The sequence below is a fragment of the Microtus oregoni genome, unplaced genomic scaffold (genome assembly GCF_018167655.1).
Source record: "Microtus oregoni isolate MIOR12 unplaced genomic scaffold, Mior012 000055F_ref0000237, whole genome shotgun sequence".
NCBI classification, from domain to species: domain Eukaryota; kingdom Metazoa; phylum Chordata; class Mammalia; order Rodentia; family Cricetidae; genus Microtus; species Microtus oregoni.
This window is the reverse complement of record NW_024543831.1, coordinates 11,426,661-11,563,990: the sequence shown is the minus strand read 5'-3', so window position 1 is coordinate 11,563,990 and position 137,330 is coordinate 11,426,661. Positions and strand designations below refer to the sequence as shown.

Sequence of the window (137,330 nt, the reverse complement as noted above, 5' to 3'; positions counted from 1 at the left end):
TGCCTCTGCTTTTGTCTTTGACAAAGACTTTGATGATCTGAACTGTTTCCTAGAATTCCACCTATGAGGATTTGAGGCTATAGATGTAAACTTTTATCAGTTACACGTTTATCTTCATGGTTGCCCCCCCCCCAAAAAAAAAAAACTATTGCCGATGGCATTGGATTCCCAGTCTCAGGGAACAATGCAGTTTCCTTAGCGAGAATAAGGATGATAGTACTGACTTGCAAGAATTAAGTGAGCCTGGTGGTACATAAAGCAGTGCAATTTGGGAAATGTGGGCCCAGTTCCACTACCTTCTCTTCCAAATGGGGAAATTTTTAAACAACACGTCCAGCAGAAGGCACAGGATGAGCCTTGTTCCCCACTCCTGATGTGGGGCTATCTGACCAGGCAGGAGGGGAGTCAAGCATGGTAGCTCTCGTCCAGGGAATCTAGCCTGAGTCCTCTACAGACTGACAAGGAAGAGCCATGTCTGGTAGGGAAAGGGACAAGAAGGACTTGTTGGCGAAGGGGCAAAGGTCGGACACCAAGGAGTAGGCAGTACCTTGAAGAGAGGTGGGAAGGAAGGAGCCATGTTTACAATGGCAGCCCAGAGCTCAGAGGAAACAGATCCCTGGTGTCTTAGGCTCTATTAGGTTGCTTCTCCTCTGATGGGCCCTGGGGAACAAGGGTTACATTCTGGGTGGAGTAACAACAAGCAGTGGCCATGAGAGCTGGGTGTGCCCCCTCCTGGAGAAGGCTGAGCTTGACAAACAGGTTTGAGTGGCTGGCTCAAAGAAAGTGTGGAGAGAAAAGGAGGGTCAAGGAAAGGCCTTGGGGAGCACTTCCCTGGAGGAGATGGAAAGAGGATGAATAGCCATTAGTGAGGCACACACACACACACCCCAGAAAATGGAAAGCAGCTGAGGCGCAGCGAGAAGGGCAGAGAGGACCGCTCCATCCTCCAGAACCTAGGGCGGCAGGGCTGGTACTTGGCAGGGAAAGACCCGGGCCTTTCCAATGATGGGGGGTTAATTTATCGTCTTACACAGTAGTTGCCATCCACACCATTGTTTCACTATCACAAGGAACTTCTTGTGTTAGCATTTGACTCTGGGCAAGCAATTAACTCTCTGCCTGGGCCACTCCTTTCTCTCCTTAACAAAATAAGAAGAGCCCCTAGTTCAGGAGCACCTCGTTCAGCCTGATGGCAGACTCCTACTCCAGGGGCTGAGAATCCTGCCTGGTGCTCTGCAGAGTACGACCAAGGCTGACCTGGACAACTTTGTGCATCTCTGTCTCCAAAAGTAAGAAGAGGGCTTTGACTATAGCATCCTGCTAAGCAAGCATGAAGACCCGAGTTTGACTTCCAGCACCCACATGAAAGCTGGGCATGGCAACACCAGCCAGTAATCCTAGCACGAGAGAGACACAGGAGGATCCCTGGGGCACACTGGCCAAACACTAATCAGTGAGCTTCCAGGTTCAAAAGATGCCTTGTCTCAAAAAATAAGACGGAGAGCAATTGAGGAAGACCCTTTATGTCCACCTCCAACAAGCATAAAAAGAGCTGCAAAGATGGCAAAGTGTTTGGCTAGCATTCAGATGCCCTAGGTTCAGTCCTCAGCATTAACTATGGAAGGAAGGGAAGGAAGAATGGGGGAAGGAATAGAAGAGGAAGGAGAAGAGAAAGGGGAGGAAGAGGGAACACTGAAAGGGTAGAGGGGAAGGCCAGAGGCAGCTGTCTCAATGGCTGTTGTAAATTGAATGGAGAATGTATAAAGGGCTCAGCATACACAATAGGTGGAGCAGGTGATCATGCCGTGGTTGTGTGTTCCTCCTCTGTGGTGACACCTGGGTCCTTGAGTTGCTCAACAGGCTCGCAATGCCTGAGTATCTGGGTGACCTGTGGAGCACTCACACCATAGGAATTTAAAAGAACTCATTGAAAGAGCTCATCGCCCACTGTCATCTTGCTTGAACAGGCATAGCCCAAGAGTCCTCTGATGTTTCTGTGAGTTATAGAGCCTGGTCTCTGAGAGGATAGATACTTCCTTCTGGAAGGTGGCCTTCACCCAGAGTTGATGTCATCTTTATTTGGGAATATACGCTATTGAAGTGATGTGACACCCAAGTGTTTGTGACACATTTTGTGTCCTAGCTAACGGAGGTATAGGACACAGTGGGAATCAGGTACCATTCTCACCCTCACATTGGGCAAGAATAAGTCAAATAAAGATCCTACTGTATGTTGTGATAAGGGTAGGGAAGGAAGCGTTTTCTCTAGGACTCTGGGGGGTCAAGAGGTGTCCTGGCATTGGTGAGCTTTGTAGTGGGTCCTGCATGGCCCAAAGAAGTGCCAAAGAAGAGTGAAGGCCCTAGGTGGGAAGACTTTGGCTTCGAAGAAACGGAAACATACCATTGCGTCTGGAACGGAGGAAGTGGGGATATGGGCCTTTGTTGAGGGGTTGTGTGTTTTGGGGGACTGAGATGCCTCTAAATGGCTTTAAGGATGTGATTGTCTCATATTTAGTTTATAAAATTTACTATTTTATTTATTTTTTTAGAGAAAGGTTTTCATTATGTATCTTTGTCTGGAACTATGTCGACCAGACTGGCCTCAGCCATCCACCTACCTCTGTCTCTGAAGTACTGGGATTAAAGGTGTGAGCCACTTTTTACTTCTAGGTTAAATTTTAACTTAAGGAAACTCACCATGTTGTCATAAACATCCATCTTTTCATTCTTCTAATTTTTGTAGTGAGAAGTTATAAAACATTTTATTCTTGTTTTTGTTTTTGTTTTGTTTTGCTGTTCCCCCCTCCCCCAAACAGGATTTCTGTGTGTAGCCTTGACAGTGTGTCTTATTTATAAACACCATTTAAGTGTTTGGTGGTGGGGCCTCTTAAAACAGCTGCAAGGTTTTTGCAGCTAAAGCTGAGTCAGGAAGCCTCCCTTAAATAAGACACACTTGCCTCTAGCAAAAAGAGTCTACCTGCTCTTTGCTGCTACCAAAAACTGTTCTTTTGTGTCTAGAATTACTTTCCAAGCTCTTTCAGGTTTTGTGTGGATGTAGTTGTCCATGTTGGCACCATTCTGTTGGCAGAGGTTTCTGTCTCACTTGGTCCCACAGCCATTCAGTCCCAAAGAAATACACAGAGGTCTACATTTATTATAAACTGGTTGGCCCATTAGCTCAGTCTTTCTTATTAACTAACTCTTATATCTTAAATTAGCCCATAATTCTTGTCTGTGTTAGCCACGTGGCTTGGTACCTTTTATCAGTGAGGCATTCTCATCTTGCACTCTCTGTGTCTGGGTGACAACTGCAGACTGAGCCTTTCCTCTTCCCAGAGTTCTCCTGTGCCAGGCCAACACAGCAACTGTTGTTCTTCTGAGCAAGGGACGTCGGGATTAACACACAACACAACTTCAGGTTCTGCAGACAAGCCTTTATTCCACTTTCTCACACAGTATATATAGCCCTCAGCAGGGGAGGCCAAGCCAGTAAAAGCAGGAAGCTCATCACCATAACTCAATGGCTTAGGGGTAAACATCCTTAGAAACATTGCTGAAAACAACAGATTGTTCCTGTTTTCAACCAACCACAAGAGTGCAAAACAGATCAAGTGGGGGTGTGAAGGCCTGTCCTCTAGGGACCCAACACTCCTGTTCTGGTTGCCCCACCTATACTTCCTGCCTGGCTACTGGCTAATCAGTGTTTTATTAAACCAGTACAAGTGAGAAATCTCTATAGGGTATAAGACCATTGTCCTACAGCAAGGCTGCACCACCACTGTCCAGCTATAAAACATTTTTTGAGTTATTGTGTCTTTTAGATTTTAATTTGGAGACAGTTTGTTCTTCTGAAGCGTAGCTAGATTCTTAATTGTCAAGAAAATGTTAGATTCAAAAAAAAAGAAAGAAAATGTTAGATTCAAAATGACCAAGGATTTTATGCCTCAGACTTGCACTGTAATGAAATCATATATGAAAAATAACAGTCACTATAGAAAAACTACAAATATTTTTCTTCTGTTATATACTTGTGATTGATTTTTTAAAATGCTTTTATTGAGGAATAATTGGCACACAACAAATTGCACACAAAATATACCATTTAATACATTTAGATATCCTTAAATACCCCCATTAAACCATCCCCTTAATTGAGATAGTGAACATAGTCACAGCTTCCAAAATCTCCTCCTGTGTGGTTTCAAGATGGCCTGCCCGAGCTTGTAGCAGAACTGGAGCCACACCCTGTTTTAGTCTTTGAAGAATAAACCCCTTGGTACTTGGGGTGCTATGTTGACTCTGTCAGCTCCTGGCTGGGTAACCAAGTTACTTCATTGCTTAGGTTGTTTTGTTTTGATCTGTGAAAAAGTACCTGCCTCACAGGGTTGTAAGGAATGCCGATAGATAATAAAGCCAGTCGATGCTGGCCATTGTTACTCGCTACAAAGCACTGGACCTAGATGTAAAAAAGCCATATGGGGGTGGGGTGGGGATGGGAGTGGGAGTGATAGTTCAGTAGGTAAAAGTGTTTGCTGCACTAAGTTCCGAGGATTCTCCTAAAAGCCAGAGGTGTGGCAAGAGCATGTGTAATGTCTGGGAAGATGGAAAGCAAACACAGGAGTCTGTCACTGGAAGCTCAAAGACTAGCCAGCCTGGTGGAAGAAAGGAACAACAAAGATGGGGAAGGTAAGGCTTGGCATGGTGGCTCACGCCTTTAGTTGCAGTAGGCAGAGGCAAGCAGACCTCTGAGATCGAGGCCAGCCTTGTGTACAGAGAGAGGTAAGTTCCAAGACAGCCAGGATTACACAGAGAAACCCTGTCTCGAAACAAAAAAGGCAGAAAGTAAGAACCAAGACAACCCCCACACACATGCTGTGACATGTGCACACCCACATTTACCCACAGGAATGTGTGTGCATACACATACATGTACACTTACACAAAGCCAAATAGGACGGAAGTTTGGAAAACCACTCCCTTCTCCAGGGGAATCAGCTTCTTATCACCTCCGTTCTCCCACTGTCCTAGGATGGGAAATGTGTATGTCCAGATGATTGGTCATCTTGTCAGTCACTTGAGGCACCTCTGCACAGGTCTCTGAGGGTGCTTCCAGAGAGGGAAGGCTCACCCTGAGTGAACTGGGATCCTGGGCTGAATAAGAGAAGCAAAGATCCAGTTGAGCATTTAGCTACCTTGTGCTACTGTTGACATGCCTTCCTGGCCCCTGCTGGACTGTGCCTTCAAATTATGAGCCAAATAAGCTCTCCTTGTGAAGTAAGCTCTTGCCATAGCAATGACAAAAGTCACATTCTCCCTCCTGATCAGCTGGCACAGCCCTAGAGAATGTCAGACTCTGAACAAAGAAATTGCAAAGATTCATCACTAGAGAAATACACATTAAGTGATGAGATGCCAGGGGCTTTTGTTTGGTTTTTGAGTTTTGGTTTTGTCAGTAAGGAATAATGAGAGACTGGGTCAGTCAGCTCCTGTGCAGTAGAGAGAATGCCTGCCCACTGCAATTGTCAAGGAGGAAGTCCTCAGGGCTTGAGCACACTGGACAACAGGCACCATGGGCCCAGCATCCAGCAAGGAGGAGGAAATTCTCCACATCCCTAGAAGCTAGTGACTGACATGGAAGTGAACATTGCCTAAGGACTTGGTGTAGCTCCTCTGACCAGGGAGCATACTTTTTTAACTTTTAAATTTCTCAGCACTTGATTACAGCATAAGATACACAAAACTTTTTTTTTTTCACATGTGTATACATAGCCATGTGGTCACCTGAGTCTGGTATAGAACAGGTCTGTTGCCCTGTGTGTTTGCTCATTCTGAATTCCATCGCTCAGACCTCCATTTAAATGCAATACTATTTTAGTTGGCCAGCTTTTGCTCATCATACATTTTTGACATTTTTCCCCTTGATGTTAGGGATCAAACCCAGGGCTTCATGTCTCATGTCTGCTAGGCAAACACTCTACCACTAAACGCTTTTCTTTTCTTTTTTTAGATAAGGTCTCACTACATTGCCCAACATAGCCTTGACATTTTGATCCTCCAGCCTCAGCCTCTGGAGTAACTGGGATTACAGGCCTGGGTGATTAGGTCCCCCACCTGCCTGTGAACTTAATGGTTCATCGGCTGAGTAAGTACAACTGTGACGGTGGCGTGTGCATGAGTGTGGCGAGGCATTCTCCCTACCAAGAGCCTAGCAAGCAGTTGTGCTGCTGAGTGCCCTGTTTCATGCCCTGACCCTGTCCACTTGGAGACAGCTAAGACCCTTCAGGGGAGGGACTAAGTCCTGTGAGACTGCCCTTCACTTGAGGTGCCAGGCGTGGGTTTGTGAGCAGTACCTCTGGCCCACTGGCTGTAAGCAGAGGATACCTTCCTTGGGTTGGATGAGTTGGTGAGAGCTGCTCATGCGGTTCAGTAAGGTGGGCAGTGCAAAGGACCCAGCTAAATCCATAGATGGAAGAGATTTGCTGGGCTCGACATCTGGGGAAGGGCAACAAGCTGATGTGCCCTCTGGGAGTGTCACCTTCCAGGTCCTTCACAGGCTTGGCTCTCCAGGAACACTCAGAATCTTGTTCTTGGGTCTCATGGAGGCTTTGATAAGTGGGAAGTATTGATTTCATCATTGGCAATGAACTTGCCTTTAGACCTTTTCCTGGCAATCAGGAGGTGGGGCTGGAGTTAATGTCATCTTGAGGGCCTACTCTTATAACTTCATCTAATACTAAGTATGTCCCAAAGCCCCCACCTCCACAAACTACTAACATGGGGATTGGGGTATTCAGTTTCCATCACGTGAACTTTTTTGGGGGGACCTACAAACCAGAGCTCATCTCGCTTTCCAGCAATGATGACTGTTATGAGCATCACATGAGCAAGAAATACATTTGTGTGGCATAAAACTGTTATCATTTGAGGATTTTCCCAGTAGAGCAGCTAATTATGCCTTAAGTGATAGTTAGCTAGAACCAGTTTATTGTGCCTTCAGTCAAGACCAGAAGGACCAAATCTGCATGGTGACCAACGCCTGTGGATCTGAAGGACACACAGAAACATTAGAGGAATGATATTCTGATTCTGCTTTTTCATGCGCTTCAGTTTTTTTGCATATATATATATATATATATATATATATATATATACCACAATTAGTATACACAACATTTTGTACTACACAAATTATAACAGCTTTGAATATTTTGAGAGTCAGGATCAGAGAAACACTAGTTGCTATATAAAAGGCCAAGAAACTCAATCAATTGGATTTGTGAAAAGCAGTGTCCTAGGACTCCTGAGTCTCCTCTGAGCTGCCCTGCTCCCACTCAGACTATCCAGCTGTGTGTCAGCAGACTCTGGACTGGAAGACAGGATCCCAGAGCACTGCCCAGGCCCTTGCTGGTTTTCAGAGAAGCTTTTCACCCTGTGAGGCCTCTGTTCCTGCCCTCCAGAGACTGGCAGCAGTGGCAGGCTCCCACAGTAGGGTGGGACTGGACCGCTGGAGCAAAGTCTTGGTGACTATAAAGGAGACATCTGCTCTCTGGAGGTCCTCCAGCCTCAGAGGAGGCAGTAGGCAGCATCTTTCTTTAGTTTGGACAGAGATCAAATGTATTCATTGCCCCTCTCCCAGCAGGAAAGCCACATAGCCCAGAGGCCTCACCATGAAGGTGACTGGGCACTTTTCTGATAACTAGCATGTCTGCCAGTACCGTGGCCATGGTCACCACAGTTGAGTTATGAGGAGACAGAAACTTGCCCAAGTTCACACACAGTTAAAATGAGACCCCACCAGACTTCTAACCCAGACAAAGGGATCCTAAAGCCCACTGTGTTCTTTCCACTTCACCACACACCTGTCTCCATGGCCAAGGGCCAGGCATCCAGCCAACAGTAATGGAGACAATTTGCCCTGTGACCCCTTTAACAGGGAAGCAGGAAAGCAGTTCCTGCTCCAACAGCGCTCTCCCTCCATCCCTCCCTTCTCCCCCGCCTTCCTTTTCTTTAGTCAAGTTAGCTACAGCACCAGCATTTTGTTGAACTTCTGCAAAAGTCCTACAGTCCACATACAGCGTAAAATGATGGTACTGTTTTATTTAAAAAAATAATTTCATGATGTGTGTGTGTGTACACGCTTACCTAGGTACCCAGATGATACTGCTGAGGGAGGTCAGAGGGAGCCTTCGGGAGTTGGGTCCCAGCAAACAGATCGTCTGGCTTGGTGGCAGCCTCACCAGCCTCTCATTCTGCTTTTAAAGAAAATTTTAAAGTCAGTTTGTTCTTGGCCAAATATGAGTAGCCATGGCCTGCAAACACATTCAGGTTATCCTGAGTAGCATATCCGCTGTGCGAGTGGTCACATGAATTTCCATAGCAACAGAACAAAAACAGACCAATCCACCTATGAGCTATATTGGTGATGGGGGTGAGGAGAAATGTGGGGCAGATACAGCAAGGTGGGCAAATGTCTTCCCAGGTGTCAGACGCTACCATGCTGCTTTAGGTAGGTAGAGACCGGAGATCTGCTTTTGTGATGCATTCTGGGACATTTACCTAGTAGTCATGGCCTTAATCAGACACAAAAATTAAGTTAATAGCTGTTAAACGGCCCAAGATAATTTTGGTTCTGGCTCTAGAGCCTGTCCTCTCTTTGTAACCATGATGTCCTAGTCAGTCAAGGGGCCAGCAGCTTGAGAATCTTTGATGCAAAGGAAGTTCCTCTCTGTTTATCTTCACCACTGGGGTCAAACCCAGGACTCTGTGCATGTGTGAATGCGCGGTAAGCATTCTACCACTAAACTACACCCCAGGCCCACAGACACAGCCTCTTTAGCGAATGTTCATCCTCAATACGCACAAGAAACTGGGATCTAAAGGGAAATGAGAGTTTGCCTGGTATCACCCAGCATCTTAGCCTCAACAGATTAACACAACAAACCTGGGCTTTCTAGCTCCAAGACAATGTCACTCACATCACACAGGCCCCTAAAAATGCCTAAGTACCCTCATTAGTACTTTGTGGGGACCCGGGGATCCTGATAGTAGTGGAGCACTTACTAAGCAAGTACAAGCCCTAGGTTCACTCTCTCCCCCTGCAGAAAGAGAAACTGTTCTCAGTAGATGTACAGGATACACTGTACACAAAGGAAACACACAGATTGTAGGCATACATTGTAGCAAACCATCAAGGAATGACTGCTCCTTTTTAACTACACCACGAGATGGGAAGAGGACATTGCCAGTGCCACAGATCTCCTGTGCTCCTCCTGACCACTGTTCTCTCCACTCACCCCAAGGGACTGGATGCTGACTCTTTTCTGTGTATGTGACATTGGGGGTTTTAATTTTATTTTATGTGCCTGAGTGTTTTGCCTACATGTATGTCTGTGCACTACATGCATGCCCAGTGCCTGGAGAACATTAGATTCCCTAGGACTAGAGTTATAAATGGTTACGAGCTGCCATATGGGTGCTGGAAATTGAACCTGAATCCTCTGAAAGAAGAGCCAATGCTTGTATGTCTTTTCCTGGATGCCTGACCCAGGACTGAAATTGCTGGATGGTTTGGGGGATGACACTTGAGTGCTCTTCTTGTTCTCTTCCGGTATACTTCCCCTTAGCAGTGAAGCCCCCTGCTTGCAGCCTTGAGGAAATCCCCAGCTCCCTGCCCTGTGTTGTCCAGAAGCTCTCAGGCTGTCAGGCTGTCCAGTTGAGGGAGGGCAGAGGACAGCCGGGACACAAATTTGTCACAGTAAGTGGCTGCTAACAGACGCTGGCACGTCAGTAAAGTGCTTCCGTCTGTTTGTGTCAGATAAGCCCCCTTCCGACTACATAAGGCCCTATGCTGCTGGGAGGGCCCAGGCTCTGTCCAGGCTGCTAGTCACTGCTAGTCTCCCAGCTTATAGCCCTAGTCCTCTGTGGCAGCTGGCATGCCCACCATGACACCGTGGTCCCTCCCAGAGGAGGAGCTGCATCTTTTCTTGCTACATTCCCCTGGCCTAGCCTGTAGCCTGATATATAGAAGGTGCTTGGTAAATATCTGTAGAGTAAACCTAGCATTCTGAAATGCCGATTGGAGAATGCAGCTGGTGGCTTTTGGGAAGGATTAGGATGTATAGCATTGTTGGAGGAGGACTGTCTTTCAAGCAAAGTTTAAGTTTTTAAAAGCCTCCCACCATCCCCAGTGCACTCTCTCTTCCCATTTGTGGGTCAGGATGCCTGCTCTCAGCTGCTGCTCCAGTGCTATGCCCTCCAGCCTGCTGCTGTGTTCCCTGCCATGATCCAGTGCCGTGCCCTCCAGCCTGCTGCTGTGTTCCCTGCCATGATCCAGTGCCGTGCCCTCCAGCCTGCTGCTGTGTTCCCTGCCATGATCCAGTGCCGTGCCCTCCAGCCTGCTGCTGTGTTCCCTGCCATGATAGTGAGGGACTCCTGTCCCTCTGCAACTGTAAGCACAAAACAAACTCTTCCTTTTATTAGTTGGTTTGGTCATGGTATTTTCTCACAGTGATAGAAAAGTAACTAGGACATCCATGAGTCTGTCCCTTGCTCTTGTCATTCCATACTCATGCTGCCTTCTCCCAACCAGCACGTGACTTCTTGGCCACCCTCGCACTTTTATACCTTGTTTTTAGAATTTCTTTCTGTAATGATATGTCCTGTCCCTTTAAGAGACAAGCCATCCTCCACCCCCAGTCTGCTGAGGCAAGCAGATCTTCCTTCCTGCTTGCAGCCTGAGTTCCTTCCTTTTTGTCTCCCTCAAAGAGGCAGCTTCTGCCTCTCCCCACTTCTCTCCTCCCCTTCAAAAATTATGGCTCTTCCACACAACATGTGACTGCTGCCATTTTGACTGAGGTCAGGCAACCTTACCACCATCTTACCTGAGGTCTGGTGACTTTGCCACCATCTTGGCTGAGAACCAGGTTAGGTGACCAAGTTCTGCCATCTTTACTGAGGTATTCCCTGCCGGGCTCCCCAGTGTTAATCCTGTTACATGGGTGACCTTACTGCCATTTTAACTGAGGTCAGGTGACCTTACCGCCATCTTAACTGAGAGCCAGGTCAGGTGACCAAGTCCTGCCATCTTTACTGAGGTATACCCTGCCTGGTCCCCCGATTTACTTATGTTTTTGTCTCTAAATTCCTCTTGTTGATTCTGTTGTATGTGTGTTTTGTGCAGTGGCATGCCTTTGGTAGGGCCCACCAAGAGCATCCACTTCACCCAATTCCTGTTTACTCTGTATGTGTTCATACATGTAACTTAAATGCACCTATGTTTACTGTTAAATGTTATAATTGTCTGTTCATTGTATCTCATTCCAGACTACAAAGCAGTAAGTCTTGTGTTTTAAACTGGTATGTACTTTTAAGTCTCTTACAAAAATACTTTATATTTAATCCAACCCTGCTTTACCTGTTGAGCGCCAGTACAGTCAAGCTTGGACTCAGCTCTCCAGGCAGATACTATACTGTAGCTGTACCTGATAAACAGCCCTCAACTGCTCAGAGATCTGGGGAATATGGCATTTAAATATTTAATTATTAAAAACTTTTCATAACAAAAAGAGACAGCTTGGCTCCTAGCAGCAGCACTCTACTTCCTCCAAAGAAGACAGAAGACAAATGGGCACAGAACAACGTCCATCCACAATTCACTTCAATTGCCAAGTGCTGACCACTGGGCAAAACTGCCTTTCATCTAAACTGAAGATCTCCAGATGTGGACAGGATCACTGGAATCGACAGCCTAACTGCTCAGGTCAGGGTAGGCTTGTCTTCCTACAGATTTCTTAGCCCACAAGATCTAGAGCCTGGCAGGCCCTGAGCTAAACAGAAAAAAGGCAAATATGACCTTCAGTGACCATGGAGGACCCTGAGGAGTAGCTCTGGGTGCCAACCAAGTAAGTTCTCTGTCATTGTTAATCAATAATTCAAGTAAAATTTTATCCTCCTCAAAGATCTCTGATGCAGTTTGAGAGCTGAGAGGTTTTGTCAGTTTAAAAGGACAACCTCACCAAACAAATTTCAGTAAAATACAAATACAAGACCTGCAAGTTATAAAGGTGTGAGGACAAATACAAGTTATCAAATTTCTCTCTCCCACTGCCTTTCATAGTCTTAAACATACTTTTCATTGTGCAAAAATATCTGTCACAGTCATTCTGACATAAATATGCTACTGTTTTTACAATGTATATGTCTAAAACTTCTGTTTTCACAAACCCAAAAATTCTTGAGAGTTCCAGGGAGCAGCATTGAAGGATCCACCTTAAACAGGTCAGATACATCCCCCTCAATTCCCTGGTCCTAAATTTTTTTTCCTTAACTTAACTTTGTCCTCTGTTCTGCCAATACCTTAAATGGTGTAAGAGACACCAGACTTTTCCATACCACAAACACCAGACAGGAGCAAAGAGACCAGCTACCCCAAGATGTGACCAGCACCCAGATTTCTCAGGTTCCCCCCAAAAAGACGAGGTCTACAAATATGCAGGAAGCAGTCTTGAGAATTCGTCACACCAATTCCTTTAACCTGTGGTGCCTATCCTCCCGCCTTTATATTATATAAAAGAGATGGGAATGTAATGATCTGTCCTGTCCCTTTAAGAGATAAACCCCGCCTACTCCCCCCCCCCCAGTCTGCTGAGGCAGGCAGATCTTCCTTCCTACTTGCAGCCTGAGTTCCTTCCTTTTCTGTCTCCCTCTCTAAGAGGCAGCTTCTGCCTCTCTCCACTTATCCCCTTCTCCCCATTCTCCCCCCTTTCCTCTCTCCTCTTCTTTCCCCTCCACAACCCACTAAATAAATACCCAACCTCACTCTGCATGGCGTGCCTATCTGTCTGTCTCTCCCTTGCTGCATGGCTCCCTGCTCAGGACCAGCTGCCTTAAAAGACCAGTGGCGTGGTCTCGTGGCATGCCCATCTGTCTATCTCTCCTCATAGCCTGCTGTAGCCATTTGGGAAACTGTGCTGTCCCTGCCTGGGACTGGCTGCTCTCGAGACCCACATGACCCGCTGCCCACTGCCGCCACTTGGGGACCTGCAGCATTTTTATTAATCCATTACACTTTCCCCACATTCAGTGCCTTCAATCATGCACTTCCTTCAAAGTTCCCCTGACAAGTCGCCTGCACCAGGAAGCCACTCTTGCCCCCACATGAAAGTGGCCTCCTCTCTTGTCTCAGGTGTGACTGTTGGCTCTAAGGTGGCCCTGTCAACTGTCTGAATCTGTGGTGTGCAGCCCAGGTAAAGTTTTAGACAAACTGGTGCCTGTGTTGTCCTGTCTTCCTCTACAAAGCAGTAATAATAGTGATTGGATAAAACTGTGTAAGGCCACATGGGTGGGTGTAAGGTGAAAGAATGTGCATAAAGTGCTGTAGCACAGGACTGGAGAGATGACTCAGTGGTTAAGAGTGCTTACTGCTTTTGCAGAGGACCTGGGTTCAATTCCCATCACCCATGTGGCAGCTTACAACTTTCTGTAACTCCAATTCCAAGGGATCTGATGCCTTCTTCTGGCCTCTACTGGCAAGTACTCAGTGCAGAAACATGCACGATGCAAAATATGCATAACCCATAAAAATAATTTTTTAAATGCTGCAGCACAGAGTCCTATGTACAGGAAAAGCAGGAATTTAAAACAGTATTGTCTGGAGCTGGGGATATAGCTCAATGGTAAAATGACGGCCCAAAAGGCAGGAGACTCTTGGTTCATTCCCTGTACCACACACACTCATCACCGTTTCCATTGTATCAGAGGCTTCTGCCTTGTGTCTTGTGGCTTGGTCCTGGAACCCTCACTGGGGGCAGTGAGAGAATAAAGAAAGAACAGACACAGAGACATGTATACAAGAAAGCTGGGATCAGGTGGGGTTGTACTCACTGACAGAAGAGCACAGGGGTAGGCCTAGCTAGTCTCAGTAGAAGCCTTCTGTAGGTGAGCATTCTTAGGCTGGAAATGTCTGGGGGGAGGAGAAAGCTGAAATTGCTAGTTTCTGCGCACATTGACCACTCCCCCACACAGTGACTCCTCCCACACACTCAGATCTGGGAGGAAAGCTTTGCTATCTCTCTTGAGCCTGGCCCAAATGGGGAATAGGCTTTGTCAACTTCCTGTGGGTCTGTGGCCTTGGTCTTTGTCAGGACAACAATACACATTGACTGAGGACGTCAGTCAGGGCTTCCTCCATTCCCTACAATGCCCCCTTTCTTATTTCTTAGATGTTCGGGATGAATCTTCATGCTTAGTCTAGGGATGGCTCCCTGCAATGCTCCACACCAGACTGTAATCATGAACGAGGAAAGAACAAAGCAGCTGCTATGCCCAAGGAAAACAAAAGGACGTTCTAACAGGGTAAAGGGTTAAAGCCTCGGAACTCATTGAGGATCATTTTTGCAACATTAGCAGGAGAAGCAGTCTGATTATAAACCTTTTGCATTTCTGGGATGTGTTGACATAATTGGGCCACATTCTTGGCATCATTATTTTGGGTCCAAATGCCAAAGAGGCCAGCCCCAATTCATTCCCAATTATATGTGTTCTAATTCTCAGGAGGTGCCATCATACATGTGTTGGTAATTCGTATGACAAATTCAGTCTTGTCTAAGTCAAAAGGCTATAGCCTGCCCTGACTGTTTGAACAGTGCCCATGGACTCCAGGTGATGAGAACACTGCCCCACCTCCCCACGAAGGAGGGAGTTATTAGTATAAACGGGTATTGAAGGGTGTGACCAAGCCACGGGACCAAAAGGACATAAGTCCAGGATGCTCTCCTCTAACAAGACTTAATCTGCACAAATATGACATAGACTCGTCAGACATGCAGCTACTGTGTTATTTCTGGTTCCCTAAATTTATAAGGTGTTGCCACTCCTGTGGGGCTGGGACCTTGATGTGACTTCCTTCGTGTCAGGAACACACATCCACGCGGGACTTCACTCACTCAGATCTGGTCCTTACAGGCGCCCCAGCTGATACATAACTTTTGCAAGTGGGAGGTGCCACTCACGCCTGGACCTCCGAGGAGGAGGAATCACAATGTAATCACAGGTGACGATTGGTTTTTAATGGGGGCACACGGGCTTTGTCACATCTGATGGCACTTCATGGAGCCAGCAACAAGGCCTGTCTCTTATGCCCCAGGCCAAGCAGGATCAGAAATGTCCGTTTGTGTGACAGTAGCCAAAGGAAGTGGTTTTAGGGGTCATATGAGGGGGCCAGCAAAGTAGGGGCTTCCAGAAAGGCTTGTTAGAGGAGGTAAGTGTGAGACGCTGCAGTAGACACCTCGAGGTACTGTCATTCCTTAAAGATGGCAGCTCCCAGGCTCCCCCGACCCCGACCTTCTGTATCACCTCCTTCCACAGACTCAAATGTGGCTTTCTTTATAAATGGTGGTAAAGTCACTCCTACTTGTTGGGAAGGTCCCTAGGGATGAGTTGACCTTTCTGTGTCCCAGAGTTCCTCAGAATAGGCCAATGAAGGCTGGTTCCACCTGACCCAGCCACAGCAGATGCTCTCTGTCCTCTTAGCGGGCAGGCAGAGTCTGTCTGGATTTTGCCTTAGAGAGTCCCCATAAAGAAAGCATCTTCATAAAGGATCCTATTCTACTTAGGAAAAAAGGAAAAGAAAATGATCTTTAGACTCTTGAGTAACATTAGAGAAAAGAACAAGTCATTCATGTGTGACTGTGTTCCGTAAGCTCCACTGGACTTCTTAAGGCTCCATGCCTAGGCTGCTGTCAACACCGCAATTGCTTACCCATAGCTGACTGCAGAGTTATACACCGCCACCACTCAACACAGAGGCTTTGGTCTCAGAGAGCGAGGCCTGGCTTGCATGGAGCTCCAGCATGAGCCGAACCCCTCACAGCATCCCCACAGGTGTGAGGGTGACATTCTAAGGCTTCCTGCCAGTGTTGCCAAAGGCACACGTGAAGCCTTGGCTGTGAGTGTCTGGTGTGGAACTAGGCATGTCGGCCCCGGTGTGACCACCATCTTTGCTACCTCCTTTGGGAAGTCCAAGAAGCAGCAGCCAGTCCTGACGGGGTGGAGTGTTAACTGATCTCTTTTCCCCTCCATGTGAAATAGCACACCTGGGGCCCTGGCCCCCACTCTGCCTCCTCTTGCCTCTCTCAGAAGTTTGTCATTAAGTGGGACGTGAAACTTGAGTGAGGAAGTAAATTCTCCATGCTTAGGTGTCTAGGTAAGGGCACCTAAGGTGTGGACCAAAGGGTGAGCAACGTTGTTCTGCCAACCTTGGTCCTGGCCCCTGGTTCCCAGGCCACTTGCCAGGACTCTTGAGTCTTGCTATACACCCCTTCTCTAGTTCTTAGCCACAGCCTAGGCAGAAACTAGAGAGGGCACAGATTTAGGGTGGACATGCCCTTCCCAGATCTGGGGAGCCTGCATCACAGGTGCTGTTCTCTCTCCCTCTCTCTATCCTTTCTTCCCTTCTTCCTCCCCACCTCCATTCTGCCCCCTGTTTCCTCGTCTGTTTTGAATGCACGGGGTTGGAAAAACTCTCTTCAAATCTTTCCAGGCCTGGCACTCTCAGACCCCACAGGTAAGTGCCCACTGGGCTTCTGTTCAGTCTATGTAGCCACTTGGCTGAGGAGGAAACAGTTTTAAGATGTGGCAGTCTCTCCCAGGATCATGGCTGGACCCCAGTCCCTGCCTCTGTGGGTATGCTCCTTCCTCAGCCTCGGGACACTCTCTCAGTTTCAGACACAACTAGCCTAGTGGGATACAGCCTATGGGAACACCCTGAGCCCCAGCCTAGTGGGATACAGCCTATGGGAGCACCCTGAGCCCCAGCCTAGTGGGATACAGCCTATGGGAGCACCCTGAGCCCCAGCCTAGTGGGATATAGCCTATGGGAGCACCCTGAGCCCCAGCCTAGTGGGATACAGCCTATGGGAGCACCCTGAACCCCAGCCTAGTGGGATACAGCCTATGGGAGCACCCTGAGCCCCAGCCTAGTGGGATACAGCCTATGGGAGCACCCTGAGCCCCAGCCTAGTGGGATACAGCCTATGGGAGCACCCTGAGTCCCGGACTATGAGTGCCAGGCTCTGAAGAAGGTCTTCCCTACCTCCAGGCTCCTCTTGATGACCAGCCTCAACTCCAGCTCAGGCCACAGAGTGCTAGGACAAATACTAACTCTATTGCTTTTTATTTTTACATATGTGCCTGTGATCCTGCATAAGTATCTATGTGCCACATACATACATGGGCCTTTGGATGGTTGTGAGCTGCCATGTGCGTGCTGGGAAATGAACCCATGTCTTTTACAAGAACAGTGAACACTCTTTTTAAAAAATATAAATTTATTTTTATTTGACTTTTTAAAATGTCTGTTTTGCCTATGTGTATGCCTGTGTACCACTTGCAGGCCTGGTGCCAGAGAAGACCAGATCCTCTGGAACTGGAGTTGTAGACAGTTGTCAGCCATGTAGGTGCTGGGAACTGAACCCAGGCTCTCTTCAAGAGCAGCCAGTTTTCTTAACTGCTGAGCCATCTTTCCATCATCCCTTTTGGTTATTCATTCATTCGTTCGTTTGTTTATTTTAACAAGTTCTCTCTATATTGCCCAGGCTGACCTGGAACTCCTAGGCTCAAGATACCCTCCCATCTTAGCCTCAGGAGTGGCTAGGGTATATCTCTGGGCCCAGCAACGCTCCCTTTCGTTGATTAAATATCGGGCTGCTCTCAGTGTTTCCTGGGTATTTAGCTTGTGTGACCTCATAAGTTATAACTCCATCTCACACAGCTGGCTTAGGTTCCCTAGAAAACAAAGCTCATGACCAGAGACGGCAGGAAAAGGTGTGGACCAGTGAAGAAGAAAGGAAGTGGGGAGGGAAACACAGGGCATCATGGGTGGTGGTGAGTTGCGCTCAGAGTTCCCTGGCATTGCCCAAGAAAACACAGAAAGCTCTCTGCCAACCGAGACGTCTAGACAGGTCCTGGATCTGCACCTTGGACTATCCTTTTGAAAGAAGGAAGTGTGGCTGGGTGGGCAGAGAATTTCCTGGGTTTTCTCCCCATTCCCTGTGTTGAAGTGCAAGGCAGGCGATGGGAAGAAAAGCCATCCCAGTGAAGGGGGTTGGGCATCAGACAAAATGTCACTTAATTGTTCACACTGTCTGCAATCTGTGGGCCACCCTGTCCTTTCTGCTTAAGCTGGTTTCTGACAGGATTTCTGCACCTCACAGCCATGAGTCCCCATTTCACAGTCAAAGACAAAGCAGCCGGGAAGGCAGGTGTCTTGGCCTTGGTCATGTGCCAAAGCCAGGCATCCATATTCCTGAGGACAACGTGTGTGGTCCTCCATCCAGGCCCTTCCAGGTGAGGAAAGCAGCTGTCTCTTCCTTCTGCCAACGTCAGGCAGGTGTCTGTGCTTGCTTCCTTCCTCCTCTGTCCCAGTTCTTCCTCCAAAGCGCACTTCAGTGGTCCAGATTGGCCTTGGCAGCCCGAATCCCCACTGTACAGTTTTTGGCCCAGCTCAGATGGAGACACTTGCCATCCCCACACCCCCAGGGCCTTGGGCCTCTGCAAACTTCAGGTTCATCCAGAGCTGGAGGAGACGGACTTTTTGGCTGGAACCCCCTCCACTCAGTCCATGTCGATCAGGCCCAGAGAACGCGAATGCGGCCCAGGGTCGCGCAGCTCTGGAGTACAGCTGAGACCCCGCGTACTGCAGGCAGAGGCATCCCTGCAGGCAGCTGAAGGCAGGTACTGCTGGAACAATTTTGCTGCTCCATTGCTGGAGCACGGAGGGGCTGTAACCAGCAGAGGTCAGCAGAGACCTAAAATGCCCTTGCTTCTGCATGGCAAGACCAAGAAGGTTTCAGGTCAGGGGCCCCATGTGAAGTATTTGAAAATAAAAAAAGGAGAGGGGGGAGAGGGGAAAGAGGAGAGAGAGGGAGGAAGGAGAGGGGAATGGGAAGGAGAAGGAGAGAACCGGGTAGAGAGCGGGGTACATGAGGGTATGGCTGGCACTGCGATGGCCTTCCTACCCAAGACCTAGAAAGACTGGGGATGGAGTTCAGCTGGTAGAGTCCTTGAGGTCCTGGGTTCCCTGGGTTTGGTTCCCAACACCACATTAACGGGGCTAATGGCACAGGCTTATGATCCTAATACAGGAGAGAGGCAGGGGAATCTAGAATTCAGGGTCATCCTTACCCTGTGCTTATTTGCTTCGTCACCTACTAGGACACTTGCCCCAATGACCTAGATCATTATACCCAGCTCCCTTCCCACCTCCGTGTAGTACTTAATAATTTAATGTGCTATTTTCCCACTGGCATTTGACCCTGTTTCTGAACAGTGCTTTTGCACAATGAGGACCTGGGCATCCCCTCTGACCTCCACCTCCTCCTCCCCTCAACCATTCCTTTACTTTGCCATTGGTGAAATAACACACTCCTTTATTAAACAGGGGGGAAGTTTTCCCAGAGCCGGGAAAAGGGGGTAGAAAGAATGGAAGGGTGGGAGGATGAGGAGAGAGCCATTAAATGCGGTCCCTGGGCAGGGAATGGCCACTTCCCTCACTGACCGTGGGCCACTGTGCTTACCTGTACAAGATACAGCTGGTCAGCAGTCCAGCATGGATTCAGTAGCACTCATGAGTCCCCAACCCTAGCCGAACAATAGTCCAGCATGGATGCAGAGGGACTCATGAGTCCCCAACCCCTATCTGGACAGCAGTCCAGCATGGATGCAGAGGGACTCAGAAGTCCCCACCCCTAGCTGAGGAGCTACTGAGAGTTGATGGCTGTGGGGTGGAGGAGTAATTTTTCACTGGGGGTTGGCCACTGGTAGGGCGCCTATGCTCAGTTGATGTTCCCACACCACCTGCATGTGGGCATCACTAATAGAACTCCATGAATCATTAAAAAATGTTGTGTGTGTGTGTGTGTGTGTGTTTGTGCGTGTGTGTGTAGAGATCTATACAGGCATGAAATTGTGAAAGAATAAACTTTTAAAATTCTTGAAAAAATATTTCCCCAACTTTTCCCATAGAAAATTCCAAAAGCACTCTATAATAAGCTACACAATAGGTAAACACACATTTGAAAATGTGTTTAATGTTAACTTCAGTATATTAGAAAATGTGTGTATGTGCACATAGATATACATCCTTTGGTTTGTGTTTTCACAGATATAAAAATCCCATTTTTAAGTTTTAAAAATGAATTTAGGTGGATAAAAATATTAGATGATGGGGAGAATGGCTTGGAGGAAAAATGGCTTACACTTATGTAAATTCCCTAAAGGCATAACCATGGGCCTGTGAACCCAGCACTCAGGAACAGGAGATGAGGGATCTCTGGAGCAAATTGCCTAGCAAGACTTGCCAGATCAGTGAACTTTGGGTTCTTCAAGAGATTCTGCCACAGTACAGGGGTAGAAAGCAAACAAGGAAGATGTCCAAACTGAACCTCTAGCTTCCACATGCATGCATATTTAACTGCACACATATGCACACACAGGGGAGCATGCACACATGTGCATTCATGTCACACAAGTGTACATGCACACATGAAGAACTTTTCAGTGACATACAGTGGCAAAGGAAAAATCAAGGAGGTAGCAGAGCCTAGTGTTGGACATCCGGGGCTACCCAAGCAACAGTGTGCCTGATACTGAAGACAGGCGGACTCCATTGCCTTCCAGTGGTTTTTCTTGAAAATTCCAATCATCTTGTTTTCCTCATCTGTGACCATGCCTCAGGTTGAGGCTTCATCTCAGTCTTTCCACTTTTGATGCAGGCCTCCCCCTTTACCCAGAGACACTCAGTAAGCAAGGGTCCACAGCACATCACTTTGGCACTCCCCAGGCACAGTTCCTTCATTTGGCAAATGTTGACGGGGCACCTTTTCTACACCAGGCGCTCGTTCAAAGTGCGGCAACCTGCTTCGCTCACTCACTGGATAAACCTCGGCCCGGCCTTCATGCGTGTGTCCATTGCTGTGATAAAGGACCATGACCAAAGCAACTCAGAGAGGAAAGGTTTTGCTTGGCTTCCATATCCTGAGTCAAGTCCATTGAGGAAAGCCGAGGTAGGAGCTCAAACAGGAACCTGGAGGCAGGAGCTGATGCAGAGGCTGTGGAGGGGTGCTGCTTACTGGCTCGCTCTCATGGCTCGCTCAGCTTGTTTTCTTATAGAACCCAGGACCGTCATACAAGACCCAGGATAATCAGTCCAAGGGTCGGTTCTCACATCAATCATCAATCAAGAAAATGTACCACAGACCAACCTAGTTGGGGCGTTTTCTCAATGGAGAGTCCCTTCTCCAGAAATCTCTAGCTTGTGTCAAATTGACATGAAACTAGCCAGGGCGGGCCCCAAGTAGACGGCTTAGAGATACCCTACGTATCGGTACCCATAATTGAATCTAATTCATGAATTAGGTACAGTAAAAGATGAATAACGATTCATAACAGAGTAGACTAATTATGCTAGTCTATCTGCATGGTATATCCTCATGGTATATCCTCATGGTATACACGAACATTCTAATGTTCTCAAGCTACCTCACGATTCTGCATGGCTTCTGGGATCTGAGGTGATGTGGAGCCTGTGTGGTGAAGGAAGGTTAATTACTGTCGTCCTCCATTAATCCTGAGGAAGTGTGTTAGAATCCCAGTGCCACCCATCCCCCTTCTGAACCAGAGGAGCACCATGCCCACGTCCGGCCCAACGATTTAGTTTAGCCCTGTCTCAGGATCAGATCAAGATCACATTGCAGCACTTACATTCAAGTTGCCCTCAGAACAGAAGACACATCAAAATGTATGAATTCTTTTGTTCTAGAATTTTCCATTTCCTATATTTGGGCTGTGCTTGACTGTGGCTAACTGAAACAATGGACAGGGAAATCTAGGATAAGGTACAGCTACTGAGGCTAGAGTAGAAATCACAGAAACACCTGCATCCAAGGAGCTTATGAAAGTATGTCACAATGCTGTTGGCCAGGGTGAAGGAGGAAAATCAACAAAATAGGAGCTGCTGGTGGCATGGGTTTCAGACTGGATGGTCAAGAAAGGCCAGCAACCCTGAAGCAGGGATTAGAGGAGGTGAACACATGAGCTGATAAGCACAGAGAGAAACTGTTCCAGGCAGAGGGGTGGAAAAGCCCAGAGGAAGGAATGTGCCTGTAACTTTTGCATAGCAACAAAAGGCCAGTGTGGCTGTTGCCAGAAGCACTGAGCTGTAGAAGCCAAGGTCAGAGAACAGAAGCCTGTCCCAAGTAAGAACTTTCACTTTTATTGTGAGAAGGTAAGCTTCTGGAAGCTTCTGGCAAAGGAACAGTGTCCTGTCAGACCTGAGTTCTAACAGGTCCTTCTGGCCTTCCTGCCACACAGGGGTCATGACTCCAACCTGTGGAAAGTTCGCAGAGGCTCGGGATGACCAAGGCCAGCTGTCCACAGCCGAGGGCAGGCAGGCCCTCTACCCTCGATGCCTGCTCCAGTCCTCTCCATCCCAGTCATCTGTGCGGCTCCTTCTTCCTCCCTTCTGCCTCCCACATCTCCCAGGCCTTCTTACCTGAGAGAAGGACAGGTTTGCCTGCTCATTTTCACCACTCCAGTTTAGCCAGTGCTTTCTGGGCATCATGGTTTCTGCTTTGTTCTGAACTGTCACGGGAGTTGTTAGGGTCCGAGCCTGGACCCTGTGAGCCCTAACAGGGTAAACTCAGCCAGATGGCCTTAAGAGATCAAGTCAAGAGACAAATTAGGGACCAGTGAGAAGGCTCAATGAAGGATCTTTCTGACAAGACTGATAATTTGAGTTCTATCCCTGGTGGACGGAGAGAACCAACTCTCACAAATTGTCCTCTAACCTTTAAACACACACAAAGACACACACACACACACAGACATACACTCATATACAAATGTAATAATTTTTTATTGTAAAAAAATTCTCCTATAGAATGTGAATAGATAATACATAGTTGTAAAACTTTATGAGAACACAGCTACCTGGCTAGGGAAGATAGTTTAATCTGTAAAGTCCTTGCTGCCCAGGCTTGAGGATCCAAGGTCATATTCCCAGCACCCACACAAAAGCCAGGTGCAGGCATACATGTCTGCAGTCCAAGCACTGGGTGGAGCAAAGACAGGCAGAACCCTGGAGCTCATTGCTTACTCAGCCTGGTCAGAGTGGTGAGTTCCAGATTCAACGAGAGACCCTGTCTTGAAAAATAAGGTGGAGAGCAATGAAAGAGAAAGGCTCCAGATGTTAACCTCTGACCACACACACCTGTATCAACACATATCTACTTACAATATACACACACCCACATACACCCACACACAAATACAACTATCAAGAACAAATACTTCTCCTAGGGTATTAAAAGACAACATTTATAAAGCTATACAAAATACAACCACGAGCAAACATTTTTTAAAATGAGTTTGACGGTTAAATACTTGGTTACAGATGTACATCTTTGGTGACCAATGTCTCTTTTAACTATTAGGAGGCATGTCTTGGAGTGCATAGTATTAGGGTGTATTTAATTATTATTGCTGAAAGAAAATACCCAGGATACAACTAGAAATAACACAAACCAGAAGAAGGGTTTTTAGGGCACTGGTGACAGTGTCATCCTGAGCTTTGCTTCTTTGACAGCTTCTGTGGTACCCAGCAACAACCAGTCAACGCCGCATAGAAAGACACAAAGCAAGTTCTCTGGTCACCAACTCCGATTCTCCTACTCAACAAAATGGAGAGTTTTTGGCTCACTAAGATAACTGGGCTACATGACAAAAATAAACAGTTTAGACCTGACAAATATAGGGAACCGTGCTAGGAACTAGAAACACACTCATTTTCTGATGGGAAAGTGCACGTCCCACAATAACAAAATACTTACTTGAGACAAAGAGACACACCCAGGCTTTCAAATAGCAGGGTTGGCCAAAATGGCAGATTTTTTAAAAAGAATCTGAATGGCACTAATTAAAATTAGCAGAAATGTCAAAAAAAATTCACTAGCTATTTTATATATACTGAATATTGTATTTTAAAAAAAAAAACATTTTCTGCCGGGCGGTGATGGCGCATGCCTTTAATCCCAGCACTCGGGAGGCAGAGGCTGGCAGATCTCTATGAGTTCAAGGCCAGCCTGGTCTACAAGAACTAGTTCCAGGGCAGGCTCCAAAAGCTATAGAGAAACCCTGTCTCGAAAAAGAAAAAAAATTACAATTATGGCATAGCAACGAAAATAATTTTATAGTTGGAGGTCACCACGTCACAAGGAGCTGTGTTAGAGGGTCGCAGCGTTACGAAGGCTGAGAACCACTGGGCTTGAGAGAGACCCTTGAGTAAAGGTTCTTGTGGTGCAAACCTGGCAATCTGAGTAAGGTGGACAAGAAGAACCAACTCTACAAAGGTCCTCTGACCTCCACATGCCCGATCCATCCTCCCATAACAACAATAAATTTAAAAAAAATTAAAAGCCGTTTTTCTTAAGAAAATTTTATTTCTTTAGACCCAAGAATTAGTTTCTAGCTGAACATTGGTACCTTTGCACTAGACACAGATATTTCTCTAAATATATGAATCTTATTTCATCAACTGTCACACTGTGGGGTTTTACTGTTTGTTTGTTTTTGAAAGGGGAAAGATATCAGTTTCTCTGTTGTACCCTTCTTTGTCTTAGTCTAAATCCATGGTCTAGACAGGCCAAACTCTCCGAATAAGGACAGAAAGACCCAGTAGTGTCCATTACACGATATATTTGTTTCAAAAGGTCTGAACACTCCAGGCAGCTGTTCCCAGACACAGATTGCCTTGCGTTGTTCCCAGTTCTCCAACAGGGATTTAAAGTACATAGCTATTTCTCAAGGAGCCAACCCTAACGGTAGCAAGCCAAGCACCCGCGGAGTTGTCTTCTCTGCCTCCACACCACGCTCCACTGTCTACGAAATAGATAATAGGTGGTTGAGAAAGAAAAGCCTAATTTCTAAATGCGTTCTATGGGCAGGCAAGACGGCTCAGCAGGTAAACAAGCTTGCTGCCAAGCCAGACAACCTGAGTCAGACTCCCTGGGATGTGGAGACGCTAGCGGGAGAGGGCCGATTCCTGAAAAGCTGTCCTCCAGTCTCCACGCACACACTGTGTGTGTCACTAACTGTTCTGTTGCCACGACGAGATACCTTGACTAAGGCAGCTTATGAAAGAAAGCACTTAGTGGGGGGGGGGGGGGGTGGGCTTGATTATGATTGCAGAGGGTTAGTCCATAATCATCATGGCTTTGGAACCTGTCGGCAGTCAGCAGACAGGCAGGGATGGTGCTGGGGAAGTAGCTGGAGTTTACATATTATCTCATTTTATCTGCAAGACGGAGGCAGAGAGCATGACTGGAACCGTTTTTTTTTTTTTAAATTGAAATAATCTTTTTCATACAATATATTTTGATTATGGTTCCCCTCCCCCAACTCCTTCTTCGCTTCCCCATCCACCCAAATCCACACCTTCTCTATCTCTCTCATTAGAAAACAAACAGGAATCTAAAAAACAAAAATAAGTAAGTAAGTAAAAGAAGAACAAATAAAAATAAACCAGAATAGAGCAAAGCAAACAGAAGGAAAAAATGAGCTAAAGAAAAAATACAGGAAACACAGACTCAGATACACACACATTTGCACACACAGAAAACCTATAAAATCAAAACTGGAAATCATAATATATAAACAAAAGGTCTGTAAGGTTAAAGAAAAAGCCCTGACAAAGCTTTATGAAACAAATAAACAAACCCCTCCAAAAATCTTACTGAGACCTGTGTGGTCCCGTGTGTGCTGCTGGATCCTGAGTTCATGTGTGCTTCAGTCCTGTTGGGTCTAGAAGGCCTCACTTCCTTGGCGAAGTCCATCCCCACAGGCTCTTACAATCTTTCTACTTCCTCTTCTCCAGAGTTCTCTGAGCCCTGACGGGAGGACTGTGATGGAGGCGTCCTATTCCGGACTGAGTGTTCCAGGTCTCTCACTCTCTGCACACTGTCCAGTTGTGGGTATTTGTGAATCTTCGCTTCTGTGCAGAAGAAAACTTCCATGACGATGGCTGAGCAAGACACAGAACCATGAGTATAGCAGAAAGTCATTAGGAGCCTTGCTACATCCCTTGGCTCAGTGGTCAAGAGCACCGCCTGCTCTTCCAAAGGTTCTAAGTTCAATTCCCAGAAACCACATGGTGGCTCACAACCATATGTAATGAGATCTGGTGCCCTCTTGAGGAAGAGACCTGGTCAGTCGTCCTCATCAACGTAGACCATGAAACCCAATGTGGACAAGATCAACAGAACTGCCATATACAGGCTGCCCATGCACACTTCAGCATTGCCAGGGCATAAATTTCATTCATTTTTCAATTTTCAGTATTTGTTTTTCCTCTAGTTTTCCGTAATTAGTCTCAGGTCTAAATAGTTTCAGCCACCAGAGCAGTGTCAAGCATAGATTCCCTCTCATGGAGTAGACCTCAAGGCCAACCAGACAGGGGTTGGCCACTCTCACAGCGATTGTGCCACTATTACACCTGTAAATCCTGCAGACTGACCACGACTGTAGTTCACAGGGTTTGTGGCTAGGTGGGTGTTTCCCTTTTTCCTCTGGTAGTGTGCAGGACCTTCCAGTATCACAAATGCTCATCAGTAGGGGTTGGCAAGCTTCAGCTTGACGTCTCCATGTTCAGTGAGTTAGGTCTTCAGCAACAGGGACTCGCCAGCAGTTTGTAGAGAGTAACCAACAGCCTCGGCAATGGCCAGGGCTGTTTAGGGGTTCCGTGGGGCCCCTTCGGCCAAGAGGTCAGTTAGAGGGAACTCATTCCTGGCACTGGAGGTTTCGTTTGGTGGTGAGAGATGTCTAGTTTAGTTGGGGCTTTTAGAATTTTGGTGATTCTATTTAAGATGTCTGGAGTGGGCTTTTGAAACTCAAAGCCTCCCCGCTCCAGTGACACACCTCCTCCAAGCCCACACCTCATAGACATTTCAGAACAGTCCACCAACTGGAAAACAGACATTCAAAGATATGAGTCTATGGGGGCCATTCTCATTCAAACCACAATGTGTGTGTGTGCACTCAAATACACATACACACAAATAAAAGAGTTAAAAAATGCATTCTGGGTATCCATTACTTACATTCTAAGTTTCCGAAAGGGTGAATTATGCTCAATTTTTAACCTGCATTTAAAGATGTTTACAAAGACCAATTTTTTTTTACAGTACTTTCTTCTATAACAATAGCCAGGTGATGGTGTTGATTAAGTGACCATCTTCATGTACTTTGTAAAATGAATACTTGTAAAATTGACCAGTTGGCTTGTGATCTTAAATCATAAACACACTGAGTAAGAATTCAAGACACACAATCATGGCAACATTTAGAAAACACTTCACAGAATGGTCGGAGAGCTGGCTGAGAGGATTGGAGCGCTGCCTGCAGTGCCCGAGGTTCCAGGTTCGAGTCCCAGGTAAGTCTGTACTGTGTGTGATGTAATGTGTCTGTGCTGTGTGTGTCTGTGTATGAATGTCTCTGTACTGTGCCTGACTGTGTATGAATGTGACGTCTGCATGCATAATTAATCAGGAAAAAAAAGAAAACACTTCACAGGTAAAATAAGCCAACTTGTGATCCAGTATGGAGGGTAAAGGACCAAAAAGTAAGTGGTGAGAACCACAGAGAACTCATTTACAGAAACTGGACTTTAGAAGGAAGCCTTTGCTTTGATTTTTTTTTTTTTTTTTACTTAGAAGCTTTTGGGGTTAACTCGTATACCCAATGGACTGCAGCCAGACACTGCATTCAGGAGATCCATATACTTCTAACATGAGGACAAACACTCATACACATAAAATAAAAATAACTATTTAAAAAGCAAACGGGGTCCACGGGCTATTATCCACTCGCTGCTGCCTTTAAAATGACAACTGATGAATTTAGTCAAGCAAGATTTTTAAACCAAAAACAAGAACTCAGCTTAGTAAAGATATTTTTTTAGTTTTTTTTTAGTGTAATTGAATATTTATTCTATTTTATGTGTGTCACAGTGTTAGTATTCAGGCATCTGTACTGGCCTGCCCTTGGGGTCCTTACAGAATATGTCCTCAGCTGCAGCCTTAAGAGTAACCCCTGTGCACGTTTGCTTCATTCCCTTTTAAAAGGTGGGCCTTGCCCACCTCCTGTCTCTTCCCCCACCCCTCTTTCTCCTCTGCCACTCTAATCCCCAGGGAGCAGTCTCTGCCCCCGTCTCTGCCCCCATCTTCTCTCTCCTCTCCCAACAAACCTCCCATGTGAGCCTTGTTGCATGGCGTGGCTTCCCTTCGGGGCATTTTAAAATGAATCACAGCACAGAGAACCTCAGAGCATCTTCCCCACTTGATGTCTTCCCAACCACTCAACTCATTCCTCACCTACAGTTTCACGACATGGTGGTACTAGCCCACCTTCGTAGTGGCTGCTTAGACTAGGAGAGATGGAACACCTTGGTCAGGATCACTCAGTTCCTAAGTAGAAGAACCAGAAGTTGAGCTCAGGTTTGGGTAGCAACAAACTGTCCCTGTGGTTCAGATGTGGATCTCTGTAAAGGGCTATGGTTGGGGGACTTCTCTTCTACCTGGAGCCAGGGAGGAACTGCACACTCAGTGAGAGATGTAGCTAGCTACAAGGACAAGGGCTTCTCTGCTGCCAAAAGAGTAGCCCCAGGGAGGGAGGGAGGAAGGGAGGGAGAGAATGAGGGAGGGAGGGAGGGAAGGAGAGAGAGAAGGAGGGAGAGACATCAGTATTCCAATCGCAGGCCTGAGGAAACAAAGTGGGCAAGGGTGCTTGCTGTACAAGCATGAGGTCCTGAGTTCAAATCCCGAGACCTGATGAAAAAGCCTATTCTGTAACCCCAGTAATGTGGGGGCAGAGCAGAAAGGAGAGGGTGGCTGGGACTTGCTGGCCAGCCAGCCTAGCTGCATCAGTGAGCTTTAGAGGAATACGGCAGAAAGAAATAGAAGATACCAGACACCCCCTAGCCCTCTCAAACCCCTCCACTCCTGCACACACCCCCACAGGCACTGCTTCATACGCCACTGATAACACACACTCTTCCGACCACCATCCCTTCTGCTGCCGCCACCCCGAATTGGCCTAGTTTACCCAGAGACCAGAGGACTTTGGTGGAGACTCCCAGGATGAGCCCTCCTCCTCTTGGGCAGCAGCCAGGAAAGTGGATAGAGGGACCAGACAGAATAACCACCATGGGGGCTGTATTTATTTTGCAAGAGGAAACTAAATTGCCGTTTTCCAATGCAGCTAGAGCAGCCTCTCCTACTCCCTGGTGTTTTCGCCTCTGTGTCCCAGCATGGACTTTGTGTGGAGACATTTATCCTTTGTCCCCAGGTGACTCTGAGAGCCAGTAATCAGCTTCTGTTGGCAGGCCACCAACCCTCCTTTCACAGGGGCTAAGATACAGGCCACTGCCTTCTCTGGGACACAGGGCTGCCCGGCCCTGTTGCCCCTGGTGTTCCTCTGTGGCCTTTGCTAGGCATTTTAGGGCCTTGTGACTTCCCAGGGTCCCTCCACCCTTAGGTTTCACTGACCTAGGCAATAACTTTGTTTCCAGATCCACCCAGGTCCGCTACCCCTTTCCCAGCTCACTCATCTCTGTAGCCTTTCCCAACTTTCATCTTGAACAACAATTTCTTATCTTCTTCTCCCTTCACTTCCCTCATAATGGGGACACAATGATATCTCCCTTCAGTTCCCTCATAATGGGGGCACAATGATATTACTGACCATGACGCCACCCCTCCCCTCAGCACAGCCAATCAGGCCCCTGGCAAAGCTCTCCCCATTTGGAGCTGGCAGTCTTTGATGGCCAGCCTCCAGACTATCACCTCATGATCTAAATAGTTCAAACTGAAGTCCAGGGAGATACAGGGACCAGGTCAGAGTTAAAGACTTGGGCCTCCTGCCCAATGTACCCTCAACTATACTATGGAAGCAGCTTTGGGTGAATTGTTTGGGGGACAGTCCAGCGTTTCTTAGTCACCTGACTTCCTCAGTTAGGATAGCATCACCTGTGACTAGCAGACTCAGTGATCTTCTTAGGGACATTTTTTAGTGTGACAGCAGAGTAGAGATCACAGAAAGCTACACCAAGGTTACAATATTAAAAAAAAAAACTAGTTGATGGGGAAATACCTGGGCTTCATCTAATAAAACATGCACACATACACACACACCAGAAAAACCCATGATACACAAACACAAAAAAGTTGGGTGCTATATAAACATATTATGGAGGCTATTCCTTCTGGTCCAATGCTTTTGGAGCTTCTCCTTTCAGCTCACTAGCCCACTCTTATTCTTGAGACAATTTCCCTCCTCCTCCTCGTCCTGCTCCTGCTCCTCCTCCTCCTCCTTCTCCTCTTCCTCCTCCTCCTCCTCCATCTCCTCCTACTCTTCTTCCTCCTTTTCCTCCTCTTCCTCCTCCTTCTCTTCTTCTCCTTCTCCTCTTCCTTCTTCTTCTTTGACTTTTTGAGACAGGACTTCTCTGTGTGGCCTTACCTGTCCTAGAACTAACTCACTCTGTAGACCAGGCTGACCTTGAACTCACAGAGATCCGCCTGCCTCTGCCTGAGTGCTGGGATTAAAGGCGCGCGCCACTTAGTTTTATCCGTCTTAGTAAATGGCTTCTATGGCTGTTTCTAGCCACATGTCCCTGGTGCAATCTTTTGTCTCAGGACACAAGAGCCCGGAATCTGGTACCCTGTAGAAGGCACCAGCTCCATGGGCTCACAGAGAGCAATAAAGAATCCAGAACTGTTAAACACACAGGCTTTTCTCTTCAACAAGAGGGATGTGTATGCCTGTTTTCCATCCAGAAGGCTGGGAGTGGATATGTTGATAACCTTGTAACCTTTATTATCTGAGCCAAGCCTCAGCCGGATCACCCATTCTTATGAAAGAGGTTCACCACCTGCCATGTTGTTTTTCTCTCAAATTTTAAGAAAATTGTTCTCAAGGTTTTTTTTTCCTGTATCTGTTCCTAAATTCTCTTACCAAACTACAGACCCACAAAGGGAGCCCTGATTTCCCCCAGTAACAATAGGAACGCCTGCCAACATCTCCTGTATACAATCTGCACTGAGTTAAACTTTATCTTTGCCAAATTAATGTCCAGCCAGAGCTTCAGAGAGGGGGCTTCTTTGGAAATGGGGTGTAAGCAGGTGTAATCGGCTAAGATGAACTCGGATAGGATTGTGATGGGCCCTGGTCTTCTGTTTGGTGCTCTTATACGGAAAGACATATAGATAGAGAGGGGAAGACAGCCCTGGGAAAGCAGAGGGGTTACAGATGATGCATCTCAAAGCCGAGGAAGATGAGCAGGAGCGGTGACCTGTAGAAACTAGAACAGAAGCAAGCAGTGTTCCTGTGAGCTTTGGAGGAGTGTGGTCCTTTTGCATCTGCATTTCAGGCCCCGACTTCCTGAACTAGGAGAGAATGCATTTCTGCTGCTCTAAGCCATCTGGATTACAGGGTTTTTGTTATAGCAGCTGTAGTAATAAACACACAGTTCACCTTAGAGGAAACTTTCTGGTATTAGGAGAAATGCCTGCTTGTGGCTGCCTGCCAACTAGCTTTTCCTCCTTTAACGAAAGGGCAAATCCTTGCTTGTGTTTAGGTGTCCCTTAATGGTCCCATTTTGGGGTTCCCACTCATGCCTGCTTTAGTGCAGATGCTTCTATGTGCTATGAAGTAGCCCCCCGTTACCCCCCCCCCCCCAATACTGTACTCCTTGAGAGCAGGAGGGCTTTCCTGCAGCGTCCAGTCCGGATCTGGAGCCAGGGGACTCCCGGCAAACCCACTTGGGTTACATTCATCTCTTGAGGCTGAGGCTGCAGAATGGGCATTGGGACTAGCAGTCATCTCCGGTTCAGGGTCTGGATTTGTGTTGGGAACACCCATTTGCTCCAAAGTGTCCCTTTAAAGACAGTGAGGAGGTTTTCTGGGGGCCTAGAAGTCCTGAGCCCATTGGCTAGACCTTCTGGGAGAACTGGGGTCGATTTGCATAAAAATGAAGTCTGGCTTCATTGAAATTCTCCTCATCTTGAGTACAGCGAAACCAGGAAGAAAAGGAAAGTTTTCGTCCTGAGCAACTTCACTGTCTAGGGACATTCTGAGCTTCTGAGAATAGAGAGGAAATGGGGCCCTCTGGGTCAATTCAGGCACCGCCTACCCCTACCCCATGCCCGCCCCCACTGCCCCACTCAAGGCCAACCTCTCACTGTGGGAGACCGGCGCTGAACAGCGCTGTCTTTGGTGAATGCCCACAGCGGATGCCACGCGGTCCTGAAGCAGGATACTGCTGCCTGACCAGGGACTCCAACATGCCCAACAGCAGAGATGCCCAGCAGCAAGGTGCCTTGGGGACCACCCAAAACAGCTCCCAAACTAGGTGAGTCCAAGTCAGGTCTCAGCACATGGAGCTTGAGGCCCGGCCGAGTTCATTCTGTTACAGGGGCCGGGGCCGGGGCCAGGCAAGTGACGTATCTTTCTGAGCCTTGGTTTCTTTACCTGATCTCTGTGATGGAAAAGGAATGAGTTAGGGACGCTTGTCCTTTGGAATGCCATTTAATGTGTCTGGTTTTTCTGGTAGCCATAGAGGCTTGATTGAGGAACGAGTTACACTGCCATTAAAAAAGGTTTCAGTCAACAGGCATGTCCCTCTGTCTCCAGGGGTTGGTGGGTGAAGTGGCACATAGCATATGGGGGTCAATGGCCGATAAGTTCAGGGAAGTGCCCATGATCCCAGCCCCAGCCTGCTGAATGACCTTGGCAAGTCCCTGGCCCTCTTTGTCAGCACATGACCAGTGGCTGAAGTTGTCCAAAGCCACTGATTTGGAGGAACTGCGCCTATGCCCCATGAAGGAGAGAAATAGGCAGAACACAGAATAGTGGAAGACAAGGGCTCAGGCCCAGCAGTATGCTAAGTGGCTGGATTGTATACAGGGGAGCTCAAGGCTAAGTGCCAAGGGCTGAGCCCTTGGTAGTAAGTGCAGATCCTGCAAGGATATGGGTTCCAAGAACATGGCCACTGTCCTCATAAGGGCTGTGCAGAAAGAAAGGTAGGGTGGATGGGAGGATGTGTTGATCTGTCCCTTAAGGTCCTTGGAACAAATTCATCAGCCACAAGCAGTACCCTTACCCCTGTAAGGGATGCAAGTATAGGGGAACAGTTGTGGTCTTGGACATGGGCTGTTGACACAGAAAGGTCTAGGCCCTGGAGGCTCTGGGTACAATCTCTCATGAGCTCAAAGAGCAGGGGCTAGCACACCATCCCAAGTGATGCTCATAGATTCCTGGGAAGCTCAGACCTTGAAAAATGAAGAACAGTGTCTGCTGGTTTTCAAAGTGCCCTGTCCCACTAAATGAAGGGTGAGTAGGGTCAGTAAGCCCAGTTTTTGCTGAAGTCCGTATGTCAGGTCCATATTGACAGGGACTTGGCCACCAGGGAGAAAGCTGGGCACCTGAGCTGATAGGCCCTGGGTCTGCTTCACTGATAATACTGAGATGGTCAAACCTGGGGGCCGTCTCCAGCCTTGGCAGGAAGGACTCTGTTATGGGAGCGAGCACAGGCTCAGGGCTTGCAGGACAGACAAGGACTCCACCGCTTTCTCACTGAGCAACTTGGGATAAGTTGTTGAACCTCTCTGAGTTTTAGTGTTTCCCTCTGTGCAACGGAAGATGAACGGCCTGACTTCCCTTGACCTTGATCATGTTTGACAACGTCTTCAGGGGTGCGGGCTCACACACCACAGACACACAAACCCCAGGGCAGTGGCCAGGGCATCTCGGCAGCAGGCTGCAAAACTCAGGGCTTGGGCTCTGGTCAGGCTCTACTCCTGACTCACTCTACGACTCAAGGCAAGACATACCCTCTCTGAGCCTCAGTTTCCCCATCTGTCTGGCAGGGCAGGCGAAGGTACCCCAGCAGTCTTGCAGTGTAGCTACGAGGAAAGACCATTGGTTCCTTACTGGAGTCAGCAAAGCTCCCTATCTGTGGCCAGGGACAGCTGCTCCTGCGGTAAGGATGGTTCCAGAAACCTCCCATAAGTTGAAAGATCCTTGCTTCCTCTTTCCTCCCTCATACTGCAGAAGGGTTGGCTGGCGGTGGAGGAACAGGTATTGGGCAGCCAAGGGGTGCCTAGAACTGGTGTACCTCTCGAGACTGAAGCTATAGAGGATGCTACCTACCGGAGGCTTTATTGAGCATGCCCTGAGCCATTAGGTCTCAGTCATATCAGGTTCCAGGTCTGGGAGAAACACCCCAATGAAAGGAAGTCCTTGAGAAAGGGACAACAAGTCTCAGGTTTGAAAGGCTATGGTCCCAGGGTGGTAGCAGGGGCAGTGTGTTTGTGCAGAAGTGGCCATCAGACCACCAGGCTGGGGCCAGGCTAACTCATGGTCTGGAGAGTCTGAGGTGTTCTACTTGTGATGGGCAGGCCTAGGGCAGCCAGCCAGAGAGGAGGAGGAAACAGGTGGCTGCATCCCTTCATCCTTCCAAGGCTCCAGAGCCACTGGTGGCGGTTAGCAGTCTATGGCCAGTAAGGAATGGCTCCGGTGGTGGCCACAAAGGGACTGAATGTGAGGTAGCCAGGGGAAGTGAAACAGAAAATTGGTCTGTAGGATTGCTGGCTCTAAACTGCCCACACTCACCCTGAGCGGCCTGCTACTGTCTTAGCTCTGCCTGACAGAAGCCGGGTATGGAGAGGAACACCTCCCACCCCCGAGAGCCCATGATGGAAGACAGTCCAGGACGCTGCAGCAAGCTAGGCAAGAGATGCTGTCCTCATAGATAAGACTTGCCAACGGTGGCAGGGAGGGGTCAATCCATCTCACCATCATGATGGCTTAAGAGGAACAACCACAGGGAAATGTTACCAAAAGCACAAGTGTCCTTGGCATTGGGAACACAGAGAGCCTTCCAGTTCTGGAGATTCTCCCGACTCCCACTGCCCGCTTCGCATAGTACAGAAGTATGGCTGCTCTTTCTTTTCCTCATGCTTTGATATCTCTATTGTTTTCCTCTGTTCTATAATATGACCACTCATAACTCAACATCACTTATTGTCAGATCTCCAGGAATTGCACTAAACACAAGAGAATGTCATAGACTACAAAGCAAGCCTCTGCCTTAAGGAGTTTACACACCAGCCAAGAAGGCAAACACTAGTAAATAATTATGCCATGAGTCATTAATGATAGGTATCAAAAAGGAATTTTAAAATGTGTGAAGAAAAATGCTAGTGTGTGTGTGCATGTATGTGCATTCGTGCATGTGTGCATATGTATAAGTGCATGTGTGTGCCTGTGTGTACATGTGTGTCTGCTTGTGTACATGGATGTGTGTGCTTGTGTGTGTATGTGTGTGTGTACATTGTGCATCTGTTTGTGTACGTGTGTGTATGTGCATGTGTGTGCGTGTGCATCTGTGTGTGTGTGTGTGTGTGTGTGTGTGTGTGTGTGTGTGGTGGTGAGGGGGACTGGTGAGATGGCTTAGCCAGAAGAGTTGCCTGCCACCAAGCCTAACAATTTGAGTTCAATCCCTACTGCAAGTTGCCCTCTGACCCCCACATGCACATCCCCTTAAACACACAAATATTTTTTTTAATGTAGTGAAAGAAAAGAAAGGAAAAAATATCCAGGGTCAGAGAATTATACACTTCAAATGGTAAAAATGTTAACTTTTAGGCTATATTTATTTTATCATAATAAAATAATTTTAAAGTTAGTAATGTAAAAAGAAGTGGAGGTAATATAATAGAGATCTGACTTTGTCTTGGAGACTAAAGGAGTCTTAAAACCTGAGGCCTGAGCCGGGTGGTGGTGGCGCGTGCCTTTAATCCCAGCACTAGGGAGGCAGAGGCAGGCAGCTCTCTGTAAGTTCGAGGCCAGCCTGGTCTACAAGAGCTAGTTCCAGGACAGCTCCAAAGCTACAGAGAAACCCTGTCTTAAAATACCAAACAACAACAACAACAAAAAAAAAAAAATCCGAGACCCGAAAGGTAAGCAGAATTTCATTGGGGAAAGAGCTCTATAGGAAAGGATGGGAAGGACCTTGGTGTTCAAGGCCAGTGGGCACAGGACAGAGCTGGGACTATAATGGCCACAGGAAGTCAAGGTATTGGTGTCGGGAGTATCCAAAGGGCAGGACCTATCTGGAAAGTCAGAGTCCCTGAGGCAAACTGGGCCTGGTCCCAGATATATGACATTCAGTCTGGGTATCTTCAGACTAACCCACGTCAGCCCTGGGTCCTTGCAGTGTTGTCGATTGTTAGCCAGGGGCAGCAGAGGCCAATCTGGCTCAAAGCCAAGGATTGGGACCCAAGCTAATCGCTGTGTCCCCAGGTAAACCCTTTTAAATGACATATGCCCTCCCAGGCCGGTGGGTTCTTTCAGGTCATAGTCTTACCCATTTGGTTACTACACCAACACAGAATCAATTTACTTCAATCTACTCTGACTTGAATCCCTCTGAGGAAGGAGAGTTTGTTACTTAATTTCATCACCTCTGTAAAGGACAGCGGTGGGAAGAGAGAGTTCTGTTAAACACCCAATCCTTCAAGAGACCCCCGTGTTGCAGAAAGGATGAAAGAGCCAGACAGTGAGGCTGTGGGGCTGTGGAGCTGTGGAACGCTATCCTCTAGGCATTGAGTGCTTGCCACACTCATGAACTCAGAGCCACTGGGAGGACCGGCACAGGCCTGAACCCTTCAACACGCAGTCATGGCTGAGGGCGGGGCCCATGGGGTCTGGCCCCTCCTCCAGGTGTTATTGGCAGCTGATGATGAGGGAGGGGCCCATGGGAGTCTGGCCCCTCCTCCAGGGTGATTGGCAGCTGACTGTTGTTGCAGGAGTGGGAGTCATTGTCCTTAGTGGTCCTCCACTGTCTTTAGTGGCGAGTTGTCTATGCTGCCACTATGTCTGTGTATGCAGCCCTGCCTAAACTCCGTGGACCACAAAACCAAATTCATGACAATGCGGGGCTGGAGTGATGGCTCAGTGGTTAAGAGCTCATCTGCTCCTGCAGTGGTTCTAGCTCAGTTACCTGCCCATGGCATAAATGCAGTTTCTGGCCACCACAGGCACTGGTACGTGCGCACTCCACCCCAACGCTCACCTGAACATAATGAACATAAACCTTTAAAGAATGATAGTGGGAGGAAGGAGCACCTGATGAGACGAGAGACTTGGGGCAAGGAATGGGGATAAGCTAGGGTAGGTGGTGACTGTGGCCAGAATGTATTATATATATGAAATTTCCAAGGAATAAATTCATTTTAAAAATTAACAAATTGAAGTAGTTAATTAAAAGAGAAGAACAGTCTCCTGGATTCCTTGTTGTGACTCCTGACAGAGGCTTGTGTGGAAGATGCTCACAGAGAGCTGGGAAACTCTAAAGGCCACGATCACAGGAGAGACATCTAGGCCTGGCTCTCTGAGCTTCCACTTGCAGAATGTCCGTCTGAAGAGTTGAGTAGGTGGATGGGGTTTTATTAACGGAGGCAAATGTTTCCTACCGTGAAACATACTGACCTATAGGTGATGACTTCAGTGTGCACACCATATGATCAACAACCCAACTTTAATATGGAAAATACTCATCATTCCAGAAAAATCCTTTACGTCCCCCCATTTCTCTAGTCATTCTTGAACGTCATGTGGGTAAGTCACTCCACACAGATTGTGCCCTTTTGTGCCTGGCTTTTGTCACATTGTATGCCTGAGAGGCCATCCATGTCATTAAGTGTTTCTGTGGTACATTCTTTATTCTTTGGATTGTCAAGCACATCTCTGCTTCCTTGTGTAGATACCACAATGTGTTTATTCTCCATTCTGCCAAGGGTCATTTGCGTTCTTGTTTTATTTGATGTATGTCACACTACCACCAACAATACAGAACATACGTAATTGTATTTCGAGTTCTCTTGGTAACACAAAATATTCTTTCTGTCCTGAGCTCCTTAATCATATCCATACCCCACCCACCAAAAGTAAAGTAAAAAGCCATATTCACAAGTTGCCAGTGATAAGGATGTGTGTTATTATACTGGCATTGGCTGGAGACCTTAGTTCTTTGCCAATGGCCCTCTCTGTGAGCAACTTGAGTGTCCTCACAACGTGGTGGTGGGTCAGGAGGGCTACTAGGGATGTTTGAGAGTCACGGCTCACATGTCTGGAGCCTGTGCTGGGGACACGCAGTATGCCGAGTGTTCTAGGACTCTTCAGCATATATGTATTTCTATGTGTCTTCCCTGAATGATGTTACCAACATGCCTTCGAGGTAGGCAGATTTCTGACATCATGGGTCAGGGATCCACAATCACCTACTTTGAGAGTTAGGTGGAGACTTTGCTTTTTCTGACCCAGCCTTGGAAGCTAGGCACTTCCCTACAATGTTAGGAGCCAGGCATTGGGCTAGCACTTATTAAGGGGTGTGGGTGGGATTAATCAGACTTCACCAACTGATGGAAGCAGTGTTGTGAATGTGCAGGATGGCCAAGCATGGTGGCACATGCTTATACTTCCAACACTCAGGAGGATGAGGCATGAGGATTGTGAGTTCAAGGCAGGCTGGGCTTCACAGGGAGACCCAATCTCGAAAAAGTATTTGCAAACATGATTTCAACCTATTACAGCAGTTTTTGTAAGAAATGTTTCCGTCTTTCATTTGTGGAAAAAATGCCGTTATTTTACCTTCCTTTTAAAGGTGAAGAAAATTCTGGCTTGCGTCCAAGGATTTGTTATAGCCGTACTGACATCTCTATGGCTTCCATGGCAAGTGGCCAGTCACTTCTGCCTTCTTCCTTTTGTTAATGCGTCCTCCCCCCCCCCCACACAACCCTCCATTTCCTTTAAAATCTTGTCTTTGCCTGCACCCATCAGCATTTCGATGCCTTTAATCTGAGGAAACCACTGATTTGTCTCTGCTGAGACATTCTATCGAAACAAGCTGATGTACAGCCTATTGTGAATGACCTCTTAGCAGTTGTGTTTTCATGACTCAGTCGTCATGTAGCGTGTATTATTGTCTCCTTCTGTCTGTATGTTTGTGTATGAGGGGGGCCGAGACAGGGTCTCACTGTGCCACCCAGGCTGGCTTTGAACCCAAAGCAATTCTCTAACCACAGCCTCCCAAGTGTCAGATTAAAGGTGTGGTAGCTTTTCATTTCTTTTATGCCGAATTAATATTTCTTTATATGTCACAACTTGCTTACCCCTTCATCCATTGATGGGCACGTGGGTGTTATAACCATCAGGCTGAGAATATCCATGTTCAGTTTTGGTGTCAACATCTCTTTTCATTTTTCCTGGGTATATGCCTATGAGGGAGTTGTTAGGTCATATGAAATTCATTTCATAACCTTTTAAAATTTTATTTTCCTGTTTGAGACAGGGTGTCATTATGTACCCTTGGCTAGCCTAGAGCTTTCTATGTAGACTAAGCTGTCCTCGAATTCAGAGATCTGCCTGCCTCAGTCTTCCAGATTTGGGGGTTAAAGGAGTGCACCTCATACCCAGCTCAACAGATAATCTTCGAGAAGCCGGAAGAAACTGTCCTCTGAGCAGTTGCAAGGGCTCCAGCGTTTCCATACCATTGCCAACTCCCTTAACTTTGGGGATTACCACAACCCTGGCAGGTGTAAGCTGTTACTTCATATGGTTTTGATTTGTGTGTCCCGGTGACTGAGACGTTGAGTAACCTCTAAAGAGCCTATTGTCTTCTTCAGAAAGATGTCTCTTCAATTCCCCTTTGTCAATATTGTTCATTATTGAGTGATAAGTGTTCATTTACATATTCTAAACACAACTCTCTTTACCACCATCTGATTTGGAAGTAGTTCCTCTAACTTTCTGGGTTAGCTTTTCGGGTTCTTGATTGTGTCCCCTGAAGCTCGGATATAGTTCTAATTTTGATCACAACCAACTTATTGGTTTTTCTTTTGTTGTTTATATCTTCAGTACCGTGTGTGAGAAATCTTTGCCTAAGTCACAGTTATAAGATTTACTTCTTCCAGTGTTTTTACAGACTTAGCTTTTCATTAAGTAATTGAATTCACATTGAATTAGATCAAATAATGTATATTAGTTTGCTTCCTTTTGAGCTTCGGTTTTGTGGCTGGCAGGGGAAGAGCTTTGCCTCCATCTTCCTCAGCCACCTCAGCTTGCTGGAAAGACCCTTCTCTCTCTGTTGGGTTGTCTCATCTTAGTGAAGGTTGGTTCGCTGTGAACTTACAAGAAACTGGAACTCGTTTCTGAGTTTTACTCCACTGTACTTGTTAATGTGTCCACAAAACACACCAGCACAAGGGGAGACCCGTCTACATGGGCCCACACAAGCATGTACCCACATACATCACAACACACACATACAGATACCCAGCGATCAGCACAAAATGTATACACATCATACATATACACAGACAGACTGACTGAGCGACAGACAGAAAGACAGACAGAAACGCACACGATGGATGGTGACTACTTTTTCCCTCTTTAATTCTCCAGTTTGTCTTAATAACTGCTACGAAGCCCTGGTATCTTCATTTCTATATCTATGTTCAGACCAGGGGTTGTTTCTCTCACTGTCTTTCCCCCTTGATTGTGCATATTTTCAGATGTCTAGTCTTTCTTGGCTGAATGATCAATATTATGAATTGGGTGTTAGAAGGATTAAGACTATGCTAGTTTGAAGACTCTACCAACACAAACATAATAAACCCGTTCCTTAGCTCACCATGTCTGCTATTCTGCGTCAGTTGTTTCTAGGAAATCCCATGTTACTAAGACATAGAATGGAACTGGAGGCTTCATGGAGTGGGGGCCGGGGTATATAGCTCAGGGCAGAGATTACCCAGCATGCACAAGTGAATTATTCAGCTTTATTCTATTCCCAACACCAGAAAACAAAATAAAAACAAAAACGTGGACCCTGGAGTCTGCTCACCAGGGTCCCAGATGACCCCATCACTAGCTGCACGACTTTCAGGGATTTACTTCCTCTCATTGTACTTCCATTTCCTCATAAGATGGGGCCACAGTCGGTCAAGACAGCAAAATGAGCAAGTCCTGTAAAGTAGCTGGAACATTATCTGGCATCTTCCAGATTCCCTTCTGCTGCTGTGACACTCCAACCACCCCACAGCAGAGCCCCTTGCCAGCCAAGGCCCAAGAAGTACAGACTGTGGTCATGTGTCACATCTTTCTTCTTTGGCTGGTGTGTCCCCAGAGCAGCAGCCGTCATTGGCACACACCTGGGTGGCCTGGTGGAAGTCTTTCCTACACAATGAGGATCTAGGACTGGAGGACCAAGCAGTGTGTTTCCCTCCTCTCATATCCCTGGGAGAGAAGCAGAGACTCCTCTTTGACCAGAGCTGGGATTTACAACCTATCTACTCCAGTCCTATTCTGTAGCTGGGGCAGCCGAGGCCCCAAGGGGAAAAAGAACACAGTCAGAAACGTGCATGCAGCACTTTAAATAAAAATGGCAGTCAGTGGTTTTCAAGTCATTTTTGGGCTAGAACTCTGTCAACTTTGAGCTTCACACCGCCTCCCCTGTGATCATCAGACCTACCAGTTGTATCCTTGATGCCATGTAAGAGATGGTTCAGGGGCTGAGGCATTTGCAGCCACGCCTGAAAACCTAAGTTTGATCCCTTGAGTCCACATAGTAGAACAAGAGAACCAACCCCTGCAAATGTTCAAACAACCCGTTCAGACTGTTTTCTGACCTCCACACACAAATAAATCAATAAACAAACAAAATAAATAAATAAATAAAATTTGGGATTTGAGAAAAAAAGAAGGCGGCTTCATTAGGATTTCAGAACTTGAATTCTGACCTTTCTTATTGTCCACAACACTTGTCACAGCCCTGATATTTGATGCACAGTCGGGAATGGGGACAGAAGATGCTGAGATGCCCCATTCCCTACTGGCCTTCTTGTCCCTGCCCTGTCCCACTCTAATCACCTGGAGGGCCCAGCACTTCCAGGATATCTGGCTGACTAAGGACGTGTGCTCTGAGCCCACCTCTCTATGTCTGAGTGTGTTTCTTCGTCTGTAAGATTCCGACAGCAGCAGTGTTTCACTGAGCTGTTGTGAGGATGGACATTTCCACACAGATGGAAAACACGGAAAGCATTGCACAACATCCAGTACATGCCCCGTACAGAAAAATCAAGAGCACATACCATTCTTATTCCTATATGTTTTCCCCTGCACTCTCAGGCATGGGATCCTGGCAACACGCAAACGTGTAGCTTTATCTCTACTTAGAATGGCAGACTTCTAGCGCAGGCCCTTGATTGTCAAACACAGTCTTGAAACTGGGAGGCCCTTTATCTGTGACATCTCAGAATATGGAGTACCAGAGAAGAACCAGGAGTTGTCTGAAGTCACACAATCAAGGCAAAAATCCAAAGATTAGTGTCCAGAGAACTCTGCCTTGGGCTTGACCAATTTGCTAGCCAACTCCTTTGAGAGACTGTCATAGAACTTGATGATTGGTATATTTATTTCCTTATGCGGACAATGGGATTTGGTTTGCCAAGGTTGAACACTCAGTCTAGGTACTGCCAGCTGGGTTAAGAGTAAACTGGCTAGATGGCTGCCCCACCCATCAAGATGGGAGCCAAGGCTTAGGGAGGAGGAATTGTTGTGGGTGAGGTCCCTCAGTAAACAACCCACTCCTGTTGGGACTCAGTCAGTCAAGGGCCCCACCATCTCTGCTCCAATCTGTTCCTTCTGGTGGCTCTGAGCATATGCTAGATCATGAATACCTTATCCTAATGCTTTTCTAGAGATTTCATATACCCGGCAGATCTTTACTTTGGCCCAAGGCCCCACCCATGAACTGGGAGCTAAGACCAGATGGTCCACAGGCTATATCTATTACCCATAGTAGCTTCCCCTGCCCTACCCCCATGGCTTCACATGAAATAATCTTACCTTCAGCCCTCCTCCATGGTCTCTCTTTGCCCTCCCCAAAGCTGGCACTGATGATGCCCCTCACCAACCAGTAGCCTTGAACACATGCATGCCCACCGGCCATCAAGCGCACACTATCTCTAATGTAATTCAGTTTGCTCACCTCTGCCCATACAGCCCACATGCCACCTGGCACACAGAAGGCATTAAACTCCGGGGTAGGAGGAAGGACCCTCCCCCACCAGAAGCTATCAATCACTGGGGCAGGGAGAGATTATTTCCAACTCTGGGAGTAAGGACTGAGTTCACATTTCTGTTTCCTAGCGATTGCTAGTCCTCAAATACTAACTAAATGCCTTGGATTAGCTAGCCAGCTCCAGGAAAAAAATATAACAGCAGGGGGTCCCTCTCGGAGTTCTTCTTGGAATATGTGGGGCTTGGAGGAGTAGGGCTCAGGAGGAGGAGGCTTGCTGATGGGTTTTTCAAAGGATTGGAAAGGGGCTTACATAGTTCCCAAGTTCCCTGAACCTCATCAGTTTGGAAACTATATCCAGCCATCCAGAGGGCCTAGAAACTTAGGGATGAGGCTACCTTTGCCTTCAAGTGTAGATGTTACCACCCCTTCCCCTCAGCCAGTACGACCCAGTGCTGATCCCAAGCGTGAAGCCGCTACTCAGCCAGCACTGGGGAGAAGAGGGGAACTCTCTCATCACCTCTCCTGGTGGGAGGAAAGTCTGAAAGCCTTTCATATGACTGGGCCTGGATTTCTGGGGTCACACAGGCTTCTTAAATAGGAAGAGTGCTTCTGATTGCAGAAGCCTATGGATGGAATGAGCAGTGGATTTCTAGAAGGTTCTTTTGCGAGACAGGGTTTCTCTGTAGCTTTGAGGCCTCTTCTGAAACTAGCTCTTGTAGACCAGGCTGGCCTCGAAGTCATAGAGATACACCTGCCTCTGCCCCCCAGGTGCTGGGATTAATGGTGTGTGCCACCACTGCCTGGCTAGAAGGCTCTCAAAATGGCTCATCACCAGGTTTCAGAGCGAAGAGTGAAATGACCTGGATGTCACAGGGTGGAGCAGTGGGCAGGGGCCACTTGGGAAAGAAGCTGCTCAGGAGTGAAAACAGGGTAAAGGTCAAAATTATCTTGAAGATGGGGTGCTGGTAGCTCTCTGTCACCCAAGTCAGTAGAGGACCTCCCAACCAGCCCCTGTCCCCATTGCTGTCTCTGTGCCCTGCATGTGAGTTAAACTAGGATTTGAAATCTCCCCTCACGCTGGCTAGGGTGCCTCTAGCCTCTCGTCTCAGCCTGGGAGCAGTTTGGGGTTTGGAGTTTAGCTCCCAGGGAATAATTAAAGATGAAGATATGAGTGAATTTCTCAAAAGAGACAAGAAACAGAGAAATCTAAGGAGAAGCCAGAAGGGGAGGTGGGCAGAGGTTCTCCTAGTTTTAGAGGGTACTAAAGAAGCCATGGCAGCGGCAAACTCACTAGTGTTGTGGGGAGCGGGGTGGGGAGTGTCTTTAGAAACCCGAGGCAAGGTCCGTGGATGAGGGTTGTCCGAGGGAGGTTGGATAGAATGGTTGAATTTGTGTTGCAAGTGCCGGATAAACCTGTGTCCTGGCATCCTGGCTTCAGAGCCAGCTGTGGGGAGCCAGTTTAAACACGCTGGCTCTGCCTCTTGCTGGCTGTGTAGCATGGAGCAAGTCTAGCACTCTCTGGGCCCCCATTCGCTCATCCGGAAAATGGGGATATTAATAACATTGACATTACAAGGTGGAACAGTGGATACAGGAAGCCCAGCCCATCTGACAAGGTATGTGTACTTAGAAACCATAAAAATGGACCCCCCCCCCAATAAAAAACCAAATTGAACAAACAAGTCAATCTTCTGGCCCAGCCCCAGAGGCCCCCAGAGTGGGCTCGGTCAGGTACATGGCCCAGTAGCAGGAGTAATTTCTCCAAGGCTCTGTTAGGGATTGCAGTCAACAAGCCGTCTCTAGTACTGCACTGGCAAGTCCCTGTCCTGCTTCCCACCCCGCTTATGTAAGAGCCATAAGCTGGGTCCTATGCCATGTAGGTCAGAGGTACCTGGGGCCACACCTTGCCAGGAGCCCCAAGGCGGGCTGGGGCGGGTCCCCACTCATGCCCAGCCCTTGTGGCTCATCACCCGGAACCTGGGCCACTGCGGCAGCCAGTTCTCAGATTCATCATGCCATAGCTGCAGGAGCAGGGGGTGTTTAGCCCTGAGCCTGCCGCCACAAAGAAAAGGAAGGTGAGCGGGGAGTTTGGGGCCGAGCTGGCTAGGCAAGTCCTCTGCTGTGACTATTCTGTGGGGGTCGTGGGAAGGTGGGAGTAAGGACTGGAGAGAGCTGTCAGAGGTTTCATCTTTGAAGCAAGGCAGTCCATATAGACCAAAGGGAAGCTGGGATGTGAGGTCTGGTGTACAAGATAACAGGGTGGCAAAGTATGGGCTTGGCCTTCTTTAGGGAGCCCCAACATGTCTTTGGGGTTTTTAAGGTGCAGGGTGGTGCTGAGGTAACACCTCCATTGAGAACTTTCTCAGGATGTCTAGAAGTTGGTTTTCCCCTTGTCTCTGGACAGAGACAAACATTTCAAGTACCAGAGACTTGGGCAGTGGGCAGAGTCTTTGCAAAGTAGGAGTCCTTGAAATCTGATAGATTGGCTCTTGCAGGTGAGCAATTGGCTCTAGGGAATATTGAGCCCAGAGCCTCAAGGAAGCCACCAACTGTGAGCTTGTGTTGTTCCCAGACTGAAGGGATGTGTGGGTTTAGAAGGCAGTAAACTAAAGTCAGGTGCCCAGCCCCAGGAGTGGTGAGTCATGCCTCAAAGAAGGACAACTGCCCCTGCCCTGCTAGGCCTGGGCAGTGACTCACACTGTGTCTCTGTTGCAGGGCGGTCGAGTTGGGCCTCTCTGGGGCTGCGGTGGCTTTCCCCAGGGGACGCTGTGACACGCCCTCTGAGGTTCTCGCTCTCTCCCTGGTGAGCTCGAGGGGTGCAGCCACCCCACAGGGACCATGCCAGAGGTGCTGCTTCTCAGGTCTGCCAGCTCCATCCTGAGGACTGTGTAAGAAACCAGGGTCCCACCATCCTCCTGCCTCCTGCCCGTCACCATCTCCCATGGGGGAGTACTTAGCACAGTACCTGAGTCCCGGACCTAGGTTTAAGACTTGTCACCCTGTTCATTCCCCCTCTTGCTTTCGCCAGGGATGGAGGCAGATGATTCTCCACTGAGCGCTTTTTCTGCATCATCTTCTCACGATAGAATAGGATATGGGTTAAAAAACAGCTCAGATGCCGGGCGGTGGTGGCGTATGCCTTTAATACCAGCACTAGGGAGGCAGAGGCAGGCAGATCTCTGTGAGTTCTAGGCCAGCCTAGTCTACAAGAGCTAGTGCCATGACAGGCTCCAAAGCTACAGAGAAACCCTGTCTTGAAAAAAAAAAAACTAAAAGAAAACAGCTCAGAGACACACGGCGATTTGACCATAGCATAGCGCTTGAGACGTTAGTTGAACCCTAATAGGAGGGCAGACTCCATGCTAGGCTGTTTCAAGAGAACATTGATTTGACAGCAATTGCGTTACTGCTCAGGGCTAACTGGGAAGATTGAATGATAAGACTATATAGGAAATGGATCGTTGTGAGGGAGCCACATGGGAAGCAGGGGTTCCCCTTAATTTGTGTGTCACACCGTGATGATATGATGGGTATATCCAACCAACATTTACCGGGCTTCGACAATGATTACTCATGGCTGGAGAACAGAGTTGAATTGGGGATAACCCTTACTTTCCAGGAACTTCCTGTGTGTGACTCTCAAAGACCAAGCTGGAGGGTACTTTGGGAATCTAGGAGGGCTTCCTGGAGGAAGAGTTAAGGAGGCTAGGGAGGCTCTGCAGTCTGCTGGCAAGCCTGGATGACTAGATGAGGTGGAATGATGGTTAGGCGAGAACCAGTGAGCAGGCCCTGCCGCACGCCTCTGTCCACATCTTATGGAGTTGCTCAAACAATACCTTGGTCTTCTTGTTCCCTGCATACCTGGAGAGGTAGCAAAGAACGCCGAGTTTCGTTGGCTTGCTTCTGTGAAGAGCAAACAGCAGGCTTATATGAGAAGAACACCAGGTGAAAGGGAACCAGCCTCCTGCCATCTTGGAATCTTCCTCCTCAGAATTCAAAACACAGACAGAAGCAAGTCAGCTCAGGCCCTCCTCCCACCATCCCTGTCATTTTATTACTTGAGGTGATTTCCTCCTGAAAACCTGCCAGCTTCCAGAGCACTCATTCAAGAGGAGTCTAATTTCCCAGAATGACAGGTATAAAACGTTGATCGCCGTCAACAGGCGTGTTACTAGTCATAGTGTCCTCACCTGCCGGGATCACTCACTGGTCACCTGTCCTTCTGGAAAGAACAGAGATCTGCCATGTTTCCCCTTTAGCGCTGGGGATCGAACGTGGGGCCTCACGCTCACTAGGTGAGTGTTCCACCACCCAGGGCTTCCCAGGGCTTTTGGAGAGGAACATGAGCCATTTCATCCCGAGGTCTCTCTCCTGACAAAAACCTATAGTATGGGTTCACTCAAGACCTCTTCTTTCCTATCCTGCTATAAAAATGATGTCTTGCTAGGTGCCAACATTGACAGTGGCAAAAATGGGTACAGGAAAGGGTAAAAACAGGCGAGCTGTGTGAGGTGGTGCCGTGCTGGTGATTTGTGTGGGTGACTCTGGCCCTTATGCAGTTGAAACCTCTTCTGCCACTAGCTAGAACCCTGAGTGAGCAGGAAGGACGTTAGACACATTCGAACTCAGGTGACAGACAGTCCCTCCAAGGGCCTCAATTGCCAAGGCCCTTGCAAGGGGAGATCAGCTCTGTGTTTAAGGACAACTCCTTTTTGACTTTTTTCTTAACCTAGGTACCCCCAAATTCTTTAAGCCCAGGACATGAGGGTTGAATTTGACCCTCTGTGGGCCAACTGCAAGGGTAAGTGAGGTGTCCCCTCCCATCAGGTCCTGGTGGGAGAACAGGGCCCACCTGAAGGGTGGGAAGAAGACTAGGATTACAGACGGTGTCTTCTCCCGCTCTGGGTGCTGGAGCTCAGGAAAGGCCTGTTCAGGGAAGATGGGTTTCCCACACTCTCTAACCAGAAGGCTCTCGTCAGAATAAGTAACTTAGCCTTCTGACTTCCCAGGGTGGCTGTCTTTTTATTTTCTCTGTTTAGCTTTGGGAAAGCCAGAACCAGTTCGCCCAAATTTAATTAGGAGCGGAAGAGCACCGTACCTTTGATGGTGGGGACTTACAAACAGACCTGTTTAGAGGAGGCTGCTGAGCTAGATGGTAGGCGATTACAGGCTGATTTTGTAGTGGCTTTCCCGTCAGTGATTTTAAAGGTGGGAAGGCTCTGAGCACAGGGTTTGGCCTTGTTGTCCAGGCCCCACCTCACTAAGGGAACTCACAGGCTTGTTTGGTAACATTACTGTCTTCATCCCCAAGTGGGGCAGCTTCCACCCAGCAGCCCTAGAGAACAGTGCTGTAAAACAGCTGCCCCAAAGTCAGTAAATCCAGAATGCTCAGAAACCTTGGCTTTGTCATCCTTTCCATCCTCTCCAGAGCAGGTCACCATAGCAACAGGGAAGATGCTTCAGCCCTAGGGACCATGTCTTGTTCACAGTATTCCCAAGAAGGAGCCAATTCAGTCCTCCCCTTCTGTGCCAGGTCATCATAGCAATAGAAGGGATGGTCCAGCCCTGTGGACCATGCCTTACTCATGGTGTGCTCATATAAAGGACCCACTCAGTCCTCCCCTTCTGTGCCAGGTCGTCATAGAAACAGAAGGGATGCTCCAGTCCTGTGGACCATGCCTTAGTCACAGTGTGCACATATAAAAGACCATCTCAGTCCTCTCCTTCCCCTTCCAACCCTTCTCCTTTCATAACTTTCTGTGTCTTTTGCTTTAACACATATCTCAGGTTCTTAAGCAGACTGCTACCAGGTGGGCCTGGGTGTGTTCGAAAACTTAGTTTGAACCTGCAGTACCAGCAAGGAATAAGGCCGAATGTACAAAGCAGGTAATTGACCTGGCTTCCTGGGAACTGGGCAGGGATGGGGGTAACCCCACCCTGACAAACAAATGGGACTCCCTGGAGCCAGGGTCATACCCTTAGGGCATCTGTGACCAGCCATACTGGTTACCCACTATACAATTCCAGTAGGTTCTGTTTACATAGCTATGACGGTGATGTATTCCTGCTGTTGTACAGTCCTGCAGCCCTGTGTAGCCCTGAGGGGTGTGTATTGAAATCCCTCTGCTTGTCCACCCAGGAAGGGGAAGTGTGACCAGGTAAACCCTGGGAAGGACTGGTGCTGAGGGACGGCGAGGCTGAGGTGATAACAGAATCCAGGAGCCAGCCTGTCCCGATCGATAGAAGAGACGCTTGCTCAGGGCCACCTAACCTGGGAAGCCAGGAAGAGCTAGGACAGGCACAGCCCCAGCTCTCCCTGGCCCCTGTCCTCTCCATGGGGCTGTCAACATTGCAGGCAGACACCATGGAAGAGGGAGCCCCTTAGGGTTCCAAGAGTTCTAGGAACATCCCCAGCTTTACTCTGAGCCTCTCGGTGAGCACCAGTACTAGTAGGAGTGAAGAAAGATGGGGCAGAGGCTTCCCCCACACCTCAAGCCTATATTCTCTTAGAATGAAGGCTCAGAGTCCAACCCTTTCCTGTCTGGATGGAGACACTGAGACTCATGGAGAGATATGATCTTGCACGGTGACACTCAAAGAATCAGGAGATAGCAAGACTTGATTTCTCCTACAGAGGGAAAAGGAGGGGACTGGAGGAAGTGAGGTAGGACACAAAATGTTCTAACCTATGTTACCCATCTCCCCTACTCCCCAGCTCCTTAATTGATGGGCGAACGCTCCCCAAAGAGTCCTCAACTCATGGCCTTGAGTTCTCAGCTCCAGAGAAGGCCTCACCGCCAGATGCCACAGGTGAGCTCGCGTAATGGGGTGGTACTGGAGGGAGTCGTAGGGGCTGCTGGGAGCCACAGAGCAGAACTCAAGGAGAAAAAAAAAAAAAACTCAAGGAGAATCCATGGAAATCTTGTTATGTCCACATTTCGGGGACCCCATCTAACTCTTAACTCACAGTTGCCACATGGCCACCAGGGCCGGGCATGATGGAAGATCACAGGGGGCTGATTCCTTCTCCCCTAAGGTTTGGAGGAAGGGGCAACAATGGGAAGACCCTAGCAGGTAGGGCCTGCAGGCTTAGGCTGCCAATGGACGGGGAAGGGGGCCAGCCAGATAAGCAACACCTTTGGGAGTTTGTACTTAGTTAACTAGAGCATGGGGCAAGCAGACGGGTGCAAGCTAGCACAGTTTGTTTTGGAAGCTGGGTCATCACATGCTCCGTCGGTGACCTTCCCCTCAGATAAGCAGGCCTCAAGGAAGGCAGTTATCATTCACCCTGAAAACTTATCTGGATGATAATTGTATCATTACAACACTTGTTCACTTTTATGCACAGAACAAGATTGTAACAGAAGCAGCATTTCAAAATAAAAAGAGAAACAAGAGGCAACCCACTCAGGGGTTCCCAGCTTCCCACTCGCTGTGCTGCCCTTGAGCTCTAACTGTCCCTGGCCTGAGTCACCTTTCAGGACTGAGCATTGGGTGGCTGGTCTTCCCTGGAGGAAAGTCTGATAGCTGTAGGCTCCTCCAGTAGACAGGCAGACAGTCCGGTGGTCATCCAAGTGGGAGCTGGTTGGCGTCGAAGGCGAGTTGTTATCAGTGGCTATGTCTGAAGCGGCGGTGTATTTTGTTGTATGGCCTTCCCTTTGGGTATGCCTGAGCTTTCCTCGTGGTTAAATTGTCTACAAGTCTGGGAGTGTGGCTGGCAGTGTGTGCAATGAGGCAAGGTGGGGAAGAAGGGGCCATTTCTAAAACCCTGAGCCACAGAGTGATGGTAGAACCGGGGACTAGAGAAAGAGGAGGAGGCCTGTGGCCTCTGTCCCAAATCCTCTCTCCTCAATTACATATTGCTGGGGTCCCAGAGTGGCTAAATGACAACAGCAAGCTCCAGGCTTCTCTGCTGTGCCACAGTATTGTCCCAGACTAGAGAGAATTCACTACCCATTTTCAGCAGGGAAACTGAGGCAGAAAGTATTTCTTTTAGGCATAATAACACATACCTGTGGTCTTAACACTTAGGATGAAACAGGGTAATTGTTGTATGTCTAATCCCAGCCAGCCACGTCTCTCTAATAAATATAAAATATCCAAAAACAACAATCAAAGAAGTATAATGCAGAGAGGCCCTGGATCAGGATCATGGGCATTGCAGTCCCATCACTGGCTTGCTGCTGCCACCTGACAGGCTGCCCCTGGTGGCCTTGGCAAGAGTGTCACCTCAGGGCTGAGAGTGTCTTCTGTGGGTCTTTAACACACCCTCCCGTCAGAGGTAAAGAAGGAGCCAGTCCAGTCCCTGGTTTCAGAGAGTTCTTTGCTAGGCTCCAGAGAGGCATAAACAGAGCTTCACTGCCATGCTCCTAAGAGCCCAGGCACCTCACTGACCTGTCGGGTTCCCAGGTCAGTGTCCTGCCCCCACTTCCCCCACCACAGTGTCCTCTCCCTGCATGAACCCAGCTTGCTCTATGCAGATGTTTAATTGCTTCCTGAGGCAATTGAAGGGCAGATGCCAGTCCCAGTGGCTTAGGCCAGGGAAGCCCCAGGGCTCAGAGGTCCTGGGAGTGGGTGGTAGCATTGGCATTCCTGGGAGTTGAGAGGAAGGGAGCTGATATGAGAGAGCTCGGAAGGACACCTGGCTTCTTTGAGAGGTGCGAATGACGCTCGCCTGTGGGCCTCTCAGCTGCTTTAGCAGCTGCAGGCACAGGAAAAAGCAGGTCTGAACAAGCTGGGTATGGAATCTCAGGAAGGTGACATCTACAGTGCTACCTGAGCAGCTGGAGACAGGCGGGATGCAGAGAGGACACTGCAGTTAATGTAGTGTGGGGTTACAGGATGCCGGGACTGTGGGCATCTGTCAGACGTAGGCCAACTGGCCCTTTGTAGACTCTCGACCTTGCCTTGTGTTCCGGGCTCTGGAGACAGTGAAGTTGACAAGCTTCCTTCCTGCCCTCCACGAACTCCCAGCCCGGATGCATTCTAGTTGTGGAGAATCTTGTGCTATTCTCCCACCTTCTTACTCTGATAGACTGGAGGGGGCGCAGAGGAGTCTCTTATCCCCATGGCTGTCAGCAGATACCCAGAATAGAGGGTGCATGGTACCTCCAGGCCCCATTCACACAAGTCATGTCCCTGCGGTCGGGAGGATGTTGGCAGAACAGCCTGGAGCTTCAGGTGTTACTGGCTCAAGTGTCTACTATCAGCATGCTAGGCCTTGAGCTTCAGCCTGGCATCCTTTGTCTCCCTGGTCAAGGAAGCTTGTGGGGTGGGGTGGGGTGGGGTGGGGTGGGGGTTGTGGGGAGTCTGGGCTATGGTGGCCATTGAAGGAAGGGGAAGGGAAGGGTCGCAGGTTGAGTGGGTAGGTTGTGAAGCCACCCTGCGGCATAATGTTTTTTAGAAGATTGAAAACGGGCCGTGGTATATTCCACAGTCCTGGGAGGGGCATTTATGGGATTCATACAGGACAGAAAATCCCTAATCCTCACTAGCAACGCGTCCATACAGCTGCCCCTTGTTAAGCAGTTACTGTGGCCAGACTCAGAAGGAAGATACATTTTCATTTTCTTCATCCTGGCCACAGAGAGGGAGGGAGGCTGCGGAGAGGGTGACACACACCCTGCTTCTAGCTGGGAAAAAAGGGGGGAGGGGAAGGGAAGAAGGGAAGGGAAGAAAAGGTTAGGGATTTCCTAATTTTCTTCTCTCTGCCTGTCTCTCTCTGTCTGTGCCTGTCTGTCTGTCTCTCTTGTCTGTCTCTCTCTTGTCTGTGCCTGTCTGTCTGTCTGTCTCTGTCTGTTTCTCTCTGCGTCTCTCTGTCTCTCTCTTGTCTCACGCTGTAGCCCAGCAGTCCTTGAGCTTGCTATTCTCCTGCCTCAGCCTCCTGAGTGCTAGGGTGAACGATGTAGGTCTCCACGGCCAGAAGTGATTTTCTCTGAGCCAACAGCTGCCTATAGGTAGCCCTCCCAATGGCCCGTTTGGTCTCTTTGGGCCCTCAACTCTGTTGCACACAGGAGTCAGACCAGCCCCGTCTCCCCCAGCCTCCCCACCACCTAGCCACAGAGCTCCTGGATTCCTGCCTGCGGGAGTCAAGGTTCAGCATGGACCCCTCAGAGGCACCTTGGTCTCCTTGAGTTCCCAAGAGGTTTGAGGGTCCTACACTCCAGTCCCCAGGCTGGACTCCCAGGGAGCAGTGGTGCCAAGCCATGCTGGAATCTGACCTCCACACAAAGGCAGCCTTGTGCCAGGGCCTGAGATACATTTCTTTCTAGCCCTTTCTAGATTGAATATGAACCCCTGCTGAAGAAAGGGTGGTGACCCAGGAAGAGCAGCTGCCAGGGACAAAGCTGATAGAGGTGCTGACTGGGGCTAGTTTTCCATTCCCACCCCCAGGAAATTGCCAGTCCCACCCGGGAGCTCTGAGCTGAGGATTGGAAGGGGGAGTACTCATCCCTACTTGGTCCCTAGGGCAGAGAGGACCTTAGGCCCAAGGGATTTATACCATTTCATTGTCCCTTATGCTCATCCCAGGGACATGTGTGCAGGCCTAGAGTGGAGCGCCAAGCTGAAGAGACAGAAGGGAGCAGGGTTCTACCCTTATGTCTAGGAGCTCATAGCCTGAAGCTGGGGACCAGGGAGGGGTCCAGCTCTCACTTTAGCCTCTGTGAGAAGGGCTTCCCCGAGATCTGGAGAAGCAGTGGAGGTGCTTTCTCATCTATGAAATGGAAACAGGAGGTAATCCCAGGCCTGTCAGTCAAAGACACATCTGAGGTACCCTTGGGGAGACCTTTCCAGGGGTCAGGGTGCATGGCTTCTCCTAGACATTCTTCAGACACTGCTTGATGTCCCGCCCCTCTGCCCCCTCCTGGAGACTTTCCTTTCAGGGCAGGTAGGAGAATTCCAGCCTTGATTCCTCTACAGAGGTGGTCTCAGCCCACAGTCCCTGTGTGTCTTCCAGGCTGACTGAGACCCCTAGAGCAATAACTGGGAGGGACTTAGCTGGTGGATGTTTTCCCTTGTTATCAACCAGACAGGGAAACCAAGGCTCAGGGATGGCAGACATCTGCCTAGGGTCACTCTGCTCTTGATCAGTCACAGGGAAACCTAGCCAGAGCCCCCAGCTTCAGGGCCTCTCCCACCAAGCCCAGAGAAACAAAGTCATTGGACGTTCAGCAGAATAGTCTAGACCACACCACCATGGTCTTCACAGACCTCTCAGGCCTAAGGGCCCGGTCCTTTCCCCTCCTCATGTCCCAAGGCCAGTGTGACCTCTGCACCCACCGAGAGGCTCTCATCCTGGAATCCCTGTGTGAGAAGACTTCCTGGGGTTGGGTCTCCAAGGTCATTGGGGGAGGGGTTGTGGGTGCTGTGCAGTGCTGTGAAGTTGTTCTGATTCCATCCATGCGGTCTTGCAGAGAGCTCTGTCCTTGTCTTCAGGCCCAGTGTATGTCACCCCCACCCCATCCCTGCAAATACACTTGGCTTCTGAGCTTGGCTATTCCCACAGGCTACAGGAAACACCCCCATCCCCCACCCCCTGTCCCCTCTTCTCCACCCCTCACCTTCCACCCCATGCTGGAGGTTTTCTCCTTCCCAGAACATGCAGTGATTTTTTTTCTCTGCTGTTTAGAAGCCTTTGTTCCAAAATCCCAGCGTACACACCTCCCTGCCTGCCCAGCACCCTTTAGCACAATGGGCGGCTTGTGAAGCACCCTGCCAGGCTCAGGCCAAGATGAGAGCAACATGAAAGGTACTGGAGACAAAGGGGAGCAGCAGACAGTGTGAGGGGGCAAAGCCCACCCCATGCGCCCAGAAGCCTGGCTCTGGCATAGGCAGTGCCCCGCTGGCTACTGGGCTATGGTTGGCATGGCAGATCGAACTGTGGGAGGTACTGCTGGGAATCTTCTCCAGTGGGGATACGGGTGCCTTGCTAGGTGATGGAGACTTCAATGGGCTTCTAGTCATGGATCGTGGCTATTGTCCCGGCACTAATGTAAACATAGCAGAGAGACAAGGGTTGTGCCCCTGTTAAATTTTGAGGAGTATTGCCAGTCCCGCCTGATCCCCTAAGTCTTTCCAGTCCCTAGCAGGCCACCCCTGAAACGGTGGACGGACACTTAAAAGAAATCCCACACTAGCTCACAACTGAGAAATAGTTATTTATTTAGGGGTAAACTCACAAATCAGAATCCTCTGCTTGACCCGTTGAATCACATGATCCAAAAGAGCAGCCGTTGGAAAAAGAGCAAGGGGAAGGAGAAAAAGGGATAGACGCGTTGGAAAAAGAGCAAGGGGAAGGAGAAAAAGGGATAGATGCACGTTTGGCTTTTGTGTCTATAGTATAAGAGGCCACGCCCCAGTAGGTGGGTAATTACAAGCTGTAATAGTTCCTACAGCACACCCCAGATGGGGAGACAGTCACTCACAGCAAGTATGACTTTTCCCTACTGCATGGCTCTGAGCAGCACCACAGCCCGTGAGCTCAGACCTACCTACTCTCCATCCACTGGGCAAGCTTTCTAGCTTCTGGACACAGGACACTGCCAGGACCAATGGAGATAGGGTTCCAACCCTACCTTTGACTTGAAGAAGTAAATTCTCTCTCTCTCTCTCTCTCTCTCTCTCTCTCTCTCTCCGCCTGTAAATTTAAAAAGTGTGTATTGCTGTATATGTGCAATGTTTATACAGGTATGCACGTGAGTCAGAGTCCACACTGAGTGTCTTTCTCTGCTGCTCTCTACCTTACTTTTTTTGAGACGATGTCCCTAACTAAACTAAGAGTAGATAGATTAGATACACTGGTATTAGTAAGCTTGGGAAGGCTACCTGACTCTGCCCCCACAGCACCAGAGCTATAGATACCTCCCACCATGTCTGGCTTTTTCACTTGGGTGGTGGGAATTTGAACTCACGCTTAGATGGTATCTTCCCACTCACCCACATTTGCTTCTTTTTCGGCTTGATGCTATAACCGTGAGCATTTCTTTGTGTCACTGAGTATTTTAATATCTTATTTTCTTGACTGTCTGGGAATCCCTGATTTCCACTACGCATCTCACGCATCCCTGTTCGACACTGAGTCTGTGTCCCACAGGAACACAAGGTTGCCCATTGCCATTGGCTTGCTGCATTTGTCTCACTGCTTCACTTGAGCAGTTTCTCAAGAGCATCCCTGCTGACTCCAGGAACACTCCTCCTGCAAGGCAGCATTGTCAGCCACCCTCGGGAAAATCATCTGTTTGCGTCCCACGTTGGCTGGCACCTTTCCCGAACATGGAGCCTGGCTGCTGCCGTGCTGCTTGGGTTCTTTCTTTCTAGGAGAGTCAGGAGTGGGAGGTGGCAGGTGGGTGAGGTGCTTCAGAAGATGACATGCTGTTTATCTAGAGGATCAGGGAAGAGAAGAGGCATAAAAAGAGGCTGGCGGGAAATGAGAGGGAATGGACTCCCGCGGTCCCCAGTGAAAAGACTCCAGCTACTTCTATCTGCTCCTTGCTTCTATGTATTTCGCTTTCTATGGAGTGGCTCCGAATGCCTCACCATCTCAGCTCGCCTGCCTGATCTCAGTCAGTCACTTCTGGAAGGGAGAGGAAGGAGGGGAGAACTCTGGTGTGTCAGGCATCCCCTACTTGGAGTAGTCTGACTGGACTGCCTGCCTGCACACTGATACGTGGGCACATGGCCAAGCTTGAAGCCCTTTGTCACTCATGCGGCCAAGGTAGCAGGACTATTTACTGCCCAAGGCCCGGCCTCCATGGGCAGGGGCTCTTCTCACTGCTCTGCCCTGCATTTAGCACATGCCAATAACTAAACCCAGACTCAGACCTTTTAACTTGTTGTCGGGACGTGTTCCCTTGGCTATGGGGATGGAGGTTGGAGGAAGGCAGTGTCAGGACAGGCTTGGGAGTAGGAAATACACGTAGGAGGAATCAAGGGAGGAGGTGCCCCACACCTCTGTTTACCCTTCTTTCCGTTCCCAAGTCCAAGGGCGGGCTTCTTAGCTGGCACCAGAAACCCAGGGGCCAGAGACCTGTGGTAGACTCAAGCCAGAGGGATATTAGCCATTGTAAATTTCACCAGATCCTATAATTTTGGACGTGGGTCTGCGCCCCCCCCCACCTGCATCTGGAGAGCATCATGCCCTGCCCTGTCATCACACCGTTTTCTGGGACCAGGTGAAGTAGAAAGATGAAGTCTCTTTGACACACACTCGCTCCGGCCAGTCCTCTACTAGGATAAGAAGGAGGCCAAGTTGTTCTTCTATAGATACTGAAAATCAGCACGGTCAAGCTAACCGGGTGCTGAGCCATTGCTGCGCCTGCCTCTCCTGCGTCCACACAGGCGGCCTCCTCTTAGGACCCAGAGTCGTAGCAGCATGGCACTTAAGTGACACGGAATGTGTCCCTGTCGCAGAGTGAAGGGTCTTCCAGCTAGAGTCACAACATGCTGAAGTGACACGGAATGTGTCCCTGTCGCAGAGTGAAGGGTCTTCCAGCTAGAGTCACAACATGCTGAAGTGACACGGAATGTGTCCCTGTCGAGGGTCTTCCAGCTAGAGTCACAACATGCACAAAGATACCGAGAAAGGGAGTAAGGGGGCTTGGACAAATCTCAGGATGTAGGGATAGCCATATGTGGGAGAGGGCCTGCTGGAGAGGAGGGGTGGCCAGCACCCTGTGGCCCATGAGCTCGAAGGAAGACTTTTGAGCAGATCTGGTCTGGGTTTAGAAAGGACACTTTGGAAGTCTGAGGAATGCAGGACAACTTATCAGCCACAAGTCCAAGGTTACAAGACAGGATTTGGGCCGGAGTCACTATCTTTTTCCCAGAGGAGATATGGAAACAGGGTTTGTAGTGAAGGCCACTCGGGGGACAGCACACCAGAGGAGGACAGTGAAAGCGTCAGGCAGAGGGACTCTGAGCCACAGTTATGCCTCCCAGCTCTGCGACCTCTTAGCTCCCTGAGACCTAAGCTTTAGCTAGGTGACAGAAAATTGTGGGCATATGAGACAGTGCTCAATTCATGTGACCATGGTGGCTTCTTCCTGGGGAAAGGATGACTGGGCCCCAGGGAGGAGAGGGGCAGGCCCTTTCCTCCCAGGTTTCTCTTTTGGCTTGTCTAAAGGGCCTACTGGCCTAACTGGGCCTGTGGACAAAGAGAGCCAGCAAGATTCATTCTGCTTGCTAGGAAACCCTTTTCTTTGTGGCATGGTCCCCAAGGCTAGGGCTCTGTCCTGTTTCATGAAACAGCTGGACTAAGAGGGAGCAGAAGTACAGACCAGCCAGCTTCTCCTCTCTTCCCGTTCTATCTTTCTTCCTTTCAAGCCGTGGGCAAGCTGAGCACTCAAAAGCGTTGGCTCCGGGAGGTAAAGCAGGAACAAGACAGAAAGATTTAGATGAATAACTCTGCCAGAGATGTGCACCAAAAATATAAGCAAGGCTGGGGCTGGAGACCAGGGGCAGGAGTGTTGTGCTTAGAATGTGCTGTATTCCATCCCAAACATCAAATTCCCAGGTGCCCAAACAAAATTTTAAAAACACTTTTTTTTCCTAATCCTTTTATCCTACCTCTAGATATCTATCCTCTAGAGGACCTGGGATAGATGATTAACGGTTAATGACTGTGTTTGTCCTGACCCACATAATTTTTTTAAATATTTAAATGTTCAAATAAGAGTACACACACACACACACACACACACACACACACACACACACAGATTTCTTGTAACTCTTGGTCTCCATTTGTCCTAGTTACTTTTATGCTGCTGGGATAAGACACCTTGACCAAAGTAATTTATAAAAGAGAGTGTTTAACTTGGGGCTCATGGTTCCAGAGGGTTAGAATCTGTGGTCATCATGGCAGGGTGTGTGCACGAGGCAGGCAGGGTGCTGGAGCAGCAGCTAAGAGCTCACATCTCAATCCACAAGCACAAGGAAGAGAGAGTGCTAACTGGAAATGGTGAGGCCTTTGTGAAACCTCCAACCCCACCCCAGTGGCACGCCTCCTCCAACAAGGCCACGCCCCTACTCCTTCCCACACAGTTCCACCAACTGGGGGTCAAGGATTCCAACCTATGAGCCTAAGGGGATCAATCTCATTCAAACCATGACACCACTCCTACCTGGCACCGAATCCCACCGCTGAGGAGCAGCGCCCTCTGTTAGTATGGCACATCCTCTCCCATGTCCTTAGGAGTCCTTACCAATCCCTGTTCCCTCTCTGACATAGAGGCTTGGGGGCACAACTATTGTCCTTGCATTATAGATTCCCCCCCACCCCTTAAAAGTTTAAATCGGCAAATTAAAAACCATATATTTATGGTGGGCTGTTTTAAAACCCATAGGTAGTATGGGGTGGCTAAATTGAGACTGTTAACATATGCACTCCATCACAGACGAAATTTTTTGTGCTGAGAACACAGGATCTACTTGTTCATTTTCAGAAATACATGTTGTTATTAATTGTGCTCTCTCAAACGTTGTGGCTCCCTCAGACTAGAGACATACCATATTGTTCAGGGCCTCCATGGAAGCCAGGAAACTGAGGGCTCAAGTGGAGGCCCCAAGTATCAAAGAAACAAGAGGGTTTCTTTCTGCTGCAAAGGAAGACTGCCCTGTGGACTGCACTGGCAAGTCCTCATTGCTGGGGCGCTCACTCCTGCATTATTTATTGCTATGCATTATTTATTATGATGCTGACACATGAGCCCCAAAGTCTCATGGGCATTTTGAGTTTCCCCTCCTCGGTTATTACTCCAATGGCATGATCTTTCCCTCCCCCACCCCGCTTCGTCTTGCAGATATGCTAGCTGCACTGCTGGGCTGTGTTTGTAGCTCAGTGGTAGGCTTGCACATAGGGCAGAGCCCCAGCAGCTACACCAAACCAAAACTAGCCCAACTGCAGCAGCAGCCAGAAAGAAACCTTTTTGATGTCTGGATAAGGAGGCCACCCACTTCTGCGCAGCACAGGCCTCTGAGCCATTTCGTATTTCCTAGAGAATGCATTCCATTTTTGTCATTGAAACGAGAGATTATAACTGCTTAACGTTAAGCCTCTTGGTTTGGACTAGGGATTCAGTACGGCAGTAGCACACCTGCCCTAGCATGCACAGAGCCCTGGCTGCAACCTCCAGTCCATGTAGAAAAAGAAGAAAGACAATTCTTGGCTTGAGGGAGGCTTTAGCAATGATCATAAGACTGAGGCTTACCTCTGCTCCTCTTGGCACCTAGGAGAACAGGTGCAGGGCGGGGGGGCGTGGGCTTCTGGACTAGATCATAGGAGGAAGATGCTTTTTCTGCTCCAAGCAGACAGAAGTTTCTGTTCCCCTGGGGAGGGAAAAGGACTAACAGGAAGACAGCAACTGGGTACCCAGCTTCACACACACTAAACACACCTCTGTTTGGAAGATCAACATTGTTTTTTTGAGACAGGGTCTCATGCAGCACAAACTGCCTTCAAACTTGCTATGCAGCTAGCAATGATCTTCAACTTCTGATCCTGCTGTCTCCACTTCTTAAGTGCTGGTTTTGTAGGCATGTAGTACCACACTTGGTTTCTGTAGTGCCGGAGAGTGAACCCAGGGCTTTTTGCACACTAAATAAGCACACTGACCACTTTGCTACATCCTCAGCCCTTCTCCCTTTCATTTTCCTCCTCTCATTATTTTAGAAGTTCACTAAGGTATATTTCATATACCATTTAATCCACCTATGGTAAGTGTACAATACAAAGTTTTTTCAATTTACTTATTTATTATATGTATGTAGGTTGGAGATATGAAGGTACGATACTGTGCAGGTAACAGACTGGAGGTCAATCTTTCCTTCCAGTGTGCAGGTCCTAGGGACTGAACTCAGATAAGTAGGCAGTGTCTTTACCTGCTGAGTCATCTTTCCAGGCCCAATTCAACAAGTTTAGAAACTTACAGAGTTCTGTAATCATCGCAATTTATTTTTAGAATATTTCCATCAATCCCAAAAGATGCCCTATACTCTTCTTGTGGTCATTCCCATTCCCACCCCTAGCCTTAGGCAACTAACTAGTCTTTTCCTGGATACGTCTTACAGTTGGAATCACGAGATACATGGTCTTCCACATCTGGCTTCTTTCACTGAACATGGTTTGAGCAGTCTCCATGTTTGACTCACAATTGGTACTTGGCTCCTTCTTAGAAATGGATCCCATCTTATGGATCATTGTTGTCAGGGTTTCTGTCCTGCCCAGTTCCCGTAGTCGTTAAGTCCCAAAGAAATCACACAGAGGTCTACATTAGTTATAAACTGATTGGCCCATTAGCTCAGGCTTCTTATTAACTCTTATAACTTATATTAGCCTATTATTCTTATCTGTGTTAGCACATGGCTCAGTACCTTTTTCAGTGGCGTAGTCACATCTTGCTTCTTCGGTGTCTGGACAGGACTGCAGAAGGAGCTTCCCTCTTCCCAGAATTCTCCTGTTCTCATTGACCCGCCTCTCCTTCCTGTCTGGTTGTCCCTCCTATACTTCCTGTCTGACTACTGGTCAGTCAGAATTGACAGAATATAGACAATTGTCCCGCACCAGATCATGCACCTTGTGCCTTTGGTCACCTGTCTGTGGACATCTGAGTTCTCCCCCTTCTTAGGTTGATAAGTAATATTGGTATGAACGCCCATATGCAAGTGTTTGTTGGGACACATGTTTGTTTTTCTTGAGCTACCCAGGAGCCACAATGCTGAGAGGTATAGTAACTCTCTGAGAAATGGCTAAGCTGTCTCCTGATAGAGCTGTACCCCAGCCTTTATTTCCACCAGCACTGCCTGAGCATCCAGCTTCTCTGTCCTCACTAATCCCGCTTTGTCTTCCATGATTGCAGTGCAGCTAAGAGGAAGATCACATATTAGGGTCACAGCAGGGAATGACAGGGTCAAGGTTTGGAACCCAAGTTACCCTGATTCCTCTTCAGCTTATGGGATAGTGGACAGAATCTGCAGGGGGTAGGGCTGGGGACTGGGGCTGCTGGACTTTGGGACAGGACTTACACCTCTGTCCTAGGGGCAATGGGCTCCAGCAATGGCTACAACAGGGACTTGGTCTGGGAAAGATGGGGAGATGGTCAGTCAACTTGTTCTGGCTTCTGCCAATATGGGTCACAATAAAACCTTCTCTCTGGTGCCCTCCCCTGGCCCAGCCTGTATTTGCCATGCCCCCTTCCTTTTGACTGGGTCTGGCTATGTTCTGTCTCAGCCCCATGAGCTTTACTTCTTTAGGCCAATGTCAAAGTCTATTTGCAGCCTAAGAATATATCTATAGAGGAAAGGGGCATCTGATCTGTCTGTCTAGTTCAGGTAGGACCAGAGGCAAGATCCCCTGTTGGTGCCAGCCTTGAGGCAAGCCCTGTGAAGGCGTTGGCTTCCTCCGAAGACGTGCCTGGCCAGGAGGCAGCAGTGAGGCCTCATGTAGGTCCTAGAAAGCTTACTCTCTATCCACATGGTGCTCACGTTTTTAGAATGATCATCCTTGTCCCAGGGAAGGAAGGCCCAGCCAGATATGGCAGCACCTACCTATAATCCCGGTGCTTAGCAGGCAGAGGCAGGAGGATTGTAAACTTGAGGCTATCCTTCAAGACCCTGAAAACAAACAAACAAATAAGCCCAAAAGGTCTAAAAGAGTTTAGAGAACCAATCCCATGCAAACTTCCTTTATAAACAGGAAAATGGAGGAGAATGAGGTTTTATTGACCACTTGAGTCCCTTCGTATGCGTCATTTCTTCTGGCCATTTTTTTCTGATCCCCACACTCGACGACAAACGCCCCACCTTCCCTCTGAGGAAGCAGATTCAGGCTGTCGTGTTTGCCTCAACCCAACATGTTAAGTGGTTCAGCCAAGAGGAAGATGCCTGCTTCTGGGCTCTGTTCCCACACACACAGTGTCCCAAACTGTGGGGTGAGACATCAGGCATATGTGATTCAAGACCTGACTCTGTCACTTTCTTGCTGTGTGATGTGGGGAAAGTGAGTGAACCTGTCTGGGCCACAGTACCCATGTGTGACATCATAAGGCTGTGTGGATCTACTCCATAAGGATGGAATAAGAAGACCCACACACAACTGTCTAGATTTCTGCTGTCTGTCCTCTGCTCTGCAGGCTCTGCTGGCTAGGAATGTGGGCCTGTTGGTTTTCAGCCCACCACCCCAACCCCAATTTCGCTCTAAAACCCCGACTTTCTGTCCAGCTAGATCTGTCCTCGCCTGCTTCCAGAAGCCTGAGAAGCTCTGAGCCCAGAGACATTTTTACTCTTGTAAGTGGGTCTGAGCCTCACCTCTGCCCACCACAACCTTGGCCTGCAAGGGTAAATGCAGAGAAAGGCCCAGGAGTCTCCATCTCTGGGACTTCCCTCCAGTCGTTTCTTCTCTTCTTCCCTGCTGTCTCCCTGAACTGTAGCAAGATTAATAAAAACCTAGAGATAGAAACTGAGGTTCAACACGAAGGTCAGAAAAACAAAACAGACACCTTAATCCGAAATGCTGATCCTGCCTCCAGGAATCTCAGAATGAGACTGTGAGACCTGTCTCCTCCCGTCTTATATTCCTCTCTAGTGCTGGGATTAAAGGCACACAACTACCATCCAGTTTCTTTGGCAAACTAGTGTGGTTACTGGGATTAAAGGTGTTTGTCACCACTGCCTGGTCTGTAAGGCTGATCAGTGTGACTGTTTTACTCTCTGATCTTCAGGCAAGCTTTATTTATTAAAATACAAATGAAAAATCCCTACACTAAACTTTGCTCATCTTCCAAGGCCAAGCCAGACTTGCCTTCTCCAAACTGCCTTCCGGCCCACCACAGGCCTGGTTTGCCTGCCAGCTCTCAATGTCCTGTCCGGAAGGTATTGTCGGCAGCAGGCATGGAGGCCCTGCCCCAGTCAGAACTGGATCCCCTACAGACAACCCAGGTAGGTTTGACCACACTGCGGTCTTTTCCCCCTTGCAGAGGAAACACTTTGGACAGCTCGGGCAGATGGAAGAGTGCGCCTGCGCCGGGAACCCTTCTGCACGCAGCCTCCCTATACCGTGCACCGGATGTTCTACGAGGCCCTGGATAAGTACGGGAGCCTCAGTGCTCTGGGCTTCAAGCGCAGAAACAAGTGGGAGCGCATCTCTTACTACCAGTACTACGAGATTGCCCGCAAAGTTGCCAAGGGCTTCCTGAAGGTAGGAGCCCCTCACTGCACACCCTTTCTTTCCTGAGACCTGCTTTCTAGCTTGAGCGCTCATAGGCCTCCTCCCCAACTCCCCAGCAGGCGAGGTCTCCAGAAACCACCACTGTAAAACATGATACCATCCGCTGGGTTAACACTATATTCTGGGCCCTATGCTAAGGATTTTACATTTATGGAGCCTCTACCACAGGCTACCTTCAAAGAAGGAAACCAAATAGACTGGTCTCCCCAGAAAGTCAGAGGAAGAGTAAACAGTGTTGCCAGAAGCTGATTCCCTAACATGTTTTCTGACTGGGTGAACTCTGAGATGGGGATGGGCCTGGACGGGTTTCTGCAGTCTACTGGGAGGCAGCAGGGGAGGGAGAGAGGTCCTTTCTGTGTAGTTGACCCTCCTATCTGTCTTTGGCCTGGAGCTCGGCCTGGAGCGAGCCCACAGCGTGGGGATCCTCGGCTTCAACTCCCCAGAGTGGTTCTTCTCTGCGGTGGGCACAGTGTTCGCAGGGTGAGTGACTGGGCAGGGGTACGGTCTCCTATGGGCTGGTGGTGGGCAGAAAGGACAGAGAGGATCATTATTTCTTTAGCGGGCTCTATACCACTCTGCAGCATCCCTTATCTCCCCCACCCCCAGGACCTTCTGGGTTCCCCTTTTCCCATCCCTGCCTGTTGGAGCTCCCTGGGAACAGAGTCTGTGAGGCTGTGAGGAGGGGATGGTTCCTCTGCACCTGATATGAATCTTCCTGTGCCCCCAACAGGGGCATTGTCACTGGCATCTACACCACTAGCTCACTTGAAGCCTGCCAGTACATCGCCCACGACTGCCGTGCCAACGTCATTGTGGTTGACACACAGAAGCAGCTGGAGAAGATACTGAAGGTTTGTGGTTAGAGGCTGGACATCTACTCTAGTGTATGAAGGGTGCTTTTATTCACCCATCAAGAATTCTTATCTCCCTCAGCCCATGTGCACATGCAATACACATGTACAACACACACACACGCGCGCGCGCACACACACACACACACACACACACACACACACACACACTTGGGGAGTGGGTAATATTGCCTTTCACTCATACTCCTGGCCAGGCCATTGTCTGCCATGGCCTTCCCTCTGGACAGGGTCTGACCTAAAGGGAGAGCTGTGGACATGGACTCCTCTGTGGCTTAGTTTGTGCTCTGGAGATGTTCCTTGGGCTCTAGCTACTCATCTGCTCCTGAGGGTCAACCTTCCAGAACCTGGAACCCGGGTCTCCAGAGAGACCACAGTAGGTGCCTGCCTCCCTTCATCTCTGCTGGAGAAGTCTCTTAAGAAAAAAAAAAAGCAAGCTGGGACTTGTAGTTCTCACTTGGCTGTGGAGATACTCCCTGGGGCAGACCCAGTTCCTGGAGAGGGTCCCCTCAGGCGAGGCTGTGCGAGCCCTGACTGAGAATCACTAGCTCACAGCAAAGTGAGGAGACACCCCCCTCCCAAGCCTCCAGAGTCCAGGTCTGTTCAGGGAACACTAGTGCAACAAGCTGAGTGTCCCTCCTCTCCAAGACAGGCCAGGAGGAAATGCAGAGCTGGGGCCCAGGAAAGCTGTGGGATGGAGGATGGAGGGGACCTAGAACCCAAACAAGATCTAACAGGGGCCTGAGCCATCAACCTAAGAGACAATTCCTCAAACAGCAGACATGGCCTAGCAGGCGTGAGCACACACACCTTCCTGAACTTGTCAGTGAGGCTGGATAAGGTGCCCACCCTTGCATCTTGTGCTTGGCTACCCTATGCTAGATCCAGACTCCATGGAGTGTGCACTAGTCTAGGACATGTGAGCACAGCCTTTTAGGCCAGTTTAGGGTGATTATGGAAACTCTATTTTGCGGCCATTCTGTTTTACTGTGAAGGGTTTCTCCTGTGGCTCCTTGGCTAGTGAGGAACTGTCCTGCCTCCTTACAGGGCCCTTTCTTTGAGTCCTGCTTTCAGGATCTCATTGACCAGCTCCGTTTGTCTATCTTGGACGAACATGTGGGTTTGGGGAACAGACAGATAGGGACAGAGTGTGTGGCCCCAACCTTACTCCGAGACAAGGAGGGCGGAGCTATCTTCAGGCAGTCTTCTTTCCTTCTCCAAACTCTTGTTCTGAGGGATATGCTAAGTGGTCAGCCTCCAAGAACCATGGGGCCTGGGTTTCCAGAGAAGTCATGGAAAATGCCTTCCCTTGTCTCTACCAGAGAAGTCATCAGGGATATATATGTTACTGGCCTTTTCAAAGCACCCTGGACTTTGCATGACCTGGAAGTCCTCAGATAGCCCCATGGTCTCAGACACACCCAGGTCATTGGGTCATTTTCTGAGCCTTACTCATCACAGCCTAACCCAGAACAGAGCCAGGCTCTCCCAGGCCCACTTAGGTCTGAAACCGTGATGGATTAGGAACCAATCTAACAGGGTTGAGGCCTCATGAGCTTGCCTTCACCATCCATGTTAACATGTCTATTGTCCTGGTACAGCTCGTGTTTAAGCAGACATGTTGGGGAGATTTTATTGGCTTAGCTCCTGACATTACTATGAGACATAGTCTCACAGCAAACTCCCTGATCCTGTGGCTCTTAAATCTTTCTAGTACAAAGAGCTACATACAAGCAGGGAATTCTGGGAGTAGAAGAAACAATCCTACCCAGGGTCAAGCGCACCAACTGGTTATCCAATACCAAGTGGTCAGCTCTGAAAACATATATACACAAAGTAACATTATACAGACAAAACAGACTGTATGTGTATATTTAGGAGTGTGTGTGTGTGTGTGTGTGTGTGTGTGTGCATCTGTGTGTAACAACAATTAATGAAAAAAGAGGCCATGAATTTGAAAGAAAGCAGGGAAAGGTCTATAGGAGGGTTTGATGGGAGGAAAGGGAAGGGGTAAATGATGTAATTATATTATAATCTCAAAAAGAAAGTTTTTCTAAAGGAACCAGTCTAGCTGGAGGGGGCGTGGCTCTGTGAGGAGCGTGCCTTCTAGGTGCTCATGAGAACCTGAGTTTGGATCAGCAGCAAACACACGAAAAGCCAGATGTTGTAGCAAGTGCCTGTCGGCACAGGTGAAGGTGGAGGAAGCCCATGGCTAGGCTCACCAAAAAACCTCAGAAAATAAGGTTGAGTGTGATTGAGGGAAAGCATCTGATGTCAACCTGTGCCCCCCTCCACACACACACACACACACACACACACACACACACACACACACACTCATGGACATACACACATATTGGAGCTGCTGTTAGATCCCAATCCCCAAAATGGCAGTACCACTGGCAATGTCCGAACTGACAATCTGGCCTCAGCTTGGGGTGTCTCAGAAGGATTGCTGGCAGAAAGATAGAAACTTCCACAGCGCTGCTCAGGAACCTGTGAAATAGTTCTCTACCTGCCAGGAAGAGCCGCTTCTCCACTTCTGGCAATTGGTACATCTAACTCCCTATTAGCACACACACATAACACATTTCAAAGCTCCGAGCTAACCTCCAGGCTCTTTTCTCCTCATTAACATCAACATCTCCCTGTAACGCATGTGAAAGCCAGCGATCTGGCCTGCACACTTCCTCTTCCCCTCCTGTCTAAATCTCAGGCAACACCAGGTTCTACCTCCTCTCTTCCACAGCTGGCCCTCTACATCTGTCTCTCACCCCCACCCCAGGTAGCCACGGCAGCCTCCCCAGATGCCTCTGGCTGCTCTCTACCACCTGATAGCCAGGAGGCAGTTTCATAGTTACAGTAAACCTCCTTTACACCCATGGAATGGCCTAGTTCAGTGGTTTCACTGAGCCCTCACTTAGAAGAAGGAAAACCAACTCGACAGGCCCCGTAGCCAATGGTACGCCCTCTTTTGAACCCTCCCATGCTGGGCTGGGGAGGGTTGGATAGCTTAAAATGCAGCCTCTCAGATCCAGGACTTCAGTTAAATGACTCCCTTAGGTTTAAAACAGAATCTGTGTTATGGAAGTTCTCAAACAAACAGAGACAGGCCCCTGCATCATCAGGTTTCATGTTTATCAGGGTGCTCTCACATGCGTCTTTGCCTTTTTGCTAAATTAAAAGGCAAATATTCCTCATCATGCTGTTTCATTCTCCAAGTACTTCCCTGTGCATCCCAATCAGCAGTGTGAGTCTTTCTTAAATAATGTCTGGTAACAAGGGCTGGGAGTGTTGCTCAATTAATAGAATGCTTACCCAGAACCTTGGCTCCACTCCCAGGGCCACGTAAACGTAGCCTACATCACTGGATGTGTAGGTACGCCGCTGTAGTCTTAGCACTCAGGAGGTGGAGGCGGGAAGACCAAAAGCTCAAAACCATTCTCTCATTACATAGAAAGTTAGAGACCAGCCTGGGATACATGAGACCCTGTCTCAAAGAAAAGGATAAAGGAAAAACAGCTGGCAAGATGGTTCAGTAGGAAAGATGCTCGCTGCCAAGCCTGGTGATCTGAATTTGATCTCCAGAATCCACGTGGTAAATGGAGGCAGCCAACTCCCTCAAATCATCCTCACATCCCTCCACACACATACGCAACCATGCACAAGCAGACAGATACACACAAGTAAATATAACTTTGTGTCTTTAAATGATTCTTCTGCTCCTAGCATTTACTGGGGTCTGGAAAACAAAATGGTCACTAATCAACCATGTGACTACTTGTTCTTTGCCCCCTTCTGACTTCTGCACTGGGTTTGTGTTGTGTTTGGCTTTCCAGTCTATCTCGACCTCTGTTCCCACCTCAAGGTTTGCTCTAGACCTTCTGCTGGGCATCTTGAACAAATCTCAGTGCACCTTCAGACAGGGTACTGCTCCACATGTGATGGGAACTCACAGAGCATGCGGACAGACCCACAAACCCTACAGTGGGTTTCACAGAAGCAAACCAACCAACCTCAGAGAATAGTGAGGGCTTTGCAGTCATGCTGAACATGTATAGGAGTGTGTGTCAGAGGGGAGGGCACATGTGTACTGTGTACTGAGTGACAAGAAAGAAAGAAAGAAAGAAAGAAAGAAAGAAAGAAAAGAGAAGGACACGACTGCTCCTAGGCATGGTGGAGGGGAGTTTATTCTAGATGCGTGGGAGAGCATCGTTAGAGGCAGGGATGCCTGGGAGAGTCCATAGTAGACGTGACCCTGAACCATCTGAGGAGAGGGGGAGGGGAAGGTGGGAAACCAGGGGCAGCAGCCAGGAGGCCCAAAGGAGAACAGACAAAAAGGATCAGATAGCCAAAATGGCTAGATTATATAGGGAAGGGAAGCTGAGGGAAGGGCAGTCCAGCCCCTGGGCTGGAGAAGTTTGGGGTGTGGTGGGGTATGGCAGTCAGGAGGACCCTGTAACAGGTAGGGACTGAGGGATGCAGGGAGGATTCTGCTTTGATATGCTAATGGACACCTCAGCCATTTGTCCCATATTTGAAACATCATACTGAGGAAATCAGAGGACCACTTTCAGAAATTGGTTCTCTCCTTCCACTAAATAGATCCTGGGAACTGAACTCAAATTGCCAGGCTTTGTGGCAGGTGTATGCCCTTGAAATTCTCTTGCTGCCTCATTCCTCAGCATTCTTGAGGTTTCTCTTTTTCTGAAAAAAAAAAAAACAAACTACTTTTGATTTCATTTGTTGAAAGATTAATTTTGTCTGATTTTGCCTTCTTGGTTGAGCCTTCCTTCCTTTGTCCTTAAAGATTCATCCCAATGTTTTCTCTCTGTGTGTTTCCTGATAGAAATCCGTGGTGTCTTTCTTCCTCATTATGATGTATTTCTCTGGCTGCTTTTTTGTTTTGTTTTGTTTGTTTGGGTTTTTTGTTGTTGTTTTTTGGTTTGTTTGTTTTTTAAGACAGGGTTTCTCTGTATAACCCTGGCTGTCCTGGAATTCACTCTGTAGACCAGGTTGGCCTTGAACTCACATAGATCCACCTGCCTCTACCTTCTGAGTGCTGGGGTTAAGATGTGCCTCATCACCACCCAGCTTTTTCTGGCCACTTTCAAGACTTGCTTCGTTTGCTCCTTTGAGGCTAGCCTTGAACTCTGCACACTCCAGGCCCTGCATTGTCACGCCTGTCTCAAGACGTGTTCTCTAGCACTGGTTTTAATACTTCCCTCAGGCTGTATCTGGAGAGGTTTCTTTTTTAATCAATTCATTCATTTATTTATTTGTGTGTATGTGTGTGTATCTTCCTTTAAATTCACTGAGATTCTTGATTTGGTGGATTTATAGTTTTAATTTAACTCAGCAATTCCCCAACTTTATTTTTAAAACATAGGGATTTCAATTATACATATATTAAATTTCTTTCTTTCTTTCTTTCTTTCTTTCTTTTTTTTTGTTGTTTTTCAAGACAGGGTTTCTCTGTGGCTTTAGAACCTGTCCTGGAACTAGCTCTGTAGACCAGGCTGGTCTCGAACTCACAGAGATCCGCCTGCCTCTGCCTCCCGAGTGTTGGGATTAAAGGCGTGTGCCACCATTGCCTGGCTAAATTTCTTTATATTATACCACAACTACAATTTTTTTTCTGCTCTAACTATTTTTGAAGGCAAGTTCAAATTAAACCCCCTTAAGACATGGCTTTTCTGGGTCTATGTTTTATGGCCTTGGAGACACCTGCGTAAGACCTGTTTCCTCTGGCTTAACCATTGCTCTCTGTAGGCAGAAGCTTCTGCCCACCCCCACCCCCCCCAGTCCTGCAGCCATTCAGTCACAAATAAACACACAGAGGCTTATATTAATTAATTAAAAGCTGCCTAGCATATTGCTCAGGCTTATTACTAACTAGCTCTTACAACTGAAATTAATCCTTAATTCTTATCTTAGGCTTAGTGCCTTTACTCAGTACAGCATTTTCATCTTGTGTCCTCTATATCTGGCTTGTGACTACATCTCTGCCTTCCCTCTTCTGAACATTCTCCTAGTCTGGTCACCCCACCTGTGCTTCCTGCCTGGCTACTGGCCAAATAAACCATTACAAGTGACAAATCATTACAGTGTACAAGAGCATTATCTCACCACACTTCCCCTTTTTTCTTTTCAAAACAAGAACTCTGAATCTAATCTCCTTTGTTTAGTCTTTTTCCTGACTATTATTTATAACAACTTGTAGCCAACAAAGACAAGCATCAATAATCTATTTTTTGGGAATGTGGTTGTAGTTTTCTAGGCTACTTCCTATTGATTGGGGGCATTGATAATCTTTGGGGTATCCTGAGAAAATTTAGGATTATGGCTAAATCCTGACTGGAGTATTCTGTGAATCTGGATCACCTCCACCAGTCACTTGAAGCTGTTTTGGATATAGAACTCAGAGGAAACTGCAACAGAGGTACTCTGAGATGGATCGTCTGGGCCATCCTCTCCTACTGGAGGTTTTTCAGGGGATCCTCCTTGATCAAACCTATTTTTCTTAACCCAGAGTGAATCTACAGCCTCTCGTTTCCTGTGGAAATAAAATCAGAACCTTTTCCTCAAAATAACATATCTTTTGACTTAAATTTTGAAATTGAGATATTTTTAAAATATATAGGTTGGTTTAATCTAGCATCATTTATAATCAAATGTCTTTTAGCAACTGTTATTCCTTCCTCAACAATCATATAATTCAAAGACAACACAATAACATATAGTATCCAGACTCTCTGTGCATTTTCCATCTTACATAGCTTTTTAAAAATTACTCTATTTTTTAAGGACTTTCTCTATTCTTTTTCTTTTCTCTCCCAAGCCTAACATATTTTTTAGCGTACTGTAAACCATTTAGAGTTTTTTTTTATATGAATCTGTCTTTACTGTATATTTCTGTCTTTTTCTGATCACATGATCTTTAACCTGCTAAGCAGCATGGCTAGGACTAAAGTAGTGGCTTTGACACCTGGCTCCACCCCATTCCTTGACTTCCTGAGAGTCTCGCTTCATGGTGGAGGTCCTGGTGGGAGCCATGATTGTTACCACAACTCTTCAGAGTGTTTAGATCCATGCCACCAGAAGAAGCATACCTTCAGCTGCTCATAAACACTGTTTAAGTATTTGGCAGCAGGGTATTTTAAAAGAGCCACAGGATTTTTGCCACTAATGCTGAGTAAGGAAGCCTCTCTTAAAAGAAACCACACCTCTGCTTGCACATAACAAACAGAATCCACCCAAGAAAATACTGCTACCAAGAATCCATGTGTGATTCTGTTCTTTTGTGTCTAGAATCCTTTCCCAAGCTCTCTCAGGTTTTATGTGGATATAGTTGCCAAATGTTGGATGCCATTTGTAGATGGAAGTTTCTGTCCTGACTGGTCCCACAGCCTTTCAGTACCAAATAAGCACACAGAGACTTTTATTAATTATAAACTGTTTGGCCTATTGCTCAGGTTTATTACTAACTAGCTCTTACACTTTAAATTAACCCATATTTTTTATTTATTTATTTATTTATTGGTTTATTTCAAGACAGAATTTCTCTGTGTAACAGCACGGCTGTCCTGGAACTTGCTCTGTAGACCAGACTGGCCTTGAACTCACTGAGATCCACCTGCCTCTGCCTCCCAAGTGCTGGGATTAAAGGTGTGCACCACCACTGCCTGGCAACCCATAATTTTTATCTATGCTTAAGTACATGGCTTGGTGCCTTTTCTCAATAAAGCATTCTCTTCTTGTTTCCTCTGTGTCTGGCTGGCGACTGCATCTCTGCCTTTCCTTCTCCCAACATTTTCCTACTTTGTTCACCTCACCTATACTTCCTGCCTGGCTACTGGCCAATCAGCGTGTTATTAAACCAATACCAGTGACAAATCTTTCAAATACACAAGATCATTATCTCACAGCAACTTTGTCTTCAGCACAGCTGTTCAGCCAGTGAGTCACTGACCCTAGGAAAATGCCTGGAACTCTCCCTTCTGTGGCTCTCCCACCGGTTCTTCTGAACTACCTTGCCCTCCTGACTCATTGCTCTCTCACATCAATTCAACACGACATCAGACATGCCTCCCCTCCCCTTCCTCCCTATCCTTCCTCTTCCTGCTGTCCCTCCATCTCACCCTCTCACCTCCATCCCTTTTTCTCAAGCTCCTCATACCTCCCTCACCTTTCCCCCTGCTCTTTTTCCCTCTCCCCTCACATCTTCAGAAAGAACACTAGGTTCGTAGAAGCTCATCTCAATCTCAGGAGTGTGTGTGTGTGTGTATAGTGTGTGTGTGTGTGTACACACTTGTGCTTGTATGTCTGCATGTGTCCATTTAAATCATATTTCACAGTGATAGATAGCTCTGATTCAAACATTTCATGATGGGGATTTAATTTTGATTTTATTCTTGAATTTCTCTTATCTAGCCTTAAAAATTGTAGCAGATTTGGCCTAATCCTATAACACATATCAAATAATTTCACAATAACAGTATAGATTTACTGCCAGAATAAGACCTATGACTGGGTGGTGGCGGCACATATCTTTAATCCCAGCTCTGGAGAGGCAGAGGCAGGCGGATCTCTGTGAGTTCAAGGCCAGCCTGGTCTACAATGCAAGTTCCAGGACAGACTCCAAAGCTACAAAGAAACCCTATCTTGAAGGGGAAAAAAAGAATTAGACCTATGAATCCAGACATGGTGGCACATACATGTAACCCTGACACTGACACTTAGGAAATGGAGGGAGAAAGTTAGCCAAGGCTACAAGTTTGAAGCCAGCCTGAGTTATATGAGACCCTGTCTCAAAAAGCATGCCCAAATACACACGCACATGTGTACACACACACACACACACACACACACACAGAGAGAGAGAGAGAGAGAGAGAGAGAGAGAGAGAGAGAGAGAGAGAGACGGGGGAGTGGGCTAACTAGATGAACCAGCAGATAAGGCACTTGTATAAGTCTGATGACCTGGATTTGATCCCTAGTTCTCACATGAATGTGGTATTAACTCCACAAGGTTGTCTGACCTTCACACATGTGTACCATGACATGTGCATGACTATACCCATCATATACACACAATAATAATAAATGAAAACATTTAAAGGCAAAATAAAATGAGAGAGAGCTAGGAAAATAACTCATCCAGTGAACTGCTTGCTGTACAATCATGAGGACCCAAGTGTTCCCAGACCTTGTAAAAACCTGGGCATGGCAAAGTATATACACATGAACACAACACACACAGGTTGGGAAAAAAAAAAAAGAAAGACAGACAGAAAGGCTGCTGGGTGAAGTTTGAAATTTCTTTTAACTCTTTCCCTAGAACAAAGAATCAAAACACAGGCATAAAATTCTTTGATGAGGCCAGCACCACACACCTTGAATTCCAGCACTGGGGAGGGGAGGGGGCAGAGGCACGCCCCCTTGATCTCTGTGAGTTCAAGGCCAGCCTGGTCTACAGATTGAATTCCAGGACAGCCAGGGCCACATAATAAGACTTTATCATTAGGGAAAATGAAAATATACAAGCAAGTAATAAAACAAAAAACTTTTGATGCCATTGTGTTTATGTGATGTGTGTGTGTGTGTTTGTTTAACCAGGTTGACGTGTAGTCTTCATTTGTATTGGCTTGAAGTGTTTTGGGTTTTTTTTGTTTGTTTGTTTGTCTGAAACAGTCTTACTACATAGCTCAGGTTAGCTTGTGATCCTCCTGCCTCAGCCTCCCCAGTGCTAAGATGACAGGCACACACTGTCACACTTGACTGTCAGGTTTATTTCCTTCAGGCTGCTCTCAAGACTGGAAAATCATTTTTTCTCTTTTACATATAAACTTATTTGTTAAATAATTATAATATTTACATGATTCCAAAGTCAAAATTATTTGTTATACTTGAAGACTTTATCCCTCCCCCTTTTGTCTTGTGCTTGCCCCCACTCTCTGCCTGTAGAAAGTCAGGGTAATGAGTTCTAAGCTTCCAGAGCCCCTGTGACAAATGTAAACAAATGCTTGCTTGTATGCGTGTCCGTTATTCACGTATGTTCACACCGCATTCCTTCCTCAGGCCACGAAGCCCTGCTGTAGACACACATCTTTCCCACTGAGTAATTTAGGAGACACACCGTATTGAAGTTTACACTCCCTTCGCACCTCTGTCTCCGTCATCTCCACTAATCTAACACTGAGTTGTGTGACTTGTTCAATCAGGCCCTGGGTCCCCACTGTCACTGCACCCAAGTTCCCACAATGGGGAGCTGTGGACAGAGGTGGCATCGAGGATCAAAAATAGGAGACTTTTGCTACAGCCCAACACATGCAGATGAGGCTGTTTCTACAACGTGGCGATTTTCATGCTGAAACCCAATTTGTTTCCCTGTCGATGCAGATCTGGAAAGACTTGCCACATCTAAAAGCAGTGGTGATATACCAAGAACCCCTTCCGAAGAAGATGGCCAACGTGTACACGGTATGAGTAGCGGGCCCTGGGTGACTGGTGGGCCTGTCTGTGCCTACACGGTTGACCCAGACCAACTCCTCTGCCCCGTGTTGCCACAGATGGAAGAACTCATAGAACTGGGACAAGAAGTGCCCGAGGAGGCCCTAGACACCGTCCTTGACACCCAGCAGCCCAACCAGTGTTGCGTGCTGGTCTACACATCTGGCACCACTGGAAACCCCAAAGGCGTGATGTTGAGTCAAGACAATGTAGGACAGTTGCCCAGATGGGTGGGTGGGATGACTCTGGGCTGCGGTCCTGCCTCAACAGCCTCTGGGGAAGCCTCTCGGACTGCTCAGCCTAAGGAGCTAGATATAGGAATGCCCACCTATTTGTGGTGTAGACAGAGCCCTGCAGAGGGGAGAGGAAAGGAAGCAGGGGGGAGGCCTGTCCCTAGAGGTCTCTGGAGCCTGTAGGAATACCCTAGAGGGCACCTCCGTCCTCTGGGAATTTCTATGGAAGTAGCCCAAGCCCCTGTGGCTTCCTCCCCTCAGATCACATGGACAGCGCGGTTCGGCAGTCAGGCTGGGGACATCCAGCCAGCAGAAGTCCAACAGGAGGTAGTCGTCAGCTACTTGCCCCTCAGCCACATTGCTGCCCAGATCTACGACCTGTGGACCGGCATCCAGTGGGGAGCCCAGGTCTGCTTTGCAGATCCCGATGCCCTAAAGGTCAGTCTGTCTTCCTGACTTCCAGCCCCATGTGTGTCCAGTGTGTGAGTCAGGGCCTACTGAGGTGTGTGCTTGAATTTCCAAGCCCTGTGTACTTGCTGATTCCTGGTGCAAATAGCGCTCAGAGTTCTTTCAGCAACTGTTTGCCCAGCCTGACTCAAATAACCAAATGAATAGGGAAGCTGATGACATTGTATTAAGTCATACAAACTACCACCTTCGGTCTCAAACTCCATGAAGCCACAGTTTCCTAGAGTATGACCATGAGATGATCAAAGGGTAGCCACAGCTTCCTGCACCCCAGTCTCATAAAATAGACCTAGTCTTTGCATCTTTATTTGAACCATGAAGAAACATTCCCAGAAACCCCCTAGCCAGCTTCCCTGACCTGGTGTCGTCTTGGTAGTGTCAACAGTGTCACATGGTTAGTCCTAAAACAAACACTGCTGGGGGCAGCAACCGGCGTGTCCTTGTTTGGCTATGGTTGCTGCTGTTGTTGTTGGTGGTGGTGGTGGTGGTGTATGTGTGTGTGTGTGTGTGTGTGTGTGTGTGTGCACGCAAGCGTGATACGCTCTTGTTCTCACCTGTACACATGCCTCTGAAGGCTAGTCAACATGGACTGGTTTCTTCTTTAATTCTCCATCTTTAAAATTATAAAATTTAAAAATTTTGAAAATTGTTTAATGTATGCATTGTGTCACATCCATGGAGACCAGAAGAAGGCAGAGAGCCCTGGAGCTGGAGGTTCAGGTATTTGTGAGCTACCTCATGCGGGTGCTGGGAACTGAACTCTGGTCCACTGGAAGTGCACCAAGCACTCTTAGCTGCTGAGCGGTCTCTTCCACCACATCTACCTTATTTGTTTTCTTTTGAGACAGGCCTGCCCCCTCACTGTAGTAAATCAAGTGAAATTGTTTTAGTAATGCTGAATTCAACCCTACAGATACAGAATTTTAACCTATATATTTGATATATTTTTTAAATATTTATCTTACTTTATGTGTATGAATGCCTTGCCTGCATGCATGTGTGTGTCCCTGGTACCCTCAGAGGTGAGAAGACAGAAGAGGACGTTGAATCTGCTGGAACTGGAGTCGTGGATGCTTGTGAGGCATCATGGGGGTACTGAAAACTGGACCCAGCTCCTTTGCAAGAGTAACAAAGGCTCTAAACTACAGAGCCACCTTTCCAGACCCTACAATTAGTATTTTTAAATAAATTTTATTTTTACATTTGTCTATCTATTTTGAGACAGGGTCTCACTGTATACCTCTGGCTGTTCTGGAACTATGTAGACCAGGCTGACTTCGAATTCACAGAGATCTGCCTGTCTCTGCCTCCTAAGATCTGGTATTAAAGGCATGAGCCACTACACCTGGCTTATTTTTTAATTTTGAGACTATAGTATAATTATAACATTTCTTCTTTCCTTCCCTCCAAATTCTTCTCTATACCCCTCCCTGCTCTCTTTCAAATTCATGGCCTCTTTTCCACTAATTGTTATTGCTTGCACATAAATGTATTCCTAGATATAACCTGTCAGTCCATATAATATTACTTTTGTGTGTGTGTTTTCAGGGCTGACCATTTGGCCCTGGCAAACAATTGGTGTGTCCTTCCCTGGGGAAGACTACTTCTCCCATGCCCAGCTTTCCTCAGTTGTCTGTAGTTTCTTGCGTAGGATTATGGCCTTGTGGGCTTTTTCCTGTACACTACAGTGTATCTGTTGGTGTTCCCCTTGGTCTGCTCACATGTGGGCGGTCCTGTTGGGGAAACTTGACGGATGGAGCTTCTGGCACATCTAGGAGACACAGTGTCACAGAAAACTCCCTGATCCTGCAGCTCTACAGTCTGTCCGCCCCCTCTTCTGCAATGTTGCTAAGCCTTGACTGTGAATGTGCTTTGTAGACGTATCTACTGGGGCTGTGATTTTCTGAAGTGGTTCTGTCTATTGCAAAGAGAAGTTTCCTTGATAAGGAGTGAAGACAAGACTTCTCTGTGGGTATAAGGACAAATACTTATAGATTGTTGTTAGGAATTATGCTGGTTTAGTGAATTAGGGCTTGCAGAATCTCCTCAAATAACCATAACGAGGCTTCCAGTTAACTGGGATACCAGGCATGGCATCTCTCTTATTAAGTACAGTTAAAGAGCTGCTGTTGGTTACTATCAAAATATGCACACTGCTACTGTACCTTTAGGGTTACGAGGCCATGCTGGTAGCTGATGTGGTCCATAGGCGTCACAGCTGGGTAGGACTGTTGGTTGCCTTCCTCCTTCAGTAGCTTGCATGGCACCTTTTGATACCATGAAAGCCAGTCCTCAGGAGGGGGCATTCAGGTAAGTGCCAGTTCAGGGATTTACTTTCCATCTCTGAGTGGGTAACCGAGGGCAATTACAATAAGCTGTATTTTGGGAGTTTCTTGGACAGCCCTGGCCAACAACTGTAAAGAAGGCTTCTCGTGTCTGGTATTTGGATTTTTTTGTTGGATGGTCTTTGTCTCTTGGAGGGAACATTGTCAGTCCAAATGAGAAAAGTTTATTAAAACTATATGTGTTTATTTATCCATGGAACTGTGTATTGCATTTTGGATGACTAGTTCACAGCATGACTCCTTGTGGATTTTCCAGGCATTGTGTTATCATGTTCCTCATCTTCTATATTCCCCTAGAGAGCCCATCCCTTCCCATTCCCCCATTCGGTAACTTGTACCCCGCTGTTCACCTCTCTCCTGCTCTCAGTCCCTCTGTCCTGGCAATGGTCCTGTGTTACTTTCCTGGCTTCTGTAGTTACTATAGGCTGTGTGCTCATCTGAAGACTGGGAGCGAGGTGTCTCCAGTGGGAGAGAACATCTGTCTTTCTGAGTCTGGCTTACCTCACTGGATATGATCTTTCCTAGTTCCATCCATTTACTTTCAAAGTTGATGATTTTATTTTCCTTCACGACTGAATAATAATGTATCTATACACCACATTTTCATTATCCAGTGTCGGACACTGATGTGAGACAAGACCTCTCCCTGAGCCTGGAGCTCCCCATCTGGGCGAGAACTTTCAGTTGCAGAGTCCCCGGGATCCACTCTCCCAGCGTGAGGTTTCAGGCACATGTGCAGTGGCCGTCTTTTTTAGATGAGCCTTGAATCCGGGTTCTCATGCTTTCACAGCTGAGGCACCTCCCTAGCCCCTTTGTTTGGTTTTTAATTAATTTTAAACTTATGCTTATTTATTTTTGAGACACATACACACACATATGGAGAGAGGGAGAGAGAGAGAGAGAAGCTCTGCCTGGCCTGGAACTCACTATGTAGATCAAGTTGGCCTGAACTCACAGATATCCCCCTGCCTCTGCCTCCCGAGTGCTGGGATTAAAGGCGAGTGCCACTACATCCTATTTTCATTTATTTATTTATTTATTTATTGTATTTGTAGAGAGTACTGCAGGGTCTTATGTGTCTATAGTGTACAGTGTGTATGTACTAGAGGACAACTTTCGGGACCAGTTGCATCCTTCTACCATGCGGGTTCTGAGAAAGAAGCCAGGTAGTCAGGTTCAGCCACAGACCCCTTGATCCACTGAACCACCCCGCTGGCCCTTGTTTTTGTCTATTTGCTTATGTTATGTTTTATATGTCTCTTTGTCTTGAGATAGGATCTTATTAGGTAGCTCAGGCTGGCTTTAACTTGCTATGTGCCCAGCCTGGGCCTTGAACTCATAGCCCTCTTGCTTCAGCCTCCTAAGTGCCGGGATTACAAATATTTGCCACAGTATGTGGCAAAATGAGGTTATCATGCTTGAATTAGACGCAGACAGCTCTGAGGGATCCAGGTGCTGCTCGGGCATCTGGATACAGTGGTCCGCAAGGGACACCAAAGTTCTGCAGCAGACAAGGAGATGCAGCTGTTGAACTACAGCCTCCGCATGCGCACAAACTGGGTGCAAGCGCGTGCGCATCCACAGGTGCGCCCGCTTGGAGCGTTTATACTGTGAGGCTTGTGTCTGCAGGCCTGGTACCACCTCTGCTTCTCTCTGGCCTTGAGCAGGGGAGCCTGGTGAACACACTGCGGGAGGTGGAGCCCACATCCCACATGGGGGTGCCTCGTGTGTGGGAGAAGATCATGGAAGGGATCCAGGAGGTGGCGGCTCAGTCAGGCTTTATCCGGCGCAAGATGCTGCTTTGGGCCATGTCCGTGACCTTGGAACAGAACCTCACTTGCCCTAGCGAGTAAGTTTGGGGCAGGAGGCCTGGGGAGGTGCGGGGCCAGTGCATACACAGTAACAAGCAAGAATCTAAAAAGCTGTCCTGGTTCCAGAGGCCTTCAGCTTGGGAAAACATTGCAGTAGTCTCTCTGTATCTGGGCTTGTACTCTGATACCATTGCAAACCTGATGGGGGTGTTAGCTGGGAAGACTGGCTTGACTTTTTTTCTTAAGAACTCACCCTCAACTGCTCGCCCTCAGTAGCTGGCTTCCGTGATATAGGCCTAGCCACTCCAGTTTTCCCATTTGACTACTCAGCTCGTTCCCAAATCCCTTCCGCTTGCTTGTTATTGTAACTTTTTGTTTATTGAGGCAAAGGGCAAAGTCTTTTTGTTTGGTTGGGTTTTGTTTTTGTTTTTTTTTTTTTGTTGTTGTTGTTGTTTTTGTTTGTTTGTTTGTTTTCGAGATAGGGTTTCTCTGTAACTTTGGAGCCCGTCCTGGAACTAGCTTTTGTAGATAACGCTGGCCTCGAATTTACAGAGATCCACCTGCCTCTGCCTCCCTAGTGCTGGGATTAAAGGCGTGCGCCACCACTGCCCAGGGAGAGGAAGCCTTAATATGTAGCCCAGGCTAGCCTAAAGTTCAGGCTTCTTCCTTGGCCTTCCAGGTGTTGGGGTTATAGATGGAGACCATCACATCTGCCTCATGATTCCTTTTTAAATTCCCACACAGTAGACATCTGGCCTTGTTTCAACAAAAAATGCTTCTCATGTTGAGTGTCCAGCTCAGAGTGCTGATCGAGCAAACACAAAGCTCTGGCTCAGGTCCTTTGACCTGAAAGACGGAGTGGAGGGGCAGAGGGGCTTCCATTATAAGTGTGTCTTCTGAAGCAGTGTCAGCTTTGTGGCAGAGATGTGGACACACCTGTTCACCTACAGCGTCATTCACACTCACAAATGGTGGCTGTGCAGCCAGGCCTGGGGGAAGGATGGATGGGCAGGTCTGTGATCCCAGCTCTCAGGAGACTGAGGCTGGAGAATGGCAGTTAAGGTATGCCTCGGCCACAGCCAAGTTCAAGGCCTGAGTAAATTCATGAAACTGTCTCATAAAAAGAAAATAAAAATAAAAAAGAAGGGGCTGGAGAGATGGCTCAGCTTGCTTGACTCCATGACATGTTTGCATGCAACCCGGAGGAGTCACGCTTAAAATCACACACAAATTCATGTTGCGCATAGCAGGCCAGTATCCAAACTGTCCGCAGTTCATCACAGCACACAGCTTCAATGGCCATGCCGGCGTGTGCTCCCGTGAGTGTCTTTGTGTTTCTTTCTGTGGACTGTTCTTTCCTCTACCCCCTCGCAGTGACCTGAAGCCCTTCACAAGCAGACTGGCGGATTACCTAGTATTAGCCAAGGTCCGTCAGGCTCTGGGCTTTGCCAAGTGTCAGAAGAACTTCTACGGAGCAGCCCCCATGACTGCAGAGACACAGCGCTTCTTTCTGGGCCTTAACATCCGCCTGTACGCAGGCTATGGCCTCAGCGAGAGCACAGGCCCCCACTTCATGTCCAGCCCCTACAACTACCGACTGTACAGGTAAGGTCTGAACTTGGGACACACTGAGAACTCAGGTGTCCTTGCTGACACCCTTTGGTGCCTTGGGGGACTGTCCCTCTTACTCCCCCTTCCACACTGGAGCCTTGGCCTCAAGTGCCAACAGGGCCATCTTGGGCCAAGCCCCTTGCTTGCCCCCCTTCATCTAGATAGGCAGTCTTTGCCGCTGTGACGTGTGTCCTGTGGCTGAAGACACCTTAGCTGCTGAGACCAGGAGTCCCTGGTGAAAAAACCTCCTTCTTCCATTTCTCCTAGTAGGGTAGGGAATGCTAGACTGTGTCCCAGGAGAGCTGATGGACAGGCTCCCGCTGGGGTGAGACTGGGAGTCAGGGCAGGCTTCTGGAAGGCAGGGAGGTCAGTGAGTTCTGGGGAGAGATTTAAGAGTGGTCTGTTGTTGTTGGCTACTCCCTCTGCATCTGGTATGATAGTTTCTACTATTAGCGTTTTGGCCATTCATTCATTCATTCATTCACTCATTCATTTGATGAAAACCCTAAGGTACTAATTAAAATACAAAACTCCTCTGCTTTTAAGATGGCTCAATAGGTAACTCACACAATGAGAATCCGAGTTCATATCCCCTACATCCATATAGAAAGCCAGGTGGGAGGCAGGTGCAAGTGGTCCATTGTGAGTTCAAGGCCAGCTTGGTCTTTGTAATAAGTTTCCGTTAAGGCAGAAATACATAGTGAGAACCTGTCTTGAGTGTCATGCCTAATCCTAATGCCTGGGATATGGAGACAAAAAGAGCTCTAGAGTTCCCTGGCTGGCCACTCTCAAATTGCTGAGTCCCAGTTTCAACCAGCAATCATGTCACACACACACACACACACATAAAAAAAAAAATCAAGGGCTCAGAGGTTAAGAGCACTGACTGTACTTCCAGAGGTCCTAAGTTCAATTCCCACTAACCATATGGTGGCTCACAACCATCTGTAATGAGATCTGGTGCCCTCTTCTGGCCTGCAGCATACATGCAGACAGAATATGATATACGTAATTAATAAATAAATATTTTTTAAAAGAATAAAAAAAATCAAGTCAACTGTGGCAGAGGAATATATCCAACATTGACCTCTGGCTTACACGCATGCACACACAGACACACACACACACATACATACACACACACACGTGCGCACACGCGCGCGCGCACACACACACACACACACAATTACTCTTAAGTCTTAAAAAGCAATCCTGAGAGGGGACCCCTGCCACCAGTGAAGACCATGAAGTTGTAGATCCCAGAGAGCCCCAGCAGAGGCTGACCCAGACCTTTCTCCACCCTTGTCTCTCTCATCACCAGCTCTGGCAAGCTGATCCCTGGCTGCCGGGTGAAGCTGGTGAATCAGGATGCCGACGGCATCGGTGAGATCTGTCTCTGGGGCCGCACCATCTTCATGGGCTATCTGAACATGGAGGACAAAACGTGTGAGGCCATCGACTCTGAAGGCTGGTTCCACACGGGTGACATGGGCCGTCTGGATTCTGATGGCTTCCTCTACATCACTGGGCGCCTCAAAGGTGAGCAGCCCTGCCCTGGGGCACAACAAGGGCAGAAATAAGTCTACCCCAACGCCCTTTGTTGCCATTGCCAGCCCTGAACCCTCCATGAGTGTTACATGCCTCTACCAGCGTCAGCTCTGGGGCGAGTACTTTCACAATAAATAAGAACATCCAGAGAAGTTATGTAGCTACTTCACGGTCACCTAGAGTGAATGGGGGACCTGGGGTTCACTTCCCCAGAGGAAACAAGACAAGCCTCCAGGAGACTCCAAGGCATAAGTATTATGCTGGGGTTTTTTGTTTGTTTGTTTGTTTTGGTTTTTGTTTTTTTGAGACAGGGTTTCTCTGTAGCTTTAGAGCCTGTCCTGGAACTAGCTCTTGTAGACCAGGCTGGCCTCGAACTCACAGAGATCCTCCTGCCTCTGCTTCCTGTATTATGCATTTTTATGTAGAAACACAAAACGTGACAGAGAGTAGGGTAGAATGGATACAACATTTAAAATAAAATGTGAAACTTCAAAGGCAGAGAAAGGGAAGCTATAGAAACTCCTCCATGGAAAGACGTTTGTGTAGTACCATAGCCCCCAGGTGGCAAGCCCACTCTTTCCGGAGCTTACACAGGCAGGGGTGCAGCTCAACCTGGGTTCCAAGGAGGCTGTGGTCCTTTGTGGATGCCGGAGGTGGCTGTACTGACCAGTGAGCCTCAGCAATAAAACCCTGGTCCTGGAGCAGCAGGTAGCTGCTATGGGGACTGTGCTCGCTTCCGCCACCTAGTGTTCACTTTTGTAATGACAAATGAGGAAACCCGCATTCTAGCCCTGGGAGGAACAGCCATGATTTTAGACAGTGTGGTGAACATGGTTTTCGATAAGAATACAGATACCTTTTCTCCAAAAACATACAATTAGGCCAGTACTGTCCACCAAAAGCGCCCTTCCCTCACTGTCCCTCAGTGTCACCTTTCTCACCTGCCAAGTCCATGAGCCAACGTTGGGATTGTTCCGTTTCTCGGCACAATCTCCCTTTGAGTAGCTTTAGGGGCGGAGGCTGGTGTCTGCTTCTGTGGTTCTGCAGCTGTGAACTTCCTCTTCACGGTGACTGGACATTTGCCTTTGATTTCACTGCTCAAGTGTATCAGTAGATTGGCTTAAAAGATGACTTTCATCTCGTTGGAGTTGTAGATTAGTTTTGTGAGGTTGTACGTCTTTTGGAATTGAGTCTGCCGGTCCCTAAATGTGCTTGCTGTCTCTCCCCTCTCTGGCTACTAACGTCTTTTGACTTTTCTCTCAACAGTGTATTCTATTGTTCAGTATAGAGTTTTTTCATCCCTTCACTAATATCCACTTGGAGAATTTTATTTGTATGCTATTGTAAGTGATGACATTTAACATTTTTGTGTCTCAATTTGTTTGTTGCTGAGATACAGAATGCAATTACCTGTTTTTTATATATTGGTCTTGGGTCAAACTTTCTTTTCCTTGTTCTAGGGATTAAATAGAGGTACTTGAGCAGGCTAGGCGAGAACCCTGCTATTGACCTACCTACCACCGAGATTCTTACTTTTTTGCCTGAGAACAGGGTCATGCTAATGCCTAGGCTGGCCTCGAACTTTTAACCCTTGTGCCTTAAGCTTGCCAAGTGGCTGAGATTGTGAATGTCACCAGGCCTGCTTCAAATGACCTTAAGGAGTTCACAGAGTAGTTGTCCTGGAGTCTTGAGTTTGTTTTATTGCCATTTGCTCATTTGTTGGCTCATTTATTAAGCAGGGACTTGCTAGGTAGTCCAAGCGCTCACAGCAATCCTTCTGCCTCAGCCTCCTGATGGCAGGGATTTTGTGTCACATGCATGACCACTATTTATACTTTTGAAGTTCTGGGGAATGAAACCAGGACATTGCCCGCAGCTGGCAAGTGCTCTCTCACCACTGAGCGGCCTCTCCAACCCTCATGCCAGGTCTAGCATGTGTGCCCTTTTAAATTTCCTATGAACAAAATCATGTCGTCTGTACACAGTGACAATTCTATTCCTTCCTTTTCACTCATCATCATTGCTATTATTGTTGTTGTTGTTGTTGTTATTGTTGTTGTTATTGTTGTTGTTGTTGTTATTGTTGTTGTTGTTGTATTCTCATCCAGGCTAGGAAAATCTTTTCTGTCACAGTAGTTGACAGAAATGGCAATAGTTGGGCTGGATTAGACCCCGATCACCAGGCATAAAAAGAACAGAACATTGTGTGGTAGAGGCAGTTCTTGATTTGTTCCTGATCTCAGCAGAACAACTTCAACATTTAAAAAACATTTTTTAATTCTAACTTTTTTTTGCATGTGCACACAGATGCACACATGCCATGATTCATGTGTAGAGGGCTGAGGTCAAATTTCAGCTGTCAGTTTTTCCCTTCTGCCTTATTGAAGCGGGACCTCTCTTAATTTTGCTGCCCTGCATGTTCTAGGCTAGCTGCCCATGAACTTCTGGGATAATTCTCTTATCTCCACCTCCCACCTTACTGTAGGAGCATTGGGATTACAAATGTACACTACCTAGTTTTTCAGGGGTTCAGGGGAATCGAACTTGGGTCATCAGGCTTGCTCAGCTAGTACTTTCACCTGCCGTGCCGACCCCAGGGCCTATGCTCTATAGCTTAGTGCTCAGTATGTTTGCTACAGAGCTGTTGAAGGTATTCTTCACTAGATTTAGGAAATTCCACTCCGTGTTAGTTTTCTAGAGGGTTTTAGTCACTTAGTGAAAATGCTGGTAGGAGTGGGGAGGGTGGGAGTGACAGAGCAAGGCGGGAATGAGGCTCACGGGAGTAGCCGTGAGAGAGGCTAGAACTGTCCACCAGGTGCTCTGCCTCCTGCTGCTCCAGCAAACCCTGATCATTTAACTCGTGTGGATTCCTCTCTGACCAGTTCATCCCCTCAACAACTCCCATGGCTTCAGTCACTGGAATATTCTAAAAACATTGCCCGAGAGTTCTCAGTGCTTGCTGTCTTCAGGGAGGCCTTGAGACCATTGGTCCCGAGCCCTCTTCGCCCTGGTTGACTTACCGCCTCCGTCCCCAAAGGCTATGTGCTTCTATAGCTCTGCCTGTCAAGCCTCTCTCCATGGGTCTCATCTGTGGGACCACACGCTTCCTGTCCCCTATAGCTCCAGTGAACCGTGAACTCCTCCCAGCCAGGCCCTGTCTTGCTCTGATCTGTGCCTGATGTCAGGCTGGGCCTGTGAACAGAGTGTGGCCAGTGACCGCTTTTGAATTAGATAACATAGGAGGACAGGAGACAATCCCACACACCAGTCAAAGTATGTTTCATGCATTTGTTTTATATAATTTTATCCTTTTTTTTTTTTTTCCAAAAGGCAGTGGGTTTGTTTACCCTCTGACTGGACCTAGGGAAAGATGAACTTTTCGGCTCCTCTTGGCCTTGCCCGCAGCGCTGCTTCAGCTTCTGGAGATGCAGGGAGTGTGGTAGTATAGGGAAAGGAAAGGTGTCAGAATCTTGTCCTGGGAGATAGCTCTTCCCCTGGTAGTCAGGGTTTTCCGGCTGCTCTCACACCCAGCACGGGGTTCACTGGGAAGATTTTCAGTGTTTGGTTCTGTTGCTGTCTAGCGTGGAAATCTGGCCTCACTCAGAAGAGAAGACTGTGACCTTGAATGGTGGGCTGTGGTCTTGACCTTTCCCACAGACACACACCCTGGGTGGGTAGAGAGATGCAGGAGAGCTCAGAGAAGGGAGCAGTGAGAACTGGGAGGGGCAGACTGGGACGGGAGGTGGGGTCGAGAGGCCGGGACGGGGAGGGGTAACCTGTTGATGAAGGCTGCCTGCTGAGCAACAGGTAGGAGAACAACTGGCTGCTGGCAGCGCAGAAAGGAGAGGTCTCTCCGGAGGGAAGGTCACAAGCAGCAGGGTGGGGGTGGGGGGATGTCTAAGTGCTGGGTCTCAGAACCGAACTGGGTGTAAACCTGAGGTTTGTTACTCAGCACCACGTGGCAGTGGATGAGTTATTCGGCTTCCTCTCTACAGACTGCGATGAGAGAGCCCCTCATTAGAGGCCGACTGTGGGAACGGAATAAAGTGCCCTGGGTAAAGCTCCGGCCTGTGTACCCCAAACCATGCACCTGGGCACGACTGTCTTATAATCGACTGGCAGTTAGCGAGCAGAGGCCGGGAGGGGGAATGTTGCTGGCTGAGCAGGAGTGGACAAAGAGGTTAAGAAGCACCATGGGATGCGCTGGCCCAGCAGAGAGGGACTTGGGCAATAGGCTGAGGAATGGGTGACATAGTAATCATTTGTTCTCAAGGGCTGCTGGAGGGTCGGGGGGGGGGGGCTGCTTCATAGCTCCGACAAGGGCATCTCTAGCACTGTGCTCGCTGCTCAGGCCTCTCCAGCTGTGGCCTGGGAGTGTGGTTCAGTCTGGACCTGACTTGCCTCTGCAGAATTAATCATCACTGCGGGTGGGGAGAATGTGCCCCCAGTGCCCATTGAGGAGGCCGTGAAGACAGAGCTGCCCATCATCAGTAGTGCCATGCTGATAGGGGACCAGAGGAAGTTCCTGTCCATGCTGCTGACTCTGAAGGTATGTCAAGGGCCCGCACTCTGGGGTTGTATGTAGCAGGAGGGTGGTCTGCAGTGTAGCCCAAGGTGCTCCTGGCATTCAGTTTTATCCTGGCCTCATTCAGCCACTGCTGTGCACCGTGAGGGTGGGTAGAGATTCCTCTGCCCCATGGGCTACTGAGACGATCCTTCCACTCGCCAGTACATTCCAGTTTGCAGAGGTCTGGCTGCCCACGCTCGGGGCCTCAGCATCACCAGCCAAGGTTTAGCCCTCCGCCCACTGTTCTTTCCACCACTCCTCGGGACAAGCACAGGACCTTGCCCACCATAGACACACCACTCTAAAACCGAGTCCACAGGAATTCCCCACCTTGTTCCTGTGACATCCTCCCAAACCAAAGCGTGGTTCTGTGGAGAGGGAGAGACCTTCATCTGTCTTCTTTTCAGTGCACGCTGGACCCAGAGACATCTGAGCCAACGGACAACCTGACGGAGCAAGCTGTGGAGTTCTGCCAGAGGGTGGGCAGCAAGGCCAGCACCGTATCCGAGATTGTGGGGCAGCGAGATGAGGCTGTGTATCAGGCCATCCAGGAAGGGATCCAGAGGGTGAACGCGAATGCGGCAGCCCGGCCCTACCACATCCAGAAGTGGGCCATTCTCAAACGTGACTTCTCCATTTCCGGTGGAGAACTGGGTAAAGTTTTCTTTTCACAGTTCCTGGGGCTGTGCAGGAGGGCAACGCCCATGGCAGTGGCAGTGGGGAGCCTGTTAGGAAGTAGCCGTGCCAGCAGAAGGTGTCAGACAGGGCTTTGGACAGCATCTGAGCTGGGTGCCTCTGATTGTGTTCATTTGAAAATGTCACTTTCAAATCCACAGGATGCAACCACCTTGGATTAGAAATACCAAGAGGAAAAATTGTATCTGCCCTGAACATATGCAGTTGTTTGTTTTTTTTGTTTTTTTTTTTTTTTTTGGTTTTTCGAGACAGGGTTTCTCTGTGGCTTTGGAGCCTGTTCCTGGAACTAGCTCTGTAGACCAGGCTGGTCTGGAACTCACAGAGATCCGCCTGCCTCTGCCTCCTGAGTGCTGGGATTAAAGGCGTGCGCCACCATCGCCCGGCTACATATGCAGTTTAATCCCTTAAATAATAATCCTCACAAAATATTTACAGTGTCTTAGGTATCAAAAGTCATCTAGAGACAACTTAGAAGCATAAAGGAAGACAGGTTGGTCCTGTGCAGATACCTGTCATTTCACACATGGGGCCAGAACACTGGACTCTGGTGTTGGGGTAGGGAACTCCCGAAACCTGTGAGCATGGGATGAGTGTATTACACATGTGGCAGAACTTATCAGTATCAACAGGAAATGCTTAGCTTTGCCTTAACCATGAGACTCTATTCTGTTGAGTGATAGTGTAGCCATTGGGTACACACCGTAGCCCCGCGGGTGCCAGGGCTGCAGTGAGACCACTACAGTCTGTGACATCAGCCACATGGCTGCTAAAAGGATAGAACTATCTGGGTCACAGCCCAAGCCCATAAGAGCCTGTGGTGCAGCCCCACGTGGCCAGAGGAGTCTCTTAGCTATCGGGCATCTTGGGTTGCTCATGGCACAGGACACTGAGCATGGCTCCTTGGTGAGACTCTCAAGGTGAGACACACATTGAAAGTAGTCACACTGTCTGCAGCAATGCTCTGCTGTATCAGAGATGCTGAGAATATAGAACCAGATTTGTTCACACTAAATGCACGGGCAACTGAATGGAAGGTGTCTTCTCTAGGCAGCTCATAAAGGCCCTAACCTTGATGTTTCTAGTTGAGGGTTGAGTTATGCACACACAAAAAAACTTTAAGTTACCCAGTACCTTAAGTTGAAAACTGATTTGAAATAATTAAATATGCAAACAATAAACATTATCTCCTGTCGACAGAGGTTTCTGCCCCATCCGGTCCCACAGCCATGCGGTCCCAAAGAAATACACAGAGGTCTACATTAATTATAAACTGGTTGGCCTATTAGCTCAGGCTTCTTATTAACTCTTATAACTTATATTAGCCCATAATTCTTTTCTATGTTAGCCACATGGCTTGGTACCTTTTATCAGTGAGGCAGTCACATCTTGCTTCCTCTGTGTCTAGATGACAACTGCAGACTGAGCCTTTCCTCTTCCCAGAATTCTCCTGTTTTGGTCACCCCACCTCTACTTCCTGCCTGATCTCCCTGCCTATACTTCCCACTTGGCTACTGGCCAATCAGCATTTTGTTAAAGCAATGCAACTGATAAATCTCTACAGGGTACAAGATCATTGTGCCACAGCCATCTCCATTTTGGTGGGCCAAGAATCAGGAGCGACTGATCCGAGTGGCCAGTCTGGGAGTTTTCCACCATACTAGTGGGCTGAGTGGTGGACACTGGAGCCCAGGATGTACTTGTTGCCCATCAGCGGGCAAGACTTCAGTTCTCGGTCAGCAGACCTCCGCACAGGCTGCGTGCACGTCCGAGCACAACCGCTGGCTTATCCAGGAATGCTCTGAGAGGATGCCTGAGACAGAGGCCATGTGATTGCACCATCATTTGCAGCTGGTGTTCTGCATGCACAGGTCCCACATCTATGGATCTAATCAGATCAAAAACTTTAAAAAAAAAAATTATGTTACTATGTAGACCCCCTCCCTGATTCTTTCCCCCAGTACTGGGATTGACTCTAAGACCTCTAACAGGCCAGGCAAGAGTCTACCACTGAGCTGTCTCCCTGGTTCTTTTCTTTTTCAATTTTGTGACAAAGTCTTACTAAATTGTCCAGGCTGGAGGTCCTGAACTCACTGTAGCTCAGGCAGGCCATGAACTTGTGATCATCCTATCTCAGCCTCCTGAGTAGCTCGGATTACAGGCCACAAAGGCCTGACTAGGCAGACATTTTTTCCCATTATATAAACACTAGTTTATTTACATGCCATTCATACTGCATTTGGTATTCTGAGCAGTCTAGAGATGGCTTGGAGTGTATGCATTTGCATAGGTTTTGTGCAAAAGAAAGGATTTGAGCATTTTCTAGCTTAGGTATCTGAAAAAGGTTTCTGGACTCACACACCCATAGTCTGAGAGATGGGTATGTTCATGCAAGGGAAAATCAGTTGAGGATCATGTTGGGGACACTACTTCATTATGTAATGGGGAAAAACAAAAGTCACTTCTGCTCCGGAAAGTGGCACTCTGCCACCTCCTCTGTATCCTATTGGCTGCAGACCAGCCCTAGTTCACTGTGACACAGGGAGGCTCAGGGGGATAATGCTGAGGGACTCTTGCTTCAGAGGCTGGCTGGACTGCACACCCTACTTCTCTGACTTCCTGTCTCCTGTGAGATCTGTCTTTTCTACTGCTGTGATAAAACACCATGACGAGGTAACATAGAAAAGGGTTAAATGGGCTTACAGTTTCAGAGGGTTAAGAGTCCACAATAGCAGAGTAAAGGCCTGGCAGCAAAAACAGCTGAGAGATAACTTGAAGATAGCACAAATCTTTGAAACCTCGAGTCTACCCCATGACACACCTTCTCCAAGATCTCCTAACCCTTCCCCAACAGTTCACCAACTGGCAACTAAGTACTCAAACATAAGAGCTTTTGGACGCCATTTTTACTCAAACCATATCTTCTCAAGTCATCATAGGCTTCACTTGTTTCCTTCAATTTTTGTTTTAGGCCCCACCATGAAACTGAAACGGCTCACAGTTCTGGAGAAGTACAAAGACATCATCGACTCCTTTTACCAAGAGCAGAAACAGTAGTCAGGGGCCATGCTCCTGCCAACTGCTGGAGGGAGACGGCCTGGTGTCTCCCCGCCGGGATGCAGGAGCCTCTGACAAGCGGGTTTCACCCCTAGTTCAGGGCACAGCACTGATATCTCCAGTACTAAGGTACCACTGCTCCTGCTCAGGTGTCAGAGACCACTCTCCTTCTGAAAGAGCAGACTGTTATTTTAGCCTCAGTCCAGGCAGACTTACAAGGTTCTAGTCCTCGGAACAGGTCTACCAGGGCTGGCTGCTGGAGAGGGAAAAGGTGACAGCCCCATTACTAATGTGTGCTGCAGAGACAGCAGTCGCAGCTTGCCTAATGGCCTCACTTAACTCTGGCATCTTCTTGGACGCTAGTACCAGGCTCTCCTCCACTTTAAACACAATAGGCTTGATGCTTAACAAACTGCTCCTGCCTATGTGGCTGTATTTAATGTGTAATTTTGAGTATTAAACCTTTTAACAGACCTGCAACAAGTACCTTGTGTTTTTTGTCAACTGGGCAGGTGGGACAGAGCGTGAACAGTTAACCCACGGAAGTGAGAGTTAACCATTAGTGTATCATTAGTGGCCTACAATACACAAAGGTGCAAGATGGGGTCAGGTGGAACGTTCCAGTTAAAGCAGCCAACTCTATTACCACCTATTACAACAAGCTAAGCCAAAATGCCTTAAGGCACCTACCTGACCAGGAAAGAGGCAGAGAATGCAAACATCTCAGCAGTTTTTAAATTCTTTATTACTGTGAACCCAAAGCCACTGGTAACTAGAACAATCCAGTAAGACAGAGAAAGCAGCAGTTGAAAGTAAAATACAGATTTTAAATCTGAATAAGAGCTTTAAAAATGACCCAGATGGGGAGATCTGTTGTTAAGAAATCCCCTTGTGACCTGGGTACATTATACAAAGCCATGGGTTTGCAAACTGGTACAAGGGCTGAGGGAAGACAGCTTAACTTTGGTGTGGGCCAAAGAGTAGCTTCATGCTGTGGTGCAGAGCTGAGGGAGGGTAGGGATAGGAAGCTGAGGGTCAGAAGCTAGTAACACGAGCCCCAGTCTGGGCTGAGTCAGCTCTGCCTCTGCAGTGGGGTCTTTTGTGGGTGCTACTGGGGCAGATGGCAGTGACTGGGTGTTCTAGGGGAAGTGAAGGGGCAGCTATGAAATATAAATCATAGCCAGCATCCCACGGTCCTCGACTACAGCTGAGAGAGGTAGCCAAGCCTTTCCAGTGTCACCTGCAGCACCAGCGGAGTGTGGCTTCCTCCCAGGGCCACACAGGAGTCATTTGCAGTAGCTGGCTCCCCAACTGAGGGGCGAGTTCAGGGGTTCAAATGCTTTCTTACAATGTGTCTTCTAAAGAGGAATGATCTCCCTTAATTAAGAGTTCTCCCAAAAAAATAGTGAATCTCAAGATAACAAAATAATCTAATACACAGGGCATCTGGGGCTTTGGCTCAAGGATTACCTATACGTTATTAACAAAATTACATCGTCCATTATATATTTCTTGGAGCTTACATTTTTATTAATAATTCATGTACAGGACAAATATTTTTATTTTCCATATTGCTAAGAAATATACCATTTTTGCTGTGAACTTTCCTAAGAAATTCCTTTTGAGCCCATTTAGTTCTAGAATAATGTTATCTTGTGCGATTGTTAAAACCCTGTTTAATTCTCAGTATGTTTTCATAAACCAAAAAACAGGGCTTTTGTTAAAAAGTTAAATATTTTCTCTTATTAATTCTGTATCATAATATTTACAGTTGAGGAAAAACTACTTTGCCTGAAGTGTAAAATGGGTAACAATGGTAAATGATACAGTTCACTTACAGTTTACAAAAAAAGGTTTACCAGATAGACAATAAATACAACAAGCACTTGGGAAAACCCAATGCAGGCCGGAGCCTTCATGTGCATCTGTTGCAAGGGTTTTGTTAAGAAAAGGCCGGATTTGAAAATGTACTCTGTCAAGAAGCAAGCAAACCAATGGCGGGCGTTCTCGAGGAGGATTCCAGGGTATCCTTCTGAAGTGACTGACAGCAGCAAATCCACCTGCAGAGGTGCTAATCTAAGTCCTTTACTCGGCGGCAGATTTCTTCTGTGAAGTCAGAGCACTTAGCGTTGCCTCCCAGGTCTTTTGTTAAGCTCTGAGGAAAGGAAAAAGCAAAATTAAACATCCATCACCACTACACTAAATTAAGCAAAGATAATTTCACTTAAAGCACTCAGTGAAATAGGAACTGAGCAAGGTACCTGCCTAATGATGTCCAAGAGAGGTCCCATTACACACTATCTACCTACCATAGGAGGCCTGGGGAAAACCCGTGAGGTGTGAACCCCAAAACACTGCCAAGTCAGGCATGATGGTGCACTGCTATAATCCCAGCACTGAGAGGCTGAGGCAGGAAGACTCTTGCAAGTTCAAAGCCAGCCAGGTCTATACATCGAGTTCCAGGCCATCCAGGACTATACAGCAGGACCCTGTCTCAAAACAACTCAGCACTGTATTTGAGAAGGTGCAGCAAAGAGACTACAGAAACGGCCGCTCCATTACGGGAATGTTTTCATTGTGAGTAACAAAGAGGAAAGGATCCAGAAGCATCTGGAAGATTCGAGCAGAGAAAAAAAAGACATACTGGACATGTCCAGGGCTATCTTTGAGAGACATGGGAGAGCAGGAGAGAATAGCAGAAACAGCAAGAGAAAGAATAGCAGCAGCGCGAGAGGGAACGCGATAGGGAGGTGAGAGGGCCCAGACGCTACTGTGAGGGCTTTGTAATGTACAGCATGGACTGATATGTAACCACAGAGCATGTCACAATGGAGAGCCGTATGTCCTTTCTGCCAGAGGCAAGAGAAATGACTCTTTCTGGAGAGAGAAGAAGTTTCACTAGTTCCCAAGAAATACTGGATTTTCATCTAACCACCAGAAGTTCTACTGTAGTCCAGCCTGAGTTCATTTCTGCATATACAGACTGCCTGAGAGCTAACAGACACCTCTCAAGGATAAGGCCTTTCTGAGGAGCAGGGAGTATTCCAGAATTTACCCTTTGCTCAAACTATTACTGGAGAAAATACTGGTTGGTTATGACAGTCAAATGAAAGCAAATCTAAGTAAAACATCTGAGGGGAAATTTTAAAGCTCAAAAAAATTTGTAAGACACGTTCTGATCTATTTTGGTATTTGGAGGCAAATAGCATGAAAACATTTACACAGCTAACTCCTAACTTTAGGAGAAGTCTCTACTGTAGCCAATCTGTTTTCTACCAACTCATTTCCTCTTCGCTGCAAACATGTTGAGTTCCCTCCTGTAGACTAGCTACATGCTGCAAAACACCCTGTGTAATCAGGCATCTTTCTGCTCGGCTCTAACACAGGCTTGGTATAAATAACAAGGTCTCATATCCACTAAATGATGTCAGGCTATTAAAAATATGTTTGCACTCCTTATGTGTTGGCCATAAGAAGTAATTCCTAGCTCTAACTTTCAGAAGGGTCCAGCTATGAGGCACTATGTTAAGATCATACTAACACCAGATTGCATACTAACACACCAGGCCAGCAGGATGCGCTTGTGCCTTTATCTGGCTCTCATGTTTTCCACTGCAGACTGCTGCCCATCAGTGCCTCTTTACTCTTTCAGAGGAAATATTCAGATCCTCCCACCGAAAAAGGCATACATGAACACATTCCTAACTTAAGCTCAATCTGGGAGTCCACATTAAGAATCCCTGTTTAACATCAAATCTTTCAGGGCTCTATTTCCTTTCTATGGAAGAAACACCATTTACCCAGTTTACAGTGGTCTAGATTACAGATACCTTTCCATCCTTAATAGTAGCAAAACACGCAGCCTCGATTTTGGCTGCGTGGTCAAAGAGTCCCATGTGGCGCAGCATCATCACGGCACTCAGCAGAAGGGCGGTGGGGTTGGCCATGTCCTTGCCTGCAATGTCCGGGGCTGTTCCATGAACCTATGGCAGTGTAAGAAAACAGCATCAGCAGGAGGGAGACGGGAGCAGGCAGCCCTTCTTGGTCTTAGCATGCGCCCAGCATGCACCAAGTTCTGAGCTCAATCCCCAGCACCAACAAAAATGAAATGACAGCACAGACTCTTGAAGAAGTGAAAAATGGTGTGGACAATCCACGGACACATGTGAAAAACGGTGTGGACAATCCACGGACACATGTGAAAAACGGTGTGGACAATCCACGGACACATGTGAAAAACGGTGTGGACAATCCACGGACACATGTGAAAAACGGTGTGGACAATTCACGGACACATGTGAAAAACGGTGTGGACAATTCACGGACACATGTGAAAAACAGTGTGGACAATTCACGGACACATGTGAAAAACAGTGTGGACAATTCACAGACACATGTGAAAAACGGTGTGGACAATCCACGGACACATGTGAAAAACGGTGTGGACAATCCACGGACACATGTGAAAAACGGTGTGGGCAATTCACGGACACATGTGAAAAACAGTGTGGACAATTCACAGACACATATGAAAAACAGTGTGGACAATTCACGGACACATGTGAAAAACAGTGTGGACAATTCACTGCCACATCTTAGAAGTAAAATAAAGCTGTGAAGAAACAAAGAGCTAATTTTTGAGGGCAAAAATATGGGTGCCAACCAAGGAGACGGTTGGGCGAGGAAACACTTGCTGCACAATTTCACATCTCCAAAGCCCACAGAGAAGCAGGATGTGGAGCAGCAGGGTGAGACTATGGTGCAGACGGTGGAATCCCAGGGAGCACGTGGGCTAGCTAGCCTGTTTGCAGCAGAAAAACAGATCCTGCCTCAAACAAGGTGGGAAGAACCAACACTCTGACCTCCACACACACAAGCATGGCAGCACACACATGCCTACAGAGTCTGTTTCTCTCTCTGCCATACACATACGATATACACATACACATAAAAAATTGTGGGTCAATAATATTTTCCAGTAGATTCTGGTAACATCTGAAAGTGAAGGAGGCACATAAAAAGTGTCAGGCCAGACATGAGGTAGCCTCCTGTCTCCAGTGTGAGGTTAGTCTGAGTAACAAAACTCCTCAAAATATATAAATAAGCAGAAATATATGGAGAAAAAGAAACAAACCAGTGTTATATAAAAAATAAAAGCTGTGGGATTGGAGAGATGGCTCAGTGGTTAAGAACACTGGCTGTTCATACAGAAGACCAGAGTTCAATTCCCAGCATCTACATGGCAGCTCACAACTGTCTGTAGCTCCAGTTCCATGAGATCAGACGCCCTCACACAGACACAACAACAATACACAGGAAAAGAAAAAAGAAAAAACAACAAATAATCATTTATAGATAGATGGACAGATAGATAAATTAAAAACTGGGCATGGTAACACATGACTTTAATGGCAGCACTCAGGGAAACAGGTAGGTGGCGCTCTGAATTTGAAATCAGCTTTGTCTACACAGCAAATGAAATGCCAGGCATATTTTGAGACCTTGTCACAAAACTTAAGACAAATACAATAAAAAAAAAAACAAAGTCTAATTTCTAAGACAATGTGCAAAACTGCAGTTAAGAGCCTGTGTATAGACTACAGTGAACCCAACAATGGGCCAAACGCTACTCTCAGCTGCACAGGTGCATGTATGGGCAGAGTGCTCCATGAAGCCAAGGGCTTCCCAGAGCAGGATATAAGCTGACTAAGGAGAGATAGGACGTGCAGAACAGTGAACAAGGGGCAGGATCAGGTGGATGAAGGTTCGAGTTAGCCATGAACTCTAGCAATAAGGACTCTAGAGAGACGAGTTAAGACTGACAGGAAACAGTGGCCTGAGATGAGAGTCTTGAAAAACTGAAAGCTTGACCGGGCAGTGGTGGTACACGCCTTTAATCCCAGCACTCACAAGGCAGAGGCAGGTGAATCCCTTTGAGTTCGAGGCCAGCCTGGTCTACAAGAGCTAGTTCCAGGACAGCTAGGACTTTCATGAGTTTGATGCCAGCCTGGGCTATACAATGAGACATGAATTCTGTGTAGGTGTTAGGGTCCTTACCGATTCAAAGATGGCAACACCATTGGCTCCAATGTTGCCACTTGGAGTCACACCAAGACCTCCAATCAGACCTGCACACAGATCACTGGGGACATAAGAGGACATTGTGAAAAAGAAAGCAATTCACCTAGCACCCAGATTTTAGTGTTCAGATATGATAATCCACTAGAGAAAAGCAGAGGTCCTTGGAGAAGTGGCTCATTCCAGGCATCAAGGTCAGAAATGCACATAAGCCTGGAGCAGCTTCCTGTGCCACAGTAAGGCAAGGCTCAAAGGGCAGGCCCAGCCCAGGACATAGGATCCATGCACAGTCAAGACGACCTGCACGAGTGAGGAACTCACCAGCGACTAAAAGAGAAAACCAGGAGTACACATGCTGATGGAGGCAATTAGTGACACAGCTCAGACCCCGCCTCAAAATTAAAACAATAAAATTTGAAATACAGTATAATTTCCCGATAATATGCAAAGCTCCAGAGGTGAAGGCATATATGCAGACTCAGAGAAGACAAGCTGTAGCCTCTCAACAGAACACCTCATAAGAAGTGTAGAAGAATGGGCTTCAAAAGTCAACATCTCCCAACATCCCAAGGGGAGGAGGGAAGAATCCAAAGAAGAAAGGTATGCTAGAGAAAGAGCTTGAAAGATTTAAGTACTCAGTACAGGGGGCTTCCTTCTACCATTACAGTAAGATTTTCGTCAGTCTGAGATTATGTCAACAGTGACTGGGGCTGAAGGAGAAGCTCCATGACAGCTTAGCACAAGGGAGCGGAAAGAAGAAAGGGGACTTTGTGATAATGACCACCAATCTAGCTAGCTGTGCAAGTAACAAAATACACTGAAATGTATTAAATAGCTTTTAATACATAACTGAGAACAGAAAGCCATGGTTCACTTTAGGATGTTTATATAAAAACTATAGGTCAAAAATAAAAAGGGCAGTCAGACTTACCTAAGGATGTCTCCATATAAGTTTGGCATGACAAGAACATCAAATTGGGATGGGTCTTGCACCATCTACAAAGAATAAGTTGTACATTTAGCAATTATAATCTGCATACCGTGAATACACAGTATGCACCATAAAAAGCAACCAGTAAGCATCAATGCATACGTAGATTTAAACATACAGTATAAAGGTACTTACATTTAAACATACGGTATCAAGATACATCTCATTGAATTTAATATCTTTACAGTTCTCTGCAACTTCCCTGCATTTCTGCAGAAAAAGCCCATCTGACATCCGCCTGTATTTAATAAAATACATAATAAATTGTTTAAAATGAAGACTTGCAGCAAGCAAAGAATCGAATCAAATCAAAGAAAAGTTCAAGAAAGTTAAGTTCCAAGAGGCCGGAAGATGGCTCAGTCACGGAAATGCACCCACAGAAAAACTGTCATACCAGTTAGGGATGCAGACAACAAGAGTCAAGCAGTGAGCTCCAGGTCAGTGACAGACTCTGCCCCTAAGGATGACACCGTGGTTGTTCATCATACACACACACTCAGGAAAGAAAGCCCAGTGTGGTAGCACATGCCTTCAATAGCAGCACTAGGAGGCAGAGGTGGTGGATATCTGTGAGTTCCAAGCCAGACAGGGATACATAGTGAGACTCTGACTCAAAAACAAAACAAAATAAACAAACAAATAAGTTCCAGAATTCAAATTATCTGATTTCAATTACAGTATAATTATTTCTTGGGCAGTTAATAAGTTGGGAGTTGGAAAGTTTTCAGATCCATATGGGTGCACAAAAGTGTAAAAACAAGAATAATCAAATTTTTTTTTATTTGGCAGGGCCCTTATTTTTGTTTTTTTGTTTGTTTGTTTGTTTTGTTTTTCAAGACAGGGTTTCTCTGTGGCTTTGGAGCCTGTCCTGGAACTAGCTCTTGTAGACCAGGCTGGCCTCGAACTCACAGAGATCCTCCTGCTTCTGCCTCCCGAGTGCTGGGATTAAAGGCTTGTGCCACCACCTGCAGTTTTTTTTCAAAGACAGGGTCCCATGCAGCTAAGGATGGCCTTGAACTTGGTATGTAGCTAAGGCTGGCCTCAAATACCCACAGCTGGGAGTATAGGTACATATGGAACATGCCCTGGCTCATATGAAAAATGCTTTAGGAGGGTAACTGTTAGTTAAACGGTTTCCTGCTGTGCAGGTTCAGTCCTTTCTAAGGAAGTCAAGTCCTTGTCCAGTCAGAGGAGCCTTTAACAGACAGGGCTTGAGGCCTCACCTGCCAGAGAAATCCTCTGACTGGATCTGCCCTATTTTAAGCCCTGAGCACATGGCACTTCAGAAACACCCCTGCTCCCCCACTTGGGAAATATGAACTGCATGGCCTCTGCTAACCTAACGTCTTCTCCAGCTTCCTTCTGATACCTCAGCTACATTTAACTTCCAGGACATGAATTCCTGGCCCGCTTCATTTGTTCCTCTCATTTCCCCAGGACAGACCAAGGGAGAAAACGCCACTCTGATTGGTACAATGTTCTTTTCGAAACTCTGGGGTGCAGAGAGAGAACAAGCTGGAGATTAAGTCCTGGAAGCTCCACCCCCACAGCAAAGCAAGTTCAGCCCCTCCACGACTCACATGATGTTGGCTTTGTGCACTGCTGTGACGTTGCTCCGGTGATTGTTCCGAGCATACTCGAAGGCAAACTCTGCAATGCGCTTGCTCGCCTCTTCTGTGATGAGCTTGATGCTCTGCACGACACCATCAACAATCTGAAAGAGAGGAAGCCATGCTTCACTGGACGTGCTGTGGCATCACTTCGGTACCGCCAGTTTCAAAGTACAGACCACAGCCGGGAGATGGTGGCGCACACCTTTAATCCCAGCACTCGGGAGGCAGAGGCAGGTGGATCTCTGTGAGTTTGAGACCAGCCTAGTCTACAGAGCTAGTTACAGGACAGGCTCCAAAGCCACAGAGAAACCCTGTCTTGAAAAACCGAAAAAAAAAAAAAAAAAAAAAAAAGAAAACCTTCTCCCCCCAAAAACAAACTAAAACAAACAAACAAAAACAAAACTCTGAGATGAAGAAATGAACGTACCACATGCTCAATTCCACTGTACTCTCCTTCTGTGTTCTCTCGGATGGTGACAATGTTTACATCTGTATAAGGGGTTTTATAACCTTCAATGGAGACACACGGCCGGACATTGGCATAAAGGTCAAATGTCTTACGGAGCAATAGATTCATAGATGGATGGCCAGCTGCTATTGGGGTCTTTAGTGGGCCTGTAAGGAAGAATAGTCACATGACAATAGGATATACTTGGTCTCACAGGGAACCCACTAACTCACCTGGCTTCTGTAAAATGTGTTCTGGCTTCAACTTCGCCCCTCCCTTAGACCATCTCAGGTCAAGAAAACAGTTCCATGGGAGAGCAAATAAAGAAAGAAAAAGATTCAAGAGGAGGAACAAATCCTCTAGGGAGGTTTCTGGGATATGGCCTGCATTTCCTGTCCTGAGAACGTCTGAGGACCAACACTGCATCAGAAGCCTAGTATCTGCTGAACCTCAGTGCTCAAAAGGGAGGGATGCTTACAATTAAAAGAAAAAAAAAAAAAAAAAACAACCCCAGAGAAATAACTTGGCCTAAGCTTACCAGCCAGTGGCCCACAAAAGATGGACCTGAACATGGTTTAAAGCCTGTGCCAAATTTCAAACTATCATGTGCTAATTATTCTGAATCATGGCCTTAAGCATGTATAAAGATAATAAAAACATTAAAAGTCTGACTAGAGGTAAATGGAGTTAAAAATAACAGATACAGTAAAGTTGGTATTGGCCAGCAATACTTTAATGTTGTTACTAGAGTCTTAAATGTCCCAGGGCTGAAGAGATGGCTCAGAGATTAAGAACACCAGTGGCTCTTCCAGAGGTTCTGAGTTCAATTCCCAGCAACCCACATGGTGGCTCTCAACAGTCTATAATGAGATCTGGTGCCCTCTTCTGGCTAATAGGCATATATGGAGGAGACAGAACACTGTATACATAATAAATAAATAGATCTTAAAAGAGAGAGAGAGGGAGAATGAACTTTTGCCAGGTGGTGATGGTGTACACCTTTAATCCCAGCACTAGGGAGGCAGAGGCAGATAGATCTCTGTGAGTTCAAGGCCAGCCTAGTTTATAGACAGAGTTCCAAGGACAGGCTCCAAAGCTACACAAAGAAACCCTGTCTGAAAAAAATCAATCAAACAAACAACAACAACAAATGTCCCAAATAAGAAATAATCATCTCAGGCCAAGAATATACTTCCATGGTAGAACAAATAAAGAAAGAAACATCTAGAGATGCATGACTGTGATTCCAGCACTCAGAAGGCTAAAACAGGAAGAATCTCAAGTTTAAAGCTAACCTTGTACATAAAACAAGTGCTAGGTCAGCTGGGCTATACCATGAGACCCAGCCTCACAAACATAAAACATTCAATAAATAAACCTTAGATACTTAGGTACCTTAGATACTTCATAAAAGGAGCGCTTTACTTTTGATAGACTGTCAGGTTGTACTTGGCGGACATGCATGTACTCTCAAAACAGAATGCCTGGGAACAACCAAAGCCTCCTCTCCACTGTACCTTTCAAGCCCATCTTGTTCTTATCCATGGACTCTTTGGCTTCTGGAGGGATCATCCACTTTCCTCCTGGTCCTTGAATGGCAGTGACATTCCGCTCCTCCCATTGAATAGGGGCCTACAAGTCACACAATAGCACAGTGTACTGAACACACTTGAATAACTCCGGCATTCAGACTACAATGATGGTGCATCAAGACTGGATGCAACTAGTAAACACATGGACCATAAGGTCCTAAAAGTCCCTTAGTGTGATATTCACTAGTGTGCCGCAGGGATTCTCTGCTTTACTCTGGCCCAGCCATCACATCCAGCTGCCACCTGCTCACTTATTTTCTTCACAAGGACTCTTAAGGTAACTATAATTAGATTAACATAAGAAGGGGGTATAAGGTTCACAGAAATGATTCATAGCACTAATAGATGGATGGATGAGCCTTGAAACCACAATGCTAAGAGCTAAAAGTCCACCAGAAAAGACCATGTATGAGTCTATTGATATGAATAGGTTATCAGATCTATAGAGAGAAAGCAAATGATTACCTGGAGCTGGGGCAGACCTAGAATGACTGCTACACATTATGGGTTACCTTTTTTGGTGATAAAATTGTTCTAAATTAGATGGTTTTTGTGTGTGGCTGCACAACTCTGAATATACTAAAAATCATTGGAGTGGATGGTACAGTTATTTGTAGATGCTTTTTTACTGTTGCAGTAAATATAGAAAGGTCAGATATCAGCTCTGGTGTTGGTTCTCACCTTCCACCGTATTAGAGACAGGGTCTGTTGCTGCTCACTGCTGCATATGCCAGGCTAGCCGGTCCTCTCACCTCACAACAGAAGGGCTGGGACTGCAGACACATGCTGCAGCATCCAGCTGAACTCAGGCCCTCACGCTTGCACAGCACTTTACCCACAGCCAACTTCCCGGCCCTGCACTGTACCATTTTAATGAGTGATGTGAATAGTATGTGAATTATATCTTAATAAAACTGTCCAAAGAACAAGAAACTACCTATGAAAGTCCTGGTTTAAAGCACAAACTCATGTTCCCTTCTCCCTCTACCTGTCACATGAGAGCTGACATCTGCCAGTCAGCACACTGTCTGCACACAGCCAGACAGAGAAGCATAGAAAAAGATGTGGACCTTGTTCAGAAGGAGCTTACAAGCATTATCTCATCTGCAGGAATTTCCATTAGAAACTCACATTTGAAAAAAGAGAGTTAATATAATTTCAATAAATTTCATTCTTCAACTCATGGCTTTTTTTTTTTACACTACACAGTTCTAACAACAATAAAAAGCCAAGTTACAGTCTTAAGTCCCCCAAACAAAAATTTCTTAAGATATCTACCCAAACTGAAAGTTGGGCTGTAGGAATAATATTCCATGCTTGACGGCAACACCAGAACAGAAAAAAGGCATAATTCAGTGGTAAGTGTTATAATTTATTTAAAAATGCAGTGAAGAGAAGTCATACCATGTAACATGGCTCACATAGGAGGTTTAATAGAAGAGAGAGAGAGAAGGGGCAGAGAAGGGGACAGAGAAGGAGACGGGGGTGGGGGGGAGCCGAGACTGGTTCCTGGGGACAAGGGTGGCAGAAGAGAAGGAGAGAGAGGGAGAGAGAGGGAGGGAGGGAGAGAGGGAGGGAGGGAGGGAGGGAGAAATGGGTAATGGGCAAGGCCCACCTTTTAAAAGGGAACTTAATGGATGTGCACAAGAGGTGCTCTTAGCGGCTGCAGCTGAGGTTGTTTCCTGTAAGGATCCCAAGGGCAGGCCAGTGCAGATGCCTGAATACTAACAAACATTCCTCCCTCTTAACTTAAAAAGGTGAGGAGTTAGAAAGGGGTAGCAGGTGAGACGGGGATGAGGACACCGTGTTCTCGAGACTGCTTCCTGTTGACCTAAGGGGTATAGACCATATTTGGGGGACCTGAGAAATCTGGGGTTCGTCACATCCTAGGGTAGATAGCTATTTCATTTCACTGTCCGTGCCCTGTGGAGCCGTTTGGTGCCTCTTGGACCTGGTAAAATACTTTTCGAGGTGGATCCAAGTGGACTCCCTGGAGCTCACAAGAACTGAAAGCAGCTGTTCCTTTCCCATCACCACAGCATCACCCTGACACCCTCTTTCTATCTCATTTATCATAAGACACAGTGGTTGACGACTGAGGACAGTCAAGAGTAAAAAGTGAAACAGAACAAATTTGTGCCCAACTAGTAAGGCTGTCTCCTGAGAAGGCACATAAAAATTATGGGGAAAGATCACCAGGGCCCAATGGGAACAGGAATTGAGGAAATAAAAAGAAAGGGAAAGCCAGTGTGTGCCGAGCAAGAGGAAGCTGGCTTCTCCATCTGACCTGCACGATGCAGCAAATGGACGGGACATTTGGAAAGGGAGACCAGACAGACACTAGCAGGTCTTAGAACAAAGAAAAAGAAAGTGAAGAATTCTTTCTCGATTTCCCTACTGCCTGGTTCGAGAAATACTGAGGCCAGATGATCTGAAAGGAGTGGTCAGTAGGTCTCCAAAGGATACCTCAATGGGAATGAGGAAGTATGACACAGTTCCCTTGAGTGACATAGAGAAGTCAGACCCAAGGGTCTGCAATTCCTAGCATCCCAGGAATTCAGAGAGGATCAGATTAAGTAGGCTCAGGCTGTCCCAAGTGTTGTCACACAAGAAAAGGGGCCAAGGGCTCTGAGCCCAAGAGAGACACAGTCACCTGGTACCAGGACTTTGAGAAAAGCCAGAAGGCGAGGTGAGGACTGTGCTTGACAAATGAAACCTCACATCCAGGGGAATAATGGTCAGAGGCAGGTAGCCCCACCAGAGACCCAACTGCCAATACTGAATGGAAGGCAAAGCTGCCAGTGAACGAGATTTGTTGTAGGTGAAAGAGAGCAAATTAGAAAGCAAATTTGTTGCAGGTGGAAAAGACAAGAACAGAAAGCAATATCTAAGGGGTATTTGGACGAGATCTGACTACAAATGCAGATGAGTTTAGAAGCCCTTAATTTGGGCACTAAGTGCAAAAGTTGAAGGTATAGGCGATGCCAAAGTTCCCATGAATGGGGCAGATAAGTGAGACCCAAGGTCTGTAATTCCTATCTTCCTAGGAATTCAGAGGGGGTTGATTTTGAGAAGTCACAGGCTGCTCAGTAATTCATCAAACACAGAGCAGGGGCCAAGGGCTCCAAGCCCGAGAGAGCCGTGGTTGCCTGGTACCAGGGTTTAACAAGGCTAAGAAGATGAGAAATCACACTTGAGAGATGAGTCCTAATTTGTGGGAAATGGCCAGAGGTGGAGAAAAGGGGGCCCACCAATCATGCCAATGTCGGATGGAGGAGCCCAGTGATCCATTCGTTGGAGAAATAAGGCTGTCCTATGAGGAGTGGGTTCCAGACTCCCAGCATGCCTCAGACTGCCGGTGGACAGGAGGAAGCACAGGAAAGTCTTTCCCGGTCAGGGAACCAATGTTGTAATTTATTTAAAAACCCCATGAAGAGAAGTCACACCATGCAACATGGCTCACATAGGAGGTTTATTGGAAAAGGAGAGAGAAGACAGAAAGGAGGATAGAGAAGGGGACAGAGAGGGGGGCAGTGACTGGTCCCTGGGATAAGAGTAACAGAAGAGAAAGAGAGAGAGAAAGAGACAAGAAGTGGACAAGACCCCTTTTAAAAGGGAATGTAGCAAACGTGAACAGGAGGTGCTCTTAGTGGCTGCAGCTAAGGACACATCCTGTAAGGACCCCAAGAGCGGGCCAGTACAAATGCCTGAATACTAACAACAAGGATTCCTGCTTAGCATGTGCAAAGCCAAGTTTAATCTCCAACACACCAAAACTATAATACATGAAAAAGCTTCTTTCGAAAATCGCCTATATAACTTCTAAAGAATTTTCTGTTAGATACAGTAAGGCAGGCAGGTGAGTGGGCAAGATTTAAACACCTTAGTCCCAAGCAGGGTTTAAAGAGTCACGAGTACTGCAGTGCTATCTGATTACAACTATCCATGACAGTGACAGCACCAAGACAGGCATGATTAAAGGGACAATCATCCAGCTCTCAGGAGGCTGAGGCTTGAACACTACAAATTCAAGGCCAGCCTAAGCTGCACAGTGAGCTCTAAACCAGTCCAGGCTTGAGAGTGGGACTGTCTCAAAAGTAAACAGGAGCTGGAGAAACAGTTCAGTGGCTTAGATCATCTGTTGCTCTTGCAGAGGACCCAGGGCTTAACTTCCCATATTCACATGATGGCTCACCACCATCCATCCACAACTTCAGTTCTAAGGATCCAACAATTTCTTCTGGCTCCACAGGAACCAGGCAAGCATGTGATATACATACATACTTGCAGGCTAAACACTCTTATGTACAAAACAAATCTTTAAAAATGGTAAATAAAAGCCGGGCGGTGGTGGCGCACGCCTTTAATCCCAGCACTCGGGGGGCAGAGGCAGGCGGATCTCTGTGAGTTCGAGGCCAGTCTGGTCTACAAAGGGAGTTCCAGGACAGGCTCCAAAGCTACAGAGAAACCCTGTCTCGAAAAACCAAAAAAAAAAAAAAAAAAAAAAAAAAAAAGGTAAATAAATAAGACCACCTTTTTGGAGATGGTCTCACTAGGTAGCCCTGGCTGGTCTGGAACTTGCTACATAGCCAAAGCTGGCCTTAAATGCAGAAATTTGCCTGTCTCTGCCTCCTAAATGTTGGGATTAAGGCCTGGACAACCACATTCAGCTTTAAAATAATTTTATTCATTTATTTACTTGGATGCACTTATGTATGTTCATGTGGGGAGTGTGTGCATGCCACAGTATGGGTGGAGGTCAGAGGACAACTATCTAGAGTAGGTTTTCTCTTCCCCATGCAGGTGCTGGCGACTGGGCTCAGGTCACTAGGCTGGGCTGTGAGCACCTGCGACTGGGCTCAGGTCACCAGGCTGGGCTGTGAGTGCCTTTACTCACTGAGTCATCTCATAGTCCTAATTTTTTTTTAAGTAGAAAATTTGTGGAGACTATTTAACAACAGACCCCACAAACTATATAGAAACTTAAAACAATTCATCTTGGCTAAGAGAGCCTCTGTGGAGTACCTTTAAGCGAATTTTAAAAGCACTTACTTTGGCAGCATCAAAAATCTTCATAACTGAGGCTGAGATTTCTGGGCCAATTCCATCTCCTGGAATTAAAGTTACTGTCTGAACCTGAACAGGAAAAATCATTGGGAAAATAGTAAGGATTGGTTTTTAAATTTTTTAAAAAAGAGTATCACTCACAGAAAAACTCACTTTCCCAGGTATGTTGGAAAGACCCAAATGCTTTAAAGAAACAGACAAAACCTCCCACTGCGATCATGACAGTGGAGGAGAAACCAACTCTATGATACTCCATGTCTCTGCTCTCAAATGAGTTTGGAAGTTTAAATAGTAATGCAAATTATGCTCTGCAATAAAACAAAAATAAACTACCAAGCATACTTCCTGACTTGTACTTCTTTTCAGACAAGCTCCAATGACTGACTAGTTCAGGTCTGTAAATCCCAAGAGAGCAACCATCTCAGCATGGCTAACTAGCTACTCCTCATGAAAGTCCAGTTTCAGTCTGTGGAATGCTGGGAAGTTCTCAGGAAACAGTCAGGCTCATAAAACTACAACATGTTTCCAGAACTCCAGAGGTCTGTTTAAACCCCCCGAGAAAATCAGACTTCATCTCTAGAAGCTTCTACTTTCCTTGTTTCTCTATAACACTGGCTACCTTGTATGGTCTCAGCATGGGATGTCATAGGAACCCATACCGTCATCAGACCCTAAGGCCCATGAGTGTGTGTGGTGTGACATCAGTTACGTCAACTCCAAAGGCTCTGGACAACAGCAAGCGAGCATCTAACCATGAGTGGAATGTGTCAGAAGGAAAAATGGGAGGATCTGAGACTTGTTCAGACCCCTCTTCATTGGCAACTACAGGTCTAGTTTTTCAACTACACAGTTTTTTTAAAAAAAATCACTAATTAAGGAAGAAGAATGAGACAAATATGATAAAATACACATGTATGACATTCTCAAAGAATTAACGAAAACATTATATATATCATAAATTATATATATCATAAATATATATATATTTATATATATCATAAATTTATTGTTTAAAATCACTATTTCAGCTTTCCCTTACAATGACACCTGGACAGGTTGACTAATTATTTCTCAAGTTTTACATAGAGCTGAATCAATCATTTTTAAAATTAATATATCCTCTTGATCTGTTAAAAATAACCTCATCGACCAACCAGGCTAATATACCCTAGAGATTAAATAACAGTAGAGAACCATGATTGTCTCACCCATTTCCAAGTGTGCTGGGTCTTTCCTTCTGTCCACTTTGGTGTTGAGGATGTGCATGCAGGCAAGTGCTCTACCACAGAACTTTACCCCTTTTTCCTTTGTATTTTGAGACAGGTTTAAGTTTCCCAAGCTGGCTTTCAACTCTCTCTGGAACACAGGCCCTGCATTTTTTTCTGACCCTCCTGAGCAGCTAGGATCAAAAACCTATACCATCAAGTCCAGCTTCAGAATGGTTTTGAAATACTGACTTGGTTATTCTTGAGCTTGAAATGAAAGTCTTATTCTATATTTTTAAAAACTTTTATCAGTTTTTTGAGAATTCCATACAACGTGTTTTGCTCATATTCACCTCCCTTCCCCATCTCTCCCTGCCTTCCCCACCCATCCAACTTTGTGTCCTTTTTTTTCTTTTGACCCATCAAGACCAATTTGCAATGCTCAAATATTCTAGGATTTGTGGACTTCAAACGGAGTGTGGTCATCTGACCAAGGCCTATAATCTAATCAGAGAAAACTGACTCTCTCTCCCAACAGAATAACCACCAATCACTCCACAGCTAGAGGTAGGATTGTGTGCCCCACACCCCTCCCATGCTGGAATTTGGTCTGCTTTGGGCTTGCACTGGTCTTGTGCATGCATTCAGCTGCTGTGAGCTCATTTCTGCATTTTTGGCATAAGCAGGGCCAGAGGCTCCTTCTTCCTGTTCTCCCACATGTAATGCCATCTAAGAAGCTACTTTTCTTCTCCAGTACATCCAGCAAATAGAGGAAGAAATGTACTATGGTCTCATCACATTAATGGCATGAAATGTGATGTGGGAGTATAAGAATGAAGGAATTACAAAATCAAATCAGGTTCTATAAAAAGGGAAAAAATAATAAATAGGAAGTCACTGACACACAGTCTTGGAATGCTCCAAAAATGTGCCATCAGCTTTTCAAGCACAGAACTTTAAAGCCAGGAGTTCCAAAAACAGCAGATTTAATGGGCACTAGATGATCCACTAATACTGAGTCTACGGACTGCATACAGAGAGTATAGGTCTGCAGGGCCCAGAGAAGCGTCAAGATGTTCATAGATGATAACCAATCTACTGCTTTTAGGGAAGCTCAGAAAACAAAAATGCAAAGCAAAAGTTTTTGAAGCTTCTCAACAATTTTCTCTCAACTTGTATGTTTCTAAAAAATCATAAACCCTAAGTGTCTTAAGACACTAATGAGATTACAAAATAAAATAACAGCTTCAGGGTAACTTCTATTTTTATCCTGGCTCCTTGAAGATATTACTGGGACAGGCTTACATAGCCAGATGTAACAGACTTCTCCTCAATAGGAAAATGACATGAGATCTGTGTAATTGTCAGCCAATAATTTTAACATACATTAGAAGTATGGCCAATTCCCTTTAGCATTAAATAAATGAAGACGGAATGCTAAATAATAAATGTATTTGAGCATCTTTCTTGAGAAACTTCTAAAAGGAAAAGTAAAGACATAATTATACTCACAGCACCGGCCAAACCTCTTGTCACCTGTTTTGTATTGTGGAATGCACCCAGCAGCCGAGAGACCTACGTCAACACAACAGAGAAGTGTCATGCACAGAACTAAACACAAACACTGGAGAAGTCATTTTTGATAGGTTTCCTTGGAAGAACTCAAGTCTTTTTCTTTTTTTTTAACTTGGAGACTTTTCAGGAATAATTTTCTCAAATATTACTAGCTCAATGATGCTGAACTGAAAGGGCAGAACTACAGTTCTGTACTTCTTTCTTTGGGAGTTTATGTATGCGTGTGTAATATATTAGTGTATATATGCATGTGTGTACATGCGTGTGTGGTATATTAGTGTATATATGCACGTGTGTACATGTGTGTGTGGTATATTAGTGTACATATGCACGTGTGTACATGCGTGTGAAAGCCAGAGGCCACACCAGCTGTCCTCCTATCTTGGTTTTTGAGAAGGGTGAGCTCACTGAACTCACAGCTCACGAATTTAGGAAGAGCTGGCAGTGAGCTCCAGGAGATCCTCCTGTCTCAGCCTCCTTAACGCTGGAATTACAGTCATGTGCTGCCATCCAGCCTTTTTTGTTTTTAAATAAATTTATGTATTTTACATCCTGACCACAGTTTCCCCTCCCTCCTCTCCCCCAACTCCTCCACTCCTACTTCCCCTCCCAACCAGTTCCCCCTCCATTTCTGTTTAGGAAAGGGCAGGTCTCTGCTCAGTCTTTTTAATGTAGGTGCAGGAAATCTGAACTCAGGTCATCATGCTTGCAGGGTGGGCACTTTACAGACTGAGCCAAACCCCTCCCCTCCACACCCTCCCCTGCCCCCCACCCCTCTGCCAAGCTCAGCACTGAACTGTTTTTTTAAAGTCTGAATTTATAAGTGTAAACTGTCAAAAACTTTTGAAGACAAAATGGAACTACTCTTTTTTGCCTCAAATCTTAGTTTTCTCTAATGTTCTGGTTAGTTTTGTTAATCCTCTTGACCACCAGAGAAAGCCATATGCTCTAAGAAAATTATCACCAGGTTTAAAGCCAGCGGGGTCCTTAAGGAACCAGAGCACGGCTGCTATCCGAACTAATTCTGTAGATAGAAGGTCAAAGACCAGGATTTGCACCTGGGCGATGGTGGTGTACACCTTTAATCCCAGCATTTGGGAGGCAGAGGCAGGTGAATCCCTGTGAGTTCAAGGCCAAACCAAAAAAATAAATAAATAAATAAATAAATAAAGGCTGGGATTTGTCTAAGATCAGAGTAACCAATAAGCAAATTACTGAGTTCTTTTTTTAAAAATTGTTATTATAGAATTTTATGCATATGGGTGTTTTGCCTGCACACATGTACCTGGTGCCCACGGAGGTCTTCTGAAACTAGAGTTATAGACGGTTATAAGCCACCACATTGGAAATGGAACCCGGGTCCCCTGGAAGAGCAGCCAGTGCTCTTAACCACGGAGCCATCTCTCCAATAGCCAATCAGCAAATTAGAGACAATCTTGCTGGGCCTCTGGAACAGATCTGTGACGGTAGCTACGCAGTAAACTGAGGTAGGAGGTTCCAAGCCTGTCTGGGCTACAGGGAATCCTCAAGACTAACAAAGACAACTCAGCAAGACCCCATCTCAAAATTGCTCTTCGAGCAGATGAGGGAGGGGGACTTGATCGGGGGAGGGGGAGGGAAATGGGAAGCGGTTGCGGGGAGGAGGCAGAAATCCTTAATAAATAAATAAATAAATAAATAAAATTATAAAGGCAGCCTTCATCTCAGGCATTCAAGATACTTTTAAATAAAGTAAATAAAGCTAAAAAAAAAAACTAAGGAGGGCTGGGCACACAGTTCAGCAGACCACCTGCCTAGCATATACCAAACCCAGCACCACCAAAAGGGGAAAAAAACAACCAAGTCTTCTGTGTCTGTCATAGGCCAACTGAAAATATAACAGTTTATAGTAAACCTAAACTAGTTTACTTAGCACTATTTGATGCCAATGCTACACAGAATATTTTAATTGTTTAGTTCTTCTAGGAGTACAGGAAATAGTTATTACTGTTATTTGTTAATTTGGAGACTACAGAAAGATGTAAAAAAGGAAAATAAAAGTCACTCAACAAACCTACTACTCAGCCGGGCGGTGGTGGCGCACGCCTTTAATCCCAGCACTTGGGAGGCAGAGGCAGGTGGATGTCTGTGAGTTCAAGACCAGCTTGGTCTACAAGAGCTAGTTCCAGGACAGGCTCCAAAACCACAGAGAAACCCTGTCTCGAAAAACCAAAAAAAAAAAAAAAAAAAAAGGTATTTCAAACTGTAGTGTACACCTTTAAACCTAGCACTTGGGAAGCAGAAGTAGGTGGATTTCTCTGAGTCTGAAGGCTAGCCTGGTCTAAACAGTGAGTGCTAGGCTACAGTGAGACTCTGTCTCAAGAAAAACAGCTTTCAAATGTAATAACAGCTGACTCCCTCAGAAATTGTACAGTCTTACTGCAATAAAATCAAAGCAAATAACTGAATACAGACCAAAGACGTTCAAGTCTGCTAAAAAAATTTTTTTAATGTAACTTTTTCATGTTAGATACATGAGCAGAGAGACATTGTTACACCCTGTCTTATTTTTCCCTGGCCCTCAGGAGGATTGAAAGTTCAACGCCTGACAGTCTGTGCTAGGCTACAGAGTGAGTTTAAGGTCAGCATGGGTGGTTTACTGAGACCTGACTTTAAAACTAGAGGGAAAGAACAGTGCTGAGGGTGCAGCTCGGTGGGACAGTGCTTCCTGGCACCAGGCTCAGTCTCCAGCGCCACAGCAATAACCAATATCCCAAGACACGCAAGCTATTCTTATGCTTTGTCTGCTACTATATCTACAGTGCCTGGGACACCTCCTGCCTCGTGCTTGATGCTCAACAAACCCTTCTTCAACAACCCAGGCCACTCAGAAAAATGCTACGTGCAGCTGAGGGCTCCCATCCCAGCTTCCGTGTCTGTACTGACTTTCCTCTAACTGTCGATATTTCCCGTTTTTCCATTTCTCCTCTATGATCTTGAACTAAAATAAAATATTTCCTCTATAAAACCTAGCTTCCTGAACTTGATTTCAGGCCCCAGATCACCTGAACCCTGTGACTCTTCACTTCCTTTTACTTTCTTAGTCCACCTAAGAACAAGAGGTCTATGGAAAGGAGGGGCTGGAGCTGGCTCTCACAGTCTTTGGAGCCGGAAAAGCCTTTAAAACCCACTTTTTCTCAGTGGGGAAATCTTTGATCTACAAATGACTTTTTTTTTTTTTAAAGAAACAAATAAAACCTTAAATGGAAACTGGGTGTGGTAGCTCACACCTATAATCTTGCCAACAATCGGGAACTAGAAAAAGGACCAGGAGTTCAAGGTCAGCCTGAGCTACAGGCTTAGCTATACTTGAGACCAAAGCAAAACCCTTAAATGGAAAGCCAGAAATAGCCTTCCTGAAGGAAACCCCAAATGCCACTTAGCACTTCACCTGATGAGTTTGCCCCAGGAGCCTCTCCTGAGCCCTAATCCCTAGAGAGACTGACCCGAAGGCTGGGCCACCCTGCCAAAGGTCACATACGGAATCACGTCCCAGGGGACATCTTCCGACCCTACAGCCAATAATTTCTGAACTTTTGGGAATTTTCTTACAGAGCTAAAGGCAAAACCAACTTCCCAGCACACTCTTCCCCAGTGTAGTTTTCTCTATCCTTCCCCTGAAGGCTGACTATACCTACTAAGGGTGGATCAGGCAGGGAGCGTAAGCCCAGACAATAAAGGACAAACTTGTTACACCTTTAACAGTGAATGTGACTTGATGTGGGTCTGAAGAACGTGGCAAACTACTGAGTGAAAAAGCCTAGTTACTGAGGCCCAGGAACCGCTGTCTGCTTGGCAATTGCCAAAAGAGATATATTGATAACTAAGAAAGCTTCAGGCTTTCTTGTCCTGCATTGGCTAGGTGCTTGCTTTCAAGCACAAACAACTCTGACAGCCCATCTTACAGGTGGGCTCACAGACATTAAGTAATTTGCTCTGGGCACACAGGTTGGTTGATAGCATTATCAGGATTTAAAACTAAGACCCCTACATTGAATTAGCAGTACATGATAGTGCATCCCCAAACCTCTCTTTAAACTTAGAAAAGGGGGAGGGGGAAACACCAAATTTTATATTAAAAATCACATTGCTTAGAGCAGATTTCAGGGACCACTGGCTCTAGCATCAGATGACCTAAGGCCTGGTCAGTACTATATCCAAAACTGGCTAAGTGACCTTGGCCACTGGACAAACAGAAGGGCACTGAAAAATCAAAATACTTGGGTTCCTCTCCCAGATGACAATGACATCCTGTATGACCTTGAGTAAGACTGTCTTTGGGGACAGGTCAGCCCCACGGGGAAACCAAAAGATTGCATATGTAACCTCAAGTGCCTTCCAGCTTGTACCTGGGCCATCATATCGAAGAGAGCTAGAGCAGGGTTCCCAACAACAGGATGATGCTGCGGTCTTCCTCTCTGAGTGTTCAGAGTGTAATTCCAAGGAGCATGATTGATGCCCTGTGTCCTCTGAAGGGGAAATAGCTACCGAGGCATCAGGCTAGAAGAGTTCCGAGAGGGAGAAAAATCTGGCCGGCAGGACCGCCCCGGGATTCCCTCACCTGGGAAAACCTCTCACTCCCATAGTTTAGCGGCTCAAAGGCTCAGAGGGACTTGGGAGGGGCGACCTGGGCCGTGCCGCTGGCTGCCCCGAAACCGGCAGGTAACAGGGCCGCGGGGCCTGGGCGGCCGTTCCGTGACCTTCCGGGGCTCCGCGCGAGGCCTGGGCTCCAGTACCGGAGGAGCCTTGTAGGGACACCCGGAGCAGAGCCGGCCGCCTTGACCTTGAGGCCGTCCCCGCCGAGGGCGCGGCTGTCCCGGCTCAGGGCTAGCCAAGCTCGGCGTGCTGGCCACACTCCCCGAAACTCTCCCCGCGGGACGTGCGCCGCCTCCACCGGCCCCCGTGCGCTCGCCTCCGCCAGGCATGAGGAGAAATCACAGTCTGCCCTCCCGGGCAGCCCGCGAGCCTGATGCCCTGTGGCGCTCACCTTGGACACCCACGCGGACCCAGCCATCGCGTCCACTTCCCTCACGGCGGCGACAGCGGCAACACCAGGGCGCATGCGCGTAGCCGGCGCTCCTCAAGCCCGCCCCGCCCGGCCCCGCCCCGAGGCCCCGCGTGGCCCCGCCCCTAGCTCGGATTTTCGCGTCGTTCGCCTACGGACCCGACCCTTCTCTGCACAGCTGCCGCTAGTTGGCCAATCACTGTCTTAATCTTTCGATGACGTGCTGCTGAGCAGGCCCAGCTGCGACCCGGAAGCCACCCCCCCCCCCACCCCCGCCTGCTTCATTCATTGAGTAGCTGTGTGGATGAGGTGTTTGTTTGCCACCTATTAGGGATCTAATGAGCCTTCTATATTTGGAGGGTAATGGGCCCCCTTTGCAATCCCACGGCAACAGGTATTTTACTTATTCCCCAAAAGTTGGTTTGGTTTGGTTTGTTTCTTAGAGACAGTCCTATAGATAAACTCTATGTAGCTGAAGCTGGGTTTGAATTCCTGATCCTCTTTTTTTGCCTCTACCTCCCAAGTGCAGGGACTATAGGCATGCACCACCACGCTAACTTGATTTTTGTTTTTTTACTAGCTTTACTGAAATATAGTTTAAATATAAAAGATACTCTGTGTTGCTCAGAGGTTAAGAGCATTGTTGTTCTTACAAAGGACACAGGTTCGGTTTCCAGCACCCACATGATGGCTTACAACCATCTGTCACTCCAGGTTTAGGGGATCCAGCACCTTCTTCTGGCCTCCCTGGGTACCAGGTACCAATGTAGTGTACACACCTAAATGCAGACCAAACAACTCATATGTATAAAATAGATCTTTAAAAGTAGTCGATGTAAATGTACAGTTTTAAGTTTTTAGTAAATGTAAACTTGCATAGTATCAGTTCAGAAAACACAGCTCTTGGGCTGGGGAGATGGCCCAGTAGGTTAGGTGCCTGTTTCAAAAGCATAAGGAGGGCTGGAGAGATGGCTCAGCGGTTAAGAGCATTGCTTGCTCTTCCAAAGGTCTTGAGTTCAATTCCCAGAAACCACATGGTGGCTCACAACCATCTGTAATGAGGTCTGGTGCCCTCTTCTGGCCAACAGGCATACATGCAGACAGAATATTATATACATAATAAATAAATATTTTTTTTAAAAAAGCATAAGGACCTAAATTTAATATGAGGGCAAGCATCTATAACCTGAGCAATGGAAAATCTGAGCTGCTTGGATACCTACCTCCATGTGCCAACTAGTCCCTGGTTCAGTGAGAGACACCGTCTCAAAAACTAAGGTAAGAATACCTGCCATGGGGAGGGGAGCAGAGAAAAATGTAGAGCTCAATAAATATCAATTAAAAAACGAATACCTGCTGTGAAACACACACACACACACACACACACACTACAGCTATTATCTTAAAGAGAATAAGAGGGTTTATTCTAGCCAAATATAAGTAACTAAAGCCAGGAAAACAGACCTAGGTTAGCCCAAATTCCTGTTCCAACATGATTAAAAACAGTGTGTCAGTTAAAATGAATATTAATGTTAATGTTAGAATGCTGAGGACAGGAACATTGAGGAAGGTAAATAGGAGCTTGCAAGCTGGGCATGGTGGTGCATGCCCTTAATCACAACACTCAGGAGGCAGAGGCAGTTGGATCTGAGTTTGAAGGCCAGTCTGGCCTACAAAATGAGTTTCAGGACAAGCTGGGCTACACAGAGAAACCCTGGCTGGAAACACAGAAGGCAGCCAGGTATAAGACAGCCAAGCTCACTGGACAAAGAAGAGCTGGTCTCAGTTTTAGCAGGGTCTGACTGGCACCCACAAAGAATTCCCTGGGGCAAAAGACTAAATTGAATAAGAACAGCTTCTGCAGAAAAGAGAGCTGGCTCAGCAGTTAAAACTTAAGAGCAACTTTTGCTCTTCCAGAAGAATGAAATTTGGTTCTCTGCACTCAGCGAAGAAGGCTCGTAATCTCCTGGCATTCCAGTTCCAGGGAGCTACACGCTCTTCTGGCTTCCCTGGGCACCAACATACATGTAGCATGTGCTCACAGAGACACGAGCACATAAATAAAACATTTTTTTTTTTAAAGAAAAGCTTGTATGAGAGCATCACCTACTCCAGGAAGGAGACACGGCCCCACTCCCAGGCTCAGCTAAAGAGCAGGTGGTAAAGAGAAGGAAAATTGCAGGTACCTCTTGGTAACCATGCCTGCTGACAACAGAACGCTCTTCTGGGAGGGAGACATCCTTGGGTCAGCAGTTCAGTGGGGGCACCAGGACATTTACCTACACATGTACATACACGGTCAAAGGGCTTGCATCCTCAAGAAATGTGACATCGTTAGAATATCATTTACATTATGGGGTTGATACATCTTCCCTTTAGTTGACATCATGTGAAGAAAGACGCAAAAAGGAAGAAGACCCTGCTCGTGATTTAAGATGGAGAAATTGTCATCTTACCTAATAATATGTTACTTACCTCATAAATATTCATAGAAGTTTCTTTAAAATTCACAGTGCATAACTCATTTGGGGCTCCTTGGGCAAGGGAAGTGCATTTCAATCTCTCTCTGTTTTATCTGCTGAGCTGCTCCCCCCAGCTTCCACGCCCTACGGAATATCCTACTTGCGTTTACTGACCAAACTGCTGCTTTATTAAGGAAACTTCTAATCAATCTGTCTACATCTCTTGACTGAATCCTTTTCTAAGACGACAAGAATCAAGAGACATCCCCACACATACACATCCACCACAGCAACAGTTTTGTGAAATCTTTATAGTAGCTGAACAAGAAAACTCAGCAGACTCTTTTCAAAAGCATTGGACCATCAGGCTGGCAGGTTTCAGCAAGGCTGGGAAATCCCTGCCAGAGACCTCAGATGTTATCTGATGACTTTCTTAGCTTTTGGGTTAGGGACAGCTGGGAGGAAGTGCAGCTAAGAGGATTTACTTAATAGTCCCGAGGAAGTTGGGTCACACACAGGGATGGACAACAAATGCCTATGGAGGAGATAAGATAGCTAAGATAATTAGCCTCTGGACTTGCAACATTCCAGCTCTCTACAGGTTAGCCTTGTAGAATATTTAACAGCCACGTGGCTTTTTTTTTTTTTTTTCTTCTGGGAACTTAAGTTTCCAGACACGACTACAATCCAGTTTCTAACATACAGATTTCTTTCTCAGGTCCCATTTTCAGTTAGTTCCTGCTCCTGATCTCTGTCCTTGGCAACTGTGATCAAACTGATTGATTAATTGAGTGATTGATTGATTGGTTGATTTTTGTGGAAGGTGGTGGGGCAGAACACCACAGAGTACCACAGCCCACGTGTGGAGGTCAGAGGACATCTGGTTGGGTCAGTTCTCTCCACTCTGTGGGTTCCGGGGCAGATTATTAAGCTTGGTAAAGAGGACTTTCACCCACTGAGCCATCCACCCTGCCCTTGATCTATCTTTTTATCTTACATATCCCCAAACTTTTGTTTTTTAGTACTGGAAAATCTGGGCCCTCATACATGCTAGGCAAGAATGCTACCAATAAGTGCTTTTATTCCCAGCACTTGGGAGGCAGAGGCAAATCTCTGTGAGTTTGAGGCCAGCCTGGTCTATAGAGGGAGTTCTAGGACAGCCAGGGCTACACAGAGAAACCCTGTCTCAAAAACCAAAACAGAAACAAAACTAGAACAGCAACAAAATAGAGTGCTACCAATGAGCTGTATCACCAGCCCTCTTCATTTTTACTTTTTTTTTTATTTAAACAAAGTCTCACTGAGTTACCCATACTGCCCTAAACCTCACTCTATAGTACCAGCAGGCCTTGTACTTTCTATCCTCCCGCCTCAACCTTCAGAGAAGCTAGAATTATAGGCCTGAGTACTAGACCTAACAAACACTGTTAACGTCACTTACACAGCAGGCTCCTACCTTCGAGGTGGGTACATCTTTCTTTCCCTCGTCAAATCACTATAATGATTGACAGGATCTGGAATGACCTAGGCAACACACCTCTGGGTGTGCCTGTGAGGGATTCTCTAGAGCAGGTTAACTGACGTGCAAGGCCTGTCCTAACTGCTAGACTCAAAGGAGAAAGAGAGCTGAGCACCACTGTGGGGTCCACTTGCTTCCTGACCAAGGACACAGTGTAACCAGCTGCCTCCATGCCTTCTCAGCCCCTATGATATAAACCTTCTTTTCTTACTTTGCTTTGGTCAGAGCTGTTTATTATAGCACAGACGCTATAACCAATAAATAAACCTTTGTTAAAAATCAACCTACGTGAATCAAACAAACAAAAACAACAACAAAAAACAACCAATGTAAAAAAACAACCTATGTAAAACAACAACAAAAACCCAACCTAAAACCAACCTGTGTAAACTTGAATAAATAGATAAACCTGTGTAAACTAGAATAAATTTTATGCCCACCAAGAAAACCCTGGAAAGGTAGGTGACTCTGAGAAACCAGATCTCTCTCTTGTGTGTGGACTTCTGATAGAGGGATTCCGGTTAGAAGGCAGTGTCCTGCAGATAATTTATTTTTCTTTGAATGCGAAGTCCAGTTTGATGGTTATTGACTCGTGCCCGTATAGTATATAGTTTAAAGAGTTTAAGCCCCTGAGGGTAGTTTATTTGCTGATGCTTTTTGTTGTTGTTATTGTTGTTTTTGTTTGTTTGGTTTTCAAGACAGGGTTTCTCAGTAGCTATGGAGCCAGTCTTGGAACTAGCTCTGTAGACCAGACTGGCTTTGAACTCACCAGAGATCCGCCTGCCTCTGCCTCCCCAGTGCTGGGATTAGAGGCCTGGGCCACCACTGTCCAGCTGACTGATTCATTTTAACATTCTTTATTGACTATTTCTAAGTCTCCTCTTTGGCCCTTTCCTACTTCCTGGCTAGTCCTGGTTTCAAAAGACCTTGGCAAACCCAAACCTTAATACTCAGCCCAGAGAGGCTTCTTTGAGAAAATAAGATCCATACTCCTCTTCCCAACACAGGGCTCCTAGCTAAGAGCCAGGGGAGGTAGGTTAATTCAGACCAGCTTTCCCCAGAGTCCATTCTAGAAAGAGTTCATACAGAAGGGTGATAAATCCAAGCAGAGAGCTGATGCCATGAGATGAAATGAATTCAGCTAAATCTGTGACCTTGTCAGAAAGCAGAGGCCCTCATCAACTCCATCCCCTGTGCCCTTCCCTACAGTCAACTCCTACTACTTCCTGCAGGCCCATCCTAAAGTGTTTTCTCACAACTCCCCATGCCTGACTGGCTTGTGCCCAGACAATGTCCTTCTAGGCCTTTCTCCCAGCATTATTTGTGCTCATGAGTACAAGCTCGTGTGTGTGTGTGTGTGGGGGGATGTGCCTGTATGTTTGTGTGTGGTGTATGTGTGTGTGTGTGTCATGTGTGTGTATGTGTGTACATGTGGAAGCCACAAAACAACCTCAGGTGTCCTTCCTCAAGCACTGTTGTCTTAGTTACTGTCTACTGCGGTGATGAAACATCATGACCAAAGCAACTTATAAAAGACAACATTAAAATTGGGAGCTTGATTACAGTTTAGTCCATGATCATTATGGCAGGGAACAGGGAAGGAGGCATGGCACTGGAACAGTAGCTGAGAGCTTATATTCTAAACCAAAGATGGGAGGCAGTAAGAAACCTCAAAGACCAGCCCAAGGGTCACACTTCCTCCAATAATACCTGCTAATCCTTCCTAGATCAGCCACCAAATAGGAATCAAACGTTCAATATACATGAGCCTATAGACGCCCACCAACTGGGATCAAATATTCAATACACAGGAGCCCATAGACATCCACCAACTAGGAATCAAACATTCAATACACAGGAGACCATAGACGCTGTTTGCATTTAAATCACCACAGCTGCTACTTTGTTTGTTGTTTTGGTTTTTGTTTGTTTGGTTTTTGTTTAAGGTGGATTTCCCTACAAGCCTGGAACTCACCAAATAGTCTACAAATGTTGGTCAGCAAGTTTCAAGGAGATTTGTCTTTTTCTGTGTCTTGGGTGAAGATTACAAGCATTTACCATGTCTTTTTAAAGTTTTTAAAAATATTGATTTAGTTATTATGTATACAACATTCCTTCCATGTGTGCCTGCATGTACCAGATCTCATTATAGATGACTGTGAACCACTATGTGCTTGCTGGGAATTGAACTCAGGACCTCTGGAAGAGCAGTCAGTGCTCTTAACCTCTGAGCCATCTCTCCAGCCCCTACATGTTTTTTTCTTTTTCTTTCTTTCTTTTTTTTTTTTTTTAACGGAGTCTCAGTAGGTAGACCAGGCTGGCCTTGAACTTAGAAACCCATCAGTCTCTGTTTCCCAAGAGTTAGGATCAGAGGCTGGTGTCACCATCCTAGCTTTAAAAAATGAATTTATTATTATGTGGGGTGGGGTACACATGTGGAAGCCGGAGAACAGCTTTGTGAAGTCCTTACGTAGAGGAATCAATCTCAGGGGACCAAATTTATACAAGATCTTTATCCTGGTTGTTGACCTATTTTTTTCACTTTTATTCTTTTTCTATTTATTAATAATTTATTTACTCATTGGCCTTTAAAAAATTATTTATTTATGTGTACACATATGTCTGTGTACCATGTGCATGTCTGGTGCCCATGAAGACAAGAGAACGTGACTGGATTCCCTGGGATTGGAGTTACACAGATGTCACCTTCCACGTCAGTGCTGAACCCAGGACCTCTGGAAGATCAGCGAGTGCTCTTAACCACTGAGCCAGCTGTCCAGCCCTCTTTCTTTCTTTCTTTCCTTCCTTCCTGCCTCCTTCCCTCTCTCTCTTCCTGCCTCCCCTCTTCCTTCCTCCCTCCCTTCCTGCCTCTCTCCTTCCTCCTCCCTTGCTTCTGCCCTCCTTCCCTCCCCATTCCTTCCTTTTCCTCCCCTCTTTCCTCCCCGCTCCTTCCTTTCTAGTGTAGGTCTGGGCTGGAGCTCAGGTCTTGTGATTAGAAGACAAGCACTTTTCCTACTGGGCTATCTCTTCAGCATTCCCCCTCCCTCAGCTGTCCTCTTTAAAGCTCTGACTGGAGCCCCAATGCCTTCAAAGTGTGGCTCTCCCGTCATTTCTCCTGCCATTGGTGTATTTTGCCAGCCTATTTCCCATCATTCACTCCAGCGTCAGAGACCGGAGGTACCGGCCAAGTAGGCGAGCTGGCTGACCCCTAAATGTCTCCCATGTGCCACCCTCCACACTTAGGCTCCTACCATTCTGTCCCCTTTGCCCTTGTGCCTTTTTGTCCCGTTCTCGATTACTGACTTCTGAGCCACTTGTCAAAACTCAGCTCAGTTGCTGGTTTCATTGGGAAAGATCTGTACAGTGTCTCTTCTACTCAGAACACCAAATGCGTGACTCCCAGCCTGAGAAACTTTCCACTATATACCATCAAGTCCCAGGAGCATCTCTGTGTTCTGGAGCAGAGATTAGTGCACCAAGGCCCTTGCTGTCCAACGATGGCCCATAAGCTCTTATATTTGAATGCTTTTGTCACCAGGGAGTGGAACTCTTCGCTAAGGTTAGAAGGATTAGCGTATGTGACCTTGTTGGAGGAAATACGTTTCTGCAGTGGGATTTAGATTACTGCTCCAGGGTCATGCCTGTTGCGTGCTCCCCACCATGATGATCATGGATTAGCCCTCTGAAATTGTAAGCAAGCTCCTGTAGGGCCCACAGATCTACCCCTCCTCCTGGGGGTCATATTGAGGAAAGCTTGCAGTTTCTGGCCATACATCTTGCTGCAGTTTCCGGCTAAACATCCTGTTTGTTCCTGTGCTCCCTCTGCCCCCACTGGTGGTTAGCTTAGGGGTTTTGTTTACTCTTGAGCCTGGTAATTTCCCACCTGCCTGGGGGGATTTCCACTGTGCAGCAGCTAGTTATATAAGGTTTTTTCTAAGCTTAAATAAACGGCATTCGGCATTCTCTTCTCCCGAATGACATATGTCTCTTGTGTGTTCCTTTAATCTCCAGGCCCTTGCCCGACTCGCCACCGGTACAGTAGCGCGAACTGTACCATAGAGAGTAACACAGGCGTTACAAGCTCCAGTTAAATGCTTTCTGATGTAGGGGTTGCCTTGGTTATGGTGTCTCTTTACAAAAATAGAACAGTGACTAAGACAGTGAGTGATTCTGTCTCAAAAAATAAAGTGAAGGATGTCTGAGGAGGGTACTTGACTTATGTGGGTTCTAGGCATTGAACTAGAGTCTTTAAGCTTGCCTAGCAATTGCTTTACCCACTTCACCATTCACTGCCCTCTTTTTAGAAGAAGCAAACAAACTCCCTTCAACAACATTTTCCTAGTTTAAGTATCTTGACTACAGTGTGATGTGGGGATTCGTGCTTGCAATCCCAGTATTCAGGAGGCTGAGGTAGAAGAATGTCCATGAGTTTGCCTACAGAACAAAACTCTTGCCTCAAAAATTAATTAATTAAATAAATAAAATGGACCTGAAAAAGATGGCTCAGCAGTTAAAAGAACCTTTTGCTCTTCTGGAGGACCAAGGCTCAGTTTCTTCCCATAGACCAGACATTATGGCCTACAACCTCTCATAGGCCAGGGAATCTGACACCCTCTTCTGACCTCTGTGGGCAGCAGGACACACGCACACATGTGAGCAAAACACTGAGACATAAAATAAAAATAATGAATCTAAAACATTTTTTTTAAGAGAAGCTGCAGAGATGGCTCAGTGGTTGAGAGTACAGGCTGCTCTTCCAGAGGACCAGGATTTGATTCCCACACCCACACGGCCACACTCTGTAACTCCAATTCCAAGGGAACTAATGGTTCTTTCTGGCCTCTAAAGCACCAGGCACAGACACATACATGCATGCACCCATACACATAACGAAATAAAAATATCATCAGTGAAGCTTGAATCTTCATCTTAGAGTTTTTTGCTTGTTTGTTTGTTTGGTTGGTTGGTTTTTCAAGACAGAGTTTCTTTATAGCATTGCAGCCTGTCCTGAAACTAGCTCTTTTAGACCAGGCTGGCCTCGGCCTCAAACTCACAGAGACCACCTGCCTCTGTCTCCAGAGTGCTGGGATTAAAGGTGTGTGCCACCACTGCCCACCCAACTCTTAGGGTTTTTATTGCTGTGATTTAAAGAAAAAAAAAAAAAGCAAGTGACCAAAAGCAAGTTGGAAGGAAAGGGTTTATTTGACCACTTCATTGTGCATCATTAAAAGAAGTCAGGACAGGAACTCAAACAGGGCAGGAACCTGGAGGCAGGAGTTGATGCAGAGGCCATGTAGGTGTGCTACTTAATGGCTTGCTTTGCCTGCTTTCTAATAGAACTCAGGACCACCAGCCCAGCGGTGGCCCCACCTAGAGTGGTCTGTGCCCTCCCACATCGATCCCTAATTAAGAAAACGTCCTATAGGCTTTCCTGCCTACAGCCCAATCTAATGGAAGCAATTTCTCAATTGAGGTTCCCTCCTCTCAGAGAACGGCGTCAAGTTGACATAAAACTATCCACCACAATTCCCATCTCAGTTTTAGGAGAAAGTCCAACAAATGTCTTTGAAAAAAAGACATTAAATACAGCAGAAAATAGTGGGCAAATGAGCCGAACAGTCAGCTCACAGCCAAACACGCGCATAGCTTCAGCCACATTCGACCTTGATTGTACTCAAGTACACGCGTATCGTGAAGATAATGGAAACTTTAAAACCGCTTTATTCCTAGGGGTGAACCAAGACTCTCGGGTCATACACTATGCCAGCTGATGGTGAACCTGCGACACTCAAAGCTGTGGCTGACCTTGAAGAATCGCCACGGCTTTTTGGAGGTCGGTTTAGCAATAAGTCTCAGGAGCCCATGAGCGTCTCACTCTCTCACCCACTTAGATCTATTCCTGAGCATTCATCTCTTGCAAAACTTTAGAAAGAGAAACCATCAACATTACTCATTATAGAATTTTCTTTACTTTTTAATTCTTTTTTTTTTCCTGGACACAGACTGTGTTAGTTACTTGTGACAAAAACAACTTAAAAGAAAAGGTTTATTTTTGACTCGGCAATTTCAGGGTATAGTCTGTCATTATAGGAAGTCATGGTAAGGGGACCTGGAGGCAGCTGGTTGCATTGTGTCCCTGGGGGTGGGGATGGGGCGGCACTTGGCTGGACAGATGACTCAGCAGTCTAGAGCACTGGCTTCTCTACCAGAGGACTCAGGTTCTAGTCCCAGCACCCACGCGGTGGCTCACAATCTTCTGTAACTCCAGTCCCAGGAGATCTGATGCCCTCTTCTGGCCTCCTTGGGCACTGTGCACATGTGATGACTATACCCACGTGTACATACAAAATAAAGATAAATTTATAAAATAAATAGTTTTTAAAAAGAAGAAGCAGAGAGTGATGAGCACTCGCGTTCAACTAGGAGTCTTCATTTTATGTCGTCTAAGATCCCAGTCTGGCTTACATAGCAAGTTCCAGGCCAGACAGAGCCACACACTGAAACTGTCCAAAAAGAAGCCCAAAGCCTAAAGCCTATTGAGAGACACAGTGCACTATGGTTGGAGAGGCACAGCAGTAGGTGGTACTGTGTTGTCGGGAGCAGGTCGCAGCTGACTACACCCATCAGTAGTCAAGAAACAGAAAGAGGTGGATGCCAATGACCGACCTACGCTTTCCCTCCCTCTGATCTCATTTGAGCCCCATCCACGGGAGGGCGTCACTCCTATTCAGGGGTGGGTCCCTCCTGGATAGTAAGAGCAAAGATAAAGAAGTGAATGACAGTCAGATGCTATCTGAGGAAGTAAAGGGCAGAGCCCAAACCCTCACATGTGTGTCATAGTAAGAGGCATGGACTCTGTCCTTGGGGGGTAATGGGACATCACCGGACAGATCATGTGTTTTACTTACAAATTCATTGTTTTGCCTAATGAATTCTGGCCAAACGATTTTCCCTGTGAGGTTTTTGGGGGATAGTTTCTCTGGGATTGCCCTATAATAAGACCTGGAAATGCAGTTCGTGGGAACTGTTCAAATTGCATTGATCTCAACTGTCTCTTGTATTTGCTAACCCTGTGGAACCCAGGCTTTGCTCTGTCTGCCAAGTCCACAGGTCAAGGGCCCAGGATGCTATGCAAACAGCAATAAAACTTAACTAAGCAGATAATGAGTCCCAGGTCTTTTATTTAAATGATTTTATTTATTCATTATATATAGCGCTCTGCCTGCATGTATGCCTACATGCCAGAAGAGGGCACCAGTTCTCATTATAGCTGGTTACAAGCTACTATGTGGTGGCTGGGAATTGAACTCAGGAGCTCTGGAAGAATAGTCAGTGCTTTTAACCTCTAAGCCCTCTCTCCAGCCTGATTCTCAAGTCTTGATTCTCCCTAGAGTAGCTAAGTTTAAGACATCAAAGGTAGTGAACTGAGCCTAGCTTGGTGACAGTGGTCCGGGAGATAATTTAGGTCCGGGCTGGTCCTGGACCTCAACAGTACTTGTAACCCCCTACGGCTGCAATAATTTCTTCATTCTCCAGCCTCCCACCCCACCCCTATAAAGGTTTGCAGCCAGATATGTCCCCCGGCAGACCCCTTAATTTCACTCGGGAGCTGCTGATGTACACAATAATAAACACAGCCTGTTGACGGCCAGACTCTTGTCTCTGTATGCCTCTGTCTCTCTACTCTACCTCAGAAATCCAACAACTGGGATTCCATTATAAGCACCCAAATCTTAAAAGAAAGCTTGAATACCTGTGTAATTCCATCATCCCCTTGGGAGGCCAAGGCAGAAGGATTGTAAGTTCAAGGTGTCATTGGGCTAGAGAGAGTTCAAAGACAGCTAACTTAGTAAGTGCTGTCTCAAAATAAAAAGTTGTTGTTTTTTTTTTTAAAGGCAAGGGGTGACTGGGATCACAATTCAGTGATAGAAGACTTGCTCACCCATTTGAGAAGCCCTAGGTTCAATTCTCAGTACCACAGGAAGAAAAAACAAGGAACCAAGCAAAGCCACTTATTAAAGCAGAAGGTCTGTGGAAAGACAGAAAGAACGTAGTAATTTATTGTGTTGACCCAAATCCTTTGTCTTTGTCAAATTCACTTCATGGCTGTGTGCTGACATTTGTTTTCCTTACAAATTCATTGTGAGACTCAGACATGAAACAAACAAACAAAAGACTAATGTTTCAAAAGTACTTACAAATTGTCAGGTGCCTCTGCAGTATCCCCACCTACTCCCACCCCGGGGTCCACTCTCCTACCCTTCCACTTCACTGTCTTCCTGTGTTATAGTATTGACAAGACTGAAATTGACTAGAAGCATGGATTTCTTAAACAGAGGTAGCTATATGTTCTATTTCCTGCCCTGGACAGTACAGTCAAGGAAAGAGTCAGGACTCAGATAAACTTTTTTTCTTTTGAGACTCGGGGTCTCACTATGTAGCCAGGCTGGCATGGAATGCCTATCCTCCTAGGGAAGCTTCCTAGATGCCAGGATACTAGATGTGTACCACCATGTCCAGCAGGACCCAGATTTAAATCTGTACATTAGCCTAGCGTGGCGGTGTGTGCCTGTAATTTCAACACGCTGGAGACAGATGCAGGCTAGCCTGGGCTACATAGTGAGACCCTGTCTCAAAAGCAATTAGTCAATCCAGCCATCTATAGTTGTGGCCCTGTGTACCTTCTCTGAGACCATGTCTTCATCTACTACTAGGGCAGTATCACCAGACGCTACAGACTGATGAGGAGCTTATGTTCAGTTGATATAAAGTATCTGACATGGTCCTGGACACCAGGTTTGCACACAGTATTCCTTCTCCTTCTAAGTAGCATCCTGTCTTCCTCAGGGCCTGTCCTGAACATCTGGAATGGATAGGGCATACGGCATAAAGAATGAAATCAGAGCCTTGATTCCCCGCTTGCCAGCTGGGTGGCATTAGGCCAGTCTTTTGCCTCTAGCTTGCAGTCTGTCATCCAGGATATGTATCCCTTGGCCTTCCTCACAGTGTCTTAGCTCAAAAGAGAAGGCTTCAATTAAGGCAATGGAAAGCGCAATTAACAGGGATCTTAAAAGGGAGCTGCCAACTCAGGTTGGCTTCCTGCACCTCCTGTGAGGGGTTGCTGAGGATCTGGCTTTTCTACCTAGAATGTGTGGTATTCAAATGAGCAGCATGTCAGCATTTACACAAGAGTGTCCCAGAACAGGATCTGAACACACAGAAGTCTGCTTTGTTCCTCCTTGTGATCTGGCTGCCCTCACTCCCCCTGACCAACAGCAGAACTTCCTTGTACTCTGTAATTGACAAGGATATTTGTGTTCTTTCTGTCTGGTGCCGCAGAAGCGGTCCAGCTGCATAAAGGTGTAAAAGGTTTTAGCTCGGGGCAAAATAAAGGTTGCTGTTCTTCCTCTTGAAAAGAAGCCTCCCTGTCTCAATCCCGGCACCCCCCACCCCCCTTTCCAGTCTTAGCATGCAGGCTGCGCTGGCGTGGCAGTTCCTGGGCACTCTAAGACAGGAAAAGCATTTGTAATAATAAGTCTAGTTTGGTAAGGGCTTATATTTCTCCAGCTCTAACATCTGAGAAAGGAATAGGCAGAAGGTCTTAAAGGCACCTGTCTGCTTTCCAGATTCTGGTTCCCTGAACCTTAGAGGACAGACCCTACTTCTTTTCCACAGTTAAGGCCCTGGCTGCATGTGTCTACACTGAGTGGAAGAGGATGGCGGCCTCTGAAGACTGCTCCATAGTTTCGTGGGCTGCTTACTAACTCCCTGCCCATCCCGAGGTTACTGATTGCAATGCTTCCAGGAACTTGGAATGCCTGCGGTGGGGCCTGTCTGTTCAGGTGACCTCTGCTGTGATCCCTGGGGGTTGATAGAATAAAGCCCCAGTTAGTTATGGAAAAACATACAAAGTATGAGTGCCACCTGAGGAGTCTGGACCACTCTCCTAACAGGCTGCAGCCTGAGCGAGCACAGGTCTAGGTGTGGTCAAGCGGCCACTAGGAACTTGGCAGATGCCCACAACTTCAGCCACCCAGCCTGACTAAATCAGATACTCTGGAGTACCACTTCCTTTGTGATTTAGAACTCAGAACCTAAGAAACAAGGCTCATCTTGAAGCCCCTCCCTGTCCTGAGTTCCATCTTGATGCTCAGGGAATGTGAAGGATTTTTGTAAACTATCTGGAGTTTCAGAACAATAGAAGGAAGTCCCCAAGCAGGGGAGGAAGGGTCTTTCTGTCCTTCTTCTTCTTCTTCTTCTTCTTCTTCTTCTTCTTCTTCTTCTTCTGTTTGTTTTTCAAAATAAGGTTTCCCTGTGTAAGAGTCCTAGTTAGCTGTCCTAGAACTAGCTCTTGTAGACCAGGCTGGCCTCGAACTCACAGGGATTCATTCACCTGCCTCTGCTTCCCGAGTGCTGGGATTAAAGGCCTGTGCCACTACTGCCAGGGCTAGAGTCTTCTCGGCTGCTTCAGAACTGTTTTTTCTTTTCCTTTTTAACATTATTTTTTCCACATCACATTATTTCATGTATCTGAGCATTCATGAGCATAGGTGTAGGATGGGGCGTGTGGGCCGAGATGGGTACGTAGAGAGCAGGGAGTAACTTGGCAGAGCAGGTTCTCTCTTCTGTCATGAGGAGCTCAGGGAAGCAGCTCAGGTCCTCAGGCTTGTCAGCAAGCTGCATCTGCTCAACTGTCTCTCTGGCCCTGTTTTTGTTCTTTGATGCAGGGTTTTGCTATGTAAACCAGTATCATTTTGGCCTTGCAGCAATCCTCCTGCCTCTGCTTTCTGAGTACTAGGATTATAAGTGTGTGCCACTACTTACTTGATTTTGGGGGTTATTTTTATTTTATTTTGTTTTATTTTGTTTTTTTTTTCAAATATTTATTTATTATGTATACAATAGTCTGTCTGCATGTATGCCTGAAGGCCAGAAGAGGGCGCCAGACCTCTTTTACAGATGGTTGTGAGCCACCATGTGGTTGCTGGGAATTGAACTCAGGACCTTTGGAAGAGCAGGCAATGCTCTTAACCACTGAGCCATCTCTCCAGCTCCTTTATTTTGTTTTTTGAGATAAGAGCTCTTTATATTACTTAGATTGACCTGGAAATTGCTAGGTAACCCAGGTTATCTTGAACTGAACTGAACTGAATCCTCCCGCCTCAGCTTCTGAGAGCTGAAAACAGATATAAAATGTCAGGGTCCAATCTCGACAAGTTCATATGTTCCAGAGTAGAGGCATGTGAGTTAGAAATGTTAAATCCATTCTAGTCAAAAAACAAGAAAACGTTACCGTGACGTGTGAGCTGAGTCTTTTTTCCTTTTCTGTAGTCTAATTGTATTGCTGTTTTTAACTTTCAACAGTAAGTTCAAAGTGTCCCAGTCTCTGAGCAGCAGCAAAAACTTCCATGGCATTCCTCCTCATCTCTGAAGAGGGGCTTCAGTCACTCTTTGTCTCCATAATGGTGTTCCATTGCTTTAACAAATCTCTTTTCCTCAGAAGGGAAATTTTCTGAGGTCTCGGTTCTTAGGTCCTTTATTTCAACAGCCGATTGAACACCATAATAACAAAGATAAGTTCTGTGCCTCAAGATGTAGTATGGATGAACTGGCAAACATTCAGTCAGCGCTCTTGGGCCGGCTCCAAAGTAAACAGGACTCACTAAGGTCTGGAAGTGTATGCAGTAGATCCACCAAGGAGCTGGGCATCACCAACCATCACCACGATCTTCCTTCCTTCCTCAGTCTACAGCATGGTGACACAAGAGGGTCAGGAACACAGGCTCCACAGTCTCGCCCCGACTCTTCTGTGCTGTCACCAGTGGCTACGATGTCATCAGGGCTGGCATCCTTCTGCTGCATACACGGGACCAGGCATTCCGGAAAACATCATGCCTCATTCTCCCCTTGTGAAAAAATACAAGCATGCCTTCAATCCATATTAAAACAGAGCTAGGTCCTTTCCATAATCCAGTGCAAGGGTTTTTCCATTTTGCTTTAGCAAAGATCACTCTGGTGCCGTCATGCCAAACTCTATCCATGGCAGACTGCTCATGGGTATCCACATTCAAGAAGTTTAGAGTAAAAGTGGTTTAAGGCAATATGTGACAACTGAGGGTATAACCCCCCATTTTTATCTTTTGAGGTTGTGTTTTTAAGGAGCCGTGGACACGTTCCACAATTCCTTGTCCTTGAGGATTATAAGGAATGCCTGTATTTTAGTATAAGGAACATTGATCACATTAGGTTCCCTACCAAAGTATCGCCTAGATTCCATCCAGCTATTTTGCAATTTCTGAAAATCAAAGTTTGTAAGCTATCGGGCTGGAGAGATAGCTCAGTGGTTAAGAGCATTGCCTGCTCTTCCAAAGGTCCTGAGTTCAATTTCCAGCACCCACATGATGGCTCACAACCATCTGTAATAAGGTCTGATGCCCTCTTCTGGCTGCAGGCAGAAGACACACAGACAGAATATTGTATACATAATAAATAAATAAATAAATAAATAAATAAAAGAGTAAGCTATCTTTCTAACCCGAGTTCCAAAGCTCACTAGCTAACAGGTAATGGTTTCTCATTTGCCTTTTCACAGACCTTCATCGGGGCACGGCCGAGCTTTACAGAACTCTTTGCAGCTGTGCTCCACTGGGGACCTGGGACCTGGAGGAGTCGCTGGTCCTTCATTGTCTGCTGTGTGTGAGGGTGTTGTAATCTGCTGGTCTGGTCTGTCTCCTGGGTACCCATCCTTTCTAGAGACAAGCTCCTCCTACTCCCAACCTCCCCCCTTCTGCCTATGCCAGCGGATCTCCCACCTCCTCCCCAGTCCTCTCTCCTGCTCTGTCTCTGTCTGCCTCTCTCCCTTCTCCCTCCTCTCCTTCCCCTCTTTTCCCTTTCCTTTTCCCTTCCATAACCCACTAAATAAACTTTATACCCCAGCTCTCTCTGCATGGCATATCTGTCTGTCTCTCACCCACTGCGGTCTCCCACTCGCCAAGGGGACCCGCCAAGGCCTGGCCCATCACTGCCCCTTGTGGGACCACTGCCCTTCATGGCACCAGCCTCGGGTCCCACCTCTTTATGAATGATAAGGGAGGGAGTATCTGCGGGTTACGCTCCACGGACCAGGACAGGCGGCATATTTTAGCTGTAGCTTGGGTTCCCAGGTGCCCACCACTGCAATGGCTCTGAGACCACCGTGTCCACAAGCTAAGCTAGCTGGGAACGCAGGCAGGTAGAACCATGCTGTTTTTATTACTCCTACTTTCCTATCTTAAATCTTGTAATCAGAAATTTAGGAGAATTCCTGCATCCCTCTCCTCTGCTAAAAGCTATTGGTCTACCCTTTCAGGCTCCTTGAATTCAGGGCAGTGTAGCCTTTGGCCATTCCCTGCTGACTCTGGGAGTTGGCTGCAGTGTGTGGGCTGCCACCTTCGCAGCAGCCACGGGCCTGGACTGCTGGGAGGGGCCGCACTGCTTTTCCTTCCCAAGTCCAGGAGCAAACCGAAGTTTAAACTATTTGCTGATTCTAAACATCTCTGCACCTGTTTCTGCTCCACCTCAGCTCCTCCGGCTATCAAAATACCTCCAAGCCAATGTACAGACAGTTGAATGCTAATCTCCTTGCCCCCTATCTGCAAGTAATTACAGTTTTACTCCCGAGTTATTCACCGCACCTTTACTATTTATCTGAACATTTCCTTTTTACTTACCCTTGTGGTGTCTTAGTCCTCTGTGGCGTCCATCACTTTGTCCTCTGTACCACTGGCCACACATCTGGGCACCATCTGCTACAGAAGTGGATCTGGTCTACCTTTAGTCAAGGTAGATCTTTAGCCAAGGTGGACCGGATCCACTTCCGTGGGCCATCTTAATACCCAAAACACCACATAACCACAGCCTAGGACAATATATCTTTGTTAGTAGTCGCACCTTAAGTCAAGCCTTTTGTCAGTAACCTTCACAGCTGGGCCTGGCTTGTCAGTAACCTTCAAGGAGCAAGAGTAGGCCTGAACTCTCTGACCTTTATTCAAGGTGGGAACAGATCTACTTTTATGGGCTCCCACAAAGAAAATCCTATACTTGACAACATTTTCTTTTTCATATTTATCTTTAAACATCATGAATTCTTATGTTCTTTTTTAAAATTTTTATTATTAGCTTTTGGTATTTATTAAACTCCACCCCCTGACTTTTAACCTTAGTTAAACTTTATTGGCAGTCTCAGGAATGTCGGAGTAAGATCAAAGTATCCCATATTTCCCCACTTTTGTCTAAATAAAAAGGGAAAGTTTTTTTAATTTAATTTATTTATTATGTATATGGCATTCTGCCTGCATGTATCCCTGCAGGACAGAAGAGGGCACCAAATCTCATTACAGATGGTTGTGGGCCACCATGTGGTTGCTGGGAATTGAACTAAAGACCTTTGGAAGAGCAGGCAAAGCTCTTAACCACTGAGCCATCTCTCCAGCCCCCCAAAAGGGAAAGTTTTAACTCTAACACAGTATATACTATTACTATATACAATAAGAACAATTATCAGGTAAGAATTACATTCATTCTGGATGGTGGTGGTGCCTGCCTTTAGTCACAGCACTCAGGAGGCGGAGGCAAAGGCAGATGGATTTCTGTGAGTTCGAGACCTGCCTGGCACAGAGTGAGTTCCAGGACAGCCAAGGCTACACAGACAAAAATCAAACACACACACACACACACACACACACAAAACCCAAAAGAATTACATTTATAATATCCAGTCTATTTGCATTTGGCAAATTCAGAGAAAATACTCCATTATCTATCTTGTCTTGGTAAGTTCAAAGTTTTGTACTTAATTTACTTTCTATCCTAACTTGTATTACCAACACAAAATTATCTTTTTAGATCTCAAAGCATTTTCTTAAATAAATAATTTAAGCTTTTATGTCTCTCAACCTTGTATACTTTACACCTCTTTTCTGAGTTTCTTTTTTAAATTTGGTAACAAGGAAAACTGTAACTATAACTGTCTAATCTTCAACCCCATCAGAGATCCAAGAAGGATATACTATTACCTAAGTAAAAAGAAAATGTAGAGCAAACAACTTCCAAAACTATAGAAACGACAGAGACATTTGGCTGCCTGGACAGTCATCCAAGTTTCCTCGGCAATGTTGGGGCATCCATTTTCAACCCACAGGCCTAGAATATCTGACAGATTTTTCTGTAAAGCAGAAAATTTGTCTTTGCAAAGTTTGGCAGTTGCTTTTTTGTGTGTGTCCTGCTTGTCCAATTTGGATAGTATATTGTCAGCAGTTGAGGCAAGGGTAGATTTTTGCCCAGTGACTAACTTTTACTACAAAGAAAGCAAACTCCATTTGGAGGTTCTTCAAAGACCACCATCCTCTTTTGAAGTAAATTGGTGCTGCCAGAAGCAGATTTGTCTTTCTGTCATGAAAAGCCTTATGTTATTAAAACACCTTAAATGCCATGTACTGTAGATCTCTGAAGTGTTTGAAGGCCATTTATCGATCTAAAACCTATCTCTGTTTGACCTTAAAAACATACCTAACATGGTCACAGTTTGATTGTTGGATGACTAACTACTAACTTGTACTTCTTAATTATCCTAAATATTTTGTGATAATAACTTTCAAGGACTAGAGATTTACATTACATTTATAAATGAGCTGCATAGGTACAATGCCTTAAAGAAGAGTAGAAACACATATAACAAAAATAACCTTAAATTTGTATCAATATACAAAAATACCTTAAACAAGAGTAGAAAAACATATACAGAATAACAAAGACAACCTTAAATTTCTATCAATACAAAAATACATGCCAGTGTAAAATATTTACGACTAGTCATTCCTTTTTAAGTTTAAAAGTAGATTCAATAATCTACCCTTTTATCCTATTATTCCTATACTCCCTTTTTCTTTTCAGAATGAGATCCCTGAATCTAATCTCCTTTGTTTAGTTTACTCCTTGACCAATAGCAACTTGCAATCAATCCCACTAAAAGATGATAAATATCTGTAATCCACAGAATGACCAAAAACCACCCACCTTACCTCTTGGGAATGTGGGTGTTGTGTTCTTAAAATTACTTCTTGCTGTCTGGGGGCAATGGCATCTTTAGGGGACCCTGAAAAAAATTGAGATAATGATCCTTTTGGAGACATCAAAGGTCTGTTAGGAATGGTCACAGTTCACTGCAGAAACCTTAAACTTTTAAATGTCTTATGTAGCAGATCTCAGAGAGGTTAAAGGACCACAGTTTCTTAAGTTCATTCAGGGTACACAAACTTAATTCCTAGTTACCTGCTTCAGACTCAAGCCTGAAATCATGTGTGGGAATAGATGGAGCTATTTCTAAAGTCAGTTAGTACTCTATATGATCATTAATATCATGACAGAAAGTTTAAATATATATAATAATCTTATAAATTTTGAGATAGTTATTATTCCTTAGGAAAGTTCTAAAGAGTCAAAATAAATCCAAAGGATAATGAGATTAATGGCAATAGAATAGTCCCTTTATTTTGTTTTTTCTCTGTCCCATACCAGGTGACTCTTCTGACATGAGACAGAGATTTTGGATTTTTTTTTAAACAAATTACTTGGATTTAGAGAAGAAAAAAAAAACATACTCTACCTCTAATGCCAGCTTTAATTTTTAATTAAATTGGGACTACAAAAAGATCATTTGCCTAATTTGTCTGTAGATAACAGTAAAAACAAACATTTGAGAAGATTTATGAAATTTTATCCTGTTGGAAGTGTGCTATACCATTATACCAAGTTATTCTTTTTCTTGGGACATTTCCTCTTGATGATTCATCTTTCTTTCGATGTCTCATTTGTTCAATAGTCTTCAGATTTCTTAGTTGGATACTTTTATTCTTCTAGAAAGACAAAGGCAAACACTAACTTTGGGGAGTTTCCCTTTTTGCCAAGTAATATTTAATCAAATGAAAGGTATTTGTTAGTCTTAGAAGTTAGTGCAAATTGAATGACCATGCTGTTTGATGAACTATTGCCTCTCCTAGTCAAGAGGTCTCTCTTGTTTGAATCTAATCTTTATCAATCTTGTTGGTGTCCATACCTTTTTTTCTCCCTTGGAAACAAAGGCAAAACCTCTTCTCCAACATAACACATATCCTGGTTTCCATTCTGAGGTCAATACATCTTTAAAGTATACTGGTTGATTTAATTCAGCAGTTTAAAAATACTATCCAATGTTTCTCTGCAGCTGTCATTCCTTTATCAATAGAATTTAAAAATTTAAAGTTAAGCTTCTGGTCCAGCTCGCATGGTGGAGGCGGCTCTTTTGGATGCGGGGTTTCCATTGGGTAGACGCTCTACTGCAAAGATGGTCAATGTACCCAAAACCCAAAGGACTTTCTGTAAGAAATGTGGCAAGCATCAACCTCACAAAGTGACCCAGTATAAGAAGGGCAAGGATTCCCTGTACACCCAAGGGGAGCTGCGCTACAATTGGAAGCAGAGTGGTTACAGTGGGCAGACAAAGCCAATTTTCCGGAAGAAGGCCCAAACCACAAAGACGATCTTGCTCAGGCTTTAGTGTGTGGAGCCCAACTGCAGGTCCAAGAGGATGCTGGCCATTAAGAGA

General features: G+C 46.7%; 2 protein-coding genes across 3 annotated transcripts; one reads left to right on the top strand and one right to left on the bottom strand.

Annotated features, from left to right (window-relative positions):
* Window positions 1-32,295: 32,295 nt before the first annotated feature.
* Window positions 32,296-92,596, top strand: Acsbg1 (acyl-CoA synthetase bubblegum family member 1). Of its 2 annotated transcripts, XM_041638678.1 has the most exons (16): window positions 45,139-45,258; window positions 45,899-46,071; window positions 48,971-49,069; window positions 49,899-49,993; window positions 64,153-64,373; window positions 64,795-64,883; window positions 65,134-65,254; window positions 75,673-75,753; window positions 75,843-75,992; window positions 76,278-76,454; window positions 80,497-80,678; window positions 82,015-82,245; window positions 83,573-83,790; window positions 88,209-88,348; window positions 88,774-89,020; window positions 92,031-92,596. In XM_041638678.1, the coding sequence occupies exons 2-16, from the start codon at window positions 46,022-46,024 to the stop codon at window positions 92,114-92,116; spliced, it is 2,187 nt and encodes a 728-aa protein (XP_041494612.1). In that variant the 5' UTR covers window positions 45,139-45,258; window positions 45,899-46,021; the 3' UTR covers window positions 92,117-92,596. The 2 variants fall into 2 exon arrangements, with proteins under 2 accessions (XP_041494613.1, XP_041494612.1); XM_041638679.1 differs by lacking the exons at window positions 45,139-45,258; window positions 45,899-46,071; window positions 48,971-49,069 and adding an exon at window positions 32,296-32,452.
* A 243-nt stretch (window positions 92,597-92,839) lies between these two features.
* Idh3a (isocitrate dehydrogenase (NAD(+)) 3 catalytic subunit alpha) lies at window positions 92,840-115,810 on the bottom strand. Its single transcript, XM_041638582.1, has 11 exons — window positions 115,712-115,810; window positions 110,623-110,685; window positions 107,891-107,974; window positions 102,764-102,878; window positions 101,226-101,413; window positions 100,766-100,899; window positions 99,321-99,423; window positions 99,126-99,190; window positions 98,174-98,258; window positions 95,947-96,099; window positions 92,840-94,271 (listed from the first exon to the last, which is right to left on the bottom strand). Exons 1-11 carry the CDS (start codon window positions 115,784-115,786, stop codon window positions 94,188-94,190), a joined length of 1,149 nt encoding a protein of 382 aa, XP_041494516.1. The 5' UTR covers window positions 115,787-115,810; the 3' UTR covers window positions 92,840-94,187.
* Window positions 115,811-137,330: the final 21,520 nt, after the last annotated feature.

What these genes read in the sequence shown, in the direction of transcription:
- Acsbg1 (XM_041638678.1), top strand. Translation starts at nt 46,022, where the DNA reads ATGCCAGAGGTGCTGCTTCTCAGGTCTGCCAGCTCCATCCTGAGGACT. An exon ending in AGCTCCATCCTGAGGACTGT is followed by an intron (nt 46,072 to 48,970) that starts GTAAGAAACCAG and finishes CACATATCTCAG; the next exon opens with GTTCTTAAGCAGACTGCTAC. An exon ending in TTGCCAAGGGCTTCCTGAAG is followed by an intron (nt 64,374 to 64,794) that starts GTAGGAGCCCCT and finishes TTTGGCCTGGAG; the next exon opens with CTCGGCCTGGAGCGAGCCCA.
- Idh3a (XM_041638582.1), bottom strand. Translation starts at nt 115,786, where the DNA reads ATGCGCCCTGGTGTTGCCGCTGTCGCCGCCGTGAGGGAAGTGGACGCG. An exon ending in GGTCCGCGTGGGTGTCCAAG is followed by an intron (nt 110,686 to 115,711) that starts GTGAGCGCCACA and finishes GTGTTGACGTAG; the next exon opens with GTCTCTCGGCTGCTGGGTGC. An exon ending in GAACAAGATGGGCTTGAAAG is followed by an intron (nt 101,414 to 102,763) that starts GTACAGTGGAGA and finishes TCTTCCTTACAG; the next exon opens with GCCCACTAAAGACCCCAATA.